This window comes from Strigops habroptila, chromosome W, assembly GCF_004027225.2.
Source record: "Strigops habroptila isolate Jane chromosome W, bStrHab1.2.pri, whole genome shotgun sequence".
NCBI lineage: Eukaryota > Metazoa > Chordata > Aves > Psittaciformes > Psittacidae > Strigops > Strigops habroptila.
Window position 1 is genome coordinate 3,084,134 of NC_044301.2, and position 144,179 is coordinate 3,228,312.

Below are 144,179 nucleotides of genomic sequence, written 5' to 3' on the forward strand. Positions count from 1 at the left end.
GGTAATTGGGAAAATTCCTACGCGGTGCGTCCACCCATAGGTGAGGCTTCTCCCATGGCCACAAGAGGGTCCCGCTTTTATACCTGTCGTGGTTTGAGCCCAGCCGGTAAATCAGAACCACACAGCCGCTCGCTCACCCCCCCCCCCCCCTTCTTCCTCCCCCCGCTCCCGGAGGGATGGGGAGGAGAATGGGAAGAATGTAACTCCCACGGGTTGAGATAAGAGCAGTCCCGCAACTAAGGTATAATACAAAACCACTACTGCTACCACCAATGATAATAACGATTAGTGAAATAACAAGGGGAGAGGATACAATTGCTCACCACCCGCCGACCGATACCCAGCCCGACCCGAGCAGTGATCTGGGCCTTCCGGGTAACTCCCCCTGGTTTATATACTGGGCATGACGTGCTGTGGTATGGAATACCCCTTTGGCTAGTTTGGGTCAGGTGTCCTGTCTCTGCTTCCTCCCGGCTTCCCCTCCTCCCTGGCAAAGCATGAGACTGAGAAAGTCCTTGGTTGGAATAAACATTACTTAGCAACAACTAAAAACATCGGTGTTATCAGCGTTGTTCCCAGGCTGAAAGTTAAAAAACACAGCACTGCGCCAGCTACTAAGAAGGAGAAAAATGACTGCTATAGCTGAACCCAGGACAGTATCCACCCCTTATTCCATACCATTCACGTCATGCTCAGATCCCACATCTCTCAGCACATCATCACCCCTGTCCCATATATACACATATATATATACACCCACACCCACACACAGAGAAAGATATCATTCCCTAGTCCATGGACCAATCCCTGTAAAATTGCTGAACTCATCCAGTCCATGATGTCAGACTCCATCTCTTGTAATAGTCTTTCAGGGCAGGAGGGACGGTACGTAGTGTTGGGTTGTTGCCTGATGATGATACCGCCAAACTCGTCTGGTCACTGCTGAGCTCATCTGGTTTCCTCAAAATTCATTCTTTGTTGAGGTGATGATCGGAGGGAAGTCAGGGTCAATGGCTGGCGACCTGAAGATATCTAGCTGGTGGGCTATAAAAGTGTTATAGAGCAGGCAACAGCATACAATTGAGTTCATTGGCTGTTTTCCCCCAAAATCAAATCCCCTTGAGGTACACATCGGACTTCCCCATCTTCCCGCATTACCCACCAAGTATATCCGGGTCCCTGAGCAAAAGCAACCCCACGAGTGGGTTTGCCTTTACCTGAAGCAGGAATAACCCAGACTGTCTTCCCCAACAAATTCTTTATGTGCACCACAGGAACTTTATCCACCTCTACAGTACGTAAAAGTTCTGATTGGGCTGGGCCAGCCCTGTTGGCAGATCCCCTGGTGTTGACCAACCAGGTGGCTTTTGGTAAATGTGTATCCCAGTGTTTGAAAGTCCCACCACCCATTGCTCTCAGGGTAGTTTTGAACAGCCCATTGTACCGTTCGATTTTCCCAGAGGCTGGTGCATGGTAGGGGATGTGATATACCCACTCAATGCCATGCTCTTTGGCCCAAGTGTCTATGAGGTTGTTCCGGAAATGAGTCCCATTGTCTGACTCAATTCTCTCTGGGGTGCCGTGTCGCCACAAGACTTGTTTCTCAAGGCCCAGGATAGTGTTCCGGGCAGTGGCGTGGGACACAGCGTATGTTTCCAGCCAGCCGGTGGTTGCTTCCACCATGGTAAGCACATAGCGCTTGCCTTGGCGGGTTGGTGGGAGTGTGATATAGTCAATCTGCCAGGCCTCCCCATACTTGTACTTCAGCCATCGTCCTCCATACCAGAGAGGCTTTAACCGCTTGGCTTGCTTAATTGCAGCACATGTTTCACATTCATGAATAACCTGGGCAATAGTGTCCATCGTTAAGTCCACCCCTCGATCACGAGCCCATCTATATGTTGCATCTCTGCCTTGATGGCCTGAGGTGTCATGGGCCCACCGGGCTAAAAATAATTCACCCTTATGTTGCCAATCCAAGTCCATCTGAGCCACTTTAATCTTAGCAGCTTTATCCACTTGCTGGTTATTCTGGTGTTCCTCAGTGGCCCGACTCTTGGGTACATGAGCATCTACGTGGAGTACCTTCACCACCAGGTTCTGCACCCGAGCAGCGATATCTTGCCACAATGCAGCAGCCCAGATGGGTTTACTTCTGCATTGCCAGTTGCTCTGCTTCCATTGCTGCAACCACCCCCACAGGGCATTTGCCACCATCCATGAGTCAGTAGAGAGATAAAGTACTGGCCATTTTTCTTGTTCAGCAATGTCCAAGGCCAGCTGGATGGCTTTCACCTCTGCAAACTGACTCGATTCACCCTCTCCCTCAGCAGTTTCTGCAACTTGTCCCAGGGGACTCCACACAGCTGCCTTCCATCTCTGATGCTTTCCCACAATAGGGCAGGACCCATCAGTAAACAAGGCATATTGCTTTTCACTCTCTGACAGTTCATTATATGGTGGGGCCTCTTCAGCACGCGTCACCTCCTCTTCTGGTGACATCCCAAAATCTTTGCCCTCTGGCCAGTCCATGATGACTTCTAGAATTCCTGGACGACTGGGATTTCCTATTCGAGCTCGTTGTGTAATTAGTGCGGCCCACTTACTCCATGTAGCATCAGTTGCATGATGTGTAGAGGAGACCCTGCCTTTGAACATCCAGCCCAGCACAGGCAACCGGGGTGCCAGGAGGAGCTGCGCTTCAGTTCTGATCACTTCTGAGGCAGCTCGAACCCCTTCATAGGCTGCCAGTATCTCTTTTTCAGTGGGAGTATAGCTGGCCTCGGATCCTTTATATCCCTGACTCCAAAAGCCAAGGGGTCGACCTCGAGTCTCCCCTGGAGCTTTCTGCCAGAGGCTCCAGGTAGGACCATTCTCCCCAGCTGCGGTATAGAGCACATTTTTCACATCTGGCCCGGCCCGGACTGGTCCAAGGGCTACTGCATGAACTATTTCTCGTTTAATTTGTTCAAAGGCTTGTTGTTGCTCAGGGCCCCATTTGAAATCATTCTTCTTCCGGGTCACGTGGTAGAGAGGGCTTACAATCAGACTGTAATTTGGGATGTGCATTCTCCAGAACCCCACAACACCTAAGAAAGCTTGTGTTTCTTTCTTGTTAGTTGGTGGAGACATTGCTGTTATCTTGTTGATCATGTCTGTGGGGATCTGGCGGCGTCCATCTTGCCATTTTATTCCCAAAAATTGAATCTCCTGTGCAGGTCCCTTGACCTTATTCCGTTTTATGGCAAAACCAGCCTTCAGCAGGATTTGGATTATCTTCCTCCCTTTCTCAAAAACTTCTTCCGCTGTATCACCCCACACGATGATGTCATCAATGTATTGCAGGTGTTCTGGAGCTTGCCCCAGTTCCAGTGCAGTCTGGATCAGTCCATGGCAGATGGTAGGGCTGTGTTTCCACCCCTGGGGCAGTCGGTTCCAAGTGTACTGGACGCCCCTCCAAGTGAAAGCAAACTGTGGCCTGCACTCTGCTGCCAAAGGGATTGAGAAAAATGCATTGGCAATGTCAATTGTGGCATACCACTTGGCTGCCTTTGACTCCAGTTCATATTGAAGTTCTAACATGTCCGGTACGGCAGCACTCAATGGTGCTGTGACTTCGTTCAGGCCACGATAGTCTACTGTTAATCTCCACTCTCCATTAGACTTTTGCACTGGCCATATGGGGCTATTAAAGGGTGAGCGGGTCCTGCTGATCACTCCTTGGCTCTCCAGTCTGCGGATCAGCTTATGGATGGGAATCAAGGAGTCTCGGTTGGTGCGATATTGCCGCTGGTGCACTGTTGTGGTCGCAATTGGCACTTGTTGTTCTTCGACCTTCTGCAACCCCACAACAGAAGGATCCTCTGAGAGACCGGGTAAGGTGGACAGCTGCTTAATTTCCTCTGTCTCCAAGGCAGCGATACCAAAAGCCCATCTATACCCTTTTGGGTCTTTGAAATACCCTCTCCTGAGATAGTCTATGCCAAGGATGCATGGAGCCCCTGGACCAGTTACAATAGGGTGCTTTTGCCACTTCCTCCCAGTCAGGCTGATTTCAGCTTCCAGCATAGTTAACGCTTGGGATCCTCCTGTCACTCCAGAAATATAAATGGGTTTCACCCCTTGATACCTTGATGGCATCAGAGTACACTGTGCACCGGTATCTACTAGAGCCTTATACTTCTGTGGGACTGATGTGCCAGGCCATCTGATCCACACAGTCCAGTAAACCCGATTATCCCTCTCCTCCACCTGGCTGGAGGCAGGGCCCCTCTAATAGTGATCATAAAATTCTCCACTTCTGTCTTGTGGAAAGGGATTAGTATTCCTTATCACAGGAGCTGGAGTAAAATCAGCTCTTTCACTCCATCTGGGAAACTGCTCGCCAGAGACTGGAGCAGCAGCTTTCCTGGGAGGATCATCCTTGACCATTGTTCTCCTCTTCAGTTCACGCACCCGTTGCTCCAGAACTGAGGTAGGTTTTCCATCCCACTTTCTCATGTCTTCTCCATGATCCCGCAGGTAAAACCATAGGGTGGCCCGTGGCGTGTACCTCCTATATTTTCTTTCTCGAGCAGTAGGGCGCCTTCTGTTAATAGCTGAGACATGGGTTGGTACGCGTGGGGAGCTGGATAGATCGGATAAATCGTCTCTCAATTGTTTGAACTCCTGGGACAGTTTTTCCACAGCTGAAATGATGGAAGGGGTGAGATTGTCTTCGAACTCTCGGAGTTGACGAATCAGGCAATCCACTGTTGGTGATATTCCGTCATTCCAGGTCATTGATGCCAATGTGTGGGCATATGATGATGGCGCACTCCGTGTAAGTTTCCGCCACATGGGTTGTGTACATTCGACTTCATCTGGATCTACGGATGTGTTCCTGGCATCCGGCCTACGATAGATCCTCTCTGGAATGGCTGATTCCCTCAGGGACTGGATGCCTTTCTCTATCGTGGTCCAGTTGGCTGAGCGATTCGTAATATCGTCTTTGTAGGGAAACCTTTCCTTCACAGCTGCCAGGAGCCGCCTCCAAAGACTGAGGGATCGCTTCTCTCTTGCAATCGCTTTGTCAATTCCTCCTTCCTTAGCAAGTGATCCCAGCTGCTTGGCTTCCCTACCTTCTAGTTCGTGACCGTCGGCCCCATTGTCCCAGCATCGGAGCAACCAGGTGACAATGTGCTCCCCTGGAAGACGGGTGAAATCTTTTCACATATTCCGCAGCTCGGTTGAGGTCCGGGGTCGAGAAGTGACCTCTTCTTCTTCTTCCTCTTCCTCTGACCCACGTAGTAGTAACTCTTGTTCAGATGCTGTTGCATGTAGTAATGGCATTGGGTCTTCATCTTTCTTTGCTTCGCGGGTTGCTCTTTGTGCCTCTCATTTGCTTTTGCTTACAGGGGCAACAGACATTGTCACAAACTGGCCATTTGGTTTAGCTGCAGTGTTTGTCACTGTGGTTGGAGTGGCTGCAGTGTCTGCCACTAGGATTGGAGTGGTTGCAATGTCTATTGCTGGGGTTGGTGCAGCTGTTGTGCTTGGGGGTTGAGTAACACCAACAGCTGCATTGTCTGTTGCTGTTGGGGTTTGAGTAGCTACTGTGCTTGTCACTGGGGTTGGTGTAGCTGCGGTGCTTGGAGTAGCTATATTGTCTGTTGCTGTCGGGGTTTGAGTAGCTACTGTGCTTGTCACTGGGGTTGGTGTGGCTGCGGTGCTTGGAGTAGCCACATTGTCTGCTGCTGTCGGGGTTTGAGTAGCTACTGTGCTTGTCACTGGGGTTGGTGTGGCTGCGGTGCTTGGAGTAGCCACATTGTTGCTGTCGGGGTTTGAGTAGCTGCTGTGCTTGTAGTTGGCATAGCTGCGTTGTCTGTTGCTTTGCCATCAGATCCAGAGACATTTTTTTCCCTTTGAAGGTGCTGGATAGTGTTGAGCAGGGCTCTGTAGGCATAGGCCAAGCCCCAGCATGTTGCCAAGATTTGTCCCTCTCTGGTATAACCAGGATGACAGCACACCTCGTTTAAGTGTTTTACTAGTTTTTCCGGATGTTGCACTTGTTCAGTGGTGAAGTTCCAAAGCACTGGAGGGGCCCACTGGCCTAGGTACTTGCCCATACTATCCCACACACCCTGCCGCTCATAACTGTCCAGCCTCAGGGAAAATCTCCTGGTGGTCCTCCTATATCGTCGTCTAACCCTAGACCAGATTCGAACCTGATACTGCTGAATCTTTCAGATTAAACGAAATAGGATGTTCCTACGATGGGATGGCCGTGGGTAAAACACACTCCGTATGTTTGCCAACATGCTGATCCCCAGCACAATCATCAGGCAGGTTTCAAGGGTACTCAAAGGCCATCTAAAACCTTCAGAACTCTCAACTGCTGTTGCAAATAGGCTGGTGGGGGAACGGGGGGTGAAAGAGAATGCTTCCTTCGTAAGTTTACCCCCCGAGGAGAAAAAAAAAGATATGCAATTGCTAAAATATTTCATTATATACCTCCCAATGTATAGAGGTGATGGCCACGCTGGAAGCACAAACCAGACCAGTTTCATGATCAATGAGTCTATTGTATTACAAGTCACTACCATGAAGTACAGTGAAACAAGAACCTTAGCCCAGGCTCCCCAGCCGATAAACGCTAAAACAGCAAATAGTGGCTGTAAGTAAGGTACAACATGCTGAAACTGAGATCAAGCGCAACAAGTCTGAGAGCCAAATAATCACCATTGTGACGAGTAGTAACAATGAATGCTTATCACAAATATGATTAAACACACTCTGGTCAGATCTGTCGTTATCTCAAACTTTCGAGCCAAATAATCACCATTGTGACGAGTAGTAACAATGAATGCTTATCACAAATATGATTAAACACACTCTGGTCAGATCTGTCGTTATCTCAACCTTTCGAGCCCCACGTTGGGCGCCAAAAAGAACTGTCATGGTTTGAGCCCAGCCGGTAACTCAGAACCACACAGCCGCTCGCTCACTCCCCCCCCCCCCTTCTTCCTCCCCCCTCTCCCGGAGGGATGGGGAGGAGAATGGGAAGAATGTAACTCCCACGGGTTGAGATAAGAGCAGTCCCGCAACTAAGGTATAATACAAACCCACTACTGCTACCACCAATGATAATAACGATTAGTGAAATAACAAGGGGAGAGGATACAATTGCTCACCACCCGCCGACCGATACCCAGCCCGACCCGAGCAGTGATCTGGGCCTTCCGGGTAACTCCCCCTGGTTTATATACTGGGCATGACGTGCTGTGGTATGGAATACCCCTTTGGCTAGTTTGGGTCAGGTGTCCTGTCTCTGCTTCCTCCCGGCTTCCCCTCCTCCCTGGCAAAGCATGAGACTGAGAAAGTCCTTGGTTGGAATAAACATTACTTAGCAACAACTAAAAACATCGGTGTTATCAGCGTTGTTCCCAGGCTGAAAGTTAAAAAACACAGCACTGCACCAGCTACTAAGAAGGAGAAAAATGACTGCTATAGCTGAACCCAGGACAATACCCTTATCAAAACAACTGGCTTTATGCCAGATCTCTAATCTTTTACTCATGGGACCATGCAGTTTCTCATGATCTCACCGTTGTCCACTCTGAGAGCATTGGCCAGGCACCCCAGTGCAGCCGAGTATGAAGGTCATATGCACACCTATGTTTTCCTGCCTCTTTCCAACAAACAGTCCCTATGAACATAAACATATATACTCTGCTGAATACATTGTGGCAATGGTGTTATGTTTCTCAGTCATGAAAGGGAATCAACTCCTGGCTAGGTTCCCATCCATTACAGCCCCATCCCTTCGACAGCTGAGTGATGGCTCATCAAATGCTACCAGACACATCAGGGATAGCTGGCACCTTGGGGGAGGCTGCATGGAGCATCACAATCTCTGCTGGGAGGAACTGGAGGGGGGCATGAATGACATCCATCCAAACCTGGGGCTGGTGCCCGCCCCAGCACAGTTACGCTTGACCGAAGCTGGGACATCCCAGGCAACAAGTGAGCATCAGGTAAAAAAAAGAGTTTGAGGAAGGGGTTGCATTTGGGGAAACAGGTAAGGAGCCCAGGTGTGCTGGGTTGTGTTCATCACATGAAGGACAGCAGGCAGCCCCAAAATACAGATGTGAATCAGTCTCGGGCTTCTCCTTGGTGACCCCAACGCCAGCCGTTCCCTGAGCCAGGGACCAACAGCCACCTCCAAGCAGATTTTAATCTCTCCTGGGGTTGCTCAGATCTCACAGCAGGTGATCACATCAGGGTTTGTCGCTTAAATGAGTCACAAGACAACTTATTCTAAAGAAACTTCACTCCTACGCACAGGGATGGTGGGCTTCTTGACTCCCCAGGTTTGGCTAAAGAGATGCTTTAAATGGCTTTTAGAATTTCCAACCTCTTGCCGCTTCCTCAACCTGAGGCTGATTTCACCCACTGAAACACATTACACATTTCTCTTGTGGTAGCTGTACACTGCCAATAAGTCACACAAGGTATTTTGCGTCTGACAGTATGAAGATATAAAGTAGGATAGTGTTGGATAACGGTAGGGTTTCTGGTATCCACCTGTGGCATGCAGAAAACTGTTGCAAACTGTAGAGAGTACCAGGTACAGTTAGCGTTGCTTTTGTAAAGCAGGAAGAAAGGATACTTGAACATCTGGAACTTGGAATAAATTTGCTAAGTAATGGTTTTGGACACCTAGCCTCCCCAGAAACCAAATGTATAGGCTGACCACAGATTCCTAGAGCAGAGCACTGGATTGCTTTGCTTAAAACAGCCCTCAGGAAGGTTTGTGTTTTACACCAGAATTTAAGATATCCTACCTGTTAGAAGCTGTTAGAAGCTGTTAGAATAACTTGCATATAGTAGAGAAGGCTCAGGGGAGACCTTATAACAGTCTTCCAATACCTAAAGGGGGCCTACAAGAAAGCTGGAGAGGGACTTTTTACAAGGGCATATAGGGATAGGACAAGGGGTAATGTTTTTAAACTGACAGAGAGGAGATTTAGATGAGATCTTAGGAAGAAGTTCTTCCCTGTGAGGCTGGCGAGGCACTGGCACAGGGTGCCCAGAGAAGCTGTGGCTTCCCCATCCCTGGAAGTGTTCAAGGCCAGGTTGGACAGGGCTTTGAGCAACCTGGTCTAGTGGAAGGTGTCCCTGCCCGTGGCAGGGGGTTGGAACTAGATGAGCTTTAAGGTCCCTTCCAACCCAAACCATTTGATGATTCTATGATTCTATTTTGTAACTATTACCTGATTTCTATATAAGAGGACTATTACACTGAAACTAGTAAAGCATTTATAACTCTGCCAAGTGGTTGTAACTGGGGGTGTTATGCTCAAGTTGAGGAGCTCTTCTAAATCTCCCTTTGCATATGAAGTTTCCTCATAAATAAATACAGTTTATGTTCCCATAAAAAGTGAATCACTGCTGCTCCAGAACTGGATTATCCATACCAGCAGTAAATAGTTTTGCATTCATGTGGTTAGTTAATTGCTGTGAATTCAGGAATATCTTCAGTTCTTATTTGAATGACGGAGGGTGTGGGTAGATGGGTGAGATGAATCAATGGCACAAGTTCCTGGTGTGGAGGGAGTCTTGCTGTTCCATGCCCCACAGTCCCGGTGCCCCTGTGGTCCAGTTCAGCATGCCAATCAGTGCTTGCCTGGCTAAATGACTGCTGGTTCTCGCTAGCCTGCAAGAAAACGGCATCTGGGCTAATTTTCGTCTGGATTACCAAGTCAATTAGTGAGCTGTCTTGCTGCACAACTTGTAGAAAGCTGAACAAAGGAGGATGTAGAAGTACTTGGCCAGAAATGGGGAGCTGCTTGGGACCCCCCTTTATAGCTGTAGTGAGCTGATACATCAGGTCAGTCCTACCACATAGCTACATCCTAAATATGTTTTAGGATCTAAATCCTAAATAAGATTGTGTCAATTTGGATAAAGAACAGCAAGGGGAAAAGTATATCAAATTGAAGCAGCAGGTCAGGTCTTCACGTATTAGGTCTGGGGACTTTGTTGCACAGAGTTGATATGTTAGTGCATTTTTTCATGGTAATTTATTCTGTATGGACAACCAAGGGAGGAAATACTTGTTTCATCTAAGCTGAGAAGAAAAGCTGCAAGCTGTCTGGTCTATATTGAAGGCCAGATTAACTATATGGCTGTCATTTTTTAAAATGGTTTCTTTTTGGTATGTTGGTGAATGAGGGTACATTTAATGCTGGAGTTATGTGAAATATCTATATTTTCAATTTAATATATTTTAGTATTTGTAATCCAGTTATAGTTGTCTCTTTCTTAGCAGACCCATGGTCCACTCTTCTCTCAAAGTCTGGATACTAAATTACTTCATAAATCTGACTTAAATTAATGGGAACATGTGTGCCAGTCAGGACACATTGTCTATTGTCTATTTTCTTAATAAGTTTATCTTTCCATTAACCATTTGTTAATTACCAGAGAACAAACTTCCTTTGCATTAAAATATATCGCTTCGAGAGTATTTAGTCTGACAACAGGTAAAGAACCCCGGTCTGGTCCTGTAGAGACCATAAAGGTATTTTTAAAAGTTCTGGGTATGTAAACAAATTTTTTTTTTTTAGCTTTGAATAACTTATGTTAAACATTCTTCTGCTTTCCTGGAAGACTTCCTCAAAGTGGTGAATGCTCCATCCTTGGCAGTGTTCAAGGCCAGGTTGGACAGGGCCTTGGGCAACATGGTCTAGTGGGAGGCATCCCTACCCCCTGCAGGGGGGTTGGAACTAGATGATCTTAAGGTCCTTCCCAACCCTAACCATTCTATGATTCTATGTTTCTAAGCTTGGTTCTTTTTTTAGCTCGTACCAGCAGAGGGACTTAATAAACTGTGAAAGAAGCATTTTATGTGCTGTGGTTTAAACCCAGCCAGTAGCTAAGTACCACGCAGCTGCTCACTCACCTCCCCCTCCCCGCCCCCCCGGGGCAGGATGGGGAGGAGAATCGGAAGAACGTAAAACCTGCGGGTTGAGATAAGAACAGTTTAAAAACTAAAGTACAATATACTAGTACTATTAATAATAATGATAAGAGAAATAACAAGGGGAGAGAATATCAAACTAAAAGGGGAAAGGGGAAAGAAAACACTAACCAGCAGTGATGGACAAGCCAATTGCTCACCACCCACCCATCAATACCCAGCCTGACCCAAGCAGCGATTGGTCCCTCCTGGGTAACTCCCCCCCAGTTTCTATACTGAGCATGATGTCCTGTGGTATGGAATATCCCTTTGGCTAGTTTGGGTCAGGTGTCCTGTCTCTGCTCCTTCCCAGCTTCTTGTGCCCCTCCTCACTGGCAGAGCATGAGAGACTGAAAAGTCCTTAATTGGGGCAAGTGCTACTTAGCAACAACTAAACCATCGATGTGTTATCAGCATTATTCTCAGACTAAAACCAAAACATGGCACTGCACCAGCTACTGGGAAGAAAAATAACTCTATCCTAGCCGAAACCAGGACATTCCTATAACATAGGAAAGAGGAGGAGAGAGGAAATAAGATGTGAAGAGTTTTGTAACAGCAGAGATGTTCCTGTGTTTTATGTGTAGCTGGTAACAGGATGGATGAGAGCCAATCAAAGGGAGCGAGGGTGAATCTTCCTTCTGCTGAGATCTGCATGAGCTTGCAAAAAAGGTTGAGAAATAAGTTACCTGCAGCAGAAAAATCGTTTGCTGCTCCGAGCATGGTGCAGTCTGTTGAGGATGGAGAGCTCGAGAGTGAGCCTGGGCTCTAAATCCCGCTGGGAAAGGGATCCTTGATGCCAGAGGTGGTTCAACTTTTGGTGTCAACCACTCCCTATGGCCCATGGTGAGACTCTTCATCTGTCAATGCAGAAGAAACACGATCTTCATTTGAGAGCTCTTATTTGCTCTTATTGAATTATGTTAATTTATAATGAAAAGGATATTATTTACCTCAGATGGTTTCATTCTAGAAATCTAATTTCTGGAAAGGTGGTAGGACTGATCCAGGTCTCACTGAAATCAGTGGTTTGGCACGTAGTCACTAGAATGACTTAATGCTTTTTTATTAACAATAAAGAAATATTGATTTGGATCTTGAGGTAGAACAAGTTGCAGAAATTTGATCAAAGTAACATTTTAAGGAGGGGAGCAGGGATGGATGCTAAACCACAACATGTTAAATTGATCCTGCTGGTACCAGCATTTGATATTTGAAAAATGTTTGAGTTCAAAGGTGTTTAGGTGGTTGGAAAAAGTATCATTTTATTGGACATGGTATCTCTGCAACCTTTCAAAAACACCTTAATGGCCTACAAAGGTCCTTCCCAGGACTTAATTATTGCTGGAGCTGTTTGGCTTTAGATAAATATGAGGCAGCAGCTCAGCATCTTCCCAGGTCAGTCCTTTCCTCGTGTGCTGGTGCTGGCTGTGGTGGGATTTGCTGTGCGTCATAGAATCATAGAATCGTAAGGGTTGGAAAGGACCTTAAGATCATCTAGTTCCAACCCCCCTGCCATGGGCAGGGACACCTTGCCCTAAACCATGTGGCTCAAGGCTCTGTCCAACCTGGCCTTGAACACTGCCAGGGATGAAGCATCCACAACCTCCCTGGGCAACCCATTCCAGTGCTTCACCACCCTCACTGTAAAGAACTTCTTCCTTATATCTAATCTAAACTTCCTCTGTTTAAGTTTGAACCCATTACCCCTTGTCCTACCACTACAGTCCCTAAGGAAGAGTCCCTCCCCAGCATCCTTATAGACCCCCTTCAGATACTGGAAGGCTGCTATGAGGTCACCACGCAGCCTTCTCTTCTCCAGGCTGAACAGCCCCAACTTCCTCAGCCTGTCTTCATATGGGAGGTGCTCCAGCCCTCTTATCGTCCTCGTGGCCCTCCTCTGGACTCGCTCCAACAGCTCCATGTCCTTTTTATGTTGAGGACACCAGAACTGTACGCAGTACTCCAAGTGGGGTCTCACAAGAGCAGAGTAGAGGGGCAGGATCACCTCCTTCGACCTGCTGGTCACGCTTCTTTTGATGCAGCCCAGGATACGGTTGGCTTTCTGGGCTGCAAGTGCACACTGCCGGCTCATGTTAAGCTTTTCGTCAACCAACACCCCCAAGTCCTTTTCTGCAGGGCTGCTCTGAATCTCTTCTCTGCCCAGCCTGTAGCAGTGCCTGGGGTTGCCCCGACCCAGGTGTAGGACCTTGCACTTGGCTTGGTTAAACTTCATAAGGTTGGCATCGGCCCACCTCACAAGCGTGTCAAGGTCCCTCTGGATGGCATCCCTTCCCTCCAGCATATCAACCGAACCACACAGCTTGGTGTCGTCGGCAAACTTGCTGAGGGCACACTCAATCCCACTGTCCATGTCACCGACAAAGATGTTGAACAGGACCGGTCCCAACACCGATCCCTGAGGGACACCACTCGTTACAGGTTTCCAACTGGACATCGAGCCATTTACCACAACTCTTTGCGTGCGGCCATCGAGCCAGTTTTTTATCCACCGAGTGGTCCATCTATCAAATTGATGTCTCTCCAATTTAGAGACAAGGATGTCATGTGGGACAGTGTCGAATGCTTTGCACAAGTCCAGGTAGATGACATCGACTGCTCTGCCGCTGTCCATCAGTTCCGTGGCTCCATCATAGAAGGCCACCAAATTGGTCAGGCAGGATTTCCCCTTAGTGAAGCCATGTTGGCTGTCACCAACCACCTCGTTGTTTTTCATGTGCCTTAGCATGTTTTCCAGGAGAAACTGTTCCAAGATTTTGCCAGGCACAGAGGTGAGACTGACTGGTCTGTAGTTCCCCGGGTCTTCCACCTTCCCCTTCTTGAAAATGGGGGTTATATTTCCCTTCTTCCAGTCATTGGGAACTTCACCTGACTGCCAGGATTTTTCGAATATGATGGACAGTGGCTTAGCAACTTCATTCGCCAGCTCCTTCAGGATCCGTGGATGGATTTCATCAGGTCCCATGGACTTGTGCACGTTCAGGTTCTTAAGATGGTCTCGAACCTGATCCTCTCCTACAGTGGGCCTAAGGTCTTCATTCTCACAGTCCCTGCATTTGCTTTCCAAGACTTGGGTTGTGTGGTCAGAGCATTTGCTGGTGAAGACTGAGGCAAAGAAGTCATTAAGAACCTCAGCCTTCTCCAAATCCATGGTAGCCAGTTCTCCTGATAGCTTCTGGAGAGGGCCTACGTTGTCCCTAGTCTGTCTTTTATTTGCTACGTATCTATAGAATCCTTTCCTGTTATCTTTTACATCCCTTGCCAAACTTAATTCTAGCTGGGCCTTAGCTTTCCTAACCTGGTCCCTAGCTTCTCGGGCAATGCTCCTGTATTCTTCCCAGGCCGCCTGTCCTTGCTTCCACCTTCTATAAGCTTCTTTTTTCCCTCTAAGTTTCCTCAGCAGCTCCTTGTCCATCCATGGAGGTCTCCTGGCCCTCCTGCTGCACTTTCTTCTAGTCGGGATGCAACACTCTTGAGCACGTAGCAGGTGATCCTTGAATATCAGCCAGCAGTCTTGGGCCCCCTGCCCTCTAGGACTGTATCCCATGAAACCTTACTAAGGAGGTTCCTGAAGAGGTCAAAGTCTGCTCTCTTGACGTCCAGGGCAGTGAGCTTGCTGCATGCTCTTCTCACCGTCCTGAGGATCTCAAACTCAACCATCTCATGATCACTAGAGCCAAGGCTGCCCTGGAGCATTACATTTCCAACCAGTCCCTCCCTGGTGGTGAGCACAAGGTCCAGCATGGCACCTCTCCTCGTCGGCTCCTCTACTGCTTGAAAGAGGAAGTTGTCTTCCACACAATTAAGGAACCTCCTGGATTGCTTGTGCCGGGCCGTACCGTCCCTCCAACAGATGTCAGGATGGTTGAAGTCCCCCATGAGGACCAGGGCGTGCGAGCGTGAGGCTGCTCCTATCTGTCTGTAGAGCGCTTCATCCACAGAGTCCTCTTGATCAGGCGGCCTGTAACAGATCCCCACCGTAATGTCCCCCGTTGCTGTTTTCCCTTTGATCCTGACCCACAAACACTCTGTTACCTCATCACCCATCCCCAGACAGAGTTCCATACTCTCTAGCCTATCACTGACATAGATAGCAACGCCCCCTCCCCGTCTGCCTGGCCTGTCTTTTCTAAACAGCCTGTAACCTTCCATTCCGACATTCCAGTCATAGGAGCCATCCCACCATGTTTCTGTGATACCAATGACATCATATTCCCGTAGCCTTGCACACATCTCTAATTCCTCTTGCTTGTTCCCCATACTACGGGCGTTTGTATAGAGGCACCTTATCCGAGCTCCAAATGAAGCCGACTCAATGGCTGGGGCAGCTGGAACATCTCTACATCTCTCCAAGCACTTATTACAGGTGCTGGCAACTGACCAGGAGTGTTGGGATGGATCAATGCTCCCCTCCCCCAACACATCTAGTTTAAAGCTTTCCTGACCAGCCTGGCAAGCCTCCTACCAAAACAGCTCTTCCCCTTCTTTGTCAGACCAGCTCCACCAGCCTCCAGTAGATCTGGCCTCCCAAATGGAGCCCCATGTTCTAAATAGCCAAACCCCTGACTATGGCACCAGCTTTCTAACCATTTATTAACCCGCCAGACACGCCTAGCTTTTTTAAGGTCCTCCCCTTTGCCCTGGAGAATCGATGAAAAAACTATCTGAGCTCCAGAGCCCTTAACCACCTCTCCCAGGGCTCTGTAGTCCTTCTTAATGTCCTCCAGGCTACTGCTGTCTATATCTCTAGCACCCACATGGACGACTAGAAGGGGGTAATAGTCAGCAGGACTTACTAGAGCAGGCAGCCTCTCAGCAACATCCCTGATCCGAGCCCCCGGCAGGCAACACACCTCCCTGGAGACTGGATCAGGCCGGCAGATGAGTGCCTCTGTGCCTTTCAAAGTAGAGTCCCCTACTACTATGACCCTCCTCTTTTTCCTGCAGGCACCAGTAGTGATCCTCTTTACTGGTGCATCAGCAGGGTGCTCATTAGGTGTGGTGGGTGCTTTCTCATTAGCCTCCTGCAGAACCGCGAAGCGGTTCTGGGTGGGGACATCAGATTTAGGAGGAAGCTCCTTGTCGTTAATTGTCCTCTTCCTCCTTTTTTTGTTCGTTTTTCCCGTGACTAATTCCCAGCTTCCTGGGTTGCTGCCCTCCTTCTTTCCTATACGAGCAATGCTGGACGTTTGCAGCCCCTGCGCAGTTTGAGCCTGGAGCAAGCAGCCCAGCTTCCTCTCAGCTTCCCTGGCATCTTTTAGCTCTCCAACAGCCTCCCGCAGCTCAGCCACCTGCTGCAGGAGGACCTCCACCAGAGCGCACCGAGTGCAGCCCTGTCCATCGCGCACCCCCGCCTCACGAGACCAGTCGAGGCACTTCCTACACTCCGAGGTCTGCGCCGCAGCCTCCCCTCTCATCGGCTCTGTCTGGGTGCCTACGCTGGCCACCGCCGGGGCAGAGCTCCCAGAGCGGGCCCTGGTCCTGAGGCGAGTGCTCACCATCCCGCTCGCTGCCCGCTCGCCCTGCCTGCGCGAACTGCCGTGCCACACCCTGTTCGCCGCGCTCCTGGTCGCTCGCGCTCCCTGGGATGGGTTTTACCCACTGAGGGCTGGTGCCGTCACTCCTGGCGCCGCCCCCTGTGAGTCAGCTGCTCGCGTCAGCTGAGCTGCCGGCTCCTGGGCAAGTCCTGTCGAGGACTTGAGGCTCCCTCGGTCGCTCTTGCCGCTCCGAACTGAGGCTCCTGGACGCTGTGCTTCCCCCCGCTCCGGTGTTAAAGGCGTCCTCTCTGGAGATACCTCGGCAATTCAACTACCCCATAACCCAGATGCAGTGTCATCCTTGGGGATTTCTTTGTTGATTTTGCACCTTGTTCACACCTGCTTGTGAAATAAGGTGAAAAATTTCACTGAATTTCCCAACACCCTTTCATCTCCACTCCCCAAAACTAAATTTTTGTCTATAAAGAAGGCTGCCTGTTGATAAGATGTTTAATACCCAGCATCAGTAATGGCAGTTCACTACATCCCAGTGGTCTAAATGGGGCTCTGGTTCATGGTGTTAGATATATAGAGTATTTAGACTTGTGATTTGCTTGATTTGTGTTCCGTTAAGCCTGTTGCTAAGCCAGAGAAGTTTGGTAACTAGGATGTGGACATAGATATATGAGACTATCCAAGCGAAACAGTACTCCACAGATTACTTCAAAGCAGAACTTATAAGAAACGAAGATGCATACCAGTACCAGTCAGAGAGAGATAAGGAGAATGCTGGTGCAAGCACCATCGTTGGAACCTATCCAGGACTCGAAAGGTGAAAAGTACACAGCGAGGAAGACGTCTTACTTCATCTGAGGAAGACTACTTACTTCATCTTGAGACCCCTGCCCACGACCACCAGGAGGCACTGCGCAAGCGCAGAACATATGGAAATGACTTTTGTACTCATTATAATACGAAGCGGGGATAGGTCATGAATATGTATCAGCATATTGGGAAAGGTGATGCATATGTAATACTTTACAGGATAAATTGTGAACACGTTGTGATGGTCTTTGGAACCAGATTTGGGTGCGTACCCCTGGTTCCCGGGGCCTCGAAATAAAGCACCACATATAACCTCCTTGGAGTGGTTATGTGTTCTTCTCTCGGCTAACAGTTTTGGCGACCCAGATGGGACCTCGTGAGCATTGCTGAGGCGGCTCGCGCATCGATTCAGCTCCAGCCGGCACCGAGTGATTCTCGGGGAGCCATCGACCGCGACCGACCTCCGGTGCTCTCGACGGACCAACGGCATTGGTAAGAGACGGTGCTTTATTATTTGGTATTGGTACCATTTCCTGGTCTGGTAAAAGCCTGCCTGTTAGACATGGCGAAAGCTGTGCGTGGTTGGGCTACGGAGCTCCAAGGAAAGCCTAGGCGCCGTCCGTCAGACAGTGGTGAAAGCCCTGCAGGTTCGGCAACAGTGGTCTGGTCTGGTAAATTATTCGGTATATTTTTATATTTTGTAATTTAGTTTGTCTGTATTTGTCTGTATTTAAATAAGCTCAGAATGCCACTGATACCAAAGTCGTCGCCGTTAGGGTGTATTTTGAGTCATTGGAAGGAGGGACGGTTTGGACAAGAGATGCAAAAAGGGAAATTGATTGATTACTGTAATGTGTGGTGGACGCAATATGCATTAGAGGATCAAGTCCGTTGGCCGGAGAATGGAACTTTAGATTATGATACGATTATGCAATTAATGTTATTTTGCAAACGGGAAGGAAAATGGGACGAGATCCCATATGTGGAACTGTTCTTTATGTTAAGAGACAATGATGAATGGAGAAAGGCGTGCGGAATAATGGTGGTTGTTAGTGCAAAATCGAGTGAACAATGTAAAGGCTGTGTGGGTGAGAAGAAATGTATGGGATGCATGGCTGTGAATAATGTTTTGCTTTCCGGACCTTGTGGAGAAGGTACGGCACGGCAGGAGGAACGGGGCGACTTTCAGGGCGCAGCCTTTACCGGCGGCAGCCCCCCACCTTGCCGCCCAGTCCCGCCGTGCTCCGCCGGGACACGCGGTGGCGGGTGCGCCCAGGGACACGCCGCCGGGATGGAAAAACCCCCGAGCGGCTGCGGCGCGGTGAAGTCCCGCGACCGGTTTGCATTTTCCCATTGAAAGCGCCGGGGATGCCCGGTGTCGCCGGTGGGGAAGAGGGGAGGCAAACACAGAGGCGGCCGCGGCGCGGGAGGCGCCGTCCGGCGGTGTGACAATCGCCCGCCGGTGTTGCATCAGTCTGCGCCCCGCTATCGGGGCGGCGGGGGGTGTCGGGAGGGCGCGGCGGTGCCGGTAGCTCCGCCGTGTCCGCGGCGTTCGGAGCGGGCCGTGGCAGCGGCAGCGCTCACGTCCCGTGTCCCGTCCCACACACACCACCCCCCCCACCCCGCCGCAGGTCCCACCTTTGTCCGCGCGCGCCCCCCGCCCCGCGCGCCTGGGCCACGTGACGTGTCCGCGGCGCGGCGCCCGCTGCGGCAACTGACGTCGCCTCCCACCTCCGCAGGCGCGGCGAGCCCCGCCGCCAAGGACAAAAGAGCGGCAGCGGCAGGATGAGCAGCGCCGAGGTGGGCAAGTTCAACATTTCAGAAAGATGATGATGATTCTGATTTGTTGATAGCCCCACCAGCCCCGTCAACCCCACCTGCTTTAAGAAGCAGGAAAGTAAGGGATGACAGTGATGACGAGAATCTAGAAGTAGATAAAGGATGTGAATGTAGAAAAGAACGGGAATGTCCCATCACTCCAGTTTCACATCGGACCCGACAGCGAGATATACAAGGCAAAGGACAAGGTACCCCTGGTAATAGGGGTAGAGGTAGAGGAATAATGCGTGGGCGAGGAAGAGGATTTGGAACACTTAATAATCCAGGGTCAGGATCAGGTAGATTAGGCATTAATCAATGTGCCAATTGTAAACAGGAGGGACACTGGAAAAATGAATGCCCTCAGAGACTGAGACAGAACCCACAACCTGGATACTCCTTCGGGGAATCTGAGGTAGCAAAAGCCATGGTCCTGGGAGAATATGGGAGTCAGAGCTGACTAGAATCGGAAAAGGGTGAACCACTAGTGAAAATAAGGCTGGGGGAAGAGGAGGTACAATTTTTAGTTGATACTGGTGCAGCTTATTCTGTGTTAAATGACCTGTATGGAAAATAGGGAATAAGACTGCCACAATAATAGGGGCCACAGGGAGAGAGGAAATGCGGCCATTCATGCGACCCCTGGAATTACGGTTTGGGGGAAAGGAATTGATACATGAGTTTCTATACATGCCGGACTGTCCTGTTTCCCTGTTGGGACGAGATTTATTATCAAAATTAAACGCCAAAATTATTTTTGAAAATGGGGAATTGATTATGCAGGTACCGGAATCACAATCCGGACAGATACTAGTGTTAAAGGACAGTCCAAAGGCCCGAATACCTAGGGAAGTAGAGGAAGCAGTGATTCCCACAGTTTGGGAAACAGAAATTCCGGGAAAATCAAAGATGGCTCAGCCGGTAGTAGTGGAATTGAAAGAAGGAGCAAGACAGGTACGGATAAAACAATATCCCATAAAATTGGAGGCACGATATGGGATAGTGAAAACGATTGAGAAATTTTTAAAATTTGGAATTTTAGAAGAATGTGAATCAGAATATAATACACCAATTTTTCCAGTAAAGAAACCGAATGGTGAATACAGGTTAGTACAGGACTTAAGGGCAATAAATGAAATAACAAAGGATATCTATCCGGTAGTGGCTAATCCATATACATTGTTGACATCTGTAAAGGAGAAATATAAATGGTTTACAGTAATCGATTTGAAAGATGCTTTCTTCTGCATTCCCCTTGACAAAAGCAGTAGGAAACTCTTTGCCTTTGAATGGGAAAACCCACACAATGGACGTAAGACTCGGTTAACCTGGACGAGACTTCCACAAAGATTCAAGAATAGCCCGACGCTTTTTGGAAATCAGCTGGCGAAAGAATTGGAACTCTGGGTAACTCAAGGGAAAATTCAGGTACCAAGAACACAATATCTCTTATTGCAATATGTAGATGATATATTCATTGCAACTGAACAAGAATCACTGTGCATACGAGTAACAATAGAGATCCTGAATCAATTGGGACTAAATGGGTATAAGGTTTCGAGGGAGAAAGCCCAGATTGCCTGCACTACTGTAATGTATTTGGGCTGTGAAATCTCCCAGGGACAACGGAGGTTGGGAATTGATCATATAAAGGTGATTTGTGCTATTCCAGAGCCTCGGAATTTACATGAACTGAGAACATTCCCTGGAATGGTGGGTTGGTGCAGGTTATGGATATCGGACTATGGACTGATAGCTAAACCTTTATACGAGGCACAGAAATCTCAGACCTTCGTTTGGGAAGGGTCCCAAAAGGAAGCTTTTAAGGAGCTAAAAGAAGCGTTAATAAAAGCACCCGCCCTGGGATTACCGGATTTAACTAAGGACTTCCAGCTGTTTGTGCACGAGAGACAGAGATTGGCATTGGGAGTCCTGACGCAGAGACTGGGAAGCTGGAAGCGACCAGTGGGATACTTCTCCAAACAGCTGGATCCAGTAAGTGCTGGATGGCCATCGTGCCTACGAGCAGTAGCAGCAACAGTGACATTAATACAAGAAGCAAGGAAATTGACCTTAGGAAAACATATTGATGTATATGTGCCACACATGGTAATGACTGTTTTAGAACAAAAAGGGGGGTATTGGTTATCCCCAAGTCGGATGATGAAATACCAGGCGGTATTAACTGAACAAGATGATGTGACTCTAAAGACAACTAACTTGTTGAACCCAGCAGCTTTTCTAGGTACAAATACAGAGGACGGCATATTAGAACACGATTGTGTGGAGACGATTGAATATACATATGCGACGAGGGCCGATTTGAAGGATACCCCACTTGAGCAACCTGATCAGGAACTTTTTACTGATGGAAGCAGTTTTGTGGAAGGTGGCTATCATACACTGTAAAGCACATCAAGGAGGAAATTCTAAGATAGCCGAAGGAAATACATTTGTGGATCGGATGGCTAGACGAATTGCATGACAGGTACAGACTGTTATGGCCCTGGTACCAACGAAGGTAAGCCCATTACAGAATTATATGAACCAAAACCCAAGATACTCGGAAGAAGATGTTAAATTGGCTGAGTCAGTAAAGGCTCGATTGAACCCGGAAGGATGGTACGTAACCACTACAGGACAAGTGGTAGTACCACCTGCCATCATGCGGACAATTTTACAAACCGAACATCAAAAATGTCATTGGGGGGCAGAGGCATTGGTAACATATTTAAAACAAGGAATAATCTCTACACAGATGTTAACAATGGCAAAATCCATAGGATCTAAATGTGAAATTTGTTTAAAAAATAATCCAGTAGTCAAGAGGAAAGTAGAAATGGGACATATCAGAGTAGGTATGGAGCCGGGTGACTATTGGCAAATTGATTTTGTGGAATTACCCAAGACACAGGGATACCGATACTTGTTAGTAGGGGTTGACACTTTTTCTGGATGGCCAGAAGCCTCTCCCTGTCGCACCAATCAGGCTAAGGAAACAGTGAAATGGTTGTTGAAAGAGATCATCCCTAGATTCGGAGTCCCGTTGGGTATATCATCAGATAGAGGACCGCATTTTACAGCAACTATAGTTCAGGAAGTCAGTAAACTGTTAGGAATATCCTGGAATCTTCATACCCCATGGAGGCCACAGTCCAGTGGACAGGTAGAAAAGATGAATCAAACAATTAAAAGACAGATAAGCAAAATATGCCAGGAGGCTAAAATAAAATGGCCACAGGCATTACCAATAGCCCTTTTAAGGATCAGAATTAAGCCTAGAAGTGGGATGATGGTAAGCCCATATGAGATCCTGTTTGGAAAGCCATATGAGGCTCCCCAGCCAAACCCACACGTACATATCAAAGGAACTCAGGATGTACATAATTACATGTTATCTCTCAGTAGAACTTTGATCCGGTTACGTAGTGCCCTGATCTGGAACCGACCGCTCTCGTTGGAGACTCCAGTACACGAGATCGAGCCAGGAGACCAGGTCTACGTTCGTGATTGGAGCGAGGAACCACTTAAGGAACGGTGGAATGGACCGTACCTGGTGCTGCTAACTACCTTCACTGCTGTAAAAGTGGAAGGAATTGACTCCTGGATTCACTACACTAGAGTGAAGAAAGTCCCGAAACATTGGGAATCAGAAGCCTTAGGACCTACGAAGCTGAGACTGAAATGCAGATAAGATGTCGTGTTATATGTATAGCACTGTAATTGTGATTTGGTCAGTCTTACCTATAATAATTGTTGGTTCCTTAGAAGTTTCATTGAAAAGGGAGGTGGTGACGTATGTTGTTGGACAAAATGCCACTCTGTCTTGCAGGTTTACCATGCCAATGGGAGGAGAACTAATAAGGGTTATCTGGGAAAAGGAATCGGAAAATTTTGAAGCACCTGAGATTATTTTCGACAGCAAGGACAAAGGATTAGTAGGGCATGAGCAGGAGTTGCAGGAAAATTGGCAATCTAGAAGTAAAGTAATGAACAGGTTCTGTTCACGAAATCTTACTGAAGGAGAGACTAAATTAAGGATAGCCAATCTGACTGAACAAATGCGGGGAAAATATCGTTGTCTGGTCAAGACAAACAATAGTGCAGACTACGGTGAGAAGATAATATACATTACTAAAACTAGAGTCAGACAAGCTATAAAACCGACTGAATCACCCCAGATAATTCAAGTACCCCAACGTGATCTGGAGGAAAACCTAATGATAGGATTAATCAAGGATTTCGCAAAAATGCAAAATACAAGTAGAATAACAGCATGCCTCCCAATACCAAAAGCAGCTGGAGAACCAATTGAGTGGGGAATAATAACAATACCATTCCCAGAAGGAAATGAGACAGTTAAGTGTCAGGAAAAGGAGATAATAAAAAATGATACAAGCCCCGGCTGATGGAATAAACTGCAGATATTTGATGATACATAGCATGGGACATCTTGTTTGGGCACTCAGTGATGGTACCTGGACCACCCACCTTCCAATAACAGGGCCAGTGTGGGAAATTACCTTAGGACTCCCCACTTTGTGTCCAATTTGGAAGCGTTCCCCATTCAGGGGCAAACTAGAAACTTTGCAGATTCGAACCAAAAGAAGTATTGATGATGACATTGACAATATAGATGACACTTGGCAAGAGCCTGAGACAGGAGTGAAAGTAGGATGGGCACTTGAATCCCTTTTTGCTCAAATAGTTGCATATCGCAATAGGGAAATGATTTATAATTTAATTGGACAAACTGAGAGATTGGCCAAGGTGACTAAAAAAGGCTTTAGGGATCTAAATTTGCAATTACAGGCAACAACCAAAATGACTCTGCAAAACAGAATGGCATTAGACACATTGCTGTTAAAGGAACATGGTGTTTGTGGATATCTCAAAGATAGAATCGATCACTGCTGTGTACATATACCAAACGTAACTGCAGATATAGAATATGACATTGCTCAATTAGGGAAAATTGAAAAGGAAGCTGAAAAGGAAAAAGAAGAAATAAGTCAAAATTGGGTAGGAGCATTATTTGATGGATTGGGAATCCACCTTACTGGATGGATTCATTCCCTCATAGAGACAGTGTTTACTCTACTACTTGTGTTCCTCGCAATCTATTTGGTATATTTTTGTATTCAAAGAGAAATAACCCGGAATACCAGTTGGACACATAAAATCATTGGAGCGGTGACTCGAGAATATCCACGACACCCAATAACTCCTCCTCCTACCTATCAGGAAACTACTACATGAGTGAAAATACTTGCAAAAGATGAAGTATTTTCAAAGGGGGGAAATGTTAGATATACAGAGTATTTAGACTTGTGATTTGCTTGATTTGTGTTCCGTTAAGCCTGTTGCTAAGCCAGAGAAGTTTGGTAACTAGGATGTGGACATAGATATATGAGACTATCCAAGCGAAACAGTACTCCACAGATTACTTCAAAGCAGAACTTATAAGAAACGAAGATGCATACCAGTACCAGTCAGAGAGAGATAAGGAGAATGCTGGTGCAAGCACCATCGTTGGAACCTATCCAGGACTCGAAAGGTGAAAAGTACACAGCGAGGAAGACGTCTTACTTCATCTGAGGAAGACTACTTACTTCATCTTGAGACCCCTGCCCACGACCACCAGGAGGCACTGCGCAAGCGCAGAACATATGGAAATGACTTTTGTACTCATTATAATACGAAGCGGGGATAGGTCATGAATATGTATCAGCATATTGGGAAAGGTGATGCATATGTAATACTTTACAGGATAAATTGTGAACACGTTGTGATGGTCTTTGGAACCAGATTTGGGTGCGTACCCCTGGTTCCCGGGGCCTCGAAATAAAGCACCACATATAACCTCCTTGGAGTGGTTATGTGTTCTTCTCTCGGCTAACAATGGCATGCCTTGAAAGCAAATGAGGGTTATTGCCAATGGAAGGAAATTTAACATATTCTATTTAGACATTATTTGCCATTGGGAAATCTGAAAATTATACTACTTGGTGCTCAGCATGAACAGTTTGCAGCTTTCATTCCCACATTTGAGAAAATTGTCTCCTTGGATGAGGGGCTACAAATTGCAAATTACTTAATGATTTTTTTTTTTTTAATTTTTTTTTTAATGATATACCTTGGAGAGGGCAGGGAAACACTGGTGTGCAATGTGCCAGCACAGAGGCTGGTGTAGGCAGCCCCTGATCATGTGGATTTGCTGCGCTGTGGTCCATGGGCCCTGCATGGGACATGCTCCCCATTGAAAGAGAGCTCCCATCTCCTATCCATAACGCTTCACAAACTCTAGAAACAGATAATTTGCAACACACTCAGCAAATCCTGGCATGAAGAGGCTTCGATAAATCTACACAGGAAAAGATGACAAATATAGCAGCATTTCACATTGCTTTTCATCACTAAGATCTTAAGGATGTGGAAATGATTATAATTGACTTAACAGTATGAGCAGGAAACTTTGGTATAGCAATACAACAATTTTTTTTAATTTCCATCATTCTTAGTTCTTATCAGAGCAGCTGCCATAGCACACCAGCACCTTGCCAAACACCCTATTTATTTAGAAAAAATATATTGCATTTTGCAGTGGCTATGGTATTTCATGCACCTATTACCTTCTGTTTTGCATTCTAATGGTGGCCCAACACCACAAAGGTAGAAAGATGCAACCTTCTAGTTTAAAAAGAAAACAAACAAACAAACAAAAAACCCAACAAAACTTTTCAGCTGAATTCCTTTAGAGAGTTTGCCTTTGCTGGACGAGGTGATGAGGAATGAGAAAACAGTTGCATTTGCGGCCCAGCGCAGAGACTTTGCAGGACTGTAGATTTGTTAAAGTTGCATTTGCAGGGCTTTCAACTTGTGTAGACACCAACCACAAAAATAAACACCCAACACCCCCGCCCCCCCGCTCTCCGGCTGGCAGCGGCGCAGCAACCACGAGGCGGCGAGCGTACAAGTGCAGTAGTGGCGGAGGGTGGGGGTGGGTGTGTTAGTTACCCGGATGTCGCGCATGTGCGGTAGCGGATGGACGTGTTGGCGGCTGCCGCGGAGCGTGAGCGGTTGGAGTTGCGGTGGCGGTTGTTTTAGGGCGGTTGGGTCCTCCCCTCTCCCGTGCTGTGGGCCTGTGAGTGTTGGCCTGGTCGCAGCCCAGGGAGGGTGGAGGTCTGGTCCCCTCCCCCCCGCCGTACTGGCTGAGGCGAAGGAAGGCCCCACTTTCTCTCTTCCGCTCCCCCCCCCCGTCTTTTTCGCCGCGCCGCTGCTGCTGCCCCTCGCCACAGCCATAGGCCGTGTCCGGAGAGCGGCCGCTCCGCCGCCGCTGCCCACAGCCCAGGTAACTATCCGCTCTCGGTTCCTGCCCACCCATCGAGGCCGCCCGCAGCGTGTCTCCTACTCCCGCCTGCTTCTCTCGTCGCCTCGGGCCTTCGGGCTCCATTTCGTCCGGCTGCGTTTCTCTGAGCGAGAAAAAAATATGATCCCCGCCCCCAAACTTTTAGTAGTTTGGTTTTTTTTTTAATCTTAGTGCCCTCTCGGAAGGGTTCTCCCGGTGGCCCTGCCTCAGATAAACTTTCCTCTAGTGCCGTTCGTGTAGGCCGCTCTCTTCGTGCTCTTTCCCGCACGCTGGAAAATGCCTTGGATGGTTTTGCGTGAGCTGCTTGGCGTTTAGTTCTTTGAAATCTGCTATCTTCTTTGCAATACCAGAGAACGGTGCTTTTAGCTGATTTTCAGACAGCGCAGGGCTGTTCAGCACAAGGGATGTTAATTAAAGATGATTCCTTCTTTATTGTCTTTCCTTCCCATCCCTGTTTCTGGGGGTGGGGTTTTGGGAAGGTTTGTAACTTAGCGTGTAGTTGAGTTCTTACCACGGAAGGCTGGTTAATTTATGGTGTAATCTAGTTGTGGGTTAGGTGTGTTATTACTTAGAGCCCAAATTGTACCACTGCAAACCAATCGTTTTCAAACGCATATGGTCAGAGTAGGATGGTGGTGTCTTTTATCACTGTTCTTAACCACTTCTTGGTTAAGAACAGCATGCCACTGTCAACAGGCGAGAGTGATTTCAGACTGTGATAGCTGTCATCTTCTACATTGCAAGACTCTTGTACTCTTGTTACTTTATTCGGTAATTCCATGCAAGGTTGCTGAAATAGCTGTACTGCCCTATAAAGCATGTTTTTGTACTCCAGCGTAGGCAGCTTGTCCTTCCGGCCCTCCTCTTATGTTGGCCAAATTGCTACTGGAAGGAGTTTCTCCTCACTTTGCCTTCATGAACCTATTTTGATTTGCTTGTTGCATAAGCATGCATGTTTAATATTGATATAGAAACAATTTCAAAAGAGCTGAAGCCTGAAGAGAAGCAGTAAGTGTGTCAAGCTGATTAGAATTCCTTTTTTTTTTTTTTTTTTTTTTTTTTTTTTTTTTTTTTTAGTAGATGGCCCTTTACATAAGGGGATGTGAGTTTCGAGAGGTATCAACAGATTTAGTGGAGAACAAAGGTGCTGAGAGTAGATCCATGGATCCTAGTGAGGAGCAGCCTTCGCCATGCTATTGTTAAAGCCCTGCTGGAATTTTAGGACTCTGTTTTCCTATGTTGCTAACCTTGTGGAAAAACTCTACTTTTGGAATTTTCCATGCTTGCTTTGCCCAGAGGTGATTTTTTTTTTTTTTTTTTTTAAAGCTCAAGTGAATGCAGAGAACATTATCCTTGTACAGATTACAATAAAGAACAGATGTTCTAATACACCTATTTTAGGGTATTGAAACATTACGTACAAGTGAAAAATCACACCACTTCTGCCTGAACAAGGTTTGATTCTTCCTTTTTATTGCTTGGTGTAGCCACAATTGTTTCCTCTGTGAGGTTTTGACAAATTACTATTTGTCCTTGTTGAAGGAAGCTTTCTGCAAGAAGATGGGTCTTGCAGGATACTCTGAGGAAGGGTGTTCAGTTCAGGTTTGCTCTGTCATTCTACGGCAAGGAGTTCTACCACCTGCTTTCTGAATGTGGACTCTCCTGCTGTTCCTAGATTTTCATCCTGTCCTTATCCCCTCCTCATCCTAGCACCTGGGGGTGACTTCTTCCTTGTCAGGACACCAAGGGTGCCCTCTTGGAGGTGAGGTAGTGTGAGGTGCCTAGACCTGTGCTGTGGAAATAGATCCACTTGTAGAGGAGTTTGCTGCCCTTCCCACTCCAGTGGTGCAACTTGCAGTGGTCTTCCTTCTCTGACTGTACAGATGCCTGTATTGAAAAGAGGAGGTTTTTTCAGCTATACATTTTGTCAAAAATAAGAAGTAGGGAGAGAAGTGGAACCAAAATGAAAAATGCAACTTTCTAGGATTTAACACGTGTCTATGTAGTCACATCGGCATCATAGCGCGATGTTTTTCATCATGTCCTGACCCCCCCCCCCCTTCAAAGACAAGATAAGGATTTGGATGTGTTTTTTACTGTTGTTCCTTGAACAAGATTAAAAACCATGGAACCTTGTGCAGCAGAAATGTTTGCTTTGTTTACAGGATCAGTCTGTTGCATTTGTAAAGTGCTTTTGAAAGCCATTGGAGTGCACAGGTAGAAGCTGAGAGGAGTAAAGATGCCGAGAACTGCACTTGGGCAGCTACATTAGATCAGTTTCTTCCACAAAGAAATGGCTGCTCATACTTTTTGACTGTGTATTTATGCTGAGGTGAAAGAGTTGCAATTCAGAGCTGTCTCTAAACTCCAGTTCCTTTTACGCTGCTGTGTGTTTTAAACTTTTGTAGCTACTCACAGTGAGATGAGCAGAATTGATACTAGTGATTCGGATATGAGCACAAAAATAGTATTCTGGGGAATGTTAGCTCTTATTGTACAGAACAGTGTGAGTGCAGTATCTCCTTAGTACACTTTCTCTTGCTCTTTATTGCTAATTGTTCTTCTGTCTACAAACATTTTGTTCCTATTCACCCTTTGGGCAGGCTGTATTTTTATGTTAAAATTGATGTTACAGTATATGATGTATATTAGGTAACATGGAGGGGGTTTTGGCCTTTTGCTTGTATCTTAAAGTAATTATCCAGTGGCATTTGGACTGTTGCATTTTTAGACTGAGTTTCTTGGTGAATTTGCAGCTGGGATTGCCTTAAACCCTACTGTAAATGAATAGGGTCGTGTATCATATCAGCGTTGGGCCTGGATTAACTATCTTGCCCAAGCTGCTGGAGTGCTGATTGCCTGGATCATAGTCCTTTGGGTGACATCCCTGATTTCTAGCTCCATTCATAACCGCCTGGTTTGCGTAAGCATATTATTTCCTTTTCTTGTTTGGGGTTGATTGTTCTCCACAAATTGTGGGAGGAGAGGGGGAAGATAAGTAACTTGCGAGTGTGAAAAGTATTCACTTAAGGTGGTTGTTAGTATGTAGAAGGGAATGTGAGTTCTTTTTAAGAAATCTGGATTTGTAACTTCTCAGCAAATTGCAACCACATTAGTGTATTGGAAATGGGAATTGTTTGGAAGAAGGGATTTTTCAGATAAGTTTCAAAATTTGCTTGGCTGAATGGCTAGGGAACATTGACAGGGGTTTAGGTGAAGTCTTAATTTTTTTTTTTTTATTTTTTTATTTTTTTTAGCAGCCCCTGCCCTTATGTCTCAGTTGAGCTTCTGTACAACTGCAGTAATTCCTCTGTAAAAGCAAGGAAATCAAGTCCATATGTGTGTGTGTTGTTTTGGGTGGGTGTTTTCTTTTTTGTTGTTTTGGTTTTTGGTGGTGTGGTTTGTTTTTTTTTGTGGTTTCCTAACCATGGAAAACAGAAAACCTTTTTTCTTTCTAAAACCCCTTGTACCTTCTTCAGACTATGTGTGTGTCTGCCTACATCTGTATGTGTCTGCATGCTTTTTTTGGTGAAGAATTTAAAACTGAAATATACCTCAGCAACTCTTGGGCCTCGTGTGAGGCTGTCCAAGTGATCTTATCTCTTAAATACCTAGTATGCTGCCTGAAGAGCTGCTACAAATATTTTGAAGTCATGGCTCACAATGTTTTTGTTACCCTTGGGCTTTGGCATGTTGTTCTTAAGGTGTGCTAGCTTATAATACTGTCTTGCTGGTGTAGCTGAAGAGATACTGGCAAACAAGGTAGAATATTAATTTTCTGTTTCATAAATGCATCGATTATCCCTTTGGGTGAGATCTCATCTGCTTTTTTGCTTTTTGGTCAGGAGCACCTTGCTTCCACAAACAGGAATGCTCTTCTGGAGCTCTGAGTTAGCTTTTGCAGAAGATGCTGAATATTAAACCTGGTCTTCCTTTTCTAGTCGTGCTAGTAAAATGATCACTGTTTTGAGAGAGAGAATATAGCAGTTGATCTGAGAACACAGGAATAGTTTGAGTCTGGTACAATGGTTTTTTTGCATTCCTGCCCATAAGATAAATCTAAGTGCAATGAGGGCACTAGTGTGAGAGCTCAGTAATGTTACTTCCGCGTAGATAAGTCAATAATATATTTGATTTTTGTTATATGAGGTAGCATACTATTATAGATGCCTGTGTTCTTAGAATCTATTTATATTGTTCAGGTAACAATTTCTGTCAGAATTATCCAGAGACATGAAATGAGGCATGTGGCACCAGTGTTGCATTTCTAGACACCTGCTTCATGTTTTGAATTTCACTGCACAGGCTAAAAAGATACATCACCCTTCAGCAAGGCAGCTGTGGGGAAGTAGGATGAATGGAAGAATTAGGGTATTTGTTCCAGTCTGTGTCAGTCTTGAAGGAAGAGCTTCAGTTAAATGGTTACTTATCAGTTCTCTGAGATAGCAGTGTGTTTGTGACAGATCATCAAAGGTGTTTTAAATTACCTGGCAATCTTAACTTCTTTTGTCTTTCAGATTTAACTCCCCTTCAGAGGATCTTAGTCTTGTTCCAATATTAGACTATCGCAGAACACTAGTTATTGTACACTTGTTTTGTAGCATACTTGTTAATACTTAGTTATTGAAATACATTATTCTCTATAACATAACGAGGTACGTCTCTAACTTTGTAACTTTTTAGCATTTTACATTAGCTTGTCCTCCTCCCCCCCCCCCCCCGTGTTCTGCTCACAGCATGCTAGCAAAAGGGAGAGAAACACCTTGTTTGGTAGGCAAAGCTGAGAGCTTCATTAAAAGAACTGTCTCCTGATGCTGTTTTTCTTGTGTTCCCTGTCTCTTCTGTCTGCTCCTTTTCCCCCAAAGCACTCTCTTGCCCATTTCTGTTTCCATTAAATTTGTGTAAATCTAAGCCTGAGCTGTAGTGTGGGATTGCCTACTTGGGCAGGGGGCCTGCTAAGGAATGAATTTGAAGTTTCATGTTCGTGCCAAGTAAATGTTAAATTGCACATGCATGCTGTTTTGCAGAACATCTAACACTCTGTGTCTGAAGGCGTGCTGGAACCTTATCTTCAAAGGCTCTCTTCTAAAAAATATAATTCATTAAGATTGCATTTTGCTTTTATTTGCACACATGAAAGTAATATAATAAGAAGGTGTTAAAGCACCTCTTGAATGTGTGACTCAGTCAAAGATAAGCTCATAGAGCTATTTTGTGAGAAACTAAATTTGTGGAATGTGAATGCTTGGCTTGTCTGCAAAATAGAATAATGCTTCTGGTGAAGAAATATGCCACAGCATTTATCAGTATGTGCCACACTGATAGCCACTGACCTCACCCCCTCCTTCTGGGGATCAAAATTGCAAGATTAAATCCGGGAATTCTGTAGGGGAGACTTCTGAATTACTGTGCAGTTATGCACCAGCAGCATGTAACAGTATTCAAACTCCTAAACAAGTGGCTCAGCTTTCAAAAGTGCTGAACAGTCAGAAGCTCCTATTGAGCACAGTGGCAGCTGAGGGGTGACTAGGCATTTCTGAAGATCATTCCACTTAAATAAGGGTTTATTTGCTTGATCTTAGTCTTCTGAAAGTCAGCAAGCAAAATTCTCATTTGTGGTTTTAGGAGTGTAGGAGAGAGAGCTGCATGTCTAATTTTAAACATCTCTTTATTTAAAGCTCTTTTGGCTAATAGCTTTATCAAGTCACTTATTTGTGATTAGTTATGCTTATCTATCTGGGATGCTGTTTTATATCTAAGGAAAATTATGTTCTATTCTGTTTTAGCTGGCAAGCTTTTACGGATTTATGTGAGTGTGAGTTGCCATGGAGAATGATTGGCAGGTTAAGCTTGATTTTATTTTTTTTTATTTTTTTTTTTTTCAAGAGGCTTATTAGGTTGAAGTGCAAAAAAACCTAGCACTGAGGGAGAAACTTTAATAGCTAGGTAAAATGATCTTTCTCAAACTTTTAGGTAACTGTTTTCCTTTGGGAGAAATTAGGTCCAGAAGTGTCCTTACAAAAGAAGAAAACTACTGAAAATGGAGGAGGTAGGAAGGATTAGCAATGTGTTGGATATTTTTGTATGTTCGGGTTTTTTCTTCCAAGTGTACCAAAGCATGCTGTATTCAAGTTGAAATTGGAGAAAATATTTAATAAGATGTTGTTTCCTTTTAGAATTGTGCCAGATTTATGTTACATTATTCCTTGTGCAAGAAGGGAAGCTGTGCATTCACACTGTCATTTGTGTGATGCATTAACTTCCTAAATTAACATCCCACTCTTATTTTTGTGCAATGCATTTGTTTCCAATAAATAGCTGCTACTACTGTACCTCTAATAATGTGGAAAATTCCAGTGCAGTAACAGGTCTTTGATTGGATGTGTTCCTTAGATAATGTGAACAAACTTTTCTTCCTTAACTATTGAAATAAAATTTTATTTACATTGCTGAGAACAACATGTTATTTTCAGCAAGGCTTATATATTAAGCTCACTCAGGAAATGTAGTAAAATCACCTAGGAGTATTTGCTGCCAGTGTTTTAAGAAAGTCAGACTACATAGTTGGTAGAATGGTGTTAGTGGATGACTGCCAGTCCTGGGTTCAGCTATAGCAGTCATTTTTCTCCTTCTTAGTAGCTGGTGCAGTGCTGTGTTTTCGACTCTAGTCTGGGAACAACGCTGATAACACACCGATGTTTTTAGTTGTTGCTAAGTAATGTTTACTCCAATCAAGGACTTTCTCAGCCTCATGCTCTGCCAGGGAGGAGGGGAACCTGGGAGGAAGCAGAGACAGGATGCCAGACCCAAACTAGCCAAAGGGGTATTCCATACCATGGCACGTCATGCCCAGTATAGAAACTGGGGGGAGTTACCCGGAAGGCCCAGATTGCTGCTCGGGTCGGGCTGGGTATCGGTCGGTGGGTGGTGAGCAATTGTATCCTCTCCCCTTGTTATTTCACTAATCGTTATTATCACTGGTGGTAGCAGTAGTGGTTTTGTATTATACCTTAGTTGCGGGACTGCTCTTATCTCAGCCCGTGGGAGTTACATTCTTCCGATTCTCCTCCCCATCCCTCCGGGACCAGGGGGGAAGAAGGGGCGGGAGTGAGTGAGCGGCTACGTGGTTCTGAGTTACTAGCTGGGCTTAAACCACAACACTACCTGAAGCCAGAGCTGCTTAAAGAACCAAAGCAACTTTTTGACAACATTAGACTCCTTTTCTGTGAGTGCACAAAACCTGCTGTGCTATGTTTCTGGATAAAGCATAGTAATTAGCTCATTCAGAATTGAGAAAATCAGGCCAGCTCTTCTAATTTGTGAATTAAAGGAAACTTCAGAAGGATGAGGTCTGCTGGCTTTGACTTCATGACCGGAAACCGCTACAGGTTCTTAACAAATCGAGTTTAAAGGCCCAATGTATTAGGAGGGACTTAGTCCTGGTCGTCTTTTTAGTACAATTAAGGCAGTTCAGTTTGAGACAATTTGGAAGTGCTTTTTTAATGACTTCAGTTGATTTGTCTTGATCCAGAAGAAGCTGGATCCAAACAAGTAAAGACAAATGTGCCAGCTGGGGTTTTCATATAGAAAGATACACGCAATATTAATTTACATAAATCTGTATTAAGCTAATGGTCAGGTACAATTTTTTTGCCTTTCTGATTAGCAAAGAGATGGTCTGAGGTCAGAGCATAGCTGAACTATTTGAACAGGGTTATTAAATAAAGATGACAGATGCTTTTGGTGTGCATTCATGCTTCTTCACTAATCAAATTTTATTTAAATCAATGCCCTTTGATTCCTAGTCAGTATTTTCACTTGGTCTCATCCTACCAGTATGAAACAGGAAATAATTGTCACCATTCTCCTTTTCCTGATTCAGAGCCTGTTCATCTAATAATCTCTACCTTTCTATATGTACATACTATGTGTACATGTATATAAACTATAATCAATATTTAAATATATTGTTACTAGGGGGAAAAACCCAATGATCTTATATCTAAAACTGTGCAAGCAGTGTCTTAAACATGCATTGGCTATCACGGGACAAGCAATGCAGGTGTTTTTATGGGTTTTTGGTGTTGGTTTTTTTTTTTTTTCATGTGCTTTTAATATCCTGCACTTAGCTTGAAAATAAAAGAAGAAAAAAGCCACAGACTTCCTTTAGTAACATGATCTGCAAGTTGTTAAAAACAAATTCTAATGTAGATATTTTTTCCTCCTAGGTTTTACCAAGAGACAGTACATCTAATACTTAACTTGGATCATCTCTTGTTCATCAGCTTGAAAATCATAACAGCCCTCAAAACTGACATTTGATCTGAAAGAAAAAGCTGTGACAAATGGACAATATGTCTATTACTAACACACCAACAAGTAATGATGCTTGTCTGAGCATTGTTCACAGCTTGATGTGCCATCGACAAGGTGGAGAGAGTGAAACTTTTGCAAAACGCGCAATTGAAAGTTTAGTTAAAAAGCTAAAGGAGAAAAAAGATGAATTGGATTCTTTGATTACAGCTATAACCACAAATGGAGCTCATCCTAGCAAGTGTGTTACAATACAGAGAACACTGGATGGGAGGCTTCAGGTTAGTACAAGTGAAAATCAGATGTTTTCCTCCTAGCGAAGCTGGAGCAGAAGTGACACAGGATCCTAGAGTGTTAAGGAAGAGTAGCTCTTCTCTTGCATCCCCCCTTGTCCCCATTTGTAGGCACGTTTTGTGCCTGGAGCTCTGGACTGCTGCAGTAGTTGATTTCCCCCTTCCCCCCCCCCCCCCCCAAAGGAGCAGAAGGTGTTGGATCAGCTGTTCTAAACAAGTGTGCGTGTGGCAGTAAAAAGCAGGGTCACATAAATTCATCTGTTTATCCTGGTATTTTCACTACAATCTTCTGTTAGCTCTGTGTTGGTCAGCAGCGTGAAGACAGACCTATGATCCCTTGCTAAGGTACTCCAAGGAGTCTGTACTGAGGATATATGTTAGCCTTGCATCATCAGTACTCAGTACCTGTATAGCTTGGGTTGCGATTTCCTTGTTCTATGACAGATGTCATGTTTGCTGGCTAGCTCTCTGTCTACCCTAGAAGTGTTATTTATTTTTTATTTTCAGTATAATGGATTGATGTTCTTATACTTGTAAATTCCTTATAGTGTAGCTTAGTGCCTCGTTCCTTCTCTTCTGGGTCAAAGCTCCATCATCATCCATAGTGGGGAAGGTGACCATACATACTATATTAAGCACAAATTCTGCTTCTGACATTTTGTATCCAGTATTTTTTCTTAAGAATCATAATGTTGACTTAACTGTAGCAAAACCATAATAGAAATTTTTCTGTTGAGTACAGAACTTAGGTAAACTGTATACCACTTTTTTTTTTTTTCTCTCCATGTTTTGATGGAGAGAGGTTGTGGTGGTGGTTGTGGTGTTTGTCTTCTTACAGCTTTGCTCCTTACTAAATAAAGTAAAATATCTTTCAACTGTCCCAATCAACTTTTGTGTCTAACTCTTTAGGTGGCTGGTCGCAAGGGATTCCCTCACGTGATTTACGCTCGTCTTTGGAGGTGGCCTGATCTTCATAAAAATGAACTCAAGCATGTTAAATATTGCCAGTATGCTTTTGACTTAAAATGTGACAGTGTCTGTGTAAATCCTTACCATTATGAGCGTGTAGTATCACCTGGCATTGGTAAGTAGACTTTTGATTTGAAATGGAACAGTGGGACTAAAATGTAAAATGTTTTCCTTTTGAGTGTAGAGAATACAGGCCTAAATTAGAAACATTAATTTTTTAATGATCTAATAATAATTTACTCTCATGCTCTTGTCCATCTTCTTAATGGAATTATTCTTTTACCTTTATTCTAAATTTGAAAGAACAATTTGTGGCTTTTGTTTAAGCCTTTCTGTTGGTTTGCACACAGTTCTTGCAGTTAATGTGTACCCTGGGAATAACTTGACATCGAGACTTATGATGGAAGGGGTATAATACGTAGAGTCTGTAGTACTAATTTGTAAAGGCTGATAAACTTAATATTCATAGTTGAAGATATCTGTGTATATAATCCTCCATATACCCCCTTTTCTTTTTCTTTTTAAAGATCTCTCAGGACTGACACTACAGAGTTCTGGTAAGTAGTTCTGCTTACTGTTGCATTTCTCTGGGCACAAACTGTTTTAAACTCTTCAGTATGTACACAGTTTATTCCTGTGTATCTCCTTGGGAGGGAGTATAGAGAACAGATGGAAATGCATTTGTCTTTTTGGTTTCGGAAAACCAGCGAAGTAGCATACGAGAGGCAAGTATTGATAAATTCTTTAAATTGAGGCTTCAGCTCAGCTTGCAGGTATGTTCTGTATTCATTGCCTGCTACTTAAAAACACCAAGAAAAAAGGAAAACAAAAACCTCACTATTTTTTTTAATAAGCGGCATTCAGCGAACACATGAAAATATGTGCACCTGTATGATATATTAATTAATTGGATTGGGAATAATACATGCTTATGTTTTAAGAAGTAGTTTAACAAGAAAATAATAGAAATTCTGTAATTAATATGCATTTGAATGAGTCTAATATTCTTGCTCTCCCTGAAACTTGAGAGAAATTGGACATTAAATGTCCAATGAACATTATTTGGAAATCTGAGATTGTGCAGCTACTTTATTTCAAAACTAATTGTTTTTTCCTTCCAGAAGAAATTCATAGAAAAGTAAGTTTGGGTAATCTAATGTTCTTAGCACAGTATTAGAAGTATTCAAGCGAAAATGAATTAAAAAAAACCTCAAACAACCCAACAAACTATTAACTTCACAAGCTTTAACTTTGTGTGTTCAGCTCTGCTATTTGCATTGTTACCTGTATCTTCTGAAAAATGATCCTTGTGTACAGAATCAAAGCTTAGTAGCCAGCAGTTAAATGTATAAGTGTTTCCTTGTTGTGCTAATGCTTTTGCAGCAGGAAACAGAAAATTACTGTCAAATTTTAATATATTTAAGACTGCTTGAAAAATGAGCATGAAAGGTAATGTAGTGCAAGAGTTATACTTGAACATGCTCAATAGGATATATAGAAATAAATTATTTAGTGGCCATGGTAGTAATTTCCTTACACTGTATGTGGAATATTCTGAATTAGTGGCTACGCTGTTAAATATAAGGTAGTGTTACAGTGTCTTTGAATGTGAATTTGATTTTTCTAGTCAATTTGGGAGTTGCTTAAAATTACTGAAGGAATACATGAAGTTTTTTGTGCTGTGCTCATGAATTAGGTTTTTCATAGGAGCTTTATTATGTTCTTACTCTTATACTAGGAATTGGCTTGTTAGCTACTGCATTAACATGTACTTAGGTGCTTGATGAAAAGCATGTTTTTCCCTTTTATTAACCATGTCCAGTCACTCAGCGATGGACTGGAAACCAAAATGTTATTGGAGTCTACTACTGTGGGACTAAACTGCTTGTTTGATAGCAATCAGCAAAATAAACAGTTAGCTTTTCCATCCAGTTGCACTTCAAAATTTCCTGCTGCTGACTTGAGGTGTTTATTTGTAATCTAGAGGAGTGCTGTATCAATGTTTAGATAGGTTAAATCCTCCCCCAGTAGTTTTAATAGCATTGCTGTTCCTTAAAAGTAGTAGTGCGATTTGTAGTTAAATCCTGAAAATAGATTTGCTTTGCGTGTTTAACCATTTGCTTCTTCACAGCTCCATCAAGCATGCTGGTGAAAGACGAATATGTTCATGACTATGAGGGGCAGCTGTCATTGTCTTCTGCTGAAGGCCATTCAGTCCAAACCATCCAGCATCCACCAAGTAACAGGGCATCTACTGAGCCTTATAGCACCCCAGCCATGTTAGCTCCTACTGAGGCTAGCACTACCAGCACCACTAATTTTCCCAACATTCCTGTGGCTTCAACAAGTAAGATCATCAAGATTATATGAAATACTAAACTGAAAATGTGACAGATCAAAGAGAAAATGTGTGTCAGTATGATCTGGGCAGTCTCGTAAGCATTAGCATAAGGTTTTGACTTGGAGCATAATTTGAGTAACTTTTCCTGGTGAGCTAGTATCTTTTTTTTATGAGACTGACACTGCACGAGGGTTACAAGCCTATTTAAATATGCCAAAGTTTGAGTGATACTATGTTAAAACAACTGTTGACATAACATGGCTATTATTTGAATAACTGCTGTAGGAATGGAAAAATTTTATTATTCTATTACAACAGCAAGCAGGACAACAAACAGGTATATTGATAGGTGGCAGTATTGAGAGGTTTTCAGACAAATCTTTAGTGTTCCAGAGCTGACAAAATCAGTCTTCGAGTATTAACTTTAAGGGCTTCTACAAGTATATCAGCAGCAAAAGGAAGATAAGGGAAAATGTGGGGCTGCTGCTGAATCAGAGGGGTGTCCTGGTAAGAGAAGACACAGAGAAGGCGGAATTACTGAATGCCTTCTTTGCCACAGTCTTCACCGCTAAGAACGGCCCTCAGGAGTCCCAGATCTCGGAGGTTAGAGATGAAGGCCAGAGAAAGAAAGAATTTCTCCTGGAAGACTTCCCCCTGGTTGTAGAGAGTTGGGTTAGGGAGAGGCTAGACAGACTTAACACCCATAAATCCATGGGCCTGGATGGGGTTCACCCATGAGTGCTGAAGGAGCTGGCAGATGTTGCTCTGCTGCTCTCCATCATCTTTGAAAAATCATGGAGAATGAGAGAGGTGCCCGATGACTGGAGGAAGGCCAGTGTCACTCCCATCTACAAAAAGGGCAAGAAGGAGGACCCGGGAAACTACCTGCCAGTCAGCCTCACCTCCATCCCTGGAAAGGTGATGAAAGATCATTCTGGAGGTCATCACCAAGCATGTAGAAGAGAAGGCGGCCATCAGTAGCAGTCAGCATGGGTTCACCAAGGGGAAATCTTGCTTGAACAGTCTAATACCCTTTATGATGACATGGCAGGAAGGGTTGATGAGGGGAGAGCAGTGGATATTATCTACCTTGACTTCAGCAAGGCTTTTGACACTGTCTCCCATAACATCCTCCTAGGTAAGCTTAGGAAGTGTGGGTTAGATTAATGGACAGTGAGGTGGATTGAGAACTGGCTGAATGGCAGAGTTCAGATGGTTGTGATCAGTGGAGTAGAATCCAGTTGGAGGCCTGTAGTCAGTGGTGTTCCCCAGGGATCAATACTGGGTCTGATCTTATTCAACTTGTTTATCAATGACCTGGATGAAGAGTGTACCCTCATCAAGTTTGGTGATGATATGAAGCTGGGGGAGTAGCTGATAGACCTGAAGGCTGTGCTGCCTTTTAGCAGGATCTTGATAGGCTGGAGACTTGGGCAGAGAGAAACCTAATGAGGTTCAACAAGGGCAAGTGTAGGGTACTGCACCTGGGGAGGAAGAGCCCCAAGTACCAGTACAGGTTGGGGGCTGACCTACTAGAGAGCAGTTCAGCTGAGAAGGACCTGGGAGTATTGCTAGATGATAAGTTGACTATGAGCTGGCAGTGTGCCCTTGTGGCCAGGAGGGCCAATAGTATCCTGGGGTGCATTGGGAGGAGTGTGATCCTCCCCCTCTACTCGACCCTGGTGAGGTGACATCTGGAGTACTGTGTTCAGTTCTGGGCTCCTCAGTACAAGAAAGACAAAGAGCTACTGGAGAGGGTCCAGTGGAGGGCCACAAGGATGATCAGGGGTTTGGAGCATCTCTCTTATGATGAGAGATTGCAGGAGCTGGGCCTGTTTAGTCTAGAGAAGAGCAGACCGAGAGGGGATCTCATTAATGCATACCAATATCTCAAAGGTGGTTACAAGGAGGATGGTGCCAGACTCTTTTCAGTGGTGCCCAGTGACAGGACAAGGAGCAATGGCCATAAACTAAAACACAAGAAGTTTCACCTCAACATGAGGAAGAACTTCTTTACATTGAGGGTGGCAGAGCATTGGAACAGGCTGCCCAGGAGGGTTGTGGAGTCTCCCTCTCTGGAAACATTCAAAACCCGCCTGGATGCATTCCTGTGTAACCTGCTTTAGGTGGCTCTGCCTTGGCAGGGGGTTGGACTAGATGATCTCCAGAGATCCCTTCCAACCTTCATGAATCTGTGATTCTTTGATTTTTGTAATGGCCCACTGTACTACCAGAGGGACAGCCCTAATTAATATTTTCATGAGTCCATTGGAGTGCTGCATTGACGTTTTTCTTTCTTTTCTGTGTGTATTTAGTACAAGTGGAAGAGTCTGGTTTACCAACAACAAACCTCACTCTTCGTTCCAGCTAGACATTAAAGCACTTACGTACGCAGTGTTGTGCAGCACTAATGTAGGGAAGCCAAGAAGTTTGGAGAGGGGTTTCACATACTCTTTGTCACTTTAATGTCAAAGATGTATGAATATAATGGATTTCACGTTATCAAATTTGAATTACGGTAGCATGGTGTTTTCATAATGTTCTTTAATTTTAGCTGACTACTTTTTTGCTGAGACTAATGATGGTTTTGCCAAGTGTCGTGGTTTAAGCCCACCTGGTAACTCAGAACCACGCAGCCACTCGCTCACTCCTCCCCCTTCTTTCCCTCTGCTTCTGGAGGGATGGGGAGGAGAATCAAAGAATGTAAATCCCACGGGTTGAGATAAGAGCAGTCCGGTAACTAAGGTATAATACAAAATTACTACTGCTACCACTAATAATAATAATGATAAGAGAAATAACAAGGGGAGAGAATACAGTTGCTCACCACCCACTGACCAATATCCAGCCCGTCCCGAGCAGCAATCAGAGTAAACATTACTTAGCAACAACTAAAAACATTGGTGTATTATCACCAATGTTCTCAGACTAAAGTTGGACAGCACTGCACCAGCTACTAAGAAGGAGAAAAATGACTACTACAGCTGAACCCAGGACACCAAGCTAAGATATGATGTCTATCTCAAGCAGAGAAAACAGGATAGGTGGTTTAATTTTATTGCCTTTGTACAACAGTTCATAGTAACTTTTTCTCATCAGTGCTATAACTGTTGGAGCTCAGTGGACAGGAAAAAAAGCTTGGATTTTAGGTTTTGGTTCAAGTTTTCAATGTGTTAAATTCTGCTAGCTACACCAGTCTGAGAGTGCTTGTGAAACTGCTGATCAGTTTAGTGTTAATGGCTGAGCTGAAGCCTTTTAAAATCAAATTCTGTTAACCTTTTCTGAAATATCTGTAATTTTACTTTAAAGCTTAGACAATTCTTGAAATATTTATTTGGGAGGAAAAAAACAACAACCCAGCAACTTTCTCAGGAAGGAGTCCAGTGATGTGTGCAGCCTTGTTCGAGCACTATTTTAAAATACCGTTCAGTATATCAGTATATTTTTGAGGAATGTAAATTTAAGCGAGTGTTCTCCTTAGGAACAGTAGTTACAACATGCTGAAAATAAGCAACTTAATGGACTTACTGTTGGCCTGTTTGGATTCATACCAAATCTACTCCAGCTATGTTATTCAATAAAACCTGTGACATCTTTCCTTTCAAACTGAAAAATGAGATGTGAATGAAACAAAGATGCAGTTGATGAACACAGTTCTCTGCATACTTCTAAAATATTAAGGGTGTCAGAGTCAAAATTAGCTGATGCAGAGCATGTTGCTTCAAGTTTCCTAAGACACTCTGGTAGATGGGGGGGAAAAAAACAATACCGAAACAAAACTTGTAGGAACTGTGTCATGCAGTGCCCTTAGTTGGGTCTATTTTCCTACCCAGTAGTGCTGAGCTCTTTCTTCTTAATTGAAATTGTGGAATGTTCACGAATAGGTAGTCTTCTTTTACCAGGTCAACCTATCAGTATATTGACAGGTAGCCATAGTGATGGACTCTTACAGATTGCTTCAGGGCCTCAGCCAGGAACTCTGCAGAATGGGTTTACAGCTCAGCTAGCTACTTACCATCACAGTGAGTATATACATATGTGCACTCTTCTTAGTTTTCTAAAACCAGTTTCCAAATGTTCAGGAGAAATAGAGGATTAGAAGTGAGATGCGGAGAAACTCCCTTAGCCAACTGCTCCTTTCTCTTTCTAGATAGTACTACAACTTGGACTGGAAGTCGGACGGCAGCCTACACACCTACCATACCTCACCACCAGAATGGCCATCTTCAGCATCATCCACCTATGCATCCTGGACATTACTGTTAGTACAGATTTTCACATCACTTTGTTTTCAATTTTGTTGAATGGTGGAGGCTCCCTTGTGATGATTCTTTACCCCCAAATCCTTTTTTATTACAGAACTACCATAACTGTGTTTAGTATATTCTGACAAATAAATATCAGAGCTTAATGGACTACTTTCCTCTGTTAAAGCAGCAGAGATTAGAAATCCAGATAGCTATAGTGATACCATCTATATTATAGATGCCTTATTACCTAACAAAATTATAATTTCCCTTCTAAACTTGTTCTTAAAGCTGTGCAATCTTGTTGTAAATATTTACTTTGTGGCAAACGAAGTTGATTCAGAATGTGGATATTTTTCTTTCAAACCTTGGAATGTCCCAGCTGTTTTTATTTTCTAAAAATTTTGAAGTCCTGTCTTAATGATGTAACAGTCTACATTAAAGCTTTGGAAGATGTGTGTCCATGTACATTAGCCAGTTTAAAAGAACTTTGTGAAAGCTTGTGCAGTAAGGTACTTGTCAATAAAGTGGTCTTACCACAGCCTGATTCATGAGTACATTTGCCACACAAAATTGAAAGTCTTTTTCATCTGCGAAATAGGACCGCAACCTCTTGTTTTAAGGTACAGGAGATGGGGGGGGGGGGAAGTGATCAAACTTCTAGTGCAAGTGTCTAGCACAGTATATGCATTATAAGAGTATTATGCAAAAAAACTCCCACCCAAATACAAGTTTTTCTAAGTTTTGTGGCAAAAAGCTAAACAGTTCTTTATTTCCTAATATAGTATTTAACCAGATCATCTGTTTGCAGCAGTCTTTGTTAGTGGAGAGGAGAATACACTGTGAGTTAATGTTAGAAAGACTTTTCACCTTGTCTCTTTACAAGAAAATCGTGGTTTAGATATGGTTATTAAGTTACATTATTTTGTTCTGTTAGGATCCCACTTAATTTATCTTACACTTTGGAAGTACCAGGATGTAGAACTTTAGTGGTGCTGTAGATACTCTGTAAATGCTTCTGAGTGCATGTATCTTTGCATAATTAATATTTGTAACTGGCTGGTGATACCACATAGAGCTTATCTTGGCTGCTGCCATTTTTCACTTCAGAAAGTTGAATGTTTTGACACCTACCAACATTGTGCCTGTTTGGACATCTTATTGCAAAAGCTGCTGTTATAATACTATGTTTAAGTCTTACTTTTTTGTTCTCTGCTGCCTGTAAAGGACCTAGTTAGTTTATGAAAGTGGAGAGAATAAGCTGACTGATACCAAGATGGTATTCAGGTTGTTTTTTTTTTTTTTTTTCTTAAGAAAATGAGTTCTCTAGGGCTTTTTTCCATCTTCAGGGAGTGTTTCTCATGGTCAAGTCCACAGCATGCTGGGCAACTTGTTCTGTGATTGATAAATGAAGTGTGGTTTCTGACAGATGTATATCATGTGCCTCTATACAATTGTGGTTTAAGCCCAACCGGTGACTCGGAACCATGCAGCTGCTCGCTCACTCCCCCCCTTCTTTCCCCCCTGCTCCCGGAGGGATAGGGAGGAGAATCAAAAGAATGTAAATCCCACCGGTTGAGATAAGAACAGTCCAATAACTAAGGTATAATACAAAACCACTACTGCTACCCCCAATAATAATGATAAGGGAAATAACAAGGGGAGAGAATATAAAACTAAAAGGGGAAAAGGAAAAGAAAACAATAAACACAAGTGATGCACAATACAATTGCTCACCACCTGCAGACTGATACCCAGCCTGACCCAAGCAGTAATCTGTGCCTTCTGGGTAACTCCCCCCAGTTTATATTCTGGGCATGACATGCTGTGGTATGGAATACCCCTTTGGCCAGTTTGGGTCAGGTGTCCTGTCTCTGCTTCCTCCCGGCTTCCCATGCCCCTCCTCCCTGGCAGAGCTTAAGACTGAAAACATCCTTGATCGGACTAAGAGTTACTTAGCAACAACTGAAAACATTGGTGTGTTATCAGTGTTGTTGTCAGACTAAAGTCAAAAACACAGCACTGCACTAGTAACTAAGAAGGAGAAAAATAACTGTTACAGCTGAACCCAGGACAAGAATGATTCTTTCCTTGCCCAACTTGGGGGCAGATATGAAGTTTAAGTCCTATTTCTGTTACATTTCTGTGCTACATCTGGTTTCTGCTCTCTCCTGGTGCTAGGTCTGGCTTGGGCAGCATGCAGTCTTTCCTTCTGGGATACTAATAGAGCTCTTTGCTCTACTTGACTTCTGAGTTTTTAGGAAACCTTTATGAGTGTAATTTTCTGTGAGTGTTTTTCTCCCCTGTCAGATTTTTGCCAAGTGATTCAGAAATTGCTGGGTTTCATAACATCTGGCATCCTCACAAGTCTCTTTTTCGTAGGAAAACAAGAAAGAAAACCTTATTTTTCCTTATGTAAAACAAATTGCATGTTTTCTTTTAAAGGGCCAGTCCACAATGAACTTGCATTCCAGCCTCCTATATCAAATCATCCTGGTGAGTAGAATCTAACATGTAATGCTAATATTGTGGAAGCTACTAATTTTCTGGTTTAAGTCTGTGTTGGGGTATTTTTGTTTGTTTTGGGTTTTCGTGTTTTTGGGGTTTTTTTTGTGGGTTTTGGGTTGGGTTTTTTCCACCTAGAAGGTAGTTTCTCTTACATCTTAAACCAGATCTGTTTCAGAGTTAGTTTCTGTTAGCCTAGCCATGAATAGACATATAGAATCACTGAATGATTTGGGTCGGAAGGGACCTTAAAGCTCATCTAGTTCCAACCTCCTGCTACATGCAGGGATGCCTTCCACTAGAGCAGGTTGCTCCAAGCCCCTGTGTCCAACCTGGCCTTGAACACTGCCAGGGATGGGGCAGCCACAGCTTCTCTGGGCACCCTGTATATATATTACTTCCTTATGCTAAAGGAAGACAAAATCAAGCAATAGTCATAAGGTGTAGGAATGCAGATAGCTTGCAAAATATAACTGGAATAATAAACTGTACAAAGACCTATAAGGTCATAACTACAAAACCCGCTTTTATTGGTATGTGCTCAAATAATAGCAACAAGTCCATGTTCATTGTAGAATGTTGTATTTTTCTGTACTAGCAGACATGTCTTTGTCTATCTGAACTTGCTTATGTGAATGTGCACTCTTACTCTGAATGACAAATGCAGTTGCAGAAAGCTTAATTGATTGTCTGGAATGGGTTTATAGGGGCTTTTTCTGCCTTTCAGTGAGTTAATAGTATATATTCTTTAGCTCCAGAATATTGGTGTTCAATCGCATATTTTGAAATGGATGTGCAAGTTGGAGAAACATTTAAGGTCCCTTCAAGCTGTCCAATTGTTACTGTTGATGGATACGTGGATCCTTCTGGAGGAGACCGTTTTTGCCTGGGCCAGCTTTCCAACGTGCATAGAACAGAAGCTATTGAGAGAGCAAGGTATTCTGCAGAGCCCAAAAGCTCCAGCTGTCTGTGGTATTTGATAACATCTTGTTTTCCTTTCAGTGTGTGCCTCCCTTTGAAAATTACAGTTTGGTATGTTTATTTTAACTGAATTAACCTACAGTTAATAGATATAAAAGAGATATACTCTATATAGTCTGCTATACAGAGTATATTTTTTTTAAGCCACTACTGTAATACATTCAAAATGTGAACTATGTGACAAAGACCTTCAGTGCTTTGCCGTAGCATGTTGCTTTTCGTTGCTCTCAAAGGCTGTGCCATCCAGGATAAAATTAGCAACTTGTGCCATTATCATAGAATGCTAGAATGGTTAGGGTTGGAAGGGACCTTAAAGATCATCTAGATCCAACCCTCCTGCCCTGGGCAGGACACCTTCTGCTAGACCAGGTTGCTCAAAGCCCCATCCAACCCAGTCTTGAACACTGCCAGAGTTGGGGCAGCCACAGCTTCTCTGGGAAACCTGTGCCAGTGTCTCACCACCCTCACAGGGAATAATTTCTTCCTAATGTCTAATATAAATTTACCCTCTTTCAGTTTAAAGCCATTCTCCCTTGTCCTGTCACTACAGGCCCTTGTAAAAAGCCCCTCTCCAGATTTCTTATAGGCCCCATTTAGCTATTGGAAGAATGTTATGAGGTCTCCCCTGAGCTTTCTCTTCTCCAGGCTGAAGCAGCCCAACTCTCAGCCTGTCTTCATAGGAGAGGTGCTCCAGCCCTCAGAGCATCTTCATGGCCCTCCTCTGTACTCACTAAAGCGGGTCCACATCTCTCTTGTGTTGGGGGCCCCAGAGCTGAATGTAGGACTCCAGGTGGGGTCTCATGAGAGCAGAGGGGAAGAATCAGCTCCCTTGACCTGCTGGCCACACTCCTTTTCAAGCAGCCCTGAATGTGGCTGGCTTTCTGGGCTGCAAGCATACACTGCTGGCTCATGTTGAGCTTCTTGTCAATCAACACCCCCAAGTCCTTCTCCTCAGGGCTGCTCTCAATCCAGTGTCTGCCCAGCCTGTGTTTGTGCTTGGGATTGCCCTGACCCAGGTGCAGGACCTTGCATTTGGCCACCTTGAACTTCATGAGGTTTGCACTGGCCTACCTTTCCAGCCTGTCAAGATCCCTCTGGATGGCATCCCTTCCCTCCAGTGTGTTGACTGCACCACACAGCTTGGTGTCATCGGCAAACTTGCTGAGGGCGCACTCAATCGCACTGTCTGTGTTGCCGACAAAGATGTTGAACCCCTGAGGGACATCGCTCATTACTGGTCACCATTTGGACATTGAGCCGTTGACCGCAACTCTCTGCATGTGGCCATCCAGCCAGTTCTTTATGCACGGGGTGGTCCATCCATCAAATTTATGTCTCTCCAGTTTAGAAAAAAGGATGCTGTTACTGTAAAAGTCAGTCAGAGAAACTCTAAGACTCAATTTGGAGTTTTAGAAAGCAGCATTCTTTATTGCAGCGCTGGGCACACATGCGAATAGTTTTGCAAAGGTGAGTACACCCATTGCTCGCCGGCAGCAGCTATATATTTATCATACTCATGCATATTTACAGCTTTTCCAGGGAAAATTATTTACATATTCGTGAGACTTCCAGGAACTAATTATAGTATTTTCGTTCTAATTATGCATGTGCTTCCTTGCTGAGTGGGGGTCTCTGGTGGTCGCCAGTAGTCTTCCTCACTGTGTTTACTGAATGACCTCAGTGCCTGCACATACTCGCAAGGTCCTAGTGCTGAGTTAGCAGTTGGTATGTCCTTGCTCCTGTTCTGCTCCACGTTGGGTGCTGGAGAAAACCCCAGTGTTGGACCCTGTTTTGTTTGTGATCCCAAGAGTGAAATTAAGACACAAACGAGGTCAAGTACCATAATCAATCAGTTGGTTTATTACAAAAAGACAATTATTATAAAAAAGGGGAATTATTGTAATAAAGGGGATAGCGATAGGACAGATTGGAGAAAAAAAATAGAAAAGAAGCAAGGATTCGGGGTGCAGAGAGAGAGAGAGGGAGATAGTCACCACCGTGGATCCAGCAGTGTCCTGGGGATCTGTCGTTGTCTGAGGTGGTGGGAGTCCTCCAGGGTCCGTAGTTGGTGTCAGAGCAGAGTGTCTCCAAGAGTCCATAGTAGTCGTCAGAGGTGGGTGTCCTCGAGGAGGTGTCCTTCTGGAGTTGTCCCCTTGAAGGTGTCCTCATGGAGTAGTCCTCATGGAGTTGCCCTGATGGAGTTGCCCACGTGGCAATGTCTCTTTGAAGGTGTGCTTCTGGAGCTGTCCTCATGGTGATCTCTTCTTCTGGTGATTACCTTTTCCCCCTTTTATAATGAGTTGGGGGGGGAGCACCTCTGTTCATAATATCACGTATTACAGGTTCCTGGTGGACCAGTTTCCCTGGTCTTGCAGCCAGCTCTTCAACTGCACATGTCTGCAGCAATTCTTGGGATAATGGGCAGCAATTCCTCACACCAATCCTGAGGTAATGGACAGAAGAGTCTTATCTCAGCTCTTTCCCACTCATCTCTTGGGCAATGAATGGTGGAGTCCCAGTTCAGCTCCTCACACCTTTCTCCCAGGCAGTGAACCTTGGAGTCTTAACTCCTCCCACCCATCTCTGAGACAATGGATTGGTGGAATCCCATCTCAGCTTCTCATACCAATCTTTGAGACAATGGACAGTGGAGTCTGATTTCAGATCAGTTACAGGCTCCACTCTGCTTTTTTGAAAGCTGGCATCCTTGGTCTTATTTACTGTCTCCTTAGTTGTTATCAGTCCTATGATGTTCCTTCCCCTGTCAGCCGAACATTCCTTTCTCTCTATGTGTTAGCAAGTTAGAACAGTTTGCTCTATTCTACTATGTTAAAGTCACACACACTATTGTTTAAACCTATGATTTAAGCCTACAGTGCTGGACAGTGTTGAATGCTTTGCACAAGTCCAGGTAGACGACATCAGCTAGTCTGCCCCTATCCATCAGTTCTGTAGCTCCATCATAGAAGGCCAACAAATTGGTCAGACATGATTTGCCCTTAGTGAAGCCATGTTGGCTGTCACCCCCTTGTTGTCCATGTGCCTCAGTACAGTTTCCAGGAGAATCTGCTCCATGATCTTGCCGGGCATCGAGGTGAGACTGACCAGCCTGTAGTTCCCTGGGTCTTCCTTGTTTCCCTTTTTAAAACAGGGGTTATATTTCCCCTTTCTCAGTCAGCAGGAGCTTCACCAAACTGCCACAACTTCTCAAATATCATGGATAATGGATTGGCAACTTCATCCAGCAGCTCCCTCAGGACCCATAGATGCACCTTGTCAGGTCCCATGGACTTGTGCATCTTCAGGTTCCTTTAGATGATCGCGAACTTGATCTTCTACAGCAGGCGATTCTTTATTCTCCCAGTCCCTGCTCTTTCCTTCTGACTTGGGTGGTATGTCTGGAGCTCTTGCCCATGAAGAACAAGGCAAACAAGTTGTTGAGTTACCTCAGCCTTCTCCATGTCCCAGGTGACTAGGTCTCCCCTTATCTTCTGGAGGGGGCCCACCCTTTCCCTGGTCTTCCTTTTATCCCCAATGTATCTATAGAAGCTTTTCTTGTTGCCCTTAAAGTCTCTGGCCAGCTTTAATTCCGTCGGAGCTTTAGCTTTCCTAACCTGATCCCTGGCTGCTCTGACTATTTCTCTATATTCTTCCCAGGCTACCCATCCTTGCTTCCACCCTCCGCAGGTTTCCTTTTTATGCTGGAGTTTGTCCAGGAGCTCCTTGTTCATCCATGCAGGCCTCCTGGCGTTCTTGCCTGACTTCTTTTTTGGGATGCATCACTCATGAGCTTGCAGGAGGTGATCATAGAATCATAGAATCATAGAATCGTAAGGGTTGGAAAGGACCTTAAGATCATCTAGTTCCAACCCCCCTGCCATGGGCAGGGACACCTTGCCCTAAACCACGTGGCTCAAGGCTCTGTCCAACCTGGCCTTGAACACCGCCAGGGATGGAGCATCCACAACCTCCCTGGGCAACCCATTCCAGTGCTTCACCACCCGCACTGTAAAGAACTTCTTCCTTATATCTAATCTAAACTTCCCCTGTTTAAGTTTGAACCCATTACCCCTTGTCCTACCACTACAGTCCCTAAGGAAGAGTCCCTCCCCAGCATCCTTGTAGGCCCCCTACAGATACTGGAAGGCTGCTATGAGGTCTCCATGCAGCCTTCTCTTCTCCAGGCTGAACAGCCCCAACTCTCTCAGCCTGTCTTCATATGGGAGGTGCTCCAGCCCTCTTATCATCCTCGTGGCCCTCCTCTGGACTCGCTCCAACAGCTCCATGTCCTTTTTATGTTGAGGACACCAGAACTGTACGCAGTACTCCAAGTGGGGTCTCACAAGAGCAGAGTAGAGGGGCAGGATCACCTCCTTCGACCTGCTGGTCACACTTCTTTTGATGCAGCCCAGGATACGGTTGGCTTTCTGGGCTGCAAGCGCACACTGAAGCTGGCTCATGTTAAGCTTCTCATCAACCAACACCCCCAAGTCCTTTTCTGCAGGGCTGCTCTGAATCTCTTCTCTGCCCAGCCTGTAGCAGTGCCTGGGATTGCCCCGACCCAGGTGTAGGACCTTGCACTTGCCTTGGTTAAACTTCATAAGGTTGGCATTGACCCACCTCACAAGCGTGTCAAGGTCCCTCTGGATGGCATCCCTTCCCTTCAGCGTATCAACCGAACCACACAGCTTGGTGTCGTCGGCAAACTTGCTGAGGGCACACTCAATCCCACTGTCCATGTCACCGACAAAGATGTTGAACAGGACCGGTCCCAACACCGATCCCTGAGGGACACCACTCGTTACAGGTTTCCAACTGGACATCGAGCCATTTACCACAACTCTTTGCGTGCGGCCATCGAGCCAGTTTTTTATCCACCAAGTGGTCCATCTATCAAATTGATGTCTCTCCAATTTAGAGACAAGGATGTCATGTGGGACAGTGTCGAATGCTTTGCACAAGTCCAGGTAGATGACATCAACTGGTCTGCTGCTGTCCATCAGTTCCGTGGCTCCATCATAGAAGGCCACCAAATTGGTCAGGCAGGATTTCCCCTTAGTGAAGCCATGTTGGCTGTCACCAACCACCTCATTGTTTTTCATGTGCCTTAGCATGTTTTCCAGGAGAAACTGTTCCAAGATTTTGCCAGGCACAGAGGTGAGACTGGCTGGTCTGTAGTTCCCTGGGTCTTCCACCTTCCCCTTCTTGAAAATGGGGGTTATATTACCCTTCTTCCAGTCATCGGGAACTTCACCTGACTGCCAGGATTTTTCGAATATGATGGACAGTGGCTTAGCAACTTCATTCGCCAGCTCCTTCAGGACCCGTGGATGGATTTCATCAGGTCCCATGGACTTGTGCACGTTCAGGTTCTTAAGATTGTCTCGAACCTGATCCTCTCCCACAGTGGGCCTAAGGTCTTCGTTCTCACAGTCCCTGTATTTGCATCAACACATTCCAGGAATGTCCTGGATTGCTTGTGCCCTGATGTGTTGTCCCTCCAACAGATATCGGGGTGGTTGAAGTCCCCCATGAGGACCAGGGCTTGTGAATGTGAGGCTGCTCCTGTCTGTCTACAGAGGGCCTCATCCACTCATTCTTCCTGGTTGGGTGGCCTGTAGCAGACCCCCACTGTAACGTTGTCTGTCCCTGCCCTCCCTTTAATCCTGACCCATAAGCTCTCCATCAGCTCCTCATCCATCCCCAGGCAGATCTCTGTGCACTCCAGCTGGTCATTGACATAGAGGGTAACACACCCTTTTTGTCTCTCCTCCCTCCCCTTTCTGAATAGCCTCTCTCCACTCCAGTCATAGGAGCTGTCCCACCACGTCACCGTGATGCCAATGAGGTCATGGCCCTTCAGGTATGCATATGCTTCTGTCTCCTCTTGCTTGTTCCCCATGCTACATGCATTTGTATAGAGGCATTTCAGTCAGCCACCTGATGATGCTTGGGTTATTGGCTGGAGTGGCTGCAAGTCCATTGTGCTGCTCATCAGGTGCTCCCTTGCTGAACTGCAATTCCTCTCCAGGCTCCAGGCATTTTCTGCTGGCACCAGCATCAAACTGGTAGGAGTGGGATGGATTGAGGTTCCCTGCCCCTAGCAACTTTAGTTTAAAGCCTTCTTCACCAGCTTGGCAAGCCTGTGACTGAAGACGCTCTTCCCTTTCCCTGAGAGGTGAACCCCATCAGTCCCCAGCAGACCAGGTTTCTCAAAGTAAGTCCCATGGTCTAAGTAGCTGAACCCCTGGCTGTGGCACCAGTCCCGTAAGCATTTGTTGATTTGCCAGATTCGACTGGCCCTTTCAAACCCCTTTCCTTTGACTGGGGGGATTGATGGAAAAAAACCAACTACCTGTGCTCCAGCATCCCTTGCCACCGCTCCCAGTGCTCTGTAATCCTTGATAGTCCTCACACTGCTCCTGGCTCTATCTGTGCTGCCCACGTGAAACAACAGCAGCGGATAATAGTCAGTGGGCTGTATGAGGCTTGGTAGTCTTTCTGTGACATCCCTGATGTGAAGCCCCAGTAGGCAGCATCAGGCTGACAAATGAGTGCCTCTCTACCCCTCAGAAGTGAGTCACCTACTATTATCACCCTTCACCTTTTTCCTTTTCCGAGTTGTGCCTGTTATCTGTGTTAGAAATCATAACGTTTGATCAATTAAAAAGCTTGATTAGATTTCAATCATCTATATATATATATAGAGAGAGTATTTAGACTTGTGATCAGTTGATTTGCGTTTTGTTATTAGGTTAGAGAAGTCTGGTAACTAGGATATGGACATAGATGTACGAGACTATCCAAGCGATATCCCTATAAGGTGATGGTCTGGTAGAAACAGTACTCTACAGAGTACTTCAAAGTAGAACTTTTAAGATAAGAAGCAAAGTTGCATACCAGTACCAGTCAAGGAGAGATAAGAGAGTGCTGGTGCAAGCACGATCGTTGGGACTTATCCAGAACTCTGAAAGGTGAAAAGGACATAGCGAGGAAGACGTCTTACTTCATCTGAGGAAGACTACTTACTTCATCCTGACGACCACCAGAAGGGGGCTGCGCAAGCGTAGAAACGACTGATGATGTAATCAGGAGATGAAGCAATTTTAAAATACATATGCATGAGAAAATGTTGTAACCTGTTGAATATACAGATTGTGAAATCTCAATAGGATAAATTGCGAGCACGTTGTGATGGTCTTTGGAACCAGATTTGGGTGCGTACCCCTGGTTCCCGGGGCCTCGAAATAAAGCACCACATATAACCTCCTTAGAGTGGTTATGTGTTCTTCTCTCGGCTAACATCTGTGGTGCAGACTGGGCTGCCATACTTGCCTCCAGTGCCTGTCCTGCTGTGATGGGTCTTTCATCACTGACCTGCAGAGCAGTGAATTGTTTCTGCAAGGGCACTGCTGGCTTCAGGGGAAGTCTCTTCCTCCTTCAGGTCCTTGCCGTTGCAAGCTTCCATTCCCCTTCATTATTGGCCCCCCCTTTTTTCTATGTGTGCTGCTGGGAGAGGTTTTGGCTGCTTGGCTGCAGGTGGCAGCTTCACTGTCGACTGTGTTTGGAACCAAGTGTCTAACTCCTCCTCAGCCTCCCTGATGCTTCTCAGCCTCCTCGCTGCCTCCTGCAGCTCAGCCACCTTCTGCAGGAGGTCCTCCACCTGGGCACACCATCTGCAGGCAGGTCTGCTGCCTATCCCTGTTCCAAGAGAAGGGTCTAGGCACCTCCTGTAGCCCGAGGTCTGCACTGCAGCCACTCCTTTCAGCGGCTCTGAGTGAAGGCATGGGCCACCACTGGGATAGACGGTGCAGACCCTCCCGCTGGAAAGCAGCCTTTGCTTTCCAATGAGTGCCCATCATTCTGCCTTGAGAGTCAGGTAGGACGAATACCACAACTTGTGCAGATGGCCTGTGGAATCTCTCCTTCGAAGAGGTGCCCTCCCTGTGTGCCCTTATCGCTGCACTCTGTTTGCCATGCTCCCTAGAATTGCCCCGGGGGGCGTGTGGGGTGGGGCGCTGTTACTTCTGGCCCTGCCCATGCCACGTAAGCTGCTCTCGTGCAAGCTGATGGCTCTCGGCCGGTCTCAGTGCTCCCCTGGGGTTTCCCTGGCTCCGGAAAACCCATCTGTCCGCCCCCGCTCTGCTGCGGAATGCGCATTCCCTGCAGATGAAAATTAGCTCTCCACACCACAGAGTAATGTGAGAATAACTGCAATATATAGATTTGTCAAAGGAGCAAAGGAAGGTTGATGGAGAGCTAGTTGGATTTGCATTCATTCTCATCATGCATGTGCTGGGCTTTGTGGAAGCACAGAGAACCAGAGCAATCTTGCAACTTTTTTTCCTCTTTGAGATAAAAAGGAAGAAAACGATTCTATGTCTTCAGAAACATTGCACTGTGACAAGCAAAATGTTAGATTGCTGTAATGTGATACAAACGAACATACAGTTCTTCTGTTGCTGTAAAAGCCAGTCAGAGAAACTCTCGGAGTTTTTGAAAGCAGCATTCTTTATTGCAGCGCTGGGTACACACGTGAATCATTTTGCAAAGGTGAGCCATTACTTGCTGGCAGCAGCTCTATATTTAGCATACTCATGGATATTTACAGCTTTTTCAGAAAATTATTTACATATTCATGATACTTCCAGGAACTAATTATAATATCTGCATTCAAATTACGCATGCACTTCCTTGCTGAGTGGGGGGTCTCTGGTGGTCGTTGATAGTCTTCCTCACTGTGTTTACTGAATGACCTCAGTGCCTGCACATGCTCACAAGGTCCTAGTGCTGAGTTAGCAGCTGGTATGTCCTTGCTTCTGTTCTGTTCCAGTCTTGCTCCATGTTGGGTGCCCCTCTGCTATCTTGAAGGCTGGCATCCTTGGTCTTATTTACTGTCTCCTTAGTTGTTATCAGTCCCGTGATGTTCCTTCCCCCATCAGCCGAACATTCCTTTCTCTCTATGTGTTAGCAAGTTAGAAGAGTTTGCTCTATTCTACTATGTTAGTTTAAAGTCACACACACTATTGTTAGTTTAAACCTATGATTTAAGCCTGAACTGCATTAAAATGTGGTTTTGTGTATGTACTTGAGTGACTTTCTATACTGGAGTACTTGTGGGATTTTTACACTTCTGAACAGAGCTGAAGTTGTTTGGTATCACAGCTCTGTACTTCTATACTGTCAATGAGTGCAGTAGTTGCTACTTGAATATCACTGCTTCTGCATTCAGTGTTTCATGTAGATCTTTGTGTGGTATTACAGTTGGTTTTTTACTTTACTGTTTTTGTGTAACTATCTACTAACTTACACTTAAGATAATAACTACAATTTGAAATCCTTGAGTGAGTGAAGTATAAATTAAGGCACCGCAGATGACCAAGTGCTGGAGACTTAGGTTTATTTAGTAAAGGTCTGAGTTATAGTATGTATACAGAGATGCATTGGAACTGTTTTTCTTTTTAAGGTTGCACATAGGTAAAGGGGTACAGCTGGAGTGCAAAGGCGAAGGTGACGTGTGGGTTAGATGCCTCAGTGACCACGCAGTCTTCGTTCAGAGTTACTACCTGGATAGAGAAGCAGGGCGTGCTCCAGGGGATGCTGTTCACAAGATTTACCCAAGTGCATATATAAAGGTTGGTTTGATCTTCCTAGATGAAAATCATGGGGGAAATTGCATACATTTGGTTCTTGTAAATGTTAGGGAAGCTATGAGACACTGAAATAAATGTAAATAAGTTCTCCTTTTAAAAACCCTAAAAATTTCCATTTGACAAGTCACTTAAGATGACTTTTTAAAATTACTCTAAACTGAAAATATCATCTAGGTACTACAAAAGTAACTAATTTTGTGTTTCATCACGGTCTTGATAGCAGTTTTTATACTTTTAACCTTACAGTTTTAAATTGACTACTACTACTACTAAAATTTTTAGCATAGATTATCTGTTTCTTTACTCTCTCTCCAAAACAAGAGAAGTTGGGAAAGTCTGTGTAAGTGCAGAAGTGTAAAGTGTGTTTTAAAGTGTTATGAACCTGAAAGTGATCCAGAGGTCATTAAGTTGCATGGAAACAAATTATTTTCAGGAGATTCTTATTTGGACGTGCCTCTGTCAGACTTTATTTAAGACAAGTCACACTTTAAAAAAAAAAAAAAAAAAAAAAAGAAAATTATTCTTGAATTAAAGAGAAACTGCTTGAAGTGTGTGGCAATTTTTTTTTTTTTTTTTTTTGTTGGGGTTTGTGTGGTTTTGTGTTTTTTTTTTTTTGGTTGTTTTTTTTGTTGGGGGGGGGGGGTTTACCCTCAGTTTTGCAGGCAGGTTATGTAATGAAGTTGAAAGAGACCCCAACAGTCTCTACACACAAGCTTTCTAGTATGAGAACAGAGTTCCTGTATATATTAGTGCCAAGCCTGATCACAAAGATAGAAAATGCCACCAACCTCAAACCTAGATGCTGAAACTTCAGGCCTATCAATTATTGGTATTTCTTCTAAATAGACTAACACATTTCAGTAAAGCAATAAAGAAGAATAAAGTGTGACAAAGTTAAGCAGGACTTGTTTGCTTCTTTTTATTTATATGCCTATTTTGTGGAAATCTTGGGATTTAACTAAAAAGTTGGGATTTTATCAGCCTGTAGTATCCTTCAGACTTTGATCTTGCAGTCAGTCCCACATAGGGTACTGCTTTAGCCTGCTCAGCTCAGCCAGCTTCTGGAATTGCCAGTGGCGGTAACATTGTATTAGAAGAGTTTCTAAGAATCAGCTTTAATGGATTATTTCTGTTAGAAATTCAGGTAGTCAGAGCAGATTTGCTTTTACCCAGGTGTATGGTGAGACTGTAGAAGTTGTTTTGGGAGAGCAAAGAGGTCCAGATTATTGGGGGTGGGAGTTGAGGAATTCTTTCCTTCATTGATTTTGGTAAGTCTACATAGTTAATTTTTTGGGGGTGTTTTTTTGTTTGTGTGTGTTTGGTTTTTGTTTGTTTGTTTTTTTTGTGTGTGTTTTTGTGTTGGTTTTGTGTGGTGTGTGTTGTTTTGTGTGTTTTTTTGGGTTTTTTTGTGTTTTTTTTTTTTTTTTTTTTTTTAAAGGTGTTTGACTTACGCCAGTGTCATCGTCAGATGCAACAGCAGGCTGCCACTGCCCAAGCTGCTGCTGCTGCTCAAGCTGCAGCAGTAGCAGGAAACATCCCTGGACCAGGATCAGTAGGTGGAATAGCCCCAGCCATTAGTAAGTACATTAACTGCTTGGTCTCCTTTTTTCTTTACCTGAAAACTAATAACAAAGCAATCTCTCATAGCTTTATGTGCTATAGTGTTTCCTGGATTCTACGTGGCTCTTTCCAGCTATCCTACAAATTGCTGAAGGCATTTTGGGGAATGTATTTAACTTTTGTCTTGGCCATACTTGTGATTTGAAGTTTGCTAGCTGTATTAGTCTTTTTATTTTATTACATGTAAGTAGTGTCATTTGTTAATCAAGCTTCCTACATGTGGTCAGTCTGAATTCTTATGGTGAAAATGCAGCATTTGCAAACCTCAAGAATAAATATTTTCTGACTGCATTTCCTAAATAACGTTTACATGCGTTGTATCACATAAGACATTGTGTTTCATCATGTCTGCTTTATTATACGGAGTTTTTTATTTCAGCACCCTTTCCAGATTGCAGAATGATGAAAAAAAAATTAATTGGAAGAAATGCAAAATAATTGCTGTGTTAATTATAGCAGAGATGTAGAAATGTGGATTGGCCTTGGCTGTGGTGAGAGGGCACTGTACGGGAAGAAAGAGCCAAGTAAACAGGAATGGCTAAACAAACATGATAAATGAACACATCTGTGAACACTTACTTGAAACCTCTCCTGTTTAGGTTTGTCAGCTGCTGCTGGAATTGGTGTAGATGACCTTCGCCGCTTATGCATACTCAGGATGAGTTTTGTAAAAGGTTGGGGACCTGATTATCCAAGACAGAGCATCAAAGAGACACCGTGCTGGATTGAAATTCACTTGCACCGTGCGCTCCAGCTTCTAGATGAAGTACTTCATACCATGCCTATTGCAGACCCACAACCTTTAGACTGAGATCCCTCTGTTGCACTGCTGTGGACCATTGTGAGGATGGTGGATTGTAAAATACAATTCTGTTTATAACCCGAAGATATATTTTACTTCTGTTCTGCTTAATCTTCTAAAACACCAGGTTTTAAAAATGTGTTCGCTGCCTTGCTCTTAGCAGAAAGAAACTGAACATGCAGAATTTGTATTTGTTATTTTCAGAACTTAATTGTCATAATACAGGGCTTAAAGTGAAAGGTAAATGCCTTATAGAGACTTTACAGTATTTGGTTTGTTCCCTTTGAAACTTTCCTTCTCTATTATGGCATCTTGGTGATAAGCCTCACAGGAGCCTTTTGTATGCAGAATATATATTATATATATATTTAGATCTGAAAGTTCCTTCTAATAGTTACAAACACTTACCTTATAGCAACTTTACAATTCCAACTGATTTGTGATGATGTTTTTAGGGAACAATAGTTAACAAAAGACTTCTTTATTTTGTTGACTATCTTGTTATGATTTTTCCAGATTAAAATGTAGGAGTTGCCAAACAGTGAGGGATGAGACGTATGTTGTTGGCATTGATCTAAAATAGTGAGAAAAGGAAAGGTGGCTTTTCCTTCACTAGTTTTTAAAAAAGATATCTTAGGGTTTTGTTTATATAGACACGAGTTTTAAAACATTAAAGGAAATGGATACTTTCAGTGCTGGCACTCAAATATAACATGAAATACCAAGTCTGCAAGGTTGCCACTGAAATTGCATAATGAGTACCTAATGGCAGGAATGTATTTTCATAAGTACTACTGACTTCTATGATTTTACTCAAGTAAAACTTGGCAGGTATTTTAAAAAGTTGCATGACTTTTTATTTGCATATACCATTAAATCATGTATGATACTACATCAATATTTAGGATCCAGGTTTTTTTTGTATCTGTTCACCATTTCTACTCAGGGCAAGATGGCGAACTTGTTTTTTATACCTCTCGGTTATTTTAAGCCCTATGCCATCAATGACCATATCAATTGGCAATGACTTTGCATAGAGAATTTATAGTGGGGGGGGGGGGGAACCAAACCCAAAAAACCCACACAAATGTATTGACTGTATGACAGATACAATATGTATGCTTTCTTTCTAGTTAGTAGTATAAATAAAATTATGAAAACCCTGATGTTTATAAATCTAGTTTGTTTCTATTATGTAATTCTGCACCTTGAAATAATTGATCTTGAGCGATGGATTACTTTGCTTTGCAAGACCAGCAGCAGCAGCCAATAGTGGTAGGAATTTTTGTTGCTTTCAACTTGCCAAGAAACAAGTCCAATTTTTCTTACTTTCAATGCTTTTCGATAAAAGCATGTCCCAAGGCTATCTCTTTTGGCTGTTTGATGGGGTGTGAGGAGGGAGCAGGAATTCCTTATTTTTCCGCATGTGCGTAGGGAGTTGGAGCTTAGTTAAGCAGGCTTAGAAGTATGTAGACTTAAGCTTAAATCCTTCAAGCACTGCCAGTTTGGTCTGCCTGCCATGCTGTTCTGAGCTGACCTGGCAACACACCTGTAGTGGTTAACATAAATAGAAGTCTTAGAAGAGATTATTCAGAAGCTTTTGCCAAGTTTCTTGCGTAGTTTCAGGAATCTGCAGAGGGCTGTGACACACAGTGCTTAGGTGTTGCTTCCCCCATGCACTGACATTCTTAGGAAAGAAGTCAGCAGTCACTGTTTCTGTCTTAGGCATGGAAGATGGATGACCTCAGGGTGATGGCCAGAAATGGATGTTTTCTTTATATTTTCATTAACAGTGTTGCCTTCTTCAGACTAACTCCTAATAAGATTACTCCCCCCCCCCCCCCGCCCTTCATGTGGCAACTTCTTGATGTTTGGAAAAATAGTGTTTGCTTATCTCAAGGCTTTTAGCTTAAAACCTTTTTCATTTTCCTTTCTCTCTGGCCTGGGTGCAGCAGCAGCAGTCATTTTTCTCCTTCTTAGTAGCTGGTGCAGTGCTGCGTTTTCAACTTTAGCCTGAGAACAATGCTGATAAAACACCAATGTTTTTAGTTGTTGCTAAGTAATGTTTACTCTGATCAAGGACTTGTCAGTCTCTCATGCTCTGCTAGTGAGGAGGGGCACGGGAAGCCAGGAGGAAGCAGAGATAGGACACCTGACCCAAACTAGTCAAAGGGCTATTCCATACCACACCACATCATGCCCAGTATAGAAACTGGGGGGAGTTACCTGGAAGGCCCAGATCGCTGCTCAGGCTGGGCTGGGTATCGGTCGGCGGGTGGTGAGCAATTGTATTGTACGTCACTTGTGTTTATTGTTTTCCTTTTCCCCTTTTAGTTTTATATCCTCTCCCCTTGTTATTTCCCTTATCATTATTATTATTGGTGGTAGCAGTAGTGGTTTTGTATTATACCTTAGTTACTGGACTGCTCCTTATCTCAACCCGTGGGATTTACATTCTTTAGATTCTCCTCCCCATCCCTCAGGGAGCAGGGGGAGGAAGAAGGGGGGGAGCGAGTTACTGGCTGGGCTTAAACCGTGACATTCTCCTAATGATCTAGTTTGTCTGAAAAGCAAGCTTCTTCACGTTCTTGAGGAGCACTTTCATTAGAGGCTTCTGATGACATCCCCAGAGAAGCTTGTTAACCAGCAGCTCAGTTATGCTTCACCCACAACAGAAAACTTGATTTAGGGGAAGAAATGAAAAGCCTGACTACACATTCTTGCCAACCTCCTTGAATTGCCTGCCCTGCTCTTACTGCAGGGTTCGAGGTGCCTCAGCTTTTAGGAAGTGCCTAACCTTCTGACTGATCAATTGCTTATAGCAGACTGTTTGATTAGAAAGCCACAAGCTTACACCCTGTTTAACTTTGCACTTTTGACTGATCCGTATATGGATACTTGATAGAAAACCCTCTGTACCAGTTGCTTACATCTTGGCTGTGCCAAACTTTGATAAAATGGTGAAAGATTGTTTCCGCCTGGTGCTGTTCTTGCCTATATTACAGTCTGAAAGAATTCAGCTCTTAAGACTAGGTTTTTTCCAGATATTTTTCAAGTCTTAAGTCTCTACCTGCAGTGAATGGCACCTACGGTGTCAGATGTCCAGAAAGGTTCAGAATAGAACAACAAAATAATGTCAGATGAGTTTATTGGAATCAAGAAATGGGGCTTCACGGCAGGAGAAACCTGAACATAGTATGAGGCAGTAAGGATACTGAAATCGCATCCATCTTCTCCACCAGGCCATTACTGATAAGATGCAGTCATAACTGTTGAAGAGCAAAATGAAACTCATTCTTAGTTTTTAACATGCCTTTAACTTAGTTTTTGTACTTTTATTCCTTACCACAAGCCATAAAAGGCAGAGCATAATGGATTAGAATGGATCAGCATGGGAGGAATAGAGGGATATGGTCTGGGATGCCACCCAGAGGGACCTTGACATGCTTGTGTGGTGGGCCGATGCCAACCTTATGAAGTTTAACCAAGCCAAGTGTAAGGTCCTACACCTGGGTCAGGGCAATCCCAGGCACTGCTACAGGCTGGGCAGAGAAGAGATTCAGAGCAGCCCTGCAGAGAAGGACTTGGGGGTGTTGGTTGATGAGAAGCTTAACATGAGCCAGCTTCAGTGTGCACTCGCAGCCCAGAAAGCCAACTGTATCCTGGGCTGCATCAAAAGAAGCACGATGAACAGGTCAAAGGAAGCGATCCTGCCCCTCTACTCTGCTCTCGTGAGACCTCACTTGGAGTACTGTGTACAGTTCTCGTGTCCTCAACATAAAAAGGACATGGAGCTGTTGGAGTGAGTCCAGAGGAGGGCCACGAGGATGATAAGGGAACTGGAGCACCTCCCGTATGAAGACAGGCTGAGAAAGTTGGGGCTGTTCAGCCTGGAGAAGAGAAGGCTGCGTGGTGACCTCATAGCAGCCTTCCAGTATCTGAAGGGGGCCTATAAGGATGCTGGGGAGGGACTCTTCATTAGGGACTGTAGTGATAGCACAAGGGGTAATGGGTTCAAACTTAAACAGGGGAAGTTTAGATTAGATATAAGGAAGAAGTTCTTTACAGTGAGGGTGGTGAAGCACTGGAATGGGTTGCCCAGGGAGGTTGTGGATGCTCCGTCCCTGGCGGTGTTCAAGGCCAGGTTGGGCAGAGCCTTGGGCGACATGGTTTAGTGTGAGGTGTCCCTGCCCATGGCAGGGGGGTTGGAACTAGACGATCTTAAGGTCCTTTCCAACCTTTACTATTCTATGTCCTGGGTTCAGCTATAGCAGTCATTTTTCTCCTTAGTAGCTGGTGCAGTGCTGTGTTTTTGACTTTCAGCCTGGGAACAGTGCTGATTGATTGATAACACACCGATGTTTTTAGTTGTTGCTAAGTAATGTTTATTCCAACCAAGGACTTTCTCAGTCTCATGCTTTGCCAGGGAGGAGGGGAAGCTGGGAGGAAACAGAGACAGGACACCTGACCCAAACTGGCCAAAGGGGTATTCCATACCACAGCACGTCATGCCCAGTATATAAACTGGGGGGAGCTACCTGGAAGGCCCAGATCGCTGCTCGGGTCAGGCTGGGTATATCGGTTGGAGGGTGCTGAGCAATTGTATCCTCTCCCCCTGTTATTTCCTTTATCATTATTATTATTGGTGGTAGTAGCAGTAATTTTGTATTATACCTTAGTTACTGGACTGCTCTTATTTCAACCTATGGGAGTTAGATTCTTCCAATTCTCCTCCCCATCCCTCCAGGAGCGGGGGGAGGAAGAAGGGGGGGAGTGAGCGAGCAGCTGCGTTGTTCCGAGTTACTGACTGGGCTTAAACCATGACACTCCTCCTCCCACATCCTCCTTTAAGAAGCACCACACCGCAGCGGAAGAGGAACAAACCAAAGCCAGCCCTGCAGCAATGAGCTCTTCTTCCATCCACTGCACCACCAAAGCACAAGCCAACCATGTCTACTTGGCCCTCCAGGCATCACACTTATTGCCCCCAGCCTGCGGGATGCTGCCACCACCCTTACATCCCTCCCTTCCTGTACATTTGCAAAGCAAAGGAAGCACCATGGAAACGTCTTGACAACAAATAGCTGTGAAACATCACCAGGTACAAAGCTGGCTTTAAATTCCAAGCCAGGGTTGATACCTATGTCGGTATTGCTACACATAGTTGACAGTGCTGGGGCAGATAATACACTAATGATGCTTCTCAAGCCCAGTGGTCTACACTTACCCCTCTCACCCCACAACCCTCAACACCCCCAAACCCAGCACCCACTCCTCCCAGGGCCCATGTACTTTCCCCCTCGTCCTGTAAGATGGGAGCTGTTTCCCAGGCATCATTTGGGAAACACTGAGGGCGATTCACCGATGGGGATTTTCAGCCCTCAAAGACAAAATTTTGCAATTTATTTCCTGGTTGCCAGTACCTGGAAAAAAGGCCTGCACACCAAGAGTAACTGAGCAGCCACAGCACCAATGCTCTGGAGCAGCTAAGTGGAGATTCAGCATTTATCCATGTCTAAAAGCACAGTTCAGACTCAAAAGAATAAATTGCAATTTTCCCTGAACTGTGGCTTTTCCTCTGCAGTTGGGCAGCAGCACACTGAGGGACTTGCTCCTAGTCAGCAATTAGCTCACATCAAAGGGCCCTTTTTGGCCATGGTGTCTCTGAGTAGTTCACCAGTGGCCCAATTACTATTATCAAACCCTCAACCCAGCACCAACTTCCTCCAGAACAGCAGTAGCAGCTTGCTGGGACATATTTTGGGTGGACGAGGCAGGTTGCAAAGGCTCGACTCTGAGGACACACATGGATGGGCAGCACCTGCCAAGAGATGCTCAAAGTCTTCAGCAACAGCACCCCAGGATGACCAAGGCAGCTTTGGAGACAACTCTGACCAGAATGGGGTCACCTTCCCCACCAGCTGGTAACTCAGCACCATGTAGTTGCTCCCTCACCCCCCCCACCCCCGAGGCAGGATGGGGAGGAGAACTGAAAGAATGTAAAGCCTGCAGGTTTTATAGTTAATGGTCCCTTCTGGTTAACTCTCCCCTGTTTATATACTGGGCATGACGTGCTGTGGTATAGAATATCCCTTTGGCTAGTTTGGGTCAGGTGTCCTGTCTTTGCTTCCTCCTGGCTTCTTGTGCCCCTCCTCACTGGCTGATCAAGGCCTTTTCTGTCTCATGCTTTGAGTAAGCATTACTTAGCAACAATTAAGACATTGGTGTGTTAATCAGCACTGTTCTCAAACTAAAGCCAAAACACAGCACTGCACTAGGAAGGAGAAAAATAACTATTACAGCTGAACCAGGACCCACCCACCCCCCAGCTCCGGCTGGGTCCTACCCCACTGCCCCCAGTCCACCCCTGTCCTCACTCATCCATAAGTGGTTCCTCAACTGCACCTCCCCCATCCTGCCACTGCCACTTTGTCCTGCTGGCCCCACCCCGTGGCACTGTGTCCCTACCCAGTCCCCCCAAAGAAACACAGAGTCACATCTACCCCGCTTGCTCCTGCTTCTCGGGGAGGGGGGGAGGGGCAGGGATGCAAGGCACAGCATCAGTATGCCTTGGGGAGAAACCCACTACCGGCAGCAAAACTCAGTTGATTCACACACAGTTTCACAAAGGAAACACAGAGCAGAGGGTGAGCATAGCAGCTACACAGCAACCCCCAGCACCTTCCCTGCCTGGCATGACCTTCCTTTTGGGAAGGTTTCACAGTACATGCCCTGTTCCCACGTCACCACCTAGGACAAAGCCCTGGGCAAGCAACTTCTGAGCAGTTCTTCAAAACTATGAGAGCTTTAACACAGGGAGAGGTACATCAGTCTAGTAACGTAAAAAACCAAAACAAAACAACACAACAAACCCAACCAACCAACCAACAAAAAAAAACACCCCAAAAAACCAAAAACACACAACCAAAACAAACACCCACTTCTCAAGTTTATACCAACAAAAGCAGGTTTGCATGGATTTTATTTCCAGTGTTCATGGTTGCAGTTCCTGCCATGGCTGCAGGTCATGCCACATCTGTTTCAGATCTGAAAGGTTTCAGTCAAAGCTCTGAAAAGGTTTCAGCAACCTCACTTGAACATCTATCAGCTGAGGTACAACCTGTCCAGCTGCAAGCACACACAAAACCTCCAAAGTATGAATTCTGGAATAAATTTCCTCATTTTCTCCATCTGATCTGGCTGCACTGGAAGGGCAGGCTTTAGGCCAGGCAGGTAAGCCCAAGTGGGGTCAAGACAAGAAGCAAGCAGCACAGCAGCTGAGGGCAGTGGGCACAAGGGGCATCATCAACCCTGCAGCAACAGGCAGGTGTTACAGCATGCTTTAACAGTGCATTTCTGGGATCTTTCTGCGATTTTCTAAATCAGCTCTTCAGCAGATTCAGACAGACAGACCCTGCACACACTCTGAAGAGGGCACAGACCCTCCCTGCAAACCCATGCTGCCACCACCCACTTGCTACTTCTCAGCTTTCCAGCAGCAGCCCACAGCACCTCCGAGGACTGCCAACCAACCCTCCAAACCCACTCCCACCATCCCTCTTGTCTAACCAGACCAGAGGTATTCACCACACAGTGCGTTAAGTTAATGAGAAAATTATCTTCCCAAGTCACAGCAGCAACAGGGCAGAAATCAGAACTTTGGAATATTTATCTCTTACATTACTAGAAATTAATACCTCTGCAATTTTGGACTAAAGACACCCATAAGCTTGGTGCTTCCTAACTACAGCAGGATGCAAGTAAAACATGACACAGCAACACCAACAAGTAACTGGGGTTTAGTCACTGTGCAAGAACAGAGTAAAAGCTGTCCTGGAGGGGACAAGCAATATCAGGCAGGCAGAGCAAAAAAAGGCTGCACCACAGCATTCCTTCAGGGCTGGGAAGCCACTCAGCCACCTGTTTTGGAGCCATGGGTGCAAGGAACAAGACTCTGAAAGGCAAAAGGATGCCATCCTCCAAGAGCATTGCACTATTCCAACACACCAACTCTTCTTAGAAAAATGCCTAACCCTCTTGGACTAAAAATGTTTATTTTTCCCTGTATTGCAGAAGCAAGAGGTCATGCTCTCCAAGCACTCTATTAATAGAGAAGCTTGTTAGGCTGTAACCATGTGAGAGGCTTAGATGAAACATTTCCAGCTGCCTGTAACACAGGAGGTTTTAATTTGGAAGTAAGGGCGCTCCGGAGAAGGATGTTAACCAGGGACAGACCAGATATCCTCAGTGGAAGTCCTGATCACCAGCAGCTGCAGTGCAGAGGCTCACCAAGGGTGAAGGACTGAGCTCCAGCATACCCATGCAACCTCAGCAGTCAGTTCTGGAAGAGCCCACCTTCCAAAAGTCAAGCACGAGGAGAGGTAAGGCAGCAAATCTAAGAAATACTGTCACAGCATCAGACTCAAAGAATAATGTGGGGTCCAATTAGTTACCACCCATGACAAGATAGCAAAGCAACTTCCCCAGCTGTATGCTCTCCTCAGAGATCAGCTGCCCAGCAAACAGGATGAAACCTGCAAGAGAAACCTCAGCTCTGTCAGTCTTGGCCACAGAATCCAGCCACTACTCCTACTCAATCTTCTATGGGAGTACGATCTACCCAAATTTGAACCCCCTGGTTTGAATTTTCAGAGTTCCTTTCACAACCATATGTCCAGGGGAGTTTAACCCTGTGGTTTTAAAGGCACGTGTGGTACAGACAGCCAGCCAGAAAGGCAGTAATTCAGAACAGAACATACGAGCCTTTTTATGTGGGAACTTTTATTCTCGCTGAGATCTGTACATTCAAGACGCACATACTTTTAAGTCTTTGATGGAGCTGGAGCATGGGATCACAACAACTTGGTCTGAACAGTTTTAAGAATTTATGCCTCAAAAGTAGCCAGAAAACTTGTGACTACTTCCTTCAACTTCGCTTCTGTCTGGTCAGAGATCTTCCCTTCAGTCCTGTTGAAAGAGTTTAAGTTAAACTTCTGACAAAGAAATAGATAACAGTCAATCCCTGACTAAGATGAAGAAAAAACCCTACAATGAATCTTCTATTTTTAAAGAAAATTAACAGATGAATTACCACCTTTTTGTTTGATTCATAAAGCTATACCACTGAAACTAACATCCCTTTCTCCTAAAAGTTAGTCCTGTTTAAGAACTGAGGTTTGTTACAAATAAATACTTTCAAAACAGCTGTACATAATTCAACAAGGCTCTGCCTTCTACAGAGTAGTGCCTTGGAGATGGAAGGCACATGATTTGACTCATGACAAGACAAGCTAGGACTAGGACAGGACTACAGAAACACTCAATCCACAGCAGTCCACTCAGCAGCAGGGAAGGCAGCAAGCAGCACTTAATCCACACCACCCTAACAGTTTAAAGCTGTCAAAAATACAGGAACTAACTAGATTGTTTTCAGGTACGCAAGTTGTCCTGGGTTCAGCAGTGGCAGTCATTTTTCTCCTTTTTGGTGGCTGGTGCAGTGCTATGTTTTTGACTTTCAGCCTGGAAACAACGCTGATAACACCAATGTTTTTAGTTGTTGCTAAGTAATGCTTACTCTGCTCAAGAACTTTTCCGTCTCATGCTCTGCCAGGGAGGAGGGGAAGCCGGGAGGAAGCAGAGACAGGACACCTGACCCAAACTGGCCAAAGGGGTATTCCATACCACAGCACGTCATGCCCGGTATAGAAACCGGGGGGAGTTACCCGGAAGGCCCAGATCGCTGCTCAGGTCAGGCTGGGTATCAGTCGGTGGGTGGTGAGCAATTGTATCCTCTCCCCTTGTTATTTCACTAATCATTATTATTATTGGTGGTAGCAGTAGTTTTGTATTATACCTTAGTTACTGGACTGCTTTTATCTATCTCAACCCGTGGGAGTTACATTCTTTCAATTCTCCTCCCCATCCCTCCAGCCCATCCTTCCAGCAGGGGGGAAAAAGGGAGGGGAGCGAGCAAGCAGCTGTGTGGTTCTGAGTTACCGGCTGGGCTTAAACCACAACAGTTCTTTGTGGAGCCCAACGTGGGGCTTGAAGGGTTGAGATAATGACAGATCTGACCAGAGTGTGTCTAATCACATTTGTGATAAGCATTGTTTCAGATTGATAGTCGCTTGTCACAATGCTGATTTATTTGCTCTCAGAGTCATTGCGCTTGATGTCAGAGTTTCAGCATGTTGTACCTTACTTACAGCCACTATTTGCTGTTTTAGTGTTTATCGGCTGGGGGGCCTGGGCTAAGGTTCTTGTTTCACTGTACTTCATGGCAATGACTTGTAATACGATAGACTCAGTGATCATGAAACTGGTCTGGGTTGCATTCCCAGTGTGGTCATCACCTCTATGCTTTGGGAGGTATATAATGAAGTTTTCTAGCAATTACACATCTTTTTCTTTCCTCCTTGGGGGATCAACCTATGAAGGAGACATTCCCTCAGACCCCCCATTCCCCCACAAGGCTATTTCCAACAGCATTTGAGAGTTCTGAAGGATTTGGATGGCCTTTGAATACCCTTGAGACCTGCCTGCTGATTGTGCTGGGGATCAGCATGTTGGCAAACATACGGAGTGTGTTTTACCCACAGCCATCCCACCCTGGGAACACCCTATTTCATCTGATCTCAAAAGTTAAGCAGTGTCGGGTTCGAGTCTTGGTCTAGGGTTAGATGACGATATAGGAGGACCACCAAGAGATTTTCTCCGAGGCTGGACAGTCATGAGTGGCAGGGTGTGTGGGATAGTGTGTAGCACAGGAGCTACACCAACTCCAGCGACAAGCACAGCAGCTACTCAAACCCTGACCACAGCAGACAACGCAGCTACTCCAACTCCAAGCACTGCATCTACACCAACCCCAGTGACAAGTACAACAGCTACTCAAACCCCATCAGCAACAGACAACACAGCTGCTCGTGCTACTCAACCCCCAAGCACAGCAGCTGCACCAACCCCGACAACAGATACTGCAGCCACTCCAACCCCAGTGACAGACACTGCAGCCACTAGACCCATGCATGCAAAGCACAATGGATTAGCACTCCATAGCCTTCAATTTCAAGGTTCAATTTTAAGCACCAGCTGGATTTTTTAAGTAAAAGCTGGAGACATGAAGCTCAACTACAGCAGTGCAAGGACAATAGAAAAAGGCTGATTTGACTTCCAGTTCTGGTACAGGCAGCTCAAGGTCTAATGTTCTAGGATACACTCAATTAACAGTTCTGTGACCATTAATATCCTTGGAATGACATAAAATAAATCATCATACCTGATTGTGGAGAGAAGGACCTGATGCTGGCTCAGTACATGAGCTAGGAAAGCACTCTCAAATTTAGTGATCTTGCTGGGCTCAAGCTTGTCCAAGTGACCTCTTACACCAGCATAGATGACTGCAACCTGTTCTTCAATAGCCATGGGAACTGCAGAAGAGAAAGCATTCATGCCACTGGTAACTGACATAAGGACACATCAGTGCTACATAGAGTCCTTCTGTGAAGATCAACTGCACATCTACAACATGGTTCAATCCAGTCTGCATTCATGCATTCACAGAACGGACACAATGCTGCCACAAAAACCAACCTTGTTAACACAAGACTAACAGGAAATGCAGACTTGTTATGTCCAAAACACTCACCGTACTGTCCTTGTTTGAGAAGCTCTGTCAGACGTACACCACGGTTCAGCAGCTGCTGCGTGGCAGCATCCAGATCAGACCCAAACTGAGCAAAAGCAGCTACTTCACGATACTGAGCCAATTCCAGCTTCATGGTACCTGCCACCTACCACACAAGATACAGATCAGGCTAAGTTTGACCACCTTTTAAATGTGTCTAGTAGTTTGTAGGTGATCTTCAGCTGACAGCTGTCACAAGTCAGCTTTGCTTGGCATACTAGTCAAATGAACCCCAAGATTCTGACAGATTATTATATGTATTTCTAAAAATCCCACTGTCTGCTTGGCCTTTTAAACACAAACGTGCTATTCCTCTCTGAAATAGTGACAGTTGATATTAAACCTAATTCCATATCTAGACTAAAAGCATGGGATTAGGAGAGCATTCTCTATTTCTAGTTAGATCAGTACCCAGTTCAACATACTGAAACTTAACAGTCCTACATCTTTATGCAGATACTATTTTCCTTCTCCCCTCCCCCCCCCCAGCAGGCAAAAGAAATATCAAAGAGATCCCCAAAGTTTGTTCTTTTATAATTTCATAACACTAAGGAATTAAAAGCTTTATTCCCTCTCTATTCACAGCTATTTAGAATGAAATGGGTTGGAAAGCCTACACACTACTTGCCTCTATTAAGAGGAGCAGCAGTTTCATGCTTACCTGCTTCATAGCCCTGGTCTGAGCAGCAGAACCTACACGGGACACAGACAGACCAACATTGATGGCTGGACGGATACCTTTGTAGAACAACTCTGTTTCCAAGAAAATCTGTAGGAGAAAATTGTTCTATTATCTTGGTCAGAAGCCTGGAAGCCTCCTTAGAGGCCTGCCAGTAAATTACACAGAAGTACTGGAATGTGAAGAAGTCCTACCTGTCCATCAGTGATGGAAATGACATTGGTTGGAATGTAAGCAGACACATCACCAGCCTGAGTTTCAATGACAGGCAAGGCGGTCAGAGAGCCACCTCCAAAGGAATCGTTCATCTTGGCTGCTCTCTCCAGCAGGCGGGAGTGCAGGTAGAACACATCACCTGGGTAGGCTTCCCGACCGGGTGGGCGACGCAGCAGCAGAGACATCTGACGATAGGCAACAGCCTGCATGGTATAAAGATTTCAGACTTCAGCTCATTTAAAGTTTTGAATTTCTAAACCTAGAGGTGTTCTTAAAGCTACAAATGCCCATACTAGACTATGAGGCCTACAAACAATGTTTCCTGACCTGTTTGGATAAGTCATCATAGATGATTAATGCATGTTTTCCATTGTCTCTGAAGTATTCCCCCATGGAGCAGCCTGAATAAGGAGCCAGATACTGCAGGGGTGCTGCATCAGATGCTGTGGCAGACACCACAATAGTGTACTTCATGGCATCTGGAAAGAGTTTGAGACACACGGAGTATATTACCTCATCATGCCCGTAATCAGCAAACACAACATGCATGTGAAATACTAGTTGCTGAAGCAAGCCCAGGCAGCATCACTACACTGTTACAGGAAAGACCACTGTACTAGATTAGCACATCTGTCAACACAACTAATGTCTAACAACACTTGCAGACTTTCCCATTTAAAATGAAGTTTAAATTTTCACTAAGACACTTTGGTTTAGAAGTAACTCGGCCTAGAAGTCCATGGTTTCCTGGCTGTTGCAAGGTGATACTACCCTTTGTTTCACAGTCCCAAACAAATTATTGTCATTAAAATGTGGGTTGTTTTGCTGTTGTTTCTTTGGTTTTTTTCCCTGCTAGGTATGAATCTGCTTGACCAGCAAGCAAGAGGTAAGGTGCCTGATCTCTTGCAAGCTCTGTTACATATGCAGCCTTGGTCAAAGCCTTGGTCAATGAGATCACTGTTTCTGAAAAGATGCTATCATTTAATCCCTTACATTTGGGTAGTAAAATCTCTCCACCAAATTTGCAACTGACATTTACACTGTCTTGCATACATATAAAAGAAATGCCAAGTCCAAAAATACTTGTAGGCCACAGCTTGTCATCAGGCCTGCCTGACTGCTAAGAGGAAGCTCTCAACTCTGCTAAAAAAAAACCCCAAACCAACCCATCATAGGTGACTTTTCCAGAAGCAATTCAGTTTTGGGGCCTCGTACTAGTCTTTTAATGTGATGCAGCAAAAAGGGTTTTCTTTTCCCCAGATACCTAGAAAGATTTCTCGTCCACAAAAGCAAGTATCTCACTCATAAGGAAATAATTATGTCTATGAAGCTAGAAAAGGTCATAGTATTCAACATTATAAAGAAAACAAGATGTCACTAGTTGCCAGGCTCAACCATCTTCAAAAATCTGTACCTGCATCAGTGAGCCTCTTCACCAGCTGAGCAACAGTAGATCTCTTCTGGCCAATTGCAACATAGATACAGTACAGCTTCTTTTTCTCATCTGTTCCATCATTAAATCGTTTCTGGTTGATTATTGTGTCAATTGCAATTGAAGTTTTCCTGTGTAAACAGAGGTTGGTAAGTTAAACTGCTTACAGTTCTCACAATGTCTATGACATTCTGTGTTCAGCTTTGTACATCAGCACACATTGTACTCTAGTCTCTGTTTAAGGAAAGATTTTTTGCTCAGGCATTTAACTTACCCAGTCTGCCTGTCACCAATGATCAGCTCACGCTGGCCACGACCAATTGGCACCAAGCTGTCCACAGCCTTAATACCAGTCTGCATAGGTTCACGCACAGAGATTCTGGGAATGATCCCAGGGGCCTTTAAGCCAACTCTTCTACGCGCCTTGGATGTAACAGGACCCTTAAAAGACAAGAAAATCACTGCTGCAGTCTATCACGTAGATATAAGCAGAGGCAATAAACAACTAGTTACACTTACCTTCCCATCAATTGGATTGCCCAGGGCATCTACAACACGGCCCAGCAGTTCTTCCCCAACTGGAACATCCACAATGGCACCAGTCCTCTTCACAACATCCCCTTCCTTGATCAGTCTGTCATTACCAAACACGACGACACCAACATTGTCAGGCTCCAAATTCAAGGACATACCCTAGGACAAAGATCACATTGTCCTGAGAAAACCCATACCAATATTTACAAACATTTTGACAGTTTAATACCAATGTGATTATTCTACAATGTCAAATACCCAGCATAATCTACTTCAATCTTATCTGTAACAATAGCCAATGTTCTCCTTTTATGTACAATGTGTGTATGTTCTTCCATGCTGGTTACAGAGCCTGCCTAAGCCTTCATCTTACTACATAACTATATTTGCAGTAGTCTAGCATTCAGTCCTTAATCTCTCTAAAAGGAACAGAAAGGATAAGCAGGGCTCAAATACAACATTTGGTCTCTTGCCTAGGAACTGGACAAGGGAAAAGCACTGGCTCCTTCTGTGCCTAAGGCAAGCTAGGTCATTAAAAATACTGTAAGAGCTGTTGCAGTACTCTCAGAACAGACAACTTTTTAATTCTAAGCTACTGCTAGGACTGCAAGTGGTCAGTAAACTGCACATTGCACTGGAGCAGAGATGGGTCCTGGGGTCAGCTGTAGCAGTCATCTTTTCTCCTTAATAGCTGGTGCAGTGCTATGTTACTGACTTCAGCCTGAGAACAATGCTGATAACACTGATATTTTTAGTTGTTGCTAAGTAATGCTTACTCTGATCAAGGACTTTTCAGTCTCTCATGCTCTGCCAGTGAGGAGGGGCACAGGAAGCCAGGAGGAAGCAGAGACAGGACACCTGACCCAAACTAGCCAAAGGGGTATTCCATACCACAGCACGTCGTGCCCAGTATATAAACCGGGGGGAGTCACTTGGAAGACCAGATCACTGCTCGGGTCAGGCTGGGTATCAGTCAGCAGGTGGTGAGCAATTGTATCCTCTCCCCTTGTTATTTCCCTTATCATTATTATTATTGGTGGTAGCAGTAGTGGGTTTGTATTATACCTTAGTTGCGGGACTGCTCTTATCTCAACCCGTGGGAGTTACATTCTTCTGATTCTCCTCCCCATCCCCCCGGGAGCGGGGGGAGGAAGGGGGGGAGTGAGCGAGCGGCTGCGTGGTTCTGAGTTACCGGCTGGGCTCAAACCACGACAGTTCTTTTTGGCGCCCAACGTGGGGCACGAAGGGTTGAGATAACGACAGATCTGACCAGAGTGTGTCTAATCATCTTCGTGATAAGCATTCATTGTGCCGAATTAATAGTCACACGTCACAATGCTGATTTACTGGCTCTCAGAGTTGTTCACTTGATCTCAGAGTTTCAGCATGTTGTACCTTACTTACAGCCAGTATTTGCTGTTTTAGTGTTTATCGGCTTGGGGGCCTGGGCTAAGGTTCTTGTTTCACTGTACTTCATGGCAATGACTTGTAATACAATAGACTCATTGATCATGAAACTGGTCTGGTTTGTGCTTCCAGCGTGGCCATCACCTCTATACATTGGTAGGTATATAATGAAATATTTCAGCAATTGCATATCTTTTTTTTTTTTCCTCGGGGGGTAAACTTACGAAGGAAGCATTCTCTTTCACCCCCCGTTCCCCCACCAGCCTATTTGCAACAGCAGTTGAGAGTTCTGAAGGTTTTAGATGGCCTTTGAATACCCTTGAGACCTGCCTGCTGATTGTGCTGGGGATCAGCATGTTGGCAAACATACGGAGTGTGTTTTATGCATGGCCATCCCGTCCTGGGAACACCCTATTTCATCTGATCTCAAAAGTTAAGCAGTATCAGGTTCAAATCTGGTCTAGGGTTAGATGATGATATAGGAGGACCACCAAGAGATTTTCCCTGAGGCTGGACAGTCATGAGTGGCAGGGTGTGTGGGATAGTATGGGCAAGTATCTAGGCCAGTGGGCCCCTCCAGTGCTTTGGAACTTCACCACTGAACAAGTGCAACATCCGGAAAAACTAGTAAAACAATTAAACGAGGTGTGCTGTCGTCCTGGTTATACCAGAGAGGGACAAATCATGGCAACGTGCTGGGGCTTGGCCTACGCCTGCAGAGCCCTGCTCAACACTAACCTTCAAAGGGAAAAAGATGTCTCTGGATCTGATGGCAAAGCAACAGACAACGCAGCTACGCCAACTCCAAGCACAGCAGCTGCACCAACCCCAGCAGCAGACACTGCAGCCACTCCAACCACAGTGACAGATACTGCAGCTAAACCAAATGGCCAGTTTGTGACAATATCTGTTGCCCCTGTAAGCAAGGGGAAAAGCAAACGAGAGGCACAAAGAGCAACCCCTGCAGTGAAGAAAGATAAAAACCCAATGCAATTACTACAGGGGACAGCATGTGAACAAGAGTTACTACTACATGGATCAGAGGAAGAGGAAGAAGAAGAAGAGGTGACTTCTCGACCCCGGACCTCAACCGAGCTTTGGAATATGCGAAAAGATTTCACCCGTCTTCCAGGGGAGCACATTGTCACCTGGTTGCTCCGATGCTGGGACAGTGGGGCTGATGGTCACAAACTAGAAGGTAGGGAAGCCAAGCAGCTGGGATCACTTGCTAGGGAAGGAGGAATTGACAAAGCAATTGCAAGAGAGAAGAGAGCCCTCAGCCTTTGGAGGCGGCTCTTGGCAGCTGTGAAGGAAAGATTTCCCTACAAGGACGATGTTATGAGTCTCTCAGCCAAGTGGACCACGATAGAGAGAGGTATCCAGTCCCTGAGGGAATCAGCCATTCGAGAGATGATCTACTGTAGGCCGGATGCTGGGAATGTATCAAAGACCCAAAAAGGTAATGATAGGCTTTTGGTATCGCTGCCATGGAGACGGAGGAAATTAAGCAGCTGTCCACCCTGCCCAGTAACTCAGAGGATCCTTATGTTGTGGGGTTGCTGAAGGTCAAAGAACAAGTGCCAAGTGCGACCAGAACAGTGCACCGGCAGCAATATCGCATGAAGACTCCATGATTCCCTCCATAAGCTGATCCGTAAGCTGGAGAGCCAAGGAGTGATCAGCAGGACCCGTTCACCCTTTAATAGCCCCATATGGCCAGTGCAAAATCTAATGGAGAGTGGAGACTAACAGTAGACTATCGTGGCCTGAATGAAGTCACACCACCATTGAGTGCTGCCGTACCGGACATGTTAGAACTTCAGTATGAACTGGAGTCAAAGGCAGCCAAGTGGGATGCCACAATTGACATTGCCAATGCATTTTTCTCAATCCCTTTGGCAGCAGAGTGCAGGCCACAGTTTGCTTTCACTTGGAGGGGCGTCCAGTACACTTGGAACCGACTGCCCCAGGGGTGGAAACACAGCCCTACCATCTGCCATGGACTGATCCAGACTGCACTGGAACTGGGGCAAGCTCCAGAACACCTGCAATACATTGATGACATCATCGTGTGGGGTGATACAGCGGAAGAAGTTTTTGAGAAAGGGAGGAAGATAATCCAAATCCTGCTGAAGGCCAGTTTTGCCATAAAATGGAGGAAGGTCAAGGGACCTGCACAGGAGAATCAATTCTTGGGAATAAAATGGCAAGATTACAGAGCCCTGGGAGAGGTGGTTAGGGGCTCTGGAGCTCAGATAGTTTTTTCATCGATTCTCCAGGACAAAGGGGAGGACCTTAAAAAAGCTAGGCGCATTTGGCAGGTTAATAAATGGTTAGAAAGCTGGTGCCATAGTCAGGGGTTTGGCTATTTAGAACATGGGGCTCCATTTGGGAGGCCAGGTCTACTGGAGGCTGGTGGAGCTGGTCTCACAAAGAAGGGGAAGAGCTGTTTAGGTAGGAGGTTTGCCAGGCTGGTCAGGAAAGCTTTAAACTAGATGTGTTGGGGGAGGGGAGCATTGATCCATCCCAACACTCCTGGTCAGTTGCCAGCACCTGTAATAAGTGCTTGGAGAGATGTAGAGATGTTCCAGCTGCCCCAGCCATTGAGTCGGCTGCATTTGGAGCTCGGCTAAGGTACCTCTATAACAAATGCCCGTAGTATGGGGAACAAGCAAGAGGAATTAGAGATGTGTGCAAGGCTACGGGAATATGATGTCATTGGTATCACAGAAACATGGTGGGATGGCTCCTATGACTGGAGTGTCGGAATGGAAGGTTACAGGCTGTTTAGAAAAGACAGGCCAGGCAGACGGGGAGGGGGCGTTGCTATCTATGTCAGTGATAGGCTGGAGAGTATGGAACTCTGGGGACGGGTGATGAGGTAACAGAGAGTTTGTGGGTCAGGATCAAAGGGAAAACAACAATGGGGGACATTACGGTGAGGATCTGTTACAGGCCGCCTGATCAAGAGGACTCTGTGGATGAAGCGCTCTACAGACAGATAGGAGCAGCCTCACGCTCGCAGGCCCTGGTCCTCATGGGGGACTTCAACCATCCTGACATCTGTTGGAGGGATGGTACGGCCCGGCACAAGCAATCCAGGAGGTTCCTCGATTGTGTGGAAGACAACTTCCTCTGTCAAGCAGTAGAGGAGCCGACGAGGAGAGGTGCCATGCTGGACCTTGTGCTCACCAACAGTGAGGGTCTGGTTGGAAATGTAACGCTCCAGGGCAGCCTTGGCTCTAGTGATCACGAGATGGTTGAGTTTGAGATCCTCAGGACGGTGAGAAGAGCGTGCAGCAAGCTCACTGCCCTGGACTTCAAGAGAGCAGACTTTGGCCTCTTCAGGAACCTCCTTAGTAAGGTTTCATGGGATACAGTCCTAGAGGGCAGGGGGGCCCAAGACTGCTGGTCGATATTCAAGGATCACCTGCTACGTGCTCAAGAGTGTTGCATCCCGACTAGAAGAAAGTGCAGCAGGAGGGCCAGGAGACCTCCATGGATGGACAAGGAGCTGCTGAGGAAACTTAGAGGGAAAAAAGAAGCTTATAGAAGGTGGAAGCAAGGACAGGCGGCCTGGGAAGAATACAGGAGCATTGCCCGAGAAGCTAGGGACCAGATTAGGAAAGCTAAGGCCCAGCTAGAATTAAGTTTGGCAAGGGATGTAAAAGATAACAGGAAAGGATGCTATAGATACGTAGCAAATAAAAGACAGGCTAGGGACAATGTAGGCCCTCTCCGGAAGCTATCAGGAGAACTGGCTACCATGGATTTGGAGAAGGCTGAGGTTCTTAATGACTTCTTTGCCTCAGTCTTCACCAGCAAATGCTCTGACCACACCACCCAAGTCTTGGAAAGCAAATGCAGGGACTGTGAGAACGAAGACCTTAGGCCCACTGTAGGAGAGGATCAGGTTCGAGACCATCTTAAGAACCTGAACGTGCACAAGTCCATGGGACCTGATGAAATCCATCCACGGGTCCTGAATGAGCTGGCGAATGAAGTTGCTAAGCCACTGTCCATCATATTTGAAAAATCCTGGCAGTCAGGTGAAGTTCCCGATGACTGGAAGAAGGGTAATATAACCCCCATTTTCAAGAAGGGGAAAGTGGAAGACCCGGGGAACTACAGACCAGCCAGTCTCACCTCTGTGCCTGGCAAAATCTTGGAACAGTTTCTCCTGGAAAACATGCTAAGGCACATGAAAAACAACGAGGTGGTTGGTGACAGCCAACATGGCTTCACTAAGGGGAAATCCTGCCTGACCAATTTGGTGGCCTTCTATGATGGAGCCACGGAACTGATGGACAGCGGCAGAGCAGTTGATGTCATCTACCTGGACTTGTGCAAAGCGTTCAACACTGTCCCACATGACATCCTTGTCTCTAAATTGGAGAGACATCAATTTGATAGATGGACCACTTGGTGGATAAAAAACTGGCTCGATGGCCGCACGCAAAGAGTTGTGGTAAATGGCTCGATGTCCAGTTGGAAACCTGTAACGAGTGGTGTCCCTCAGGGATCGGTGTTGGGACCGGTCCTGTTCAACATCTTTGTCGGCGACATGGACAGTGGGATTGAGTGTGCCCTCAGCAAGTTTGCCAATGACACCAAGCTGTGTGGTTCGGTTGATACGCTGGAGGGAAGGGATGCCATCCAGAGGGAACTTGACACGCTTGTGAGGTGGGTCAATGCCAACCTTATGAAGTTTAACCAAGGCAAGTGCAAGGTCCTACACCTGGGTCGGGGCAATCCCAAGCACTGCTACAGGTTGGGCAGAGAAGAGATTCAGAGCAGCCCTGCAGAAAAGGACTTGGGGGTGTTGGTTGACGAGAAGCTTAACATGAGCCGGCAGTGTGCGCTTGCAGCCCAGAAAGCCAACCGTATCCTGGGCTGCATCAAAAGAAGCGTGACCAGCAGGTCAAAGGAGGTGATCCTGCCCCTCTACTCTGCTCTTGTGAGACCCCACTTGGAGTACTGTGTACAATTCTGGTGTCCTCAACATAAAAAGGACATGGAGCTGTTGGAGCGAGTCCAGAGGAGGGCCACGAGGATGATAAGAGGGCTGGAGCACCTCCCATATGAAGACAGGCTGAGAGAGTTGGGGCTGTTCAGCCTGGAGAAGAGAAGGCTGCGTGGTGACCTCATAGCAGCCTTCCAGTATCTGAAGGGGGTCTACAAGGATGCTGGGGAGGGACTCTTCCTTAGGGACTGTAGTGGTAGGACAAGGGGTAATGGGTTCAAACTTAAACAGAGGAAGTTTAGATTAGATATAAGGAAGAAGTTCTTTACAGTGCGGGTGGTGAAGCACTGGAATGGGTTGCCCAGGGAGGTTGTGGATGCTCCATCCCTGGTGGTGTTCAAAGCCAGGTTGGACAGAGCCTTGAGCCACATGGTTTAGGGCAAGGTGTCCCTGCCCATGGCAGGGGGGTTGGAACTAGATGATCTTAAGGTCCTTTCCAACCCTTACGATTCTATGATTCTAAGACAGAAGTGGAGAATTTTGTGATCACTATTAGAGGGGCCCTGCCTCCAGCCAGGTGGAGGAGAGGGATAATCGGGTTTACTGGACTGTGTGGATCAGATGGCCTGGCACATCGGTCCCACAGAAGTATAAGGCTCTAGTAGATACCGGTGCACAGTGTACTCTGATGCCATCAAGGTATCAAGGGGTGAAACCCATTTATATTTCTGGAGTGACAGGAGGATCCCAAGCGTTAACTATGCTGGAAGCTGAAATCAGCCTGACTGGGAGGAAGTGGCAAAAGCACCCCATTGTGACTGGTCCAGGGGCTCCATGCATCCTTGGCATAGACTATCTCAGGAGAGGGTACTTCGAAGACCCAAAAGGGTATAGATGGGCTTTTGGTATCGCTGCCTTGGAGACAGAGGAAATTAAGCAGCTGTCCACCTTGCCCGGTCTCTCAGAGGATCCTTCTGTTGTGGGGTTGCTGAAGATCGAAGAACAACAAGTGCCAATCGCGACCACAACAGTGCACCGGCGGCAATATCGCACCAACCGAGACTCCTTCATTCCCATCCATAAGCTTATCCGTAGACTGGAGAGCCAAGGAGTGATCAGCAGGACCCGCTCACCCTTTAATAGCCCCATATGGCCAGTGCAAAAGTCTAATGGAGAGTGGAAATTAACAGTAGACTATCGTGGCCTGAACGAAGTCACACCACCATTGAGTGCTGCCGTACCGGACATGCTAGAACTTCAATATGAACTGGAGTCAAAGGCAGCCAAGTGGTATGACACAATTGATATTGCCAATGCATTTTTCTCAATCCCTTTGGCAGCAGAATGCAGGCCACAGTTTGCTTTCACTTGGAGGGGCGTCCAGTACACTTGGAACCGACTGCCCCAGGGGTGGAAACACAGCCCTACCATCTGCCATGGATTGATCCAGACTGCACTGGTACAGGGGCAAGCTCCAGAACACCTGCAATACATTGATGACATCATCGTGTGGGGTGATACAGCGGAAGAAGTTTTTGAGAAAGGGAGGAAGATAATCCAAATCCTGCTGAAGGCTGGTTTTGCCATAAAACGGAATAAGGTCAAGGGACCTGCACAGGAGATTCAATTTTTGGGAATAAAATGGCAAGATGGACGCTGCCAGATCCCCACAGACGTGATCAACAAGATAACAGCAATGTCTCCACCAACTAACAAGAAAGAAACACAAGATTTCTTAGGTGTTGTGGGGTTCTGGAGAATGCACATCCCAAATTAGTCTGATTGTAAGCCCTCTCTACCACGTGACCCGGAAGAAGAATGATTTCAAATGGGGCCCTGAGCAACAACAAGCCTTTGAACAAATTAAACGAGAGATAGTTCATGCAGTAGCCCTTGGACCAGTCCAGGCCGGGCCAGATGTGAAAAATGTGCTCTATACCGCAGCTGGGGAGAATGGTCCTACCTGGAGCCTCTGGCAGAAAGCTCCAGGGGAGACTCGAGGTCGACCCCTTGGCTTTTGGAGTCGGGGATATAAAGGATCCAAGGCCAGCTATACTCCCACTGAAAAAGAGATACTGGCAGCCTATGAAGGGGTTCGAGCTGCCTCAGAAGTGATTGGCACTGAAGCACAGCTCCTCCTGGCACCCCGGTTGCCTGTGCTGGGCTGGATGTTCAAAGGCAGGGTCTCCTCTACACATCATGCAACTGATGCTACATGGAGTAAGTGGGCCGCACTAATTACACAACGAGCTCGAATAGGAAATCCCAGTCGTCCAGGAATTCTAGAAGTCATCATGGACTGGCCAGAGGGCAAAGATTTTGGGATGTCACCAGAAGAGGAGGTGACGCGTGCTGAAGAGGCCCCACCATATAATGAACTGTGAGAGAGTGAAAAGCAATATGCCTTGTTTACTGATGGGTCCTGCCCTATTGTGGGAAAGCATCGGAGATGGAAGGCAGCTGTGTGGAGTCCCCTGCAACAAGTTGCAGAAACTGCTGAGGGAGAGGGTGAATGGAGTCAGTTTGCAGAGGTGAAAGCCATCCAGCTGGCCTTGGACATTGCTGAACAAGAAAAATGGCCAGTACTTTATCTCTCTACTGACTCATGGATGGTGGCAAATGCCCTGTGGGGGTGGTTGCAGCAATGGAAGCAGAGCAACTGGCAATGCAGAAGTAAACCCATCTGGGCTGCTGCACTGTGGCAAGTTATCGCTGCTCGGGTGCAGAACCTGGTGGTGAAGGTACGCCACGTAGATGCTCATGTACCCAAGAGTCGGGCCACTGAGGAACACCAGAATAACCAGCAAGTGGATAAAGCTGCTAAGATTGAAGTGGCTCAGATGGACTTGGATTGGCAACATAAGGGTGAATTATTTTTAGCCCGGTGGGCCCATGACACCTCAGGCCATCAAGGCAGAGATGCAACATATAGATGGGCTCGTGATCGAGGGGTGGACTTAACGATGGACACTATTGCCCAGGTTATTCACAAATGTGAAACATGTGCTGCAATTAAGCAAGCCAAGGGGTTAAAGCCTCTCTGGTATGGAGGACGATGGCTGAAGTACAAGTATGGGGAGGCCTGGCAGATTGACTATATCACACTCCCACCAACCCGCCAAGGCAAGCTCTATGTGCTTACCATGGTGGAAGCAACCACCGGCTGGCTGGAAACATACGCTGTGCCCCACACCACTGCCCGGAACACTATCCTGGGCCTTGAGAAACAAGTCTTGTGGAGACACGGCACCCCAGAGAGAATTGAGTCAGACAATGGGACTCATTTCCAGAACAACCTCATAGACACTTGGGCCAAAGAGCATGGCATTGAGTGGGTATATCACATCCCCTTCCATGCACCAGCCTCTGGGAAAATCGAACGGTACAATGGGCTGTTTAAAACTTCACTGAGAGCAATGGGTGGTGGGACTTTCAAACACTGGGATACACATTTACCAAATGTTGGTTGGTCAACACTAGGGGATCTGCCAACAGGGCTGGCCCAGCCCAATCAGAACTTTTACGTACTGTAGAGGGGGATAAAGTTCCTGTGGTGCACATAAAGAATTTCCTGGGGAAGACAGTCTGGGTTATTCCTGCTTCAGGTAAAGGCAAACCCACTCGTGGGGTTGCTTTTGCTCAGGGACCCGGATATACTTGGTGGGTAATGCGGGAAGATGGGGAAGTCCGATTTGTACCTCAAGGAGATTTGATTTTGGGGGAAAACAGCCAATGAACTCAATTGTATGCTGTTGCCTGCTCTATAACACTTTTATAGCCCACCAGCTAGATATCTTCAAGTCACCAGCAACTGACCCTGACTTCCCTCCCATCACCACCCCAACAAAGAATGAATTTTGAGGAAACCAGACGAGCTCAGCAGTGGCCAGACGAGTTTGGTGGTGTCATCAGCAGGCAACAGTTCAACACTACGTACCGTCCCTCCTGCCCTGAAAGACTATTACAGGAGATGGAGCCTGACATCATGGACTGGATGAATTTAGCAACTTCATAGGGATTGGCCCATGGACTAAAGAATGATACCTCTCTTTTTGTGTGTGGGGGTGTGTGTGTATATATGTATATATATATGAGACAGAAGCGATGATATATTGAAAGATGTGGGATCTGAGCACGACGTGAATGGTATGGAATAAGGGGTGGATACTGTCCTGGGTTCAGCTATAGCAGTCATTTTTCTCCTTCTTAGTAGCTGGTGCAGTGCTGTGTTTTTTAACTTTCAGCCTGGGAACAACGCTGATAACACCGATGTTTTTAGTTGTTGCTAAGTAATGTTTATTCCAACCAAGGACTTTCTCAGTCTCATGCTTTGCCAGGGAGGAGGGGAAGCCGGGAGGAAGCAGAGACAGGACACCTGACCCAAACTAGCCAAAGGGGTATTCCATACCACAGCACGTCATGCCCGGTATATAAACCGGGGGGAGTTACCCGGAAGGCCCAGATCACTGCTCGGGTCGGGCTGGGTATCGGTCGGCGGGTGGTGAGCAATTGTATCCTCTCCCCTTGTTATTTCACTAATCATTATTATCACTGGTGGTAGCAGTAGTGGTTTTGTATTATACCTTAGTTACTGGACTTCTCTTATCTCAACCCGTGGGAGTTACATTCTTTCGATTCTCCTCCCCATCCCTCCGGGAGCGGGGGGAGGAAGAAGGGGGGGAGTGAGCGAGAGGCTGTGTGGTTCTGAGTTACCGGCTGGGCTTAAAAACCACAACAAGAGGCTATTATTCAACACTGAACAGAAAAGCCAGCTTGAAACCAACGAAAACGAAATCCAACACCAGATTAGCTCTTATACTTCCTAGATTAAGACAAATAAAGCTCAAATGTTGGTCCAGAACCAGATACTGATACTGAAAGCAAAATGTTACAAATTCCAAGAATATTTGCTTTTTGTAGTATTATTTCAGCTAGTTACTATATATTAAAATTAAGTCTGTGAAAAGGTCCATACCAGCACCTCCAAGTATAGTCTTATGTTCTCCTTAAATGTCCTCCTTGTATTTCTAAGCTAAACCAACTGCTTTAGTGAAAGCTTACCTTCAGCCCAGAAGAGAATTCAACCATTTCTTCTGCTTGGACATTTCTTAGGCCATACACACGGGCAATACCATCACCAATTGAGAGCACACGGCCAGTCTCCTCAAGTTCAGCTGAGGTGTCAGCTCCCAAAATACGTTCCTCAAGAACAGAGGATACCTCAGCAGTACCTGGAAAGAGACATTTCAAACCAGATTTAGCACATTAAGGCACCATATGAATTCAATCAGCTTGTCTTTAACTCACAAGCCATTGTACTCTTTCTCAGGTATACCACAAGGTCTAGCAATCAACAGTCTTCCTTACACAGGATGCCTAAGTTAAATAACAGCTTCTGTATTCACAGACAATAAAAGCAGCTTCATTACGAGCCAGCTTCAATCAAAACATAGATGGCAGTTATCAGTTACCTTTGTTATGTCCTACGCTATCAGCAATCTCCCCCCATAGAAATTTGATTAAATAATTAGCCTTAGCCCAGAAAGAACAGACATGCTAGCTCCATTTGCAGAGGATTTGCTTCAACTGGAGGCATCAAAACACCCTGTCAACCAATTTATAATACAAAACCCAAATATAATTAAAGGAACTTAATACATTTAAGGAGCAAGCTGTTCAGTATAAGCTGTAAAAATGTATTTTCCAGCTTCCTCAAATTTGTTTGGCAGCATTCCTCCAACAACTTTATTCCCTCAGCTAGGAAACAGTAAATACCACTGTAAACTAATAATACATTTAATCACTCTAAACCACTTCAGAAATTGTACATGAACCACTACCGAAAACATAGCTATGCAGTGCCACCATCTTCTCTAACCACCAAGATGCTGGCAGCCAAGTTATACTCAAGGACACAAGGTCAAATCCAGGCAGGCCTGGGAAAGTCATGTGCTCCTTCATACTGTTACAAACAAGGCAGGAAACCAGAATTTTAAGCATTTTTAAAAAAATAATTCTGCAGGAGTTAAAGACTGAATAGAATCCTCATGAAGCAGGTAAGCTAAGGGACATGTGACTACTCCTTTGGTTTGGGCATAACTTGGATAGTTATTAAAGTGAAGTCTCTTGGATGTGACTGTGTAACAGACAATTCATTGTTAAACACTATCAGTACATAAATGTCCTCAAATACTTTCTCAACTGACACACACACAGCCCTCACACTCCAAATTCAAACTCCTTTTTGTCTCATAGAGCAAGTGCTGAATCCACACTTGTATGAAGACCTTTCTCAGACTCACCAGTTTTCTGAAAGCATGCTTTGGAGGCATGGATGTTTCTTGTAGCAACAAATACTGCACCCAGAGTGTGTCTGGAAATCTAAAATAAGTAATTGTTTCAGTAACAGTGAAATTTCCTCAGTCACTCAAAAAACATTAAGAGATAACATGATCATGAGCTTATACGTTCAATGTCTCTCAATTTTGAGTTGAGCTCCACAGAACTCCATTCGCAAGTTGTAGTTATGGAACCAAGTCCAGCATGACTAAGCATGGACAGATGGTAAAGGAGATTGCTCTAAATTACTTGCTGCATTTTTCTGCATTGCACTGATGCCACCATCATAGCACTGCAGCAGCAGCTCCCAAAGCAACACCTCCTCTCATTTGTCACCTTTGTGCTGAACATCAAAAGCTTGAGGCATAAAGAAATCAGCGCACCCTTCCTGGTTCTGTACAAGGGAGAAATAATATTTCCTTCTAAGGGCTGACCTTTCCAAGAAAAGCCTAACTACAGAATTTCTGAAGTGCAACATATACAATAGCAGAAACAAACAAACAAACCCCAAACCTGTGATAACGAATGCATTAGAAAATTATAAGCCTACATCCCAAGCAAAGCTCCCAATGCAGTCTCATGCAGCGTCACTGTTATTTCTCTGAAGGCCTAAGCAGGCCTCTCCTCCCTTCACCTTCACAAGGGACACCAGCCAGAAATGGGTCCTGACAAACCTTCACACCCTCGCTCTCCTCGCAAACACGGGGGAAAAAGAATGCCACCTGGCCAAGCCTCACAGTTCAAAACCCTAACTCCGACTAGGATCTAGCAGCTTTCAGACATTAACCTGAACCCTAACAGCGCCAATCCGCATCTCCGGGGAAGGGCACATAGTGCCCTAGACAGCCCACCCACCCCACCCCCCGGTAAGGGTGCCCCCGCTCCTTCTACAAAGATCGGGATCCCACTGCCGCCCAGAGCTAAGGCGAGCCCCACGCGTACACCCCATCCCAGACTCCCGAGAGCGGGAGACCACGGCCCTCAAGATGGCGGCGACGGCAGCGACGCCCGCCCGCGACCCCACTCGCTCTAGGAAGAAGGGAGTGCGCTCACCAGGCTGGCCTGTTGCGGCAGGGAGCGGGCGAGAGCAGCAATCACACGGGCGGCGAGCATGGCGGCAGGCAGAAACTCCTCCAGAAAAGACTGAAGCACACGGAAGGAAGCTACTAGCTCTGAGCTCTTCACGAAATGGCGGTGGCCCACTCCGCCCCTTTTGGCGGCGAGGCCACAACCGCGGGGCGGAGCGCAGCCCAGAAGTGCGTCCCCCAGAAGAAAAGCGTAGTGGAGAAGTGCTGGTATCTCTTCTACGCTCTGGAAATAAGTAAAAGGGACGGGATGTGATGTACAGTGCCTTGTTGGTTTTCTTGCTGTTACTACAGAGGAGCTTAAATACTTTTAGCTAGTTTGTTGCTAATACCTGAAACTTGAAAACTGGCTTTATAGGTGCTGTCAGAGGTGACAGGATAGCAGTTGTAAGCTAAGGTGCACAGAGTTCTCGTCATCGTCATGATCTGCCTTCCGGAGCCTAATGCCGCAGGGACAGTGCACTTTGCAACAAGCCTCACGTATGAGAGGTAGGATTTAGTCTGCTGAGGAGAAAGTGCGGATACTGAGGTGTGGTCGTGTTCCCGTGGTAGCCTAGAGACGTTGGTAAAGTACGGATCCTAGCAGACGTTTCTCGGTGCCGCTCTCGCGGTCCGGGGCTTCCGGAGGTGGAGTTGTCTGGGCTGTGCTCGGCTGCCCCTTAGCCGCCCGGGGACTCCTGCCCGGCGGGTAAGGTACTGACGCCGAGCTGGGCCCGGTGTGTTATCGAAACCCTCGTTCTGCTCTCCCGAGGACGTTTCCTTCAACTCTTCTACACAAGGCACCCGAGGGGTTACGCTGAAAGCGTTGCTGGGCTCTGGCGGTGGTCGCTCTACTAATCCGGCGTCAGAAGTGCGCGGGTTAAGGGCAGGAACGACCCCGTGTCGGCTTTTTGCCCCTTTAAGCGTTGGGGGACAGGCAAGATCTGGTCGCGGGGTGGGTTTTGTAGCAAAGTCTGTGTTCACCTACTTCATCCTCTACTACTTACCAGGTAACAGCCCGAGCTTACTGACCTTTAAGTACAAGCTCATAGCTGGTTTAAGATGCTAAATTGTGAAGCTCTTGGGTGCCTGAATTTTTTTGTGTTTCAAGTCTTTCTTACTAGAGAGAGTGGCAGAAAGATGTAATTCATCCTTTTTCACGGACTTGGCTTTCTTGCAGTGTTAGGGTTTTCATCTATGCATAATTAGTGTTGTTTGCTTCCAAGGGCTTGATGGTTTTCTCCCCCAATTAGTTCAGGGTGATGTTTGTTCTGTGAAGTGTATGTAGCGGAGATGCTGGTATGGTAGAAGCATAAAGAAGACCATGCTAGAAAAAAAGTGTCTTTTATAAGGCTGTATCATCAGGTTGTTTAGACAGCCTTAGACAGGAATTTGTTTCCTTGGTAGTGAACTTAAGTGTGTTTAACTGTTACCAGTCATAATCTAATCTTTCAGTGCCACCTGAGGGCACTGTGTTAATATCTCTCCCACTTCTAACCTTTTCAGTGGTAGGAATTGTGCTTTGCAGGACTCATGCCTGCATGTTGTAGTAACTTTTTCTCCCTCATAGAGATTGTTCCCAATGATCATGGTTTGGGCAGTTGCCGTGGTTTAAACCTAGATGGTAACTCAGAACCACGCAGCCGCTTGCTCACTCCCACCCCTTCTTCTCCCCCCCAGCTCCTGGAGGGATGGGGAGGAGAATTGAAAGAATGTAAATCCCATGGGTTGAGATAAAAATAGTCCAGTAGCTAAGGTATAATACAAAACTACTACTGCTACCACTAATAATAATAATAAGGGAAATAACGAGGGGAGAGAATATAAAACTAAAAGGTGAAAAGGAAAAGAAAACAACTGTCGTGGTTTGAGCCCAGCCGGTAACTCAGAACCACACAGCCGCTCGCTCACTCCCCCCCCTGCTTCTTCCTCCCCCCGCACCCGGAGGGATGGGGAGGAGAATCGGAAGAATGTAACTCCCACGGGTTGAGATAAGAACAGTCCAATAACTAAGGTATAATACAAAACTGCTACTGCTACCACCAATAATAATAATGATAAGGGAAATAACAAGGGGAGAGGATACAATTGCTCACCACTTGCCAACTGATACCCAGCCCGACCCAAGCAGTGATCTGGGCCTTCTGGGTAACTCCCCCCAGTTTCTATACTGGGCATGACATGCTGTGGTATGGAATACCCCTTTGGCCAGTTTGAGTCAGGTGTCCTGTCTCTGCTTCCTCCCAGTTTCTTGTGCCCCTCCTCCCTGGCAGAGCATGAGACTGAAAAGTCCTTGATCTGAGTAAGCATTACTTAGCAAGAACTAAAAACATCGGTGTGTTATCAGCATTGTTCTCAGACTAAAGTTGAAAACACAGCACTGCATCAGCTACTAAGGAGGAGAAAAATAGCTCTTACAGCTGAACCCAGGATAGTTGTAAAACAAACAAGCGAAATCACGTGTCTGTAATCAAACCAACTTTATATTGAGGTGAGGTCTCTAACTATCTAAGCCCTCAATAGTTAGCTAACTCTGGCAAGATAGTCACTCAATTTCCCTAGCTTAGTTTTATGGTATTCAACAATTTCTGGGTTTTCTTTACTACAAATGGAAAATAAAACTTCACCTTAAAGGCTTTCTAAAAACAATACTCAAATGTTTTGGGTTGGGTTTTTTGGGTTGTGGGTTTTTTTGTTGGTTTTTTGTTTGGTGTTTTATAACTCCTCACAGATTCTGCGTAGTGATGATCAAAAGGTACTACCAGCTCTGGAGGAACCATAGCTATTGACAACTCCAATTGTATTTATCAGTAATTCAGCTCATGGGCATTGTTACCACAAGCCCATTATTTCCCTCAATGACAACTTAATTTCCAAAAGACATCTTATTAAACATGATGGAGTAGTACTGCATCCAGCTCTCAGGCCCCCAACACAAGAGGGACATGGAGCAGTTGGGGCGAGTCCAGAGTAGGCCACAAAGACGCTCCAAGGGCTGAAGCACCTCTGCTATGGAGACAGTCTGAGTGAGCTGGGCTTGTTCAGCCTGGAGAAAGCTCCAGGGAGACCTTAGAGCAGCTTCCAGTGCCTAAAGGAGCTGCCAAGAAATCTGGAGAGGGACTTTTGACAAGGGCCTCTAGTGACAGGACAAGGGGGAATGGCTTTAAAATGACAGAGGGGAGATTTAGATTAGACATTAGGAAAAAATTCTTCCCTGTGATGGTGGTGAGGCACCGGCACAGGTTTCCCAGATAAGCTGTAGCTGCCCCATCCCTGGAAGTGTTCAAAGCCAGGTTGGAGGGGCTTGGAGCAACCTGGTCTAGTGGAAGGTGTCCCTGCCCTTGGCAGGGGATTGGAACTAGATGAGCTTTAAGGTCCCTTCCAACCTGAACCATTCTGTGATTCTATGATTTTTTTTTTACTTCAGAAAGTCTGACAATACTATTGGAGCATACAGTGCCAACCTCAAACTGTATCATGGAAACTATCATTGAAATGAAATTTTCCCAAGGAAAAACAAATTACTGAAATGGTAATAACTGCATCATCACACAGACAACTGGTATTCCAAAGTCTGCCTCTAAGTTATTCACTGTCCTATTACTGTAAGTCACTTGGTCTCTAGCCATTTTTGATGAATGGAAGTGAAATCTGCCTTCTCTAAAATAAGACCAAGTACCACCAAACAAGAGATTAGAGCAGAAACATAGCAAGAACAACACTTATCCAATCATGATCTGGCTCTTCCTGCTCATTTCCATGAAATTTTTAAGCAACAAAGGAGAAGAGCATTGTACAGGACACTGCAGAAGTCTCACTATAAAGACAAATCCACGATCCACATATAGTGAAACAAGAATGATAGCTTGAAAGAGTCTTAAATACTTGTATTTAATTAAAAAGTGACCACCTGTTCTGCTTATGATTAAAAAGCTGACAGATTGAGTCCTAACAGCTTTTAAGACATCTTCTTGGCTCTAGTGATCATGAAATGGTCGAGTTCGAGATCTTCAGGACAGTGAGAAGAGCATGCAGCAAGCTCACTGCCCTGGACTTCAAGAGAGCAGACTTTGGCCTCTTCAGGAACCTGCTTAGTAAGGTTCCATGGGATATAGTCCTAGAGGGCAGGGGGGCCCAAGACTGCTGGTTGATATTCAAGGATCACCTGCTCCAAGCTCAGGAGTGTTGGGTCCCAACTAGAAGGAAATACAGCAGGAGGGCCAGGAGACCTCCATGGATGGACAAGGAGCTGCTGATAAAACTTAGAGGGGAAAAAAGAAGCTTATAAAAGGTGGAATCAAGGACAGGTGGCCTGGGAAGAATACAGGCATGTTGTCCGGGAAGCTAGGGACCAGGTCAGGAAAGCTAAGGCCCAGTTAGAATTGAGTCTGGCAAGGGATGTGAAAGGTAACAGGAAGAGCTTCTATAGGTACGTAGCAAACAAAAAACAGACTAGGGATAATGTGGGCCCTCTCTGGAAGCTATCAGGAGAACTGGCTACCCTGGATTTGGAGAAGGCTGAGGTTCTTAATGACTTCTTTGCCTCAGTCTTCACTAGCAAATGCTCTGACCACACCATGAAAGTCTTGGAAGGCAGATGCAGGGACTGTGAGAATGAAGACCTTAGGCCCACTGTAGGAGAGGATCAGGTTCGAGACCATCTTAAGAACCTGAACGTGCACAAGTCCATGGGACCTGATGAAATCCATCCGTGGGTTCTGAAGGAGCTGGCGAATGAAGTTGCTAAGCCACTGTCCATCATATTTGAAAAATCCTGGCAGTCAGGTGAAGTACCCGATGACTGGAAGAAGGGTAATATAACCCCCATTTTCAAGAAGGGGAAGGTGGAAGACCCGGGGAACTACAGACCAGTCAGTCTCACCTCTGTGCCTGGCAAAATCTTGGAGCAGTTTCTCCTGGAAAGCATGCTAAGGCACATGAAAAACAACGAGGTGGTTGGTGACAGCCAACATGGCTTCACTAAGGGGAAATCCTGTCTGACCAATTTGGTGGCCTTCTATGATGTGGCTATGGAACTGAAAGTTTACTCTCCTAAAATTCAGGGTCCTGACTCTGCTCTTTACCTGGCCCATATCCCTCAAGATTGTGAATTCCACCATGTGGGAAAATCACTTGGTGGTGATGGTGGTAATTAGAGAAAACTGGGGTCTAGCAGAAGTTGTAGTATTATGGAAACCTTTTTTAGGGTGAAATACAGTTGCCACTTTCAGTACGGTTGGCATGCATGGAATCTACTCCACCGTGGTTCCCTAGGCAATGCGACCTGTCATCTTAGAGGGTGGAGCGGAGTGGAGACACTGCAGCCAGGTTCTCTTGTACTCCCTGCAGGATTGGGAACTTGATGGCACCATGCAGCTTATAAGCTGCATAGCAGCTGTCAAATGGAAAATATAAGAGTTGTCTGTTGCTGAGCCAGCAACTGTGGCAAAATCACTTTCCTTAGGTGTACCTTGCTCATTATAATATCATTATAATCTCATTGTAATACTTAACTCTATCCCAGCCAGACACAATACAAGTGTCTAAAGATCAGTTTCATCTTTTTTTTACTGATGTTTCTTACCCATTCACTACTATGGCAGACCTTCTGTCTTACCTAATGCAAGAGGTACTATGTAATGAATTGCAGTAAAGTTCCTGTGTGCTTATTCCCATGCATATTCCTTCAACTTGCTGGCAACACTCCTCCTAAGGGATTAGCCGTCTTTGCCACAAGGGCAATATTGCTGGCTCGTGTTCAACTTGGTATCCACCAGGCCCCCCAGGTCCTTTCCTGCAAAGCTGTTTCCCAGCTGGGTGGCCCCTGTGATATATTGGTGCTTGGGGTTGTTCCTCCCCAGGTGCAACACTTGGCACTTCCCCTTGCTGAACTGTATGAAGCACCTTTCAGCCCATTTCTCCAGCCTGTAGAGGCCACTCTGGATGGCAGTATGACCTTCTGGCATATCAACCACTCTTCCCAGTCTTGTGTCATCTGAAAACTTGCTGAGGGTATTGTCAAGGTCTGACTGGAGAAAACCCAGTGTTGGAGTTTTCACAAAATCCACCCCTTACTTCCTTGAGAGGTACACACATAATACAAAGCAAGTTAAAAATGCAGCACTAGATTAGGTCTCACAAAACAAGTAATTCACCTTAATTATTTTCAGTGAGCTGTTGAATATATATCCACCCTCCACCCCTCCGCTCACAATCAAGGGGTGGGGGAGTTAGTAAGTTGTGGGGGCACTAGGGCCCTCCAGATTTAGCAGAGGTTTTTCCTTTTCTTTAGGGCTCATGGGGTTTATTTTGGGCCACTCTAACACCAGCTTTTCCAATTTATCAGTGGGTAATCCATCCATTAAATCTTTAGGAATACCCTTTCGCCACCCTGGTGTCCACAACCCTTGCCTTTTATTAGGAATGTTTTTACCTCCTGGGGGAGTAGGGGGTGTTGGGCATTTCCCATTAGTCAGGCAAGGAGGGGTTTTTACCTCTTCATCTCAGTCCCTTAGTATCAATTTTGCTAGAAATATTTCTCCCATAATTAATCAACTGCTGGGCAACTTCCCCTCAATTCCATACTTTTTTTTCTGTCTTTCGATTGGGCGATAGCAGTCCTTCCAGGGCAGCAACGGCTCTTTCACTTTGAGATGTTGCTTGTATCTTTCCCTGCAATTGGATCCCTACGGCTTTCAGGGAGTCAGGAAGACCCCGAATGAGGGGAGTCATACGTTTGGGATTGACTGGTATCATCATCGGGGACTCCTATTTAAATCTAAGCTCCTGATTGTACATCATTTGCAGACATGCCTCTTTCTGTACATTTTCTACCAACTGGTTAACTATCCCTGTGATGGTGAGGGGATCTCCCCTTTCCAAAGGATTAAGTCCTCCAGCCCAATAAGCTGCTCTTTGAGTTAAGGACCAGGGTGCGCGGTGGTTACCAGTGGTTAAAAATACTCCTGGCCCCCAATATCCCTCAGCTTCCTTCTCACTTAGTAAAATTTGATCTCCTTCAGACAGTGATACTCTCCAAACATATTCGGTTTCTGATTCCTTTGGAGTATGACTGAATTCCTTTTTAAGTTTAGCTAATTCCGTAGCAGTATACAGAACCTCCTTGGTGGTAATTTGTGGGAACTCATCCTCTTCCCCTTCGTAAGTATATTCTGTTTTTATCAAGGGTTGGAGAGAAGTGGCAGGAATGGCAGGAATGTTTAGTAGTGATCCCAGAGTGAAATTAAGACGCAAGCGAGGTCAAGTACCGTAATTGATCAGTTTGTTTATTATAAAAAAAGAATTATTAAAAAAGACAATTATTATAAAAAAGATAGCGATAGGACAGATTAGGAAAAAAAAGGTAGAAATTAAGCAAGCGTTTGGAGTGCAGAGAGAGATAGTCACCACCATAGATCCAGCGGCATCCCGAGGGTCCGTAATAATCTTTGGTGGTGGGTGGCCCCCCAGCAATTACCTCTTTCCCCTTTTATAATGTGTTAGGGGGAAGTACCTCTGTTCTTAATGTCACATACTGCACATTGCTGGTGTATCATGTTGTGCTGGGTTCAGCTGTAGCAGTCATTTTTCTCCTTCTTAGTAGCTGGTGCAGTGCTGCGTTTTTGACTTTCAGCCTGGGAACAACGCTGATAACACCAATGGTTTTAGTTGTTGCTAAGTAATGTTTACTCCGACCAAGGACTTTCTCAGTCTCATGCTCTGCCAGGGAGGCTCGACATTCATTTCCCTCAACATCAACTTTTCACATCTTTAGGCCATATAGGTTTAGTACCAGACTTATGGTTGAGTCCCACACCTATATCCAGAACATTGACCTTATTCACAGATGGGTCGGGGAAAACGGGGAAATCAGTCATTGTATGGAGAGGTGTTCATGGCCAATGGCAGAATAACATCAAAACAGTCTCAAAAAAAAAAAAAAAAAAAAAAGTAAAAACTGACAATGGACCTGGATATACAGCCAAAACTACCTTAGCATTTTTCAACAATGGGGTATCAAACATATTACAGGTATCCCACACTCTCCCACGAGCCAAGCAATTGTTGAGCGTGCACATGGCACCCTCAAGACTATGCTAACAAAACAAAAAAGGGGGAGTGGGGGATACACACCCTATGAACGAATACAAAAGGCTCTTTATGTTCTTAATTTTTTGAACCGCATTGAAAACGATATGTCTCCCATAGAACGCCATTTTGGTGGCTCTCGGGATGTCAAAGCAAGAAAAGCCTATGTTAAAATTCGTGATCTTGAAACTCATGAATGGGAAGGCCCATTCCCCTTAATAACCTGGGGATGAGGCTATGCTTGTGTTTCCACAGATAAAGGACCTCGTTGGGTTTCTGCACGATGGGTCCATCCAGCCTTGTCCTCTGCCTCCTTGTTGCAGAAGGATTAACCATGCCATGGATCCCCAACCAGCCGAAAGAAAACATCTGGGTGACATTGGCTAATGCAACCGGACAGGACACTCTGTGCCTGTCTGTTGCAACGCCTATGAACCCCTCTAGCATGTGTCTGGTGGGGTTGCCATTGGACAATTGGACACGTCTCAACAATACACCCATGGGAGATGGAAAACCCGTGGACACCTGGGATGGCTGGATGGTGTATCGGCAGCAAACCTTTTTAGAACCTCAAGAACTTGATTTGTTAGGGTCTGTGAGAGTAGATATGTGTATTTTAATTATACAGGGCAAGACCAATCGTTAGTTCAAAATGTTAATTCGTCTTTATCTGTCTATCGCAACAAGTCTGTCTGGTGTAACTATACATCCCCTAATATATTTCACTCTTCTAACGCACCAATATCACTCCCTCGAGGTGTCTTTTTAATCTGCGGAGATCGGGCATGGCCTGGCATCCCCTCACGTATACGAGGAGGCCCCTGTAGCCTGGGAAGACTGACAATATTGTCTTCAAATATCTCTAGGATATTGAATCATACTAGAGCCCATCGTCTCCACAGATTAAAAAGGATCACTCATGCTTTTAATTCTGACTGTTCTGATGATGTCACATTTTGGAAATTAATTTTAGTAGGAGCACTTATTAATATTTCTTAGCTTGTTAATATGTATCCCCTGTGTAATCAAACTTATACAATCGAGCTCTTCTTAAACAGGTGATGGTGGTGAATGTGCAAAACAAAGAAGGAGGAGATGTGGGGAGAGATGGCATCAGCATGACAAGCTTGAGCAGTCCATTAAACAGAAGCAGCGAGACCTTGATACCGAACAAGCCCTGGGCTCAGTCGGCCAGGCTAGGCCATAAGGCTGAGTCATGAATACCCAGACGAATCAGTGGAGTGCATGGACTGCTCATGAAGCTGACGCGGCGGCGCGTGAACAGCGCGTGATAGCCTTGGGCACAGATAAGCAACATGCTGTGTAAAGTCCCGGAAGAAAACCCTGCGGGAAGTTCTGGGCGGAGAAAACCCTGCGGGAAGTTCTGGGCGGAGAAACTGTGTATAAATAGGGCTTGCCTGAAATAAAGTTTGTCTCAGTCTCAGCATTCCCACTGATCTGAGTCCGTGCCGTAATACGCCACACCAACCCCCCTGCCATGGGCAGGGACACCTCACACTAGACCATGTCACCCAAGGCTCTGTCCAACTTCTGTCCATTTCTTAGTTACATCACACAGACTTTCATAGAAAGCTGATGGGGTTTCTTCAGGTTCTTGTTTAACCTCATATAATTTAGATACATTTTTCAGTTTGGGGACCCCATGCTGTATACCATATAGTATCAACCCTTGGTACTGTTTCAATTTAGTTTTTCTGAATCCAATATTCTTATTCCATTTTGGATATTCCCTCAAAGGTAAATACTGATCTGGATCCTCCCACTGATTCCTTTTTCCTCCCTCTTTCATTTTATCTAATACCATTGTCCTTTCTTCTGCAGTAAAAAAGGTGTTCAATATAGCCTGCATGTCTTCCTAATTAGGATTCTGAGTCATAACAGTTTCTAAAAGCTGATACATTCCTTCAGGGTCCTCTCAATATGAACCAACAGAGTGTTTCAAATTTAACAAGTACAAAGTAGCAAAGGGGACATGCACAAAATCTGGTAGACCCTCTGCCCCTACCACTTGTCTTAGGGGTGCCTGTATCACTGGCTGGGTGTGTCCCCGAGTCCTGTTTGTGATGGGGCCAAAATCTTCAACTCCCATGTGCCCTTTACTCTGATCCACCCCATAGTCTCTGCTCTTTATCCGGTCCTATCCTGGTGTAATACAAGGATGAGGAAGAGTGGGCTAACATCTGTATATCTTCATGCTCATCCCTTCCATGACGTACAATCTCTTGATTTTTTTTCCTTCTTTTCAATACATGGCATTAACACATCTCGTCCTAATTTACACTCTTTCTGAACACTTGGATTTCTATACAAAAAAAGCATCAACTTTAGGAACTTCATCCCATTTACAAAGTCAGCAACAAAACAACATCAATTGCAAAATAGTATTAAACTGCAATGACCCATTTTCTGGTCACTGTTCACCATCATCCAATTTATAATTTGGCTATCATTGATTAGAATATCTCTTCATTTTGTCTTTAGCCATCGGATCTCCCCCAAACTTTTTCCATTTTTTCAGAATACACCCCAAAGGTGGATTGGTTTGATCCCATATTACCTAGACCAACACTTCCCTTGCGTGCACTCAGCTCTGATCAATTCAGCAGTGGTAACTTTTTCCCCTTCATTACCATGTGTCTATGTGCCAGCACAACTTATAATTTTATGCAACCTATTACAACCAATACCTCATTCACACACAGCTCTGAATTTGTCAGCAAAGGTACATTTTTTTCCCCTGGTACCAAGCATCTACATGTGGGAAATTTTAACCTCTTGTGGATAGAAAGAAATAAAGAGAAAACCAAAACTGGTACTTGCCAATCCATGTTCTCATCCCTTTCACCCTTGATGCAAATATTTCTTGGGCATTGCACCTTTGAGCTGCTTACTGTCCCAACACAGTAGGGGATTTGGTGGAGTCCCTGATCAACTGATCAATATGTGCTGGAGTCCTCCACTGCCAGGGGCTGCAAGATGATCCAGGCAAGGCCTTATGGCAGTCCCATCTGGGTAGCCAAAACTGTTGCCCAAAAGCAGGGTTCTTTTACCTGGTGTGTGAAAGTCAATCAACACACGGAGTTATTTGCTTTTATAACAATTCTGCGGAAAAGGGTGCCAGGCATCTAACACAGCCAGCACACCTTCTAAGAAACAGGTTAAGGCTTTTATACAAAATGCTAACAATGGAGGAACCATATAAAAATAAGTGATTACCATGCTTTACATAACAAAATCTCAAAAACACGCATAACTTGATATACTTAGAATTGAGCTTGGCAAAGGACATCAAGGACAACAAGAAGGGCTTCTACAAGAATATCAGCAGCAAAAGGAAGATAAGGGAAAATGTGGGGCTACTGCTGAATCAGATGGGTGTCCTGGTAACAGAAGACACAGAGAAGGCGGAATTACTGAATGCCACCTTTGCCTCAGTCTTTACTGCTAAAAATGGCCCTCAGGAGCCCCAGACCTCAGAGGTTAGAGATGAAGGCTGGAGAAAGGAAGACTTCCCCTGATCATAGAGGATTTGGTTAGGGATAGGCTAGACAGACATAACATCCTGTGGGATGCACCCACAGGTGCTGAGGGAGCTGGTAGATGTTGCTCTGCCACTCTCCATCTTTGAAAAATCATGGAGGATGGGAGAGGTGCCCAATGACTGGAGGAAGGCCAGTGTCACTCCCATCTACAAAAAGGGCAAGAAGGAGGACCCGGGAAACTACCTGCCAGTCAGCCTCACCTCCATCCCTGGAAAGGTGATGGAACAGGTCATTCTGGAGGTCATCACCAAGCAAGTAGAAGAGAAGGCGGCCTTCAGGAGTAGTCAGCATGGATTCACTAAGGGAGGGTAAATCTTGTTTGACCAATCTAATAGCCTTTTATGATGACATGGCAAGATGGGTAGATGAGGGGAGAGTGGTGGATGTTGTCTACCTTGACTTCAGCAAGGCTTTTGACACTGTCTCCCATAACATCTTTGTTAGAAATCATAACGTTTGATTAACAGAAGTTTAATCAAATTTTAATCAATACATAGATATATAGCAGCCAGCCTTACTGATTTGGTTGATTTGTGTCTTAGGTCAGAGAGACCTAGTACCTAGGATATGGACATAGATTTATGAGACTATTCAAGCGATATCCCTATAAGGTAGTGGTTTGGAAGGAACAGTACCTTAAAGATTATTCAAGTAGAACTTTTGATTGTGTTAAGAAACAGAATTGTATACTAAGAACCAGTCAAGGAGAGAGAGAAGAATACTGGCGCAAACACAATCGTTGGGATTTATCCAGGACCCTAAAAGGTAAAAAGGACATAGCGAGGAAGACGTCTTACTTCATCTGAGGAAGACTACTTACTTCATCCTGAGACCCCTGCCCACGACCACCAGGAGGCACTGCGCAAGCGCAGAACGTATGGAAATGATTTTTATACTCATTATAATACGAAGCGGGGATGAGTCATGAATATGTATCAGCATGTTGGGAGAGGCGATGCATATGTAATACTTTACAGGATAAATTGCGGGCGAATTGTGACGGTCTTTGGAACCAGATTTGGGTGCGTACCCCTGGTTCCCGGGGCCTCGAAATAAAGCACCACATATAACCTCCTTAGAGTGGTTATGTGTTCATTCTCTCCGCTAACAGTTTTGGCGACCCAGATGGGACCTCGCGGGCGTTGCTGAGGCGGCTCGCGTATCGATTCAGCTCCAGCCGGCACCGAGTGATTCTCGGGGAGCCATCGACCGCGACCGACCTCCGGTGCTCTCGACGGACCAACGGCATTGGTAAGAGACGGTGCTTTATTATCTGGTATTGGTACCATTTCCTGGTCTGGTAAAAGCCTGCCTGTTAGACACGGTGAAAGCTGTGCGTGGTTGGGCTACGGAGCTCCAAGGGGAAGCCTAGGCGCCGTCCGTCAGACAGTGGCGAAAGCCCTGCAGGTTCGGCAACAGTGGTCTGGTCTGGTAAACTATTTGGTATAAAGCCTGCAGGTTCAGGCAAACAGTGGTCTGGTAAAGTATTTGGTATACTTTCATATTTTGAAATTGAATTTGTCTGTATTAGCCTGTATTGAAATAAGCTTGGAATGTCATCAATACCAAAGTCGTCGCCGTTAGGGTGTATTTTGAGTCATTGGAAGGAGGGACGGTTTGGACAAGAGATGCAAAAAGGGAAATTGATTGATTACTGTAATGTGTGGTGGACACAATATGCATTAGAGGATCAAGTCCGTTGGCCAGAGAATGGAACTTTAGATTATGATACAATTATGCAATTAATGTTATTTTGCAGACAGGAAGGGAAGTGGGACGAGATCCCATATGTGGAATTGTTCTTTACGTTAAGAAACAATGATGAATGGAGAAAGGCGTGTGGAATAATGGTTGTTAGTGCAAAATCGAGTGAACAATGTAAAGGCTGTGTGGGTGAGAAGAAATGTCTGGGATGCATGGCTGCGAATAATGTTTTGCAACATCAAAAAGATGATGATGATTCTGATTTGTTGATAGCCCCACCAACTCCGTCAATCCCACCTGCCTTAAGAAGCAGGAAAGTAAGGGATGACAGTGATGACGAGAGTCTAGAAGTAAATAAAGGATGTGAATGTAGAAAAGAACGGGAATGTCCCTTCACCCCGGTTTCACATCGGACCCGACAGTGAGATATGCAGGGTAAAGAGGCAAGGATTCAAACGTCCAGTGTATTATTGGCGCCGCTCCATCAGGGAGCAGGAACAGAGGGACCTGTGTATGTTAAGATTCCTTTTTCCCCGGGAGATTTGGTGCTTTGGAAACAATCCACTGGGGCTTATGCCAAGAACAATAAATTGGTCAAAGTTATAATGTCAGACAGGAAAGGACAGAACCTCCGTCCGTGTTTTTGGGGCAACTTAAAGAAGTGGCCAGGAAATATACGGATCTGGATGTAGAAACGGAACAGGCTAAGGCTCAGCTGGCTCTAATTTTCCTAGGGCAATCTCAGGATGATATCAGGAAGAAGTTGCAGAAACTAGAGGGTGCTGAATTGCGTGATTTGGATAAGCTGCTGGAAACAGCTTGGAAAGTGTATAATAACCGAGAAAGAGATGGTGCTCAGAGGCAGCAGCGAAATTTATTGGCTATAATACAAGGCAGAGGACAAGGTGCCCCAGGTAATAGGGGAAGAAGTAGAGGAATAATGCGTGGGCGAGGAAGAGGATTTGGAACATTTAATAGTCCAGGATCAGGTAGATTAGGCATTAATCAATGTGCCAATTGTAAACAGGAGGGGCATTGGAAAAATGAATGCCCTCAGAGACTGAGACAGAACCCACAACCTGGATACTCCTTCGGGGAATCCGAGGTAGCAAAAGCCATGGTCCTGGGAGAATATGGGAGTCAGAGCTGACTAGAGCCAGGAAAAGGTGAACCACTAGTGAAAATAAGGCTGGGGGAAGAGGAGGTACAATTTTTAGTCGATACTGGTGCAACTTATTCTGTGTTAAATGACCTGTATGGGAAAATAGGGAATAAGACTGCCACAATAATAGGGGCCACAGGGAGAGAGGAAGTGCGGCCATTCATGCGACCCCTGGAATTACGGTTTGGGGGAAAGGAATTGATACATGAGTTTCTATACATGCCGGACTGTCCTGTTTCCCTGTTGGGACGAGATTTATTATCAAAATTAAACGCCAAAATTATTTTTGAAAATGGAGAATTGATTATGCAGGTACCAGAATCACAATCCGGACAGATACTAGTGTTAAAGGACAGTCCAAAGGCCCGAATACCTAGGGAAGTAGAGGAAGCAGTGATTCCCACAGTTTGGGAAACAGAAATCCCAGGAAAATCAAAGATGGCTCAGCCGGTAGTAGTGGAATTGAAAGAAGGGGCAAGACAGGTACGGATAAAACAATATCCCATAAAATTAGAAGCACGATATGGGATAGTAAAAACAATTGAGAAATTTTTAAAATTTGGAATTTTAGAAGAATGTGAATCAGAATATAATACACCAATTTTTCCAGTAAAGAAACCGAATGGTGAATACAGGTTAGTACAGGACTTAAGGGCAATAAATGAAATAACAAAGGATATCTATCCGGTAGTGGCTAATCCATATACATTGTTGACATCTGTAAAGGAGAAATATAAATGGTTTACAGTAATTGATTTAAAAGATGCTTTCTTCTGCATTCCCCTTGACAAAAGCAGTAGGAAACTCTTTGCCTTTGAATGGGAAAACCCGCACAATGGACGTAAAACCCAGTTAACCTGGACGAGACTTCCACAAGGATTCAAGAATAGCCCGACGCTTTTTGGAAATCAGCTGGCAAAAGAATTGGAACTCTGGGTAACTCAAGGGAAAATTCATGTACCGAGGACACAATACCTCTTGTTGCAATATGTAAATGACATATTTATTGCGACTGAACAAGAATCACTGTGCATACGAGTAACAATAGAAATCCTGAATCAATTGGGACTAAATGGGTATAAGGTTTCGAAGGAGAAAGCCCAGATTGCCTGCACTACTGTAATGTATTTGGGCTGTGAAATCTCCCAGGGACAACGGAGGTTGGGAATTGATCGTATAAAGGCGATTTGTGCAATTCCAGAACCTCGAAATTTGCACGAACTGAGAACATTCCTTGGAATGGCGGGTTGGTGCAGGTTATGGATATCGGACTATGGACTGATAGCTAAACCTTTATATGAGGCACAGAAATCTCAAACCTTCGTTTGGGAAGGGTCCCAAAAGGAAGCTTTTAAAAAGCTAAAAGAAGCGTTAATAAAAGCACCCGCCCTGGGATTACCGGATTTAACTAAGGACTTTCAGCTGTTTGTGCACGAGAGACAGAGATTGGCATTGGGAGTCCTGACGCAGAGACTGGGAAGCTGGAAGCGACCAGTGGGATACTTCTCCAAACAGCTGGATCCAGTAAGTGCTGGATGGCCATCGTGCCTACGAGCCGTAGCAGCAACAGTGACATTAATACAAGAAGCAAGGAAATTGACTTTAGGAAAACATATTGATGTATATGTGCCACACATGGTAATGACTGGTTTAGAACAAAAAGGGGGGTACTGGCTATCCCCAAGTCGGATGATGAAATACCAGGCGGTATTAACTGAACAAGATGATGTGACTCTAAAGACAACTAACTTGTTGAACCCAGCAGCTTTTCTAGGTACAAATACAGAGGACGGCATATTAGAACACGATTATGTGGAGACGATTGAATATACATATGCGACGAGGGCCGATTTGAAGGATACCCCAATTGAGCAACCTGATCAGGAACTTTTTACTGATGGAAGCAGTTTTGTGGAAGGTGGGGTCCGTTATGCTGGGTATGCAGTAACCACACAAAACGCCCTAATAGAAGCAAAAGCTCTGCCCCCAGGGACTTCAGCACAACGGGCAGAGATAATAGCTCTCATCAGAGCTTTAGAACTGAGCAAAGGAAAGCGGGTAAATATATGGACAGATTCGAAATATGCATTTGGTGTGGTCCATATACATGGAGCTCTATGGAAGGAACGAGGGCTCCTGTCCTCACAAGGGACAAATATAAAATACCAAAGGGAAGTTCTGAATTTAATAACTGCTGTGCAATTACCAGAACAGGTGGCTATCATGCACTGTAAAGCACATCAAGGAGGAAATTCTAAGATGGCCGAAGGAAATACATTTGCAGATCGGATGGCTAGACGAATTGCACGACAGGTACAGACTGTTATGGCCCTGGTACCAACGAAGGTAAGCCCATTACAGAATTATATGAACCAAAAACCAAGATACTCGGAAGAAGATGTTAAATTAGCTGAATTAGTAAAGGCTCGACTGAACCCGAAAAGATGGTACGTAACCACTACAGGACAAGTGGTGGTACCACCTGCCATCATGCGAACGATTCTACAAATCGAACATCAAAAATGTCATTGGGGGGCAGAGGCATTGGTAACATATTTAAAACAAGGAATAATCTCTACACAGATGTTAACAATGGCAAAATCCATAGGATCTAAATGCGAAATTTGTTTGAAAAACAATCCAGTAGTCAAAAGGAAAGTAGAAATGGGACATATCAGAATAGGTATAGAGCCGGGTGACTATTGGCAAATTGATTTTGTGGAATCACCCAAGATACAGGGATATCGATACTTGTTAGTAGGGGTTGACACTTTTTCTGGATGGCCAGAAGCCTCTCCCTGTCTCATCAATCAGGCTAAAGAAACAGTGAAATGGTTGTTGAAAGAACATGGTGTTTGTGGATATCTCAAGGATAGAGCTGATCACTGCTGTGTGCATATACCAAACGTAACTGCAGATATAGAATATGACATTACCCAGTTGGGAAAAATTGAAAAGGAAGCCGGGAAGGAAAAAGAAGAAATAAGTCAAAATTGGGTAGGAGCATTGTTTGATGGATTGGGAATCCACCTTACTGGATGGATTCATTCCCTCATAGAGACAGTGTTTACTCTATTACTTGTGTTCCTTGTAATCTATTTGGTATATTTTTGTATTCGAAGAGAAATGACCCGAAATACCAGCTGGACGCATAAAATCATTGGAGCAGTGACTCGAGACTATCCACGACACCCAACACCTCCACCTTCTACTTATCAGGAAACAACTACATGAGTGAAAATACTTGCAGAAAATGAAGTATTTTCAAAGGGGGGAAATGTTAGAAATCATAACGTTTGATTAACAGAAGTTTAATCAAATTTTAATCAATACATAGATATATAGCAGCCAGCCTTACTGATTTGGTTGATTTGTGTCTTAGGTCAGAGAGACCTAGTACCTAGGATATGGACATAGATTTATGAGACTATTCAAGCGATATCCCTATAAGGTAGTGGTTTGGAAGGAACAGTACCTTAAAGATTATTCAAGTAGAACTTTTGATTGTGTTAAGAAACAGAATTGTATACTAAGAACCAGTCAAGGAGAGAGAGAAGAATACTGGCGCAAACACAATCGTTGGGATTTATCCAGGACCCTAAAAGGTAAAAAGGACATAGCGAGGAAGACGTCTTACTTCATCTGAGGAAGACTACTTACTTCATCCTGAGACCCCTGCCCACGACCACCAGGAGGCACTGCGCAAGCGCAGAACGTATGGAAATGATTTTTATACTCATTATAATACGAAGCGGGGATGAGTCATGAATATGTATCAGCATGTTGGGAGAGGCGATGCATATGTAATACTTTACAGGATAAATTGCGGGCGAATTGTGACGGTCTTTGGAACCAGATTTGGGTGCGTACCCCTGGTTCCCGGGGCCTCGAAATAAAGCACCACATATAACCTCCTTAGAGTGGTTATGTGTTCATTCTCTCCGCTAACATCTTCATAGGTAAGCTTAGAAATTGTGGGTTAGATGAATGGACAGTGAGGTGGATTGAGAACTGGCTGAATGGAAGAGTTCAAAGGGTTGTGATCAGCTGAGTAGAATCCAGTTGGAGGCCTGTAGTCAGTGGTGTTTGTCAGGGTCCAACTGGAGAAAACCCCAGTGTCAGACCTATTTCGTTTGTGATCCCCAGAGTGAAATTAAGATGCAAATGAGGTCAAGTACCGCAATCGATCAGTTTGTTATAAAAAGGCAATTATTATAAAAAGATAGCGATAGGACAGATCGGAAAAAAGATAGAAATTAAGCAAGCATTCAGAGTGCAGAGAGGTAGTCACCACTGTGGATCCAGTGGTGTCCCGAGGGTCCGTAGTTGTCATCTTCAGTGGTGGGAGTCCTCCAGGGTCCATAGTCGGTATCGGAGGAGAGTGTCCCAATGGTGATTACCTTTTCCCCTTTTATTATGAGTTGGGGGGAGTAGCTCCGTTCTTAATGTCACATACTGCAGGTTCCTGGTGGACCAGTTTTGCTGGTCTTGCAGACAGCTCTTCAACTGCACATGTCTGTAGCAATCCTTGAGATAATGGGCAGCAATTCCTTACACCAATCCTTGAGATAATGGACAGTGGAGTCTTAGCTACTCCCACCCATCTCTCAGACAATGGACCTTGGAGTCCCATTTCAGCTCCTCACACCCATCTCTCAGGCAATGGAAGTGAGGCCTTATCTCAGCTCTTCCTGCCCATCTCTCAGACAATGGACAGTGGAGTCCCACCTCAGCTTCTCATACCAATCTTTGAGACAATGGACAGCGGAGTCCGATTTCAGTTCAGTCTCTCACAGTGTTCCCCAGGGTTCAGTACTGGATCCAGACTTATTCAACTTGTTTATCAATGACCTAGATGAAGGGCTAGAGTGTACTCTCAGCAAGTTTGCTGATGATACAATGCTGGGGAGTGGCTGATACACCTGAAGGCTCTGCTGCCATTCAGCAAGACCTTGATAGGCTGGAGAAGTGGGCAGAGAGAAACCTAATGAGGTTCAATAAGGGCAAGTATAGGGTACTGCACCTGGGGAGGAAGAACCCCAATTAGAGAACTAGAGAACAGTTCATCTGAGAAGGACCTGGGAGTATTGGCAGGCAAGTTGACTTCATGCTGGCAGTGTGCCCTTGTGGCCAGGAGGGCCAACAGCATCCTGGGGTGCATTGGGAGGAGTGTGGCCAGCAGGTCAAGGGAGGTGATCCTCCCCCTCTATTCAACCCTGGTGAGGCCACATCTGGGGGACTGTGTCCAGTTCTGGGCTCCTCAGTACAAGAAAGACAAGAAGCTACTGGAGAAGGTCCAGTGGAAGGCCACAAAGGTGATCAGGGGTTTGGAGCATCTCTCTTATGATGAGAGATTGCGGTAGCTGGGCCTGTTTAGTCTAGAGAAGAGACAGAGGGGATCTCATTAATGCATACCAATATCTCAAAGGTGGGTGCCAGGAGGATGGTACCAGACTCTTTTGAGTGATGCTCAGTGACAGGATGAGGAGCAGTGGCTGTAAACTAAAACATGAGAAGTTTCATTTCAACATGAGGAAGAACTTCTTTACGCTGAGGGTGGCAGAGCATTGGAACAGGCTGCCCAGGAGAGTTGTGGAGTCTCCCTCTCTGGAGACATTCAAAACTTGTCTGGACGCATTCCTGTGTAACCTGCTCTAGGTGGCTCTGCCTTGGCCAGGGGGTTGCACTAGATGATCTTCAAAGGTCCCTTCCAACTCTAAGAATTTTGTGGTTCTGTGATTCTGTAATTAGAGGTTATACTTTCATCCTATCAGCTACCACTATGTCCTTGCCTAACCATATATCCTGTTGCAGCTCCTGCTTAAACAATAGTTGACCCTGAAGTACTTGCAGTATTCTATTTCTAAAGGACTTTCTGCTCCAGCACTCCCATTGCCTCAAGACAGACTATCATGACTTCTCGTTTTGTAAGCTTTTAACTCCTTTCAACATCAAATTCACTCTCATTTCCTTCTCAAACCCTGGTGGGTTTTATACCTACCATACTGAGATGTTTTTTATGTTTCTCTATACCACTTTGCACCTTTAATTGACTCCCCTCTCTTTCACTTTGCTCTCTTTTCGTCACCCTTTTGCTTCCTTATTTGTTCTATCGCACATGTGCTCCTGAATACTGTGCACCTCTCTTCCCTGCTTCGCACCACCTTTCTCCTCATGGGTGTCCTCTAGAAACAAGCATGTTCCCAGCAAGCAGTGGGCAGATGTCTTAGCTGTCATGTTGGAAGAACTAACAATGCCAATTTACATGACTTCATGTCCTGGGTCCAGCTGTAGCAGTCATTTTTCTCCTTCTTAGTAGCTGGTGCAGTGCTGTGTTTTTTACTTTAGTCTGAGAACAATGCTGATAACACACTGATGTTTTTAATTGTTGCTAATTAATTTTTACTCAGATCAGAGTCCCTCAGAGGGACCTTGACAAGCTTGTGAGGTGGGCTGATGCCAACCTTATGAAGTTTAACCAAGCCAAGTGCAAGGTCCTACACCTGGGTCGGGGCAATCCCAAGCACTGCTGCAGGTTGGGCAGAGAAGAGATTCAGAGCAGCCCTGAGGAGAAGGACTTGGGGGTGTTGGTTGATGAGAAGCTTAACATGAGTTGGCAGTGTGCACTTGCAGCCCAGAAAGCCAACCGTATCCTGGGCTGCATCAAAAGAAGCGTGACCAGCAGGTCAAAGGAGGTGATCCTGCCCCTCTACTCTGCTCTTGTGAGACCTCACTTGGAGTACTGCATACAGTTCTGGTGTCCTCAACATAAAAAGGACATGGAGCTGTTGGAGCGAGTCCAGAGGAGGGCCACGAGGATGATAAGAGGGCTGGAGCACCTCCCATATGAAGACAGGCTGAGAGAGTTGGGGCTGTTCAGCCTGGAGAAGAGAAGGCTGCGTGGAGACCTCATAGCAGCCTTCCAGTATCTGTAGGGGGCCTACAAGGATGCTGGGGAGGGACTCTTCCTTAGGGACTGTAGTGGTAGGACAAGGGGTAATGGGTTCAAACTTAAACAGAGGAAGTTTAGATTAGATATAAGGAAGAAGTTCTTTACAGCGAGGGTGGTGAAGCACTGGAATGGGTTGCCCAGGGAGGTTGTGGATGCTCCATCCCTGGCGGTGTTCAAGGCCAGGTTGGACAGAGCCTTGGGTGACATGGTTTAGTGTGAGGTGTCCCTGCCCATGGCAGGGGGGTTGGAACTAGATGATCTTAAGGTCCTTTCCAACCCTGACTATTCTATGATTCTATGATTCTATAAAGACTTTTTCAGTCTCATGCTCTGCCAGCGAGGAGGGGCATGGGAAACCGGGAGGAAGCAGAGACAGGACACCTGACTCAAACTAGCCAAAGGGGTATTCCATACCATGGCATGTCATGCCCAGTATATAAACTGGGGGAGTTACCCAGAAGGCCAGATCGCTGCTCAGGTCGGGCTGAGTATTGGTCGGCGGGTGGTGAGCAATTGTATTGTGCATCACTTGTGTTTATTGTTTCCTTTTCCCCTTTTTGTTTTCTATTCTCTCCCCTTGTTATTTCCCTTATCATTATTATTATTGGTGGTGGTAGTAGTAGTTTTGTATTATACCTTAGTTACTGGACTGTTCTTATCTCAACCTGTGGGAGTTAGTTAGATTCTTCCGATTCTCCTCTCCATCCCTCTGGGAGCGGGGGTAGGATGAAGGGGGGGGAGTGAGCAAGTGGCTGTGTGGTTCTGAGTTACCAGCTGGGCTTAAACCATGACACAGGGCCAAAGGTGCTGACAATGAGAATCAATCACAAGCACAGGTACCAGAGATATTAGAGGGGGCTGAAGGATTTATCTCTATAGCAAGGCGAACTAGGGGAAAACAAGGGGAAACTGTGATTGTGCCTTTAAGACAAGCTGTGGGCAATGATGGTCTGGTCATGATAAAGATTCCCTTTACCATTATAGATTTGAATATTTGGAAAAAAGTGGCTGGTAATTATGCATCATGTTTTTGAGAGTGTTGACAGGGATATAATTATTCATATGGCTTGGACCAGAGTAGAGCAACAAATAACAGCAGGCACATTGGCAAGTACAGTGAATCTTCATGTACCTACCGCCGATCCTAACTGGGACCCTAATCGGGACCAGGATAGGCAGGCTTGGAAACAATATCAGAGGTGGATTTGATTCAGTTTTAAAAATGCGGTCCCCAAGGCAGTGAACTGGTCTAAACTATTTGAAATAAAGCAAGATAGAAATGAATCGCCTTCTGGATTCGTGGAAAGATTAAAAGAGGCAATGCATAAATATACTACTATTGATCCTGAATCAGAAGAAGGAAGGAGAGAATTAGGCCATTTAATAAAAGGTCAATCCACGGGAGATATAACGAGAAAAGGTACAAAAGCTTAAGGGGGAGGACCAATATGATTTGGGAAAAATAATGAATGTGGCCTGGGAGACCTATCGCAATCGGACCACCATTGCTCTGGTGCAAGTTCCCTGAAATGGTTCAAATGGTGGTGGAAAGGGGTTCAAGTCCCTGATTATTAATATATATATTATTGATATAATTATTAATATAATTATTAATGTAATACAATATTATGTATTGTGGGTTATAGTGTGTCAGGTTCCAACTAGGAATCTTTTATTGTATATGTGGGGGCATAAGATAAGCTCCAGAGTAAAACTGGAATGTTTAGGGAAAAAAAAAGAAAAAATTGCTGGCTGTAGCTATCACACAAGAAACCAGTAAAGGGGGCAGGAAAGGGGGGAGCGGCCTGGGAGGAGAGGGTTGGAAAGAAGGATTACATGGAAATGTTTGTGAACAGACTCCACAGGTTGAACTGGAAGAGTGAATGCCCTCAGAATCAAAATAAACACCGGAGATTTAGTGGAATGTCAGAACAGGCAGAGAAAATGATGACTTTAGATGAAGACTGAGGAGCAGTGGGGGAAGATTTGAAACCCTCCCCAGCAGACCCCCTGGTTACAGTTAGGTTGGGGAATGATAAGGTAAAATTTCTTGTAGAAACAGAAGCTACTTATTCTGTTATAAATACTTGTAAAGGGCGATTAAGCAAACAAACAGCTTCAGTCATAGGTGCCACAGGGTGGACGGGAACCCGGCCTTTCTTTCAACCTTTAAATTTTAAAATTAGCAAACAGATGTTGACCCATCAATTTCTTTACATGCCTGAGTGCCCCGTGCTGTTATTGGGTAGAGATATACTGAGTAAATTACATGCATGAATTACGTTTAAAGAAAGAAAACTCAGATACATATTCCTGATGAAAAGGCTGTGGAGGCCCAAGGTTTTATGTTACAGAAACCAGACACTGAACCAGATACACCAGTGGAAGTGGAGAATGCGGTCACCCCACTAGTACGGGCTGCTGGAGCACTGGGACGATCATGAAATGGAGAACCAGTAACTATTCATCTGAAACCAAACGTCAGACTGGTAAGACAGAAACAGGACATCTGACTCAAACTAGCCAAAGGGGTATTCCATACCATGGCATGTCATGCCCAGTATATAAACTGGGGGAGTTACCCAGAAGGCCCAGATCGCTGCTCGGGTTGCGCTGGGTATCGGTCGGCGGGTGGTGAGCAATTTTATTGTGCATCACTTGTGTTTATTGTTTTCTTTTCCTTTTCCCCTTTTAGTTTCATATTCTCTCCCCTTGTTATTTCCCTTATCACTATTATTATTGGTGGTAGTAGTAGTAGTTTGCATGGTACCTTAGTTACTGGATTGTTCTTATCTAAACCCATGGGATTTACGTTCTTCAATTCTCCTCTCCATCCCTCCGGGAGCCAGGGGGAAGGAAGAAGGGGGGGGAGTGAGTGAGCAGCTGCGTGATGCCATGCTCTTTGGCCCAAGTGTCTATAAGGTTGTTCCAGAAATGAGTCCCATTGTCTGACTTAATTCTCCCTGGGGTGCCATGTCGCCACAACACTTGTTTCTCAAGGCCCAGGATAGTGTTCTGGGCGGTGGCGTGGGACACAGCGTATGTTTCCAGCCATCCGGTGATACTGAGTTACTGGCTGGGCTTCAACCACAACAGTTCTTTGTGGCACCCACCTTTGGGCATGAATGGTTGAGATAATGACAGATCTGACCAGAGTGTGTCTAATCGTAGACGTGATAAGCATTCATTGCAACATAAGGGTAAATTATTTTTAGCCCAGTGGGCCCATGACACCTCAGGCCATCAAGGCAGAGACACAACATATAGATGGGCTCGTGATCAAGGGGTGGACTTAACAATGGACACTATTGCCCAGGATATTCATGAATGTGAAACATGTGCTGCAATTAAGCAAACCAAGCGGTTAAAGCCTCTCTGGTATGGAGGACGATGGCTGAAGTACAAGTATGGGGAGGCCTGGCAGATTGACTATATCACACTCCCACCAACCTGCCAAGGGAAGCGCCATGTGCTTACCATGGTGGAAGCAACCACCGGATGGTAAAGGCAAAGCCACTCATGGGATTGCTTTCGGTCAGGGACCTGGCTGTTCTTGGTGGGTAATGTGAGAAGATGGGGACGTCCAGTGTGTACCTCATGGAGGTTGAATTTTGGGTGAAAACAGCCAATGAACTCAATTATATGCTGTGGACTGCTATATAACACTTCTACAGCAGCTAAATGCCCATCTCCACATTACTTAGCAAGAACTAAAAACATCAGTGTTATCAGCGTTGTTCCCAGGCTGAAAGTAAAAAACACAGCACTGCACCAGCTACTAAGAAGGAGAAAAAATGACTGATGTAGCTGAACCCGGGAGAGTATCCACCCCTTATTACATATCATTCACGTCACGCTCAGATCCCACATTTTTCAATATACCATAGCTTTCGTCTCATATATATATACACACCCACACCCACACACAGAGAGAGATATCATTCCTTAGTCCATGGACCGATCCCTATAAAGTTGCTGAATTCATCCAGTCCATGATGTCAGGCTCCATCCCTTGAAAGTGTCTTTCAGGGCAAGAGGGATGGTGTGTAGTGCTGGATTGTTGCCTGCTGATGACACCGCCGAAATCGTCTGGTTACTGCTGGGCTCGTTTGGTTTCGTCAAAATTCATTCTTTGTTAGTGTCCTGGGTTCAGCTATAGCAGCCATTTTTCTCCTTCTTAGTAGCTGGTGCAGTGCTGTGTTTTTGACTTTCAGCCTGGGAACAACGCTGATAACACCGATGTTTTTAGTTGTTGCTAAGTAATGTTTACTCCGACCAAGGACTTTCTCAGTCTCATGCTCTGCAGGAAGGAGGGGAAGCTGGGAGGAAGCAGAGACAGGACGCCTGACCCAAACTAGCCAAAGGGGTATTCCATACCATGGCACGTCATGCCCAGTATATAAACGGGGGGAGTTACCCGGAAGGGCCAGATCGCTGTTCGGGTCGGGCTGGGTATCGGTCGGCGGGTGGTGAGCAATTGTATCCTCTCCCCTTGTTATTTCCCTTAACATTATTATTATTGGTGGTAGCAGTAGTAGTTTTGTATTATACCTTAGTTACTGGACTGCTTTTATCTCATCCCGTGGGAGTTAGATTCTTTTAATTCTCCTCCCGATCTCTCTGGGAGTGGGGGGAGGAAGAAGGGGGGGAGTGAGCAAGCGGCTGCGTGGTTCCGAGTTACCAGCTGGGCTTTAACCACGACAGTTCTTTGCAGCATGCAACGTGGGGCACAAAGGGTTGAGATAACGACAGATATGACCAGAGTGTGTCTATATCAGATTTGTGATAAGCATTCATTGTTTTGGATTAATAGTCACTCATCACAATGTTGATTTATTGGCTCTCAGAGTTGTTGCACTTGATCTCGGAGTTTCAGCATGTCGTACCTTACAGCCAGTATTTGCTGTTTTAGTGTTTATCGGCTTGGGGGCCTGGGCTAAGGGTATTATTTCACTCTACTTCATGGTAATGACTTGTAATACGATAGACTCATTGATCATGAAACTGGTCTGGCTCGCATTCCCAGCGTGGTCATCACCTCTATACTTTGGAAGGCATGTAATAGGAATTTTTAGCAACTACACATCTTTTTTTTTTCTCCTGGGGGGGTCAACCTATGAAGGAGGCATTCCATTACACCGCCCGCTCCTCCACCAGGCTATTTACAACAGAATTTGAGAGTTCTGAAGGTTTTTGGATGGCCTTTTAATACCCTTGAGATCTGCCTGCTGATTGTGCTGGGGATCAGCATGTTGGCGCGCATAAGGAGTGTGTTTTACCCACGGCCATCCCACCCTGAGAACACCCTATTTCGTCTGATCTCAAAAGTTAAGCAGTATCGGGTTAAAATCTGATCTAGGGTTAGACGTTGATATAGGAAGACCACCAAGAGATTTTCCCCGAGGCTGGACAGTCATGAGTGGCAGGGTGTGTGGGATAGTATGGGCAAGTATCTAGGCCAGTGGGCCCCTCCAGTGCTTTGGAACTTCACCACTGAACAAGTGCAACATCCGGAAAAACTAGTAAAAAACGAGGTGTGCTGTCGTGCTGGTTATACCAGAGAGGGACAAATCATGGCAACGTGCTGGGGCTTGGCCTACGCCTGCAGAGCCCTGCTCAACACTAACCTTCAAAGGGAAAAAGATGTCTCTGGATCTGATGGCAAAGCAACAGACAACGCAGCTACGCCAACTCCAAGCACAGCAGCTGCACCAACCCCAGCAGCAGACACTGCAGCCACTCCAACCACAGTGACAGATACTGCAGCTAAACCAAATGGCCAGTTTGTGACAATATCGGTTGCCCCTGTAAGCAAGGGGAAAAGCAAACGAGAGGCACAAAGAGCAACCCCTGCAGTGAAGAAAGATGAAGTCCCAATGCACTTACTACAGGGGACAGCATCTGAACAGGAGTTATTACTACGAGGATCAGAGGAAGAGGAAGAGGAAGAAGAAGAAGAGGTGACTTCTTGACCCCGGACCTCGACCAAGCTGTGGAATATGTGAAAAGATTTCACCCGTCTTCCAGGGGAGCACATAGTCACCTGGTTGCTCCGATGCTGGGACAGTGGGGCTGATGGTCACAAACTAGAAGGTAGGGAAGCTAAGCAGCTGGGATCACTTGCTAGGGAAGGAGGAATTGACAAAGCAATTGCAAACCAGAAGCAATCCCTCAGCCTTTGGAGGCGGCTCTTGGCAGCTGTGAAGGAAAGGTTTCCCTACAAGGACGATGTTATGAGTCTCTCAGCCAAGTGGACCACAATAGAGAGAGGCATCCAGTCCCTGAGGGAATCAGCCATTCTAGAGATGATCTATCGTAGGCCAGATGCCAGGAATGCATACGTAGATCCAGATGAAGTTGAATGTACACGACCCATGTGGCGGAAAATTACACGGAGTGCACCATCATCATATGCCCACTCATTGGCATCAATGACCTGGAATGACATAGCACCGCCAACAGTGGATGAAGTGACATGTCAACTGTGAGAGTTCGAAGACAATCTCACCCCTTCCATCATTTCAGCTGTGGAAAAACTGTCCCAGGAGTTCAAACAATTGAGAGATGATTTATCCAATCTATCCAGCTCCCCACGCGTACCAACCCATGTCTCAGCTATTAACAGAAGGCGCCCTACTGCTCGAGAGAGAAGATATAGGAGGTACATGCCATGGGCTGCCCTATGGTTTTACCTGCAGGATCATGGAGAAGACATGAGAAAGTGGGATGGAAAACCTACCTCAGTTCTGGAGCAACGGGTGCGTGAACTGAAGAGGAGAACAATGGTCAAGGATGATCCTCCCATGAAAGCTGCTGCTCCAGTCTCTGGTGACCAGTTTCCCAGATGGAGTGGAAGAGCTGATTTTACTCCAACTCCTGTGATAAGGGATACTAATTCATTTCTACAGGACGTAAGTGGACAGTCTTATGATCATTGTTAGAGGGGCCCTGACTCCAGCCAGGTGGAGGAGAGGGATAATCGGGTTTACTGGACTGTGTGGATCAGAAGGCCTGGCACATCAGTCCCACAGAAGCATAAGGATCTAGTAGATACTGTGCACGGTGCACCCTGATGCCATCAAGGTATCAAGGGGTGGAACCCATTTATATTTCTGGAGTGACAGGAGGATCCCAAGAGTTGACTGTACTGGAGGCTGAAATCAGCCTGACTGGGAGGAAGTGGCAAAAGCACCCCATTGTAACTGGTCCAGGGGCTCCATGCATCCTTGGCATAGACTATCTCAGGAGAGGGTACTTCAAAGACCCAAAAGGGTACCGATGGGCTTTTGGTATCGCTGCCTTGGAGACAGAGGAAATTAAGCAGCTGTCCACCTTGCCCGGTCTCTCAGAGGATCCTTCTGTTGTGGGGTTGCTGAAGGTCGAAGAACAACAAGTGCCAATCGCAACCACAACAGTGCACCGGCAGCAATATCGCACGAACCGAGACTCCTTGATTCCCATCCATAAGCTGATCCATAGACTGGAGAACCAAGGAGTGATCATCAGGACCCGATCACCCTTTAATGACCCCATATGGCCAGTGTGAAAGTCTAATGGAGAGTGGAGACTAACAGTAGACTATCGTGGCCTGACTGAAGTCGTACTACTGTTGAGTGATGCCATAGCAGACATGCTAGAACTTCAATATGAACTGGAGTCAAAGGCAGCCAAGTGGTATTACACAACTGATATTGCCAATGCATTTTTCTCAATCCCTTTGGCAGCAGAGTGCAGGCCACAGTTTGCTTTTACTTGGAGGGGCATCCAGTACACTTGGAACCGACTGCCCCAGGGGTGGAAACACAGCCCTACCATCTGCCATGGATTGATCCAGACTGCACTGGAACAGGGGCAAGCTCCAGAACACCTGCAATACATTGATGACATCATCGTGTGGGGTGATACAGAGGAAGAAGTTTTTGAGAAAGGGAGGAAGATAATCCAAATCCTGCTGAAGGCCGGTTTTGCCATAAAATGGAGTAAGGTCAAGGGACCTGCACAGGAGATTCAAGTTTTGGGAATAAAATGGCAAGATGGACATCACCAGATCCCCACAGATGTGATCAACAAGATAACAGCAATGTCTCCACCAACTAACAAGAAAGAAACATAAGCTTTCTTAGGTGTTGTGGGGTTCTGGAGAATGCACATCCCAAATTACAGTCTGATTGTAAGCCCTCTCTATCACGTGACCTGGAAGAAGAATGATTTTTTATTATTATTGGTGGTAGTAGTAGTGGTTTTGTATTATACCTTAGTTATTGGACTGCTCTTATCTCAACTTGTGGGAGTTATATTCTTCCGATTCTCCTCTCCATCACTCCGGGAGTGGAGGAGGAAGAAGGGGGGGGGAGTGAGCGAGCGGCTGCGTGGTTCCGAGTTACTGGCTGGGCTCAAACCACGACAATTGGGGTGATGATCGGAGGGATGTCAGGGTCAGTTGCTGGTGGCCTGAAGATATCTAGCTGGTGGGCTATAAAAGTGTTACATAGCATGCAACAGCATACACTTGAGTTCATTGGCTGTTTTCCCCCAAAATTAAATCCCCTCGAGGTACACATCGAAATTCTCCATCTTCCTGCATTACTCACCAAGTATATCCAGGTCCCTGAGCAAAAGCAACCCCACGAGTGGTTTTGCCTTTACCTGAAGCAGGAATAACCCAGACTGTCTTCCCCAACAAATTCTTTATGTGCACCACAGGAACTTTATCCACCTCTACAGTACGTAAAAGTTCTGATTGGGCTGGGCCAGCCCTGTTGGCAGATCCCCTAGTGTTGACCAACCAGGAGGCTTTTGGTAAATGTGTATCCCAGTGTTTGAAAGTCCCACCACCCATTGCTCTCAGTGTAGTTTTTAACAGCCCGTTGCACCGTTCGATTTTCCCAGAGGCTGGTGCATGGTAGGGGATGTGATATACCCACTCAATGCCATGCTCTTTGGCCCAAGTGTCTATGAGGTTGTTCCGGAAATGAGTCCCATTGTCTGACTCAATTCTCTCTGGGGTGCCGTGTTGCCACAAAACTTGTCTCTCAAGGCCCAGGATAGTGTTCCGGGCAGTGGCGTGGGGCACAGCGTATGTTTCCAGCCATCCGGTGGATACTTCCAACATGGTAAGCACATGGCGCTTGCCTTGGCGGGTCAGTGGGAGTGTGATATAGTCAATCTGCCAGGCCTCCCCATGCTTGTACTTCAGCCATCGTCCTCCATACCAGAGAGGCTTTAACCGCTTGGCTTGCTTAATTGCAGCACACGTTTCACATTCGTGAATAACCTGGGCAATAGTGTCCATCGTTAAGTCCACCCCTTGATCACGAGCCCATCTATATGTTGCATCTCTGCCTTGATGGCCTGAGGTGTCATGGGCCCACCAGGCTAAAAATAATTCACCCTTATGTTGCCAATCCAAGTCCATCTGAGCCACTTTAATCTTAGCAGCTTTATCCACTTGCTGGTTGTTCTGGTGTTCCTCAGTGGCCCGACTCTTGGGTACATGAGCATCTACGTGGCGTACCTTCACCACCAGGTTCTGCACCTGAGCAGCGATATCTTACCACAATGCAGCAGCCCAGATGGGTTTACTTCTGCATTGCCAGTTGCTCTGCTTCCATTGCTGCAACCACCCCCACAGGGCATTTGCCACCATCCATGAGTCAGTAGAGAGATAAAGTACTGGCCATTTTTCTCATTCAGCAATGTCCAAGGCCAGCTGGATGGCTTTCACCTCTGCAAACTGACTCGATTCACCCTCTCCTTCAGCAGTTTCTGCAACTTGTTGCAGGGGACTCCACACAGCTGCCTTCCATCTCCAATGCTTTCCCACAATAGGGCAGGACCCATCAGTAAACAAGGCATATTGCTTTTCACTCTCTGACAGTTCATTATATGGTGGGGCCTCTTCAGCACGCGTCACCTCCTCTTCTGGTGACATCCCAAAATCTTTGCCCTCTGGCCAGTCCATGGTGACTTCTAGAATTCTTGGACAACTGGGATTTCCTATTCGAGCTCGTTGTGTAATTAGGGCGGCCCACTTACTCCATGTAGCATCAGTTGCATGATGTGTAGAGGAGACCCTGCCTTTGAACATCCAGCCCAGCACAGGCAACCGGGGTGCCAGGAGGAGCTGTGCTTCAGTTCCAATCACTTCTGAGGCAGCTCGAACCCCTTCATAGCCTGCCAGTATCTCTTTTTCAGTGGGAGTGTAGCTGGCCTCGGATCCTCTGTATCCCAGACTCCAAAAGCCGAGGGGTCGACCTCGAGTCTCCCCTGGAGCTTCCTGCCAGAGGCTCCAGGTAGGACCATTCTCCCCAGCTGCGGTATAGAGCACATTTTTCACATCTGGCCCGGCCCGGACTGGTCCAAGGGCTACTGCATGAAATATTTCTCCTTTAATTTGTTCAAAGCCTTGTTGTTGCTCAGGGCCCCATTTGAAATCATTCTTCTTCCGGGTCACGTGGTAGAGAGGGCTTACAATCAGACTGTAATTTGGGATGTGCATTCTCCAGAACCCCACAACACCTAAGAAAGCTTGTGTTTCTTTCTTGTTAGTTGGTGGAGACAATACTGTTATCTTGTTGATCACATCTGTGGGGATCTGGTGACGTCCGTCTTGCCATTTTATTCCCAAAAATTGAATCTCCTGTGCAGGTCCCTTGACCTTACTCCATTTTATGGCAAAACCGGCCTTCAGCAGGATTTGGATTATCTACCTCCCTTTCTCAAAATTTTCTTCCACTGTATCGCCCCACACGATGATGTCATCAATGTATTGCAGGTGTCCTGGAGCTTGCCCCTGTTCCAGTGCAGTGTGAACCAGTCCATGGCAAATGGTAGGGCTGTGTTTCCACCCCTGGGGCAGTCGGTTCCAAGTGTACTGGACGCCCCTCCAAGTAAAGGAAACTGTGGCCTGCACTCTGCTGCCAAAGGGATTGAGAAAAATGCATTGGCAATATCAATTGTGGCATCCCTCTTGACTGCCTTTAACTCCAGTTCATATTCACATTCTAGCATGTATGGTACAGCAGCACTCAATGGTGCTGTGACTTCATTCAGGCCACGATAGTCTACTGTTAGTCTCCACTCTCCATTAGACTTTCGTACTGGCCATATGGGGCTTTTAAAGGGTGAGCGGGTCCTGATGATCACTCCTTGGCTCTCCAGCCTATGGATCAGCTTATGGATAGAATCAGGGAGTCTCGGTTGGTGCGATATTGCTGCTGGTGCACTGTTGTGGTCGCGATTGGCACTTGTTGTTCTTCGACCTTCAGCAACCCCACAACAGAAGGATCCTCTGAGAGACCGGGTAAGGTGGACAGCTGCTTAATTTCCTCCTTCTCAAAGGCAGCGATACCAAAAGCCCATCAATACTCTTTTGGATCCTTGAAGTACCCTCTCTTGAGATTGTCTATGCCATCTGATCCACACAGTTCAGTAAACCCGATTGCCCCTCTCCTCCACCTGGCTGGAGGCAGGGCCCCTCTAATAGTGATCACAAGATTGTGCACTTATGTCTTGTAGAAAGGGATTAGTCTTCCTTATCACAGGAGCTGGAGTAAAATCAGCTCTTTCACTCCATCTGGGAAACTGCTCACCAGAGACTGGAGCAGCAGCTTTCCTGGGAGGATCATCCTTGACCATTGTTCTCCTCTTCAGTTCACGCACCCGTTGCTCCAGAGCTGAGGTAGGTTTTCCGTCCCGCTTTCTCATGTCTTCTCCATGATCCCGCAGGTAAAACCATAGGGTGGCCCGTGGCGTGTACCTCCTATATTTTCTTTCTTGATCAGTAGGGCGCCTTCTGTTAATAGCTGAGACATGGGTTGGTACGCGTGGGGAGCTGGATAGATCGGATAAATCGTCTCTCAATTGTTTGAACTCCTGGGACAGTTTTTCCACAGCTGAAATGATGGAAGGGATGAGATTGTCTTCGAACTCTCACAGTTGACATATCACTTCATCCACTGTTGGCGGTGCTATGTCATTCCAGGTCATTGATGCCAATGAGTGGGCATATGATGATGGTGCACTCCATGTAAGTTTCCGCTACATGGGTCGTGTACATTCGACTTCATCTGGATCTACGGATGTGTTCCTGGCATCTGGCCTATGATAAATCATCTCTAGAATGGCTGATTCCCTCAGGGACTGGATACCTCTCTCTGTCGTGGTCCACTTGGCTGAGAGACTCATAACATCGTCCTTGTAGGGAAACCTTTCCTTCACAGCTGCCAAGAGCCACCTCCAAAGGCTGAGGGCTCTCTTCTCTTTTGCAATTGCTTTGTCAATTCCTCCTTCCCTAGCAAGTGATCCCAGCTGCTTGGCTTCCCTACCTTCTAGTTTGTGACCATCAGCCCCACTGTCCCAGCATCGGAGCAACCAGGTGACAATGTGCTCCCCTGGAAGACGGGTGAAATCTTTTCGCACATTCCACAGCTTGGTCGAGGTCCGGGGTCGAGAAGTCACCTCTTCTTCTTCTTCCTCTGATCCTCGTTGTAATAACTCTTGTTCACATGATGCCCCCTGTAGTAATTGCATTGGGTTTTTATCTTTCTTCACTGCAGGGGTTGCTCTTTGTGCCTCTCATTTGCTTTTGCTTACAGGGGCAACAGATATTGTCACAAATTGGCCCTTTGGTTTAGCTGCAGTATCTGTCACTGTGGTTGGAGAGGCTGCAGTGTCTGTTGCTGGGGTTGGTGCAGCTGCTGTGCTTGGGGGTTGAGTAACACCAACAGCTGCGTTGTCTGTTGTGGTCAGGGTTTGAGTAGCACCTGTGCTTGTCACTGGGGTTGGTGTAGCAGCGTTGTCTGTTGCTTTGCCATCAGATCCAGAGACATCTTTTTCCCTTTGAAGGTTAGTGTTGAGCAGGGCTCTGTAGGCATAGGCCAAGCCCCAGCACGTTGCCATGATTTGTCCCTCTCTGGTATAACCAGCACGACAGCACACCTCGTTTTTTACTAGTTTTTCTGGATGTTGCACTTGTTCAGTGGTGAAGTTCCAAAGCACTGGAGGGGCCCACTGGCCTAGATACTTGCCCATACTATCCCACACACCCTGCCACTCATGACTGTCCAGCCTCGGGGAAAATCTCTTGGTGGTCTTCCTATATCAACATCTAACCCTAGACCAGACTTGAACCCGACACCGCTTAACTTTCGAGATCAGATGAAATAGGGTGTTCCCAGGGCGGGATGGCCATAGGTAAAACACACTCCGTATGTTTGCCAACATGCTGATCCCCAGCACAACCAGCAGGCAGGTCTCAAGGGTATTCAAAGGCCATCCAAAACCTTCAGAACTCTCCAATGCTGTTGGAAATAGCCTGATCGGGGAGCGGGGCGTGTAAGGGAATGCCTCCTTTGTAGTTTGACCCCCCCAGGAGAAAAAAAAAAGATGTGTCGTTGCTAAAAAATTTCATTATATACCTCCCAAAGTATAGAGGTGATGACCACACTGGGAACACAAGCCAGAGCAGTTTCATGATCAATGAGTCTATTGTATTACAAGTCATTACCATGAAGTACAGTGAAACAAGAACCTTAGCCCAGGCCCCCCAGCCGATAAACACCAAAACAGCAAATACTGTCTCTAAGTAAGGTATGATTAGATATAAGGAAGAAGTTCTTTACAGTGAGGGTGGTGAAGCACTGGAATGGGTTGCCCAGGGAGGTTGTGGATGCTCCATCCCTGGCGGTGTTCAAGGCCAGGTTGGACAGAGCCTTGGACCATGTGGTTTAGGGCAAGGTGTCCCTGCCCATGGCAGGGGGGTTGGAACTAGATGATCTTAAGGTCCTTTCCAACCCTTACGATTCTATGATTCTATGATTCTATGACATGCTGAAACTCTGAGATCAAGCGCAACAACTCTGAGAGCCAATAAATCAACATTGTGAGGAATAGTAACAATGAATGCTTATCACAAATATGATTAGGCACACTCCGGTCAGATCTGTCATTATCTCAACCCTTCGTGCCCCACGTTGGGCTCCACAAAGGTCTGTCATGGTTTAAGCCCACCCCGTAACCTGGAACCACACAGTCACTTGTTCACTCCCCCCCTTCTTCCTCCCCCTGCTCCCAGAGGGATGGGGAGAAGAATCCGAAGAATGTAACACCCACGGGTTGAGATAAGAGCAGTCCAATAACTAAGGTATAATACAAAACCACTACTGCTACCACCAATAATAATAATGATAAGGGAAATAACAAGGGGGGAGGATATATTTGTTCACCACCCGATGACCGATACCCAGCCTGACCCAAGCAGTGATCTGCCTTCTGGGTAATTCCTCCTGGTTTATATACTGGGCATGACATGCTGTGGTATGGAATACCCCTTTGGCCAGTTTGGGTCAGGTGTCCTGTCTCTGCTTCCTCCCGGCTTCCCCTCCTCCCTGGCAGAGCATGAGACTGAGAAAGTCCTTGGTTGGAATAAACATTACTTAGCAACAACTAAAAACATCGGTGTTATCAGCATTGTTCCCAGGCTGAAAGTCAAAAACACAGCACTGCACAGCTACTAAGGAGAAAAATGACTGCTATAGCTGAACCCAGGAGAATGGGAGTGTGACTCTAGTCAGACCATGGATCAGAGGCCCTGTGTGTCCATGGTGCTGTTGTCCCAGATCTGGGTTCTTTCACCTGGCGTGCAAGAAGCCAATAAACACTCAGCATCAAGGTATTTATTTATTTCATGTCTGCAGAGGTGGATGCTAGGTGGTAATTCCACAAAGCTAGCACACTAATGCCTCTCAAATCACAATTATTTATACACCAAACATTAACATATTCAATCTTCTAATGCATATGTATTGCTATTCTCTTATATGATTGGCTAAAACTTGCTCACTTAACATGTACATTAATATGCACGCTCACTACATTTTTTAAGATTTTCACTTCCTTAAACTTTTGAGGAGGAGGTATACCTGAGGTAGGTGGTCTATTATTTGTTGGTTGTGATCTCCCCTTGCTGGAATTACCTTTCCCCTAGTTTCGTCTTCTTTTGGCAGCTCTAAACAGTACTTCACCATCTGTTGCCCTAACGAACCGTTATTCCCTTCTATGGTCGTCATCTGAGACAGCGATAAATTGCTACTCATTGTTAAATTTCAAACAAGTCCACCAAACAATTTAGCTAAGTTAATGTTAACTTTTACGTTCTGGCATCAGTGCCAGAGACTGGAGTGAGTGCAGTTGTGCAGGATGATCTGTTTTCCTCTAACAAAGAACACGTAGAAGTGGTTTCTTCACATATCTGTGTCTCATAGGAAGTATTTGGACATTTGGAATGGAGAATACTCATTTGTCCAAGTATAAAATCCAGTAGGGTCAGAGTTTAACTCCTACAGTTTTAATTCCATAATTTAATTCTTTTTTTTTTCCCAAATTGTGTCCTCAATCCTGCAAAATATCAACATCTTTTAGTGAGCATCTTGCAAATCATTATCTATTTTCATAGAATCATAGAATCATGGGCAAGGACACCACACACTAAACCATGTCACCCAAGACTCTGTCCAACCTGGCCTTGAACACTGCCAGGGATGGAGCATTTATCGCTTCTTTGGGCAACCTGGTCCAGTGCCTCCCCACCCTCACAGTAAAGAACTTCTTCCTTATATCTAATCTAAACTTCCCCTGTTTAAGTTTGAACCCATTACCCCTCATCCTACCACTACAGTCCCTAATGAAGAGTCCCTCCCCAGCATCCTTATAGACCCCCTTCACATATTGGAAGGCTGCTATGAGGTCTCCACGCAACCTTCTCTTCTCGAGGCTGAACAGCCCCAACTTTCTCAGCCTGTCTTCATACAGGAGGTGCTCCAGCCCCCTTATCATCCTCGTGGCCCTCCTCTGGACTTGCTCCAAGAGCTCCATATCCTTCTTATGTTGAGGACACCAGAACTGTACACAATACTTCAAGTGAGGTCTCACAAGAGCAGAGGGTCAGGATCACCTCCTTCAACCTGCTGGTCATGCTTCTTTTTGGTGCAGCCCAGTATAAGGTTGGCTTTCCGGGCTGCGAGTGCACACTGCCGGCACATGTTAAGTTTCTCATCAACCAACACCCCCAAGGTGTTTCATTAAAAGGTAAGACAATTTGGCAGAAAATAAACCCCCTTGCGTTCCAGCTGGTCCTCAGATATCAGAGGGGCTGGGTGCGGCTAGGCTTAGATTCTGAGTGATGGCCAATTTACCACTATCAGTCCAGTCACATTCAATATATTGAATAATCACAATTCCAGATGCACTAATAGTGCACTGCACCTTCAGTCTAATCGTGCTCATGAACTAACACGGCCACACTGAGGGATCTGGTCACGTTCAATGAGAGAATTACGATTAGCTACTTAGTGCAGTTTATTAAAGCAACAGATACAGGTTCTTGTGGATTGATGGTGGTAAATACACTGTCTGCAAAAGCATGTGCAAATAATAGGGTATAAAAACACACAACAAAGTTATGAATAACACAGCCTGGCTTTAAAGTGTAAAAGTAAAAAGTAACTCTATATAGAGATTCCTAATTTTCCTGGGGAAGCACTGGATACAGTGCAAGTCTTACCCAAAGGCGTCCCTATGGGGGGGAAGAAAGGTCCAGCCTGTCGAGTGGTCCCATGAGTCAAGGGTGATCTGCTGATGGAATCTTCCTCGACTCATCCATGATGATGTCTTCCCTAATGCCCCCCACTCCTTGGGCCATTTTTATACTATTTTTCACTTTCAAGGTGGACCTTGAGTGACTCTAGTCATACATACCTTTATTGTTATTGGTGTAAAATTCTCTCGCTTTGCTTTTAAAGGTATATACCACAAGAAATTCAAGGAGCATGCTCAAAGACGAGTGGTCTCACTTTGGAGGCAGGTAGCATTGGAGATGGAGGTGTGTTTTCTTATTAAAATGCATTATGATGAAGCAAAGTTCACACAAAGGACAGCATTTTGTCAAAAGATGACAGACTGTTGGCTCAGGGTAGCAAGTATGCAGCTTATCAGTTTTAAGTACCACCTAGTTCCCATCTCTGCTGGTGTTGAGACAGAGTTTGGCCGCAGAATCTCCACTCTGCTCCATCCTCCGTCAAGCAATGTTGCCACGGGAACTGCTGTGGAGTGAATTCCTGGCATACCAGGTGCAGCTGCATCTTACCCTGAAAGTCCGTTTTTCCTTTACATGTGAACAATGCTACATTTTTAAATATAAGTTTAATTTCTAAATCATATTCAGTAATTATTCCACACAAGGCCTTCTCTGCAGGGCTGCTCTGTATCTCTTCTCTGTCCAAACTGTAGCTGTGCCTGGGATTGCCCTGACCCAGGTGTAGGACCTTGCACTTGGCTTGGTTGAACTTCATGAGGTTGGCATTGGCCCACCTCTCAAGAGTGTCAAGGTCCCTCTGGATGGCATCCCTTCCCTCCAGCGTATCAACCAAACCAAATACAGCTTGGTGTCGTTGGCAAACTTGCTGAGGGCGCATCAATCCTACTGTCCATGTCGCCAAGAAAGATGTTGAACAAGATCCGTCCCAACACTGACCCCTGAGGGACACCACTCATTACTGGTCTCCAATTGGACATTGAGTCGTTAAATTCAATTATGTTGTTAAATTATACAGCTGGTACATTATTTATACTTAAATTTTTGACTCAGCATTTCATGTTTCATATATGAAATCTTAAATGTTTTCAAGTTTCTGTTAATATATGGTTTGCTAGCTTCTGATTTTACTTTAGGCAAAGTTACTTAGTTTTCATGTTACTCATCAAAGCAAGCCTTTTACCTGATGCCAAGAAGCACATGAATGGAGGAGAGAAGAAAAGATGCAAAAGAAGGATAAAACTCCCAGTTCTGTGTAAGTATTCACAGGTCTTAGAAAAAATATACTTATGCAACCTGAAAGAGATCTTGATATCCCCCACTACTCTCTCCAGTGACTGAGGAAGAAGATACAGGTACAAGTCTGTGCTTTTCTCTGGCTATACCTTGTATATGAAGTTACAAAGAGAGAGGAGGTAGAAAGGAATGGAGTTGGATATTGAGAAGCTTCATGAAATAAAGCTCTATACCTCACTGTTATAATCATATAATCATATTCTGCCTTTTAGGAGATACAAAACAAGCTCGTTTTATTTAATTATTTTATAAACAAAGATTTTTAAAATTTTCTATAGTATTCTAGAGTTGATTATACTGCTAAACAGACTGATGTACTACAGAATATACAGCTGACTTATTTTCCTTTCCATATCTGTGTATACGTAATTTAGTACACAGTCTATAGGATAACAGTTATTTCTTTCCCCCTCCTCCTTTCCTTTCTCTCTCTCTCGAAGATCGGACTGACTTATCAAACTATATCTACATATGTGCATTCTGAATTTTGTATTGCAGTACTTCATTTACACTTGAGATGCATAGTTGAAGATACTTGTTAGTTAACATAGTTTGGAAAGATGGGACCTTTCCACATTTTAGAATAAGAGTTGTTAAAGCATAACTGACTGCAACAATGAGGGGAATAGTATTGTTGGCAGGTCCCACAGGATTGGAGGTTGGCCAATGTGACACCTCTCTACAAAAAGGGCAGGAAGGCTTCCTCCCAGCTTCCCCTCCTCCCTGGCAGAGCACGAGACTGAAAAGTCCTTGATCGGGGTAAACATTACTTAGCAACAACTAAAAACATCAGTGTTATCAGCATTGCTCCCAGGCTGAAAGTCACTAGTGGTGTCCCCCTGGGCTCGGTATTGGGGCCAGTCTTGTTTAATATCTTTATTGACGATCTGGATGAGGGGATAGAGCGCACTCTCAGTAAATTTGCAGACCGCACCAAGTTCAGTGGGAGTGTTGATCTGCTGGAGGATAGGAAGGCTCTACAGAGGGATCTGGACAGGCTGGATCGATGGCTGTGGCCAATGGTATGAGGTTCAACAATTCAAAGTGCTGGGTCCTGCACTTGGGCCACAACAACCCCATTCAATGCTACAGGCTTGAGGAAGCATGGCTGGAAAGCTGCCTGGTGGAAAAGGACCTGGGGGTGCTGAATGATGGCTGGCTGAACATAAGCCAGCAGTGTGCCCAGGTAGCCAAGAAGGCCAACAACATCCTGGCTTGTATCAGCAATAGTGTGGCCAGCAGGGCTAGGGAAGTGATCGTCTCCCTGTACTCGACACTGGTGAGGCTGCACCTCGAATCCTGTGTTCGGTTCTGGGCCCCTTACTTCAAGAGACATATTGACTTGCTGGAGCAGGTTCAGGGAAGGGCAACGAAGCTGGTGAAGGGCCCAGAGCACAAGTCTTACGAGGAACAGCTGAGGGAACTGGAGGTGTTTAGTCTGGAGAAGGCTCAGGGAGGACCTTATAGCTCTCTACAACTACCTGAAAGGAGGATGGAGTGAGGTGGGGGTCAGTCACTTCTCCCAAGTAAGAAGTGATAGGGCAAGAGGTAATGGCCTCAAGCTGCGCCAGGGGATGTTTAGACTGGATATTAGGGAAAGTTTCTTTTCTAAAAGGGTGATCAGGCATTGGAACAGGCTTCCCAGGGAAGTGGTGGAAACATCGTCCCTGGAAGTGTTCAAAAACCATGTAGATGAAGCCCTTAGTGACATGGTTTAGTGGTGGACTTGGCAGTCCTGGGGTAATGGTTGGACTTGATGATCTTAAAGGTCTTTTCCAACCTAGTTCATTCTATGATTCCACAATTACAAGTAAAGTCTGATTTGATGACGTATAGCCTAAAGCTGACAATAAACTCCTTTCTCCAGCAGGAAAACATTAATCATTCTCTAATAAAACTAAGAAATTTTGACATATACAAGCCTAATTACAATAATGACCTCAAATAAGGCCATTTCTTTTCCATTAACCCTACTAACTTTGGTAAAACTAATAGAACCATAGAACTTGGGGGTCATAGAACCATAGAAAACAAAATTGATGGGCCCCGACAATATCCACCCAAGGGTGTAAGGCTGATGTTGTTGCAAGGCCGCTCTCCATAATCTTTCAGGAAAAAAAAGCCTGGATTTCTTCAAGTCTTTCAATATGTTTTCCCACAGCCTCTTCCTAGACAAACTGATATATTATGGTCTAGACAAGTGGCCTGTACGGTGGGTGGGGAACTAGCTGACAGGCTGCACCCAGAGGGTGGTGGTAAATAGCTCCTTCAAACTGGCAACCTGCACTAGTGGGATCCCCCAGGGATTGATATTGGTCCCAATGCTGTTCAGTGTCTTCATAAATGATCTGGATCATGGGATCAAGTGTACCCTGACCAAGTTTGCTGATGATACCAAACTGAGTGGGGAAGTAGACACTTCAGAAGGGAGAGACACCCTGCAGGAAGACCTGGATAGGCTGGAAGAGTGGGCTAACAAGAACTTTATGAAGTTCAACAAGGACAAGTATAAGGTCTCACACCTGGGAAAACACAATCCAAGAGTGCAGCACAGGCTGGAATCTGGGGAGCAGCTCTGTAGAAAGGGACCTGGGGGTCCTGGTGGACAAGCAGCTCAAGATGAGTGAACAGTGTGCAGCTGCAGCAAAGAAAGACAACAGAATGCTAGGTTACATCAACAAGGGCATCACCAGCAGAGATAAAGAAGACATTATCCCACTCCTGGAATACTGTGTTCAGTTTTGGTCCCCATTATGCAAAAGAGATGTGGACAGGCTGGAGAGGGTCCAGAGAAGGGCCACAAAGATGATCAAAGGACTGGGAAGCCTGCTGTATGAGGAAAAGTTGAGAGAACTGGGTTTGTTCAGCCTAGAGAAAAGAAGGCTCAGGGGAGACCTTATCGCCATGTTCCAGTATTTAAGGGGTGGCTACAGAGAAGATGGATACTCCCTTTTTACAAAGAGTCACATGGAAAAGACGAGGGGTGATGGGCACAAGTTACTCCTGGTGAGATTCTGACTGGGCACAAAAGCACAGTTTTTCACAGAGAGAGCGATTAGCCATTGGAATAATCTCCCAAGGGAAGTGGTGGATTCCCAAACACTAGACACTTTTAAGATTCAGCTGGACAGAGTGCTCTTGTCTAGTCTGTGCTTTTGCCAAGAAAGGTTGGACCAGATGATCCTTGAAGTCCTTTCCAACCTGGTATTCTATGATCCTATGAAGGGCTCAAGTCCTTTGCTATGTTGACATGAAATTCAAGCCTAAAAAGAAAAAGTATGCAAACAATCTTTTCTATCAATATCTACTTTTACCTCTATTGATAGTTGTATTCTTCTTGTCTGTCTTTTGAAAATGAAAAGTGTAAAGGGGTATTCACTTTCAAAAATGTGTTACAGACAGACCTGCATGGTCTTTGACAGTGAACTGCAATTTATTGTTCATGTCATGGTTTAAATCCAGATGGCAACTGAGTACCACACAGCCGCTCGCTCACTCCACCCCCTTCCCCCCTCCCCGGGCAGGATGGGGAGGAGAATAGAAAGAATGTAACACCCACGGGTTGAGAGAAGAACAGTTTAATAACTAAAGTACAATATACTACTACTATTACTACTACTACTAAGGGAAATAACAAGGGGAGAGAATATAAAACTAAAAGGACATTGATACCCAGCCTGACCAGAGCAGCAATCCATCCCTTCCGGGTAACTCCCCCAGTTTATATACTGGGCATGACATGCTGTGATATGGAATACCCCTTTGGCTAGTTTGGGTCAGGTGTCCTGTCTCTGCTTCCTCCTGGCTTCTTGTGCTCCTCCTCACTGGCAGAGCATGAGACTGAGAAAGTCCTTGATTGGGGTAAGCATTACTTATCAACAACTAAAACATTGGTGTGTTATCAGTGCTGTTCTCAGGCTAAAGTCAAAAAACACAGCACTGCACCAGCTACTAAGAAGGAGAAAAATAACTGTTACGGCTGAAACCAGGACACAATTGTAGTAAATTCTATTCACTCACTTTATAAGATCCACCTTAAATCTGCAAACTGCTGCTGAATGACACTTGTAACCCTTTAGATGTATACTGTTGGCCAAGTCTGAGACTAAGAATAGATCCAGCCACACCTAGGCTCCTTCGGGAGTTGAAAATATGAGGGGGTCTATTCTGAACATTGTGACTCAATGGCAGGGCCTCCCTTACCCTTTGTGCCTTCAGTCTCACCTCAGTTTTCCTTTCCATGCTTCATTCATGTAAAAAGTAATAGAGTGAACCTTGCCATCAAATTCTATTTAGTGTTGCTTTTATGAATCATATTAAAATGGCTTTTGCTGATACCTTTGGTGGTCATTCTTTGAGCGACCATAAACAACTCATTTCGTGACAAGGGACTTTATCCCCTTCTACAGTATGTAAGTTTTGATTGAGAGGGGCCAGACTGATTGGCACATCTTCTAGTGCTGAATAACCTAGTGGCTTTTGATAAATGTGTATCCTAATGTTTGACAGTTCCACCACCCATAGTTCAATTTTCCTGAAGGCTGGTGCATGATAGGAGATGTGATATACCTACTTGATGCCATGCTTTTTGACTGAAGTGTGTATGAGGTTGGTACAGAAATGAATTCTGTTGTCTGACTCATTCATTTCTGGGGCATCATATCTCCATAAGACTTGTTTCACAAGGCCCAGGATAGTGTTCCCGGCAGTGGCATGGGGCACAGAATATGTTTCAAGCCATGTGGTGGCTCGGTGGGAGAGTAATATAGTCAATCTGCCAGGATATAGTCAATATGAAAGACTTGGGCAGTGGAGTCCAGAGCGGCAATGCTCATGCTGTTGCTTCCTCCTGGAGGGTAGATCTTGCCAACCAGTGCAGTGACAGATGTTCCTTGACTGCCTCTCAAGTTGAGGATTGTATGGCTAGCCATATCAAGGGTATTTATGGTTATGTTGAATCCTCTTCTAGGGAACTTGGATGCGAAATTACCTCTCTGATGTGCCTGTATACTGTCGTGGTTTAAGCCCAGCCAGTAACTCAGAAACATGCAGCCGCTTGCTCACTCCCCCCCTTCTTCCCTCCCCCCTGCTCCCAGAGGGATAGAGAAGAGAATCAAAAGAATATAAATCCCACAGGTTGAGATAAGAACAGTCCAATAACTAAGGTACAATACAAAACCACTACTGCTACCACCAATAATAATAATGATAAGGGAAATAACAAGGGGAGAGGATATAAAACTAAAAGGGGAAAAGGAAAAGAAAACAATAAACACAAGTGATGTACAATACAATCGCTCACCACCTGCCAACTGATACCCAGCCCAACCTGAGCAGTGATCTGGGCCTTCCAGGTAACTCCCCCCATTTTCTCTACTGGGCATGATGTGCTGTGGTATGAAATACCCCTTTGGCTAGTTTGGGTCAGGTGTCCTGCCTCTGCTTCCTCCTGGCTTCTTGTGCCCCTCCTCACTAGCAGAGCATGAGAGACTGAAAAGTCCTTGATCGGGGTTAGCACTACTGAGCAACAACTAAAACATCGGTGTGGCATTTTTCTTGGACTAAAGCCAAAACACAGCACTACACCAGCTACTAAGAAGGAGAAAAGTAACTTACAGCTGAACCTAGGACATATACAAGCGCATGTAGCATGGTAAATAAAAAGGATGAACTTGAATTCTATGTGCAGTTGAGGGCCATGATCTCATTGGAATTACCGAGACATGGTGGGATAGCTCACATGACTGGAATGGTGTCATGGACGACTATGTACTTTTTAGAAAGGACAGGGCAGAGAGACGAGGTGGTGGAGTTCCTTTTTATGTGAGAGAGCAACTGGAATGTATCGAGCTCTACCCAGGGAAAGATGAACAAGTTGAGAGTCTACGGGTGAGAATTAAGGGACAGGCCAATACAGGGGACACTGCTGTTGGTGTTTCCTATAGGCCACCTGATCAGGAGGAGGAAGTCGATGAGGCCTTCTATGGGCAGTTGGAAATAGCCTCGTGGTCACAGGCCCTGGTTCTCCTCGGGGACTTGAACCACCCAGTTATTTGTTGAAGGGAGATCACTGCCCAGCACACACAGTCCAGGAAGTTCCTGAAGATCACCTGGACTTGTGCAAAGCATTCAACACTGTCCCGCATGACATCCTTGTCTCTAAACTGGAGAGACATAAATTTGATGGATGGACCACCTGGTAGATAAATTGGCTGGATAGCCGCATGCAGAGAGTTGTGGTCAACAGCTCAATGTCCAACTGGAAACCTGTAACAAGTGGTGTCCCTCAGGGGTCAGTGTTGGGACCAATCCTGTTCAACATATTTGTTGGCGATATGGACAGTAGGATTGAGCGCACCCTTAGCAAGTTTACCGATGATACCAAGCTGGGTTGTGTGGTCAACATGCTGGAGGGAAGGGATGCCATCCAGAGGGACCTTGACCCACTTGAGAGGTGGGCCAGTGCCAACCTCATGAAGTTCAACCAAGCCAAGTGCAAGGTCCTACACCTAGGTCGGGGCAATCCGAGGCACAGCTACAGGTTGGGTGGTGAAGTAATTTAGAGCAGTCCTGCAGAGAAGGAGTTGGGGGTGTTGGTCGATGAGAAACTGAACATGAGCCGGCAGTGTGCACTTGCAGCCCAGAAAGCCAACTGGGTGGAGAGAAACCCTATGAGGTTCAACAAGGGCAAGTGTAGGGTACTGCACCTGGGGAGGAAGAACCCCAAGTACCAGTACAGGTTGGGGGCTGACCTACTAGAGAGCAGTTCAGATGAGAAGGACCTGGGAGTATTGGTGGATGATAAGTTGACTATGAGCCGGCAGCGTGCCCTTGCAGCCAGGAGGGCCAATAGTATCCTGGCATGCATTGGGAGGAGCGTGGCCAGCAGGTCCTCCTCTACTCATAGAACCAACTAGTTTGGAAAAGATCTTTTAAGGTTACCAAGTCCAACCATTACCCTGGGACTGCCAAGGCCACCACTAAGCCATCTCACTTCCAGGGACGGTGATTCCACCACTTCCTTGGGAAGCTTGTTCCAATACCTGACCACCCTTTCGGTGAAGAAATTTTTCCTAATATCGAGTCTAAACCTCCCCTGGCACAGCTTGAGGCTGTTACCTCTTGTCTCATCACTTTTTACTTGGGAGAAGAAACCAGCCACCTCCTCGCTCCACCCTCCTTTCAGGTAGTTGTGGAGAGCGATAAGGTCCCCCCTGAGCCTTCTCTTCTCCAGACTAAACAACCCCAGTTCCCTAAGCCATTCCTTTTAAGACTTGTGCTCTAAGCCCTTCACCAGCTTTTTTGCCCTTCTCTGGACCCTCTCCAGCAACTCAATATCTCTCTTGTAGTATGAGGCCTGAGGTCAGGCTGACAGGCCTGTAGTTTCCAGGGTCTTCCTTTCTACCCTTTTTGTAGAGAGGTGTCACGTTGGCCAACCTCCAATCCTCTGGGACCTGGCCACTAGACCAGGACTGCTGATAAATGATGGAGAATGGCTTGGCGAGCTCGTCTGCCAGCTCCTTCAGCACTCTTGGGTGGAACCCATCTGGCCCCATAGACTTGTGTATGTCTAAGTGGAGCAGGTCACTAACCATTTCTTCCTGGATTATGGGGACTTCAATCAGCTCCCCATCTCTGTCATTCAGCTCAGGTGACTGAGTACCCTGAGGATGGCTGGTGTGACTATTAAAGACTGAGGCAAAGGCAGCATTAAGCATGTCAGCTTTTTCCTCATCCTTGGTCACTAGGTTTCCCCCAGTATTCAATAAAGGATGGAGGTTCTCCGTGGCCCTCCTTTTATTGCTAATATATCTTTAAAAATATTTTTTTAATCTTTTATAGCAGTGGCCAGAGTAAGTTCCCGCTATGCTTGCACCTAATTTTCTCCCTGCATAACCTAACAACATCCTTGTACTCCTCATGGGCTGACAGTCCCTTCTTCCATGGGTGATAGATTCTTTTTTTTTTTTCTGAATTCCATCAATATCTCCCTGTTCAGTCAGGCTGGTCTCTTCCCCACCATTTTGACTTTCAGCACACAGAGACTGCCTGCTCCTGTGCCTTGAAGATTTCGTTCTTGAAGAGTGTCCAGCCTTCCTGGACCCCTTCGTCCTTCAGTAATGTATCCCAAGGGATTCTCCCAACCAGCGTCCTAAACAGGCCAAAGTCAGCCCTCCAGAAGTCTAAGGAAGCAGTTTTGCTGACCCTCTTCCTGACTTCTCCAAGGATTGAAAATTCTATTATTTCGTGATCGCTTTGCCCAAGACAGCCTCCAACCATCACATCACCCACCAGTCCTTCTCTGTTTGTGTACAGCAAATATAGCCAGGCATCTACCCTAGCTGTCTCACTCACCAGCTGGGTCAGGAAGTTACTCGACCCTACTGAGTTCACATCTGGGGTACAAGGAGCTACTGGAGAGGGTCCAGCGGAAGGCCACAAAGGTGACCAGGGGTTTGGAGCATTTCTTTTATGGTGAGGGATTGCAGGAGCTGGGCCTGTTTAGACTAGAGGAGACTGAGAGGAGATCTCATTCATGCATATAAATATCACAAAGGTGGGTGCCAAGAGGATGGTCCCAGACTCTTTTGAGTGGTTCCCAGCGGCAGGACTAGGACCAATGGCCATAAACTAAAACATGAGAAGTTTCACCTCAACATGAGGAAGAAGTTTACATTGAGGGTGGCAGAGCATTGGAACAGGCTGCCCAGGAGGGTCGTGGAGTCTCCTTTTCTGAAGACATTGAAAACCTGTCTGGATGCATTCCTGTGTAACCTGATCTAGGTGGCCCTGCCTTGGCAGGGGGGTTGGAATAGATGATCTCCAGAGGTCCCTTCCAACCAAGTAACCAACAGGTTACTTCTTGATCCCTGACCTTGACTGAGATGCGGAATATGCAAAAAGATTTCATCCATCATCCAGGTGAGCACATCATCACCCAGATGCTCCGATGCTGGGACAATGGGGCCAGCAGCCTCAAATTAGAGGAAAGGGAAGCCAAGCAGCTGGGATCACTTGCTAGGGAAGGGGGAATTGACAAAGTGAATGCGACAGAGAAATGAAGCATCAGTCTCTGGAGGCAGCTCTTGGCAGGTGTGAAGGAAAGGTATCCCTACAAGGACAATGTTATGCGTCACCAGGCAAGTGGAAAATGATAGAGAAAGGCCTCCAGTACCTAAGGGAATTAGCTGTCCTAGAGATGATCTACCATAAGTCAGATGCTGGGAATTCACTCGTAGGTCCAGATGAAGTCGAATGTATATGACCCATGTGGCAGAAATTTACACAGAGCGTGCCACCATCATATACCAACTCCTTGGCAGCAATGAGCTGGAGGGAAGCAGCGGCACCAACAGTGGATGAAGTGAGTTGTCAACACTGAGAGTTCGAAGACAATCTCACCCCTTCCATCATTTCAGCTGTGGGAAAATGTCCTGACCCAGGAGTTCAAGGAATTGAGAGCTGATCTATCCAACTCCCCACATCTAGAGATGCACATCTCAGCTATTAAGAGAAGAAGCCTGAGACAGAAGATATAGGAGGTACATGCCATGGGCCACCCTATGGTTTTACCTGCAGGATCACGGAGAAGACATGAGGAAACGGGATGGAAAACCTACCTCTGTTCTGGAGGAATGGGTATGTGAATTGCAAGGAAAAACAACGGTCGAGGATGATCCTCCCAGGAAAGTTGCTGCTTCAGTCTGTGGTGAGCAGTTTCCCAGATGGAGTGGAAGAGCTGATTTTACTACGAGTCCTATGATAAGGAATTCTAATCCCTTTATACAAGAAGTGGAGAATCGTACAACCACTATTAGAGGGGGCCTGCCTCCAGCCAGGTGGAGGAGAGGGACAATTGGGTTTACTGGACTGTGTGGATCAGATGGCCTGGCACATCAGTCCCACAAGGAGTATAAGGCTCTAGTAGATACTGGTGCACAGTGTACCCTGATGCCATCAAACCATCAAGGGGCAGAACCCATTTGTATTTCTGGAGTGACAGGAGGATCCCAAGAGTTGACTGTACTGGAGGCTGAAATCAGCCTGACTGGGAAGAAGTGGCAAAAGCACCCCATTGTGACTGGTCCAGGGGCTCCATGCATCCTTGGCATAGACTATCTCAGGAGAGAGTACTTCGAAGACCCAAAGGGGTATCGATGGGCTTCCGGTACAGCTGCCTTGGAGACGGAGGAAATTAAGCAGCTGTCCACCTTGCCCGGTCTCTCAGAGGATCCTTCTGTTGTGGGGTTGCTGAAGGTCGAAGAATGAGTGCCAATTGCGACCACAACAGTGCACCGGTGGCAATATTGCACCAACCGAGACTCCCCGATTCCCATCCATAAGCTGATCCGTAGACTGGAGAGCCAAGGAGTGATCAGCAGGACCCACTCACCCTTTAATAGCCCCATATGGCCAGTGTGAATATCTAATGGAGAGTGGAGACTGACTGTAGACTATTGTCGCATATTGAAAGCATATGGACTACAGCAGAGAGTTCTACTATCTGAGGTGATCCTGTAACAATATGTATATCACTTTTCCAGTTTTCTTCACTGTCTCACCAAACTGTTACTGCGCGACCTGTTCTGCCAGACCCATGAGTCAATACTGTGAGTGCTTCAGCTATTGGTGTGATAGCTGAATGTGCAGTAGGTAAAAGGGGAAGAGAGTGTAGGGATTGTATAATTTTGTGTCCTGGGAAGTGAATACTTATCTATCCCATAAAATCCACTAGGGCACACTGAAAAACAAAAGACTGGTGAGTTAAAAAGGTTAACTGTTTGGTATCAAGACGCAAATAGATTATATTAGGTTCAACACCATCTAGAATCAATAACCACTCTCTTCCTTTCTGGATAACCATAGCTATCATTTCAATTGCTGTTGTAACTGTTTTTCCAAAATTATGTGGTAAAAATATCCATTCTAGGATAATCAATGGATGTATGTCTTGTGGAACCCACTGTGCTAAAAGCCCATAGGGTTGAAAAGATGAATAAAAACCAAAAAGGCTAATAGGGCAGTTCATTTTTTGCCGATGAGCGACCTGACCAGTCAATATTGTAACCACTTTATCAAGGGCAACTCTTGCAGAGGAGGTAAGTCTTCGAGGAGACGTTAAACACGGGTCTCCCTTCAATAGTTTAAAGAGAGGATGGAGTTCTTCAGTAGATATTCCTAAAAGAGGACGGATCCAGTTTATAGTTCCTAAAAGCTTTTGCAAATCATTTAAAGTCTTTATTTCTGTCCATAGGGTGACACTTTGAGGTTGAATGTTTTGTTCGGATATTTTCCATCCTAAATATTTCCAAGGTGGAGTTTCTTGAATTTTTTCTTCTGCAGTTTTGAGCCCTTTCGTTGATACTGCTTCGATCACTTGCTGTTTCACCTTTTGGGCTGTTTGTTTTGATTCCGCAGCTATTAAGATGTCGTCCATATAATGGTAGATCAAAACATTCTCAAAACGTTCTCGTATCGGACTTAAAATTGCCGCTATAAATTGTTGGCATAATGTGGGACTGTTTTTCATGCCTTGCGGCAACACCTTCCAATGGTATCTTTTATACGGCTCCGCAGCATCGATAGAAGGTACAGAAAAGGCAAATCATGGTGCATCTTGCGGAGCAAGAGGTATTGTGAAAAAACAATCTTTTAAGTCGATGACTATAAGAGTCCATGTCTGTGGTAACGTTGGTGAGGGGAGCCCAGGTTGTAAAGCTCCCATATCCTCAATAACCTCATTTATCTTTCTTAGATCATGTACAAGCCTCCAAGAATTATTTTTCTTCTGAATCACAAAGACAGGTGTGTTCCATGGGCTGGTCGTGGAGACTATGTGACCAGCTCTCAGTTGTTCATCTATCAATTTGTGTAATTGCAACAGTTTTTCTTTTGGAAGGGGCCACTGATCTACCCACACAGGCTCATCTGATTTCCAGATTAAAGGTGGGACCTGTTGCAGAACAGTGGCCCCTAGGAAAAATCCGTGCTTAGGTGCATTCCCCATTGGCTTAAACAGTCTCTGCCCCATAGGGTAGGAGATCCAGGTAACACATAGGGCCTAATTAAAGCAGGTCTTCCTTCTGGGCCAAAAATAACAACAAGCACTTTGCTCTGTTTCGGAGAAGTTTGACCACCAATTCCTGATAAGGAAGCATGAGCGTCCATTAAAGGCCATTTATTGGGCCATTGTGGTGCAGAAATGACTGTAACATCTGCTCCACTATCGACGATTCCTTGTAAAGTAATTTGTGTCCCTCCTGATTTTAAAGTACAGGACAATTGGGGTCGATCCATAGTTAGTTGTTGTGTCTAATAAATTTCTGGCATCCCCGTAGATCCAAAACATCCTGAACCCCGCACAGTTTGGACAGCACTCGGTGACTGGGGTAAAAAATATATAGTTGTGCGATTCAGCTTCCTGCTGGTATAGTACATGGTGGCATTGGAGTCCATGCCATTATTTTAATTTCTCCCTCAAAATCAGGGAGGGCAGCACTGTTAATTGGGCGATCCTCTACAACAGTAAGAGGCCTTTTTGTGTTGCCAGTGGTCATAGATGCTGATTTTTTACCATATGAGTGGACCATATATGCCAGTTGGAATAAGCACAAATGACGTGTCTTGAATTATTGTTTCTCCTGAGGTGGCCAGGTCCACTCCAGCGCTGCCTCTTGTGCTGGCGCACAAACTGCGGCAGCTCCGTGAGGGAGCCATCTGGAGGGGTGATTTATTGTCATGGCGTGACCCCTCTCCGTGCTCTGCTTGGAGTTTCCCGGTAGAGTCAAAGGCTGGCCATTCCGGTCAAATTTTGATCTACATTGACTTGCAAAATGGGGCCCTTTCTGGCAGCGCGGGCAGATTCCAGGTCTTTTATCATTTTGTTTTCGTTTCCGGCAGTCCTTTTTCAGATGGCCGTACTGACCACACGAAAAGCACTGCTGTGACTTAAGTGATAATGCTGCAAATGCTTCCGCAATCAGAGACAAATCGTGTTGTCTAGACCCAATATTCATGCAAGCATTTAACATATCATCGATACTAGGATTTCATAAGGGTCGCGATACTTTCTGACAGTCAGGGTTAGCATTTTCAATAGCAAGTTGTTTGAAAATATATTCATGTGCTTGCTCATTATCGATCTGTTTTTCCAGAGCCTCATTAAGTTGGTCTAAAAATTTCATAAATGGTTCATTTATTTCTTGTTTGATTCAAACAAAAGGCTGTCTCTGTTTACCGGCTTCAGGGACAGTTTTCAAGGCACGAAGTGCCAATTGTTTAACTTGCTGCAAGCCCGCCTGGCAAACCCTAGCTTGCGCAGCATTGCTACTAAAATCAGCTTGCCCCAGTAACACAACGGCAGTGACCGCTCGCAATGGGTCATGGGCCCCTAACGCTGCGTTTTCAGCAGCCTGGGCATCTGCCAGCTGTCTTATTTTCGATTCCCACATAGTATATTGCATGTTCGACATTATCAAACGAAACAACATTTTAAAGTCATTTGGGGTAAATACATGAGTATCACAGAGAGTCTGTATCAAATGAGTTGTATACGGAGCCCCAAGTCCATGGTCCGTCACTGTTCGTCTGATATCTTTGATAAGAGCATACGAGAGACCTTCCCATCGCGGGTCTTGATCAGGCATATACATGACAGGGAAAGCACACAGTACATCCGCATCTCCCGCTCGTCTCACTTCTCCCCTTACAGCTGCCCATTTATCATGAGGGTCTGGGGGATATAAATCAGGCTCCTTTTCCGGATCAGTAATCCCTGGGTCAAAAGAGTCATCTGGGTTATCATAGGAATTATCAGGAGGCAGAACCACAGGAGCAGCAGCAACAGGCTGAGTTTTTGGTCTTACGGCAGAGTCCGCCAAAGAGGGGGGTGGAGGGGGAGCCGAAAGTACCGCTTCTACATCCGTTGATTGTGAGCCGACGTGAGCTTTTAAAGCTTCAAAAATAGTTCACCAAGGGGTCAGTAAAGCAGCGGCAACCTTATCATTTTTCGTGGCACGGTCCCACAGATAAACACCAGTTTTGTCCCAAATCTCCGGGATATGAATATTAGTGGAATTAATAAATGGGTCAGCTTTTGATGCCCATAGAAGAACACGTTTCTATACTTCCTCATCTATTTTCTTCCCATACTTCTTAAGAATATTAGTAAAGACTTGTAAAACACATCTTTGTTCTTTTGTTAAAGCAGTCCCTATAGTTCTCAGCTGCTTACCTTCGTCCAGCGATACGTAATTGAGCGCTCTGGATATGCTTCCTTTCAGCGTTTAATCCTGTAGTTCGGCTGAGCTACACCACCGGATCGACAGCTAGTCTTCGTGCCCCATGCTGGGTGCCATTTGTGGCATATTGAAAGCACGGACTCAGGTCGGTGAGGATACTGAGACAAACTTTATTACAATCAAGCCCCTTTTATTCCCCCATTCGGTACCTTCTCAACATGCCTGGGCATGCCATGCTTTTCCTGTTTCCCAACATCCTGGCATATCTGTCTCTCAACATCCTGGCCCATCAGCCCAAGGCTTGTTCGGTATCAGGGCCTCAGAGCTTGCATTCAGAGTGTTGCTCAAGCCCGTCATGCAGGTGCTGTCGCCTTTACCTCCCACAGATTATCGTGGCCTGAATGAAGTCACACCACCATTGAGTGCTGCCGTACCAGACATGCTAGAACTTTAGTATGAACTGGAGTCAAAGGCAATCAAGTGGGATGGCACAACTGATACTGCCAATGTATTTTTCTCAATCCCTTTGGCAGCAGAGTGCAAGCCACAGTTTGCTTTTACTAGGAGGGGCGTTCAGTACACTTGGAACCGACTGCCCCAGGGGTGGAAACACAGCCCTACCATCTGCCATGGACTGATCGAGACTGCACTGGAACTGGGGCAAGCTCCAGAACACCTGCAATACATTGATGACATCATCATGTGGGGCGATACAGGGGAAGAAATTTTTGAGAAAGGGAGGAAGATAATCCAAATCCTGCTGAAGGCCGGTTTTGCCATAAAACGGAGTAGGGTCAAGGGACCTGCACAGGAGATTCAATTTTTGGGAATAAAATGGCAAGATGGACGTCGCCAGATCCCCACTTGTTATTTCTCAGGCCTGAAGATATTTATTTGATGTTAGTCCTTGTTGTGAATTTTCAAGCCTTCTTCCTAAAAATAAAGTGCTTTAACAGGGGGATGGATCTCTATTCAAAACGCTTCATGACTTGCAATGTCAAGGTGCTAATCCCACCATTGGAAAACTTCTGCTCACCTTGAAATGGGTCATATTGACCAGGTATAAGTGGATAACCCATTCCAACATGTGTGTGATGGTATGCATGGAGATGCTTCTGGCTAAAAGGAGAATGGCGGTCTCGTTCCCTCTCTGCTTCCTGTTCATGCTCAGCTGTGGATTATTCCACAGGCTGACAATAAAAAGGTGAAAGAAAACTGATTTGAGAATTTTAAAAGGAAGGAAATCACAAAAATCACACACACACAAATCCACTTACTGATATTACCCTGCAATGACCTTTCAAATTCAGATAATGAAGCTCATTTCTTCTGATGAAGAAATCTCTCTACTGGAGATTTGCACCTGATATTAGCCTAAAGCTGGTGTATCAGATTAATGGAAGATTTTTAAGGAATAGAGATTTTGAGATGACACACTGCATCATGAGCCATCATGCTGACTACTAGTTCTGGGTTCACCTGGCTGACTTGCAAATGCCTAAACAACCTATCTATCTATCTATCATCTGACCTGTTAAGAGGTGATGTAAATCAGTTCTCAGCCTTCTTTTCTCCTGGGGGACTTCAACCACCCTGATATTTGTTGGAGGGATAACACCGCCTGGCACACACATTCCAGGAATTTCCTGCAGATCATTGAAGATAGATAACATTTTGATACAAGTGGTGGAAGAGCCAGTGAGGAAAGGTGTATTGCTGGACCTTATACTAACAAACCAGGAGAGACTGGTTGAAGATGTAAAGGTTGGGGGCGGCCTTGGCTGTAGTGATCATGAGATGGGGGAACTCAGGATCCTGAGTGGGGGAAGCAAAACAGTAAGCAGGACTAGAACCCTAAACTTCCAGAGAGCTAACTTTGGCCTCTTCAAAGACCTACTTAGAGTAATCCCATTGGATAGGGCTCTAGAAGACAAGGGATTCCAAGAGAGCTGGTCAATATTTAAGCACCACTTCCTCCAAGCCCAAGACCAGTGTATCCCTATGATGAAGAAATCAGGCAAAGGGGGCAGGAGGCCTGCATGGATGAGCAGGGAGCTCCTAGTAAATCTCAAATGCAAGAAAGGGATTTATGGGATGTGGAAAGAGGGACAGGCCAAGTGGGAGGACTATAGGAACATCATCTGGGTATGCAGGGATGCGACAAGGAAGGATAAGGCCTACTTGTAATTGAGTCTGGCAAAGGACATCAATGACAGCAGGAAGAGCTTCTACAAATATATCAGCAGCAAAAGGAAGATAAGGGAAAATGTGGGGTTGCTGCTAATTCAGATGGCTGTCCTGGTAACGGAAGACACAGAGAAGGCGGAATTACTGAATGCCTTCTTTGCATCAGTCTTTACCACTAAGGATGGCCTTCAGGAGTCCCAGACCTCGGAGGTGTCCTGGGTTCAGCTGTAACAGTTATTAATAACCTGTAACAGTTATTTTTCTCCTTCTTAGTAGCTAGTGCAGTGCTCATGCCTATGGTGCAATTTGGAAAGAACAGGGGCTTCTGTCTACCAGTGGTACACCTATAAAATTTGGAACAGAAATCTTAAATTTATTGGAATCAGTACAGAAACCAAAGGAAGTCACTATAATCCATTGCAAGGCCCATCAGAAAGGAAATTTGGATGTAATCCAAGGAAATCAGAGAGTAGACAAAGCTGCAAAATGTGTAGCACTGAGGACCACAATTTGTGCTCTAATCCCATCAAAAGAAGTGCAAATAGAACCTTCAGAATATAAGGAGAACAGAAGATAAATTGGCCCATCTACTACAGTGCAAAAAGGATGATGAAGGATGGTGGATTACTTCACATGGACAATGAAATGATGAGAAAATGAATGTTTAAAACCCATGAGGAGACACATATGGGAGCAGAAGCAATGGTGGAATCAGTAAAACGCTATGCAATAGGAGTCAAAATGCTACTCATTGCCAGAAGTGTGAGCAGCAAGTGTGAGGTTTGTCTCAGAAATAATCCAAAAATACAAATTTGACCCCCTCCTGGAGAGGTAAGAGAAAGCATCACTCCTGGTGAGTATTGGCAAATAGATTTTTTTTTTTCAGAATTACCAAGGTATAATCAATATTGATATTTACTGGTATTGGTAGATACCTTCTCTGGATGGCCTGAAGCTTTCCCACGCAGAACCAACAGAGCAGAAGAGATAACAAAATGTTTATTAAAAGAAATTATTCCAAGGTTTGGGGTTCCTTTGGGAATTTCATCTGAAAGGGGACCACATTTTGTAGATGAAATTGTTAAAAAAATGAGCAAAATACTAGGAATCAATTGGGACTTAATATATTAATTCTTAATAATATATAATTGTGAAAATTTAAGCTTTGCTTGATTACTGAAATGGTACTGGAAATTAATATTAAGCTTGTTAGTGCTTTCCCTGAGTAACGTAGGGTTGCAATTTGTAATGCCAAAGTGGGATAGGAAAAGGAATATTTGGGAGCTTTTAGCCCGAGAAGTAACCAACACGCCCTCATTTTGCATTGCAGCTGAAAGTTCAGTAGTTCATGCCTTGTCAGAGTACAAACTCCTCTAGAAATATTGAAAAACTATACAGTGTTTTGAGGTCTGGATATTAAATTGACTTATTCCAACATACATGACTTAGGAGTGACCACTTGTCCTGGGTTCAGCTATAGCAGTCATTTTTCTCCTTCTTAGTAGCTGGTGCAGTGCTGTGTTTTTTAACTGTCAGCCTGGGAACAACGCTGATAACACCGATGTTTTTAGTTGTTGCTAAGTAATGTTTATTCCAACCAAGGACTTTCTCAGTCTCATGCTCTGCCAGGGAGGAGGGGAAGCCGGGAGGAAACAGAGACAGGACACCTGACCCAAACTAGCCAAAGGGGTATTCCATACCACAGCACGTCATGCCCAGTATATAAACCGGGGGGAGTTACCCGGAAGGCCCAGATCACTGCTCGGGTCGGGCTGGGTATCGGTCGGCGGGTGGTGAGCAATTGTATCCTCTCCCCTTGTTATTTCACTAATCATTATTA

General features: G+C 45.4%; 2 protein-coding genes across 4 annotated transcripts; one reads left to right on the forward strand and one right to left on the reverse strand.

The window, feature by feature from the left end:
* Positions 1-26,457: 26,457 nt before the first annotated feature.
* Positions 26,458-59,287, forward strand: LOC115619208 (mothers against decapentaplegic homolog 4-like). 3 transcript variants are annotated; one of them, XM_030511255.1, is made up of 12 exons: positions 26,458-26,494; positions 34,741-35,106; positions 36,028-36,202; positions 36,615-36,644; positions 38,219-38,434; positions 42,331-42,450; positions 42,579-42,689; positions 45,121-45,171; positions 45,933-46,116; positions 55,628-55,796; positions 57,253-57,391; positions 58,034-59,287. In XM_030511255.1, exons 2-12 carry the CDS (start codon positions 34,858-34,860, stop codon positions 58,243-58,245), a joined length of 1,656 nt encoding a protein of 551 aa, XP_030367115.1. In that variant the 5' UTR covers positions 26,458-26,494; positions 34,741-34,857; the 3' UTR covers positions 58,246-59,287. The 3 variants fall into 3 exon arrangements, with proteins under 3 accessions (XP_030367115.1, XP_030367113.1, XP_030367114.1); XM_030511253.1 differs by lacking the exon at positions 42,331-42,450; XM_030511254.1 differs by lacking the exons at positions 26,458-26,494; positions 42,331-42,450 and having other exon boundaries at positions 34,692-35,106.
* Positions 59,288-67,106: 7,819 nt separating this feature from the next.
* On the reverse strand, positions 67,107-86,605 carry LOC115619228 (ATP synthase subunit alpha, mitochondrial-like). Its single transcript, XM_030511282.1, has 12 exons — positions 86,546-86,605; positions 85,456-85,534; positions 84,215-84,384; positions 72,769-72,942; positions 72,524-72,690; positions 72,232-72,380; positions 71,145-71,296; positions 70,796-71,020; positions 70,584-70,691; positions 69,884-70,028; positions 69,515-69,665; positions 67,107-67,203 (listed from the first exon to the last, which is right to left on the reverse strand). The coding sequence occupies exons 1-12, from the start codon at positions 86,603-86,605 to the stop codon at positions 67,122-67,124; spliced, it is 1,662 nt and encodes a 553-aa protein (XP_030367142.1). The 3' UTR covers positions 67,107-67,121.
* Between the last annotated feature and the right edge of the window lie 57,574 nt (positions 86,606-144,179).

What these genes read in the sequence shown, in the direction of transcription:
- LOC115619208 (XM_030511255.1), top strand. Translation starts at nt 34,858, where the DNA reads ATGGACAATATGTCTATTACTAACACACCAACAAGTAATGATGCTTGT. An exon ending in ACTGACACTACAGAGTTCTG is followed by an intron (nt 36,645 to 38,218) that starts GTAAGTAGTTCT and finishes GCTTCTTCACAG; the next exon opens with CTCCATCAAGCATGCTGGTG. An exon ending in GAAGCTATTGAGAGAGCAAG is followed by an intron (nt 46,117 to 55,627) that starts GTATTCTGCAGA and finishes TTTCTTTTTAAG; the next exon opens with GTTGCACATAGGTAAAGGGG.
- LOC115619228 (XM_030511282.1), bottom strand. Translation starts at nt 86,605, where the DNA reads ATGCTCGCCGCCCGTGTGATTGCTGCTCTCGCCCGCTCCCTGCCGCAA. An exon ending in AGCATGCTTTCAGAAAACTG is followed by an intron (nt 84,385 to 85,455) that starts GTGAGTCTGAGA and finishes GTCTCTTTCCAG; the next exon opens with GTACTGCTGAGGTATCCTCT. An exon ending in TTTCCATCACTGATGGACAG is followed by an intron (nt 70,692 to 70,795) that starts GTAGGACTTCTT and finishes TTTCTCCTACAG; the next exon opens with ATTTTCTTGGAAACAGAGTT.